This window comes from Nyctereutes procyonoides, unplaced genomic scaffold (genome assembly GCF_905146905.1).
Source record: "Nyctereutes procyonoides isolate TBG_1078 unplaced genomic scaffold, NYPRO_anot_genome, whole genome shotgun sequence".
NCBI classification, from domain to species: domain Eukaryota; kingdom Metazoa; phylum Chordata; class Mammalia; order Carnivora; family Canidae; genus Nyctereutes; species Nyctereutes procyonoides.
Window position 1 is genome coordinate 7,633,544 of NW_026575021.1, and position 144,179 is coordinate 7,777,722.

Consider the following 144,179-nt stretch of genomic DNA (forward strand, 5'->3'; position numbering starts at 1 on the left):
CTGGGTAATTCTTGCCAAATAATAACACACAGCCACTTAACGACGGAACCAGATTCAAACTGGGGGAGACTGGGTCCTGAACCTTCTGCCTTCCTCCTCGTGCCCTTCATTCTTTCTTCCAATACTGCATGGACCAGGATGGAGAGAACTTGCTTCCATTAACCCTCATAATGATGGAACCTAGTCTTAGAAGAGGTTTATTAGAAATGCATGCATTGAGGGGCACCTGGTGGCTCAGTGGATGAAGCATCTGCCTTCAGCTCAGGTCATGATCTCAGGGTCCTGGGGTCAAACCCCTGCATCAGGCTCCCTGCTTGGGCTATTTCTCCCTCAGCCCCTCCCCCCTTGCTGGTGCTCTCTCTCCAATCAATCAATCAATCAAACAAGGAAAGAAATACATGATTTGATCAGGAAGTAAAGCCAGCAGCATTTCTACAAAACCAAGTCAAGTACAGAGGATGCCATGGTGATGGAGGAGAAAATATTACATTATCCTAAGCAACATAAATAGTTACCTCCAGAAATAAATCTGGACTGGGGAAATGGGCCTGGGCAAATAGATGTAGAAGAATACATAGATACAGGACTATATGGCTTCCCATACTAATGGGACGTTGTTCTGGAGATCGTGGGCTCTGGTTTCAGCCTTTACCGACCTGTGTCATCTCAGACTTAGTTGATGCTTATTACTAAAATATATAAAATAGACTGAGCTTTAGTTTCTCCAACGCTGAAAATGTGAAGACACTGCACTCCAATGCCAGGGGCTTGTTCTGATGCTACATGGAGAATTGGCAGGGACATAAAGCACTTTGAAATAAAATCACTATGTTCTCTAACCCAATTATTACTTACGAACCTATTTAATATGCTCTCTATTGATTAGAAGATCCAACATTCTACATACCTAATTCTGAACATTATCTTAGATTTTAATCTTTTGCGCATAGCATGTCAATCTCCAAGTAAAATTCCCCTGCTGTGACCTTCAGGCCCACATTTGTTTCACTTGAACAAAATAGAGTTCATTGCTATTCTCAGGCTATAATGAAAATTAAGGCTATTTCTGTTTCCTTCACATGCCCCATAATTACACAATTAGAATTAGGAATTCTATTATCGGAATGTTAGTTGTAGTAATGTTCAGCCTACCATGCAAATTTTGCTGAAGTACACTTAATCTGACTGCTAAAATACATGGTATCTCAAAGGTAGGATTTGCATTAGGAAACTCATAAAAAGCAATTCTTAGAAAAACTCGAAACTAAAATCCTTCACTGGACTGTCAAGCAGAGTGGGTACTCACGTTTCCTCTGACCACATAATTAGAATCATTCTTGATGTCTCTGGCTAGACCAAAATCACAAATCTTTGTGATTCGACCATGAGTAAGGAGGATATTTCTAGCAGCCAAGTCTCTGTGAATACACTATTAGGAGAGTGGGAGAGAAAAAGAAAACCATTTACATTTATTTTAAACTCTTCAAGAATGAAAACTCTGTTCAACACGAGAATGCTGCTATGTCACACAAATCCAGTACCTTGGCTTTGCCTTGAAACTCTTCGGTGCACCAAAAATAAAGATCTAAATTATGCTCTGAATGATGTTCAAAATTTGTGTTTCACATCGTTTAGGACCTTAATTACGATAATCGCTTTCCAAACCAACTCGAATAATTTTTTTTTCTTCTTATGACTTGCTTTCATTCATAGGAAAATACATTATAAATAGTCGTATCATATTTTTTAAACCAAAACCTCATTTTGCATGCTTCTCTTTGAATGTCCTTTTATAGAGTTTTTAAAATGTCTTTGCAACTCCAATTTGATGTCTCCCGAGGACACAGGGAAGAGGCTCTTTATTTCAGCCATCCTATATCCCTCTTTTAGTTTCGTAATTGTTTGGAAATGTCACCAATGACACTTAAGGGTAGGATCTGTTCCCTCCTCCTGGTCTGCTAGTCTCATTTGCTACTGAATTCCTCTCACCCTTCCGGAGACCATGTTCCTTGCTTTGGTTCCTTCGTTCTCTTCCCATTTCTACCTTTTTCCCAAATGCTTATTATTCTCTCCGATTCCTTATTCCCCCACACTTCATGAAGCCACACGATATCTGAGGCCCAACTTCAACAAGACCCAAGCATGTGCTTCACCAAGCACTGCAATTGCATGAGGTACCTCCTCCCTTTGCTGATGAAACCATTCTCTATTTTCTAAGAGCAGCTCCTGTATTCTAAGAGCCAGGATTTTTAAATGGATTTGCTACATTAAAAAAAAAAATTCATAGAAAGTTCATTTAGACAGGCTTACACTTTAAAGCTTATAAATGAGAATAGGATTTCTAAAAAGATAGCGGTTGGAACATGAAGAAATGAAATTTCCCCTGTTTTGGGTTACCACACTTCAAAACAACACTGTGCATTCTAACTATGAACTCTAAAATGCGCCACTGGGGTTAGGGGGTTGTGGGGGTTGGCACGGCGCGGGGGGGGGTGGTGGCAATGCTCCTCGAGAACCACATCCACTCACATTCTTCGAGGCCAGGAATGCCATGCCCTTGGCCACCTGGTAAGAAAAGCTCAGTAAGTCCTCTAGATCTAGAGCCAACTCATCATCTTCCATGATGGCGGGAGTCACATCTCTTTCTATGTATGAGCCTGTTAGGAGAAGAAGGACTTTCTTAGCAATTAAGCCTCAAAGCTTGGAAAACAGAAGACAGCACAACAAGAATACCAAAGGTTGGTAATAAGGAACTGATGTGACCGCGCAGGCAAGTCACCCACCCAGCGTTGAGGAAAGGTAAGTGCCCAAGCACCAAGTTCATATTCACAGTCTGGGGCTTCAGGGGAGAAGGATGGTGGATAAATACACAAATCTCCTATTTTTTTTTGATGTGTAAAATACATAGTTGATACACATATATCTTCATTCGTGCAGTGAGATGCTCCTATACGATAACGAACACTCTCTCACCCCAATGCTCACTTGGAACCCTGACCTGCCACTGACCAGTGGCTTTGCCATCGGGCCCTCCTGGAAAGGAGAACCAGTCACTATGGGGCATGGTAATGTATTTCCCAGCAGTATGAGAAAGCCTTTGTAAATGAAGTTGTTTTTATTATTTGATAGGTACCCACCTATTCTCGCAGATCTCCTTTTGTCTGCCTTGGTTGGCACAACGTAAGAAACGCCGGGTTTCATGTCCATGTATTCATTAGTACTGTCGCTGCTGTGAGAGATGAAATATCCATCCGTCAAATTATGACTGAATAAAATGGGAAAATGGGGGAGTTTCCATGGGGCAGGCTCTATCTCCCCACTGCCTTTTTACGTAAGAGGCTGATTTTATTCAGAGAAAGTATTACTAGGTTTGAATGAAGAAAAGCTTGTTCATTATACAGGAGTTTTTAATATTCAACATCAGGGCCCGATGCCCAGGAATGAGACGGTCTCTTTTGTGTTCATAGATGGGACTCAGGTTAGAAATGTCCCATCTCTTGACACCAGAGGTGTAATGGGAAACAGAGAACCATAAACAGTATCCCCTGTTCCCTCAAAGTCTCTAAATTAGCCCCAAGAGACAAGATGAAAGACACAAGAAGGACGAGAAGAGCAAGAGCTCTGAGATGTGTGATGGGGAGGAAGGCAGGGATCGCTAACATAGAGCGACTGATGGAAGAAGGTTTAAAAAAACCAAGTTTAGTTCAGATAAACACCAATAATTTGGATGATTTTCTGAACCATCTGGACCTCTTGAATCTGCAACATTTGGCTGGAAAGTCTTCAAGATTTCTAGTACTTCCTGCTTCTGATTAGCATAGAAACACTATGACAACAATCTCCTTCAGAGTGTGCTGGTGGTTCCAGTCCCATATGGGATCCCAAAGCACAAAGAACACGACATCGGATAGAACAATTTGAGCCATTATTTCAGCAAGTTGAAAAACATGTATGGGGCCAAGGTTTTAGAAATAAGGCAAAGTGGCTCATTTATTCACATAAGGAGCATATGCTCTGGAGAAACTAACAAAAGGTGGTTTGTAATGTGTTTTTACTACCACTTGACACTACCCAAGTCTATAGGACTAAAAAAAAAAAAAAAAAAAGGAAAATGAAAAGGCTTCACCTGGGGTGAAGAAACCCTTTAGTCAAGGGGTACAGAAAAGGTCTTTAAGAAGTAACCACCCATCAATAATAGTTGCTGAGGCCTTCTCGAGGGCCTGGAGCTAAGTTTAAGAAACACAGTCTTGCCATCTCAAAACGTAGGGGACAGAACAAATAGAAAGGAGAGGAAAAAATCCACCACACAACTTCAGAAATATAAAGTATAAGGGATTGGGCATGATGAATATGATTTCTGTTGGGCTGGGTGCATCTAGGAAATCTTTCTCAACCTTTGGAAAGAACAGGCAAGGCCAGGCAGAGAGGAATCCTATTCTGGTTGTTAAGCCACACTAATTATTCTTAAAGGAATCTGAAGCTCTTTGTACGTCATTCAAATTCAGAAGGATATTAAAGAGGAAAAGAGATGAAAATAAGGTACAGAATTTTTAAACACGTGCTAGAATCGTGCCTTTTTATAGCATGACTGAGTTTTGTTTTTTTTTTTTTAAAAGAAGGGCAAGGTATACGGAAATAATTCAGAGGTAGATGGTGAGAAACCTACGTGCAGAGATATGTTCAGAGCTCTTTTGCCACTCCGTTAAAGGTTTTCGAGAAATTTACCAAGACAACTTGACAGACTTTAGCATTTTTCCTACAAACAGTGTCTCACTGCAGAGATGCATACAGTTCCAAGCCCAACAGAATAAATGAAAGGACACACGAGAATAGAGCCCTGATAAGTGAAACAAGTACAGAATTATTCAATTGAACAGAACACTTTGAAAAAAAAAACTAAAGATGCATTTAAAAAATCAATAAAAATCTAAGTTCAACACTATTTAAATCTTTACAAACGCCATTCAAACTTTCTAAATTGTTGACGACACCTAAATGATTTAATAATTCTGATTTGGCGCGCCTCGAAGTACCTCTGTTCATTTGTTTAAAGAATCAGCCTTGATTGCAAACCCTTTCGACCCCCTGAACTGCCTGTTGACAGCTATTTATGTAAATCAGTCTTACCAGGAAGATTCCTTTGAATGCAGAAGGTTCTTATAAAGTGCCACTTCTCCGTGATCTTCCTGCTTTGAGCAAATAAATGAATCACGTTTCCTTCGCAAAAAATTCAAAAGATCACCATAGCAACAATATTCAGTAATGACCAAGGTGGGCCCTGCAGATATGTAAGAGAAGGTTAAAGAGAGGTGAGCTCTCTAGACGACCCTGCCCCCTTTAAATAGACTCAGGGGCCATCATGACCATTTTCATTCAGGTTCATTGATAAGGCAAATACTTAGCAGGCTTAGCAAAAACCAGCATTCTGAGGAGGACAACTCAACAAGTAAGCCTCCTTTTACCCCTTCCTAAGTGAGGTCAGTGCTCGGGGCCTGGCCTGACTTACATCCAAGTTACCAACTTTCAACAATATCCTACAATCATCATAATTTCCTGCACGGATCCTTCCATCCACTTCGGTCTGCAAAAGGGCTTCACACCCTCTCCTCATGTTATTATGGAAATGATGAAGGGCAGAAAGTGCAGCCTCAGAGGAAAACCAATGGCACGGGATGGCCAGCTGAGATGACCCTGGAGAGGGTGAGCACCTGGCACGCCAGGACACCACCTGCCTTCCGAGCACTACCGGCCACCAGTGTTTCCGGGGCTGTAATTAAACCTCACGCTGCAGCTCTGAAGTCAAGAGGCACCCGATTAACTTGGGCAGGAATTTTTACCAACAGGTCATGATGTGGAAGCAACATTTATGGGGGCTGTTTTAAGAAGTAAGTTAAGCTGTCAACTTGACCGTGAACCTCAGTACATCTTGAGGAATGGCTCATTTTACACATCTCTGTTCCTTTAGACCAAAAGGTTTTCTGGAAACATCGCAGAAATCCTTGATGGAAGGCTCTACCTCAGAATTGCTTCCAACTGGAAATTTACTTTTTTTTTGCCGAGGTGAAGTGTTTGTCTCATTTGGTGTGTACTGGAGAATTTGCAGGCTTCAAAGTCTATCTTTAATTATGGATAGTAACCCTTTAGTGACTAGATATGCTCCGGTAAAATAGCTTGCAAGATAAAAGAAAAGTTTTCTGGAAGAGATGAGAGGTTCTCAAGATACTCAAGAGGTTGATACTGATGCAACGCCAATGACAGTAACTAGGGCATGTCCCCATGATGATAAAACTCAAATATACATTCTTAAGAATGGCTTTTGGGGCAGGGGTGTGAAACATCTACAAGAGGTAACAACCCGGGTAAAAATCTTGCAATAAGATATAACCAAGCACTGTCGCAATCATATTAAAATCTCCCCTCTTTAGATAATTCAAAAGATAATGAAAGTTAATTTGGTCATGGCCCTACCTCCAACGGTGCATGCTCCAAGAAGATTCACAATATTCATATGATTACCGAGGTAACTCAAGACTTTGAGCTCAGACATTAGGGCTTCTCGTTCGGTTAAATGGGCACTTGCTAAAAATCAGAAAAAAATTTCATTTTAGCAAGAAGCAAATTTGGCAAGCCAATGTTGAGGGCATGCAGCCACCTGCAGAAACTTACGTTTGAGCATCTTAACGGCAACGGTCATGGCCGCATCTGACTTAATCAGGCCATATGCAGTGGCTTCAACCACTTTCCCGAAGGCACCAGCACCCAAAGTTTTCCCTGCAGAAAGGAAGAAAAGAGTAAGGGATGGTGGTAGGACCAAAGGAGCATCTGGGTAATTTCAAAGTCAACAATCGAGGAATTGTTAAGGAATTAAGGACAAATCCAGCTAGAGACATTTCTCTATAAGGTGCTTTATGCGGAATCTATCAAAAGTGATGAAACTTCACAGAAAATACTTATTGTCTCAGTTGGAACAGAACAAAGGAAGCTAATGGGGTTCCCTAAAGTCATTGTTACACGTACACAAAAACATTACATGGAAAGCCCCTGTTTCATACTGACCAAAGCTCAGCCTGTTTCTGGGAAACTCCCATTTGTGATCGTAAGGAAGCTGTGTTGGGTCTATGTAAACATAATTGTTTCCATTGATCTCCTCAACAACCTTCCACTGTACTTCATACATGGGTTTCTGGTGGGGGGAGAAAAGAGAGACAGATCATCTTTTAATGATAACATTTCGATCATTATAGCACTTAGGGTAGAGAACAAATGAATGATTACCTGTAGATATTTGTAGGTAAGAATCATCACGATAATGCACATCATTCCAGCTGCGATCACAAAGCCAATCAGCAAAGGTGTGAACAGGGTGTGGGAATGGATTTGTTCTAAAATGAAAGGGGAATGTGGAATCACAACGTATTAGCAGGGGTGGAGCTTCATGACAACCACCTGACCCCAAACTCACCCATCCCCCGCCTTACAGACCATGGCAGGATTCAAAGCCAAGGGCATCTCATAAACTCCTTGCCTTGCTAATACTACCTTCCTCTGGTTATTCAAAGGGATCTCTTGAAGGAACAACTTCAAACCAGACTACTGTGGAAGTTGAGATTTCTGTAGCCCACAAATAATTTTATGGCTGTTTTGTCAATAAAAAGCAACATAATAAATGAACTTTGTATTTCAACTAAATTCCTGCCTTGGACAACTTTAAGAAGTTTCCTTTACGGATAGTTATATTTTCTTCCTTACGCTTTCCTGTATTTCCCAAATTTTCTACACTGATGAGAATTTCTTTTACAACCAAGAAAATATCTTTAAAGTGTTCTTTTCATTGCCTGAGGGGAAAAAAAAAACCTGTGATGAAGAACAATGTAAGATTCTTCCCCTCATTACTCAAAAACCGGAAGTATACCACTTATTGGCACACATCTTTGCCAACTCAAGAAAACAAAACTAAGCCCTGGGAATGTAGATGCCCAGCTTCTTTGTCTTCCAACTTCATACCAATTCATCAATGTATCCACAAGGATCATTTAACTTAATGTTCAGAGGTAGTCCCTCATGAATCAAATCTGACAGACACGAAAGAAATGGCTCACTGACATAACTTCATAAAAGGCAATGTTAACTTTCTTGTATAGCATCCGGCAATGTGTTCAAATAAACGATTTTCAAGGAGTAAAATTTTAAACTCAATTTAAAATTTTTAACTGCCCTAATTCTGGTTATATCTGGCTGTGAGGCAAATATAATTCCCTATTTTCTTTCCCCGCCCCTTTTCAGTAGGAATGACTGGAAATACGCGATTCACTACATACATACACACACACACACACACGCATGCGTACATACATACGTGCATATACACATGTAAATATATATGTATGTGGTTAAAAATCACTGAGTACATGTTATTAACAAACTAGTACAGGATGAAACTTAGTGAGTTTGATGACAGCATGGTATAATGTGGAAATTACCAGAAATGACATGGCCATTGATGGAATGGACTTAAAATCATGATTGATATGGCAGGCAGAGCCTAAACATCCCCTTAAATTGGATTAAAAAGAAATATACCTTTGCTGTTACCTTTAAATGCAAAGTTAAAAAAGGCAGAACTCCTGCCTACATTGTTGTAAGCCCTACACTCGACTGTGCCATTGTGCTTGAAGGCACTATAATCGATGGAACTCTGAACCACTAGTTTTCCAGACGGTGACAGAGACGAGTTTTGCATCTGCACATCCATTGGCCCAATAGGGACAGAACATCTAGAGGGAAGAGAAAATAACAGCCCAGATTTACTCTAGGAAAATCAATCAATCAATCAATCACATTGGAATTGGCATACGTTTAAAACTAAGGGAGTGGGTCATAATCAGAAATGTCCTTTTTCAACCAAGGGTGTGAGGATGCATGAGCACTCCCCTGGCGCCGTGAGCAAGAGAAGCAGGGCGGAAAGGAAGAAATGGGGAGTGAGACAGGAGTTTGAATCCAGATTCAAATACCTGTTTGGTTGACAAGCTACTTAAAACCCTCCAGGACTCCGTTTCTACAGCTAGAAGCTCGGGATGGTAATACCCACTTTGGAGAGTTACGGAAAGGGCTGGAAATGAATGGAAGAAAGGTAGCTGGCACACAGTAGACCTTTATAAAGTAACTGTGAAAGGGTACATGTGTGAGGGTTGAAAAAAGAGCTTAGAGGAGGAGAGAGTTCAAGTCTACAAGAATGAAGGCAGGTCAGCCCCCCAAATCCCAGCAGCCAAGATCCTGATCCAGGTTTTAGAGGGAGACAGAGGCCGGACCACTGGCTTGTACTCCAGGTAGCAAAGCCCATCCATCAGGGGCTGGACCCCCATTTTAAATTATGCCCCCATATACCTAATGTTTTTCTATTCCCTTATACCTTGCTTTATTTTTCTCATTAGCACTTAACTGTTTATTTCATCTTTTGCTCACCTCTCTCTACCCATTAGATATAAACTCACAAAGCTGGGACTCCGAGGTGTGTTTGGCTCACTAGACCAGGGTATGGCATACAAGTGGCACCCCATAAATATTTGCTGTATGGAGAACAGTAACTGCTGGGGTTACTTCCACTGTAGGGGCTTTTCCAGGGGCCTCGGGTCCTTCTTACTGTTCCCCGAAGAAAACATTCCACTAAAACGCCGCTGAAAACAACAATCCTATGTAACCTCTTCCAACGTGTTGTGATAAAAAGGACTATTCTGTGAGAAATAAAATTTCTATTATTATCCTGACTATTCAATTGTGATGTTACACTGGGCTTTTAAAGCCCGAGCGCAAAATAGCATTTGATGGATAAAAACAGCCATGGTGACCCCATTTTCATCTTCAGGTAATGTGAAAGGACAATTTAAGGCTTAAGTGCAGATTGGAAGGGAGAGGAAGCACCCTGCCAGATGTGCTCTGCTCAGGGGCCGGGCACCTAATTAAGGAGGAAAAAAAAAAACCTTTTAAAAACCCGCAGCTTACAAATGCCGTATGTATGTTGTAACTGCACGATCATTACTTTTTGGTAACTTGGCAATTAACTTCTGAGGCAATTTTTTTTCATGAAAACTACAGCCACATCTCCCACACACATTGCCTCCTGTGTACAGAATGGAAATCTAATTACTCTGTCCTGGAAAATTGCTTTATCTACCTGCAGGCTAGAAATTGCATGATAAATCCAAAAGATAACCACCAAAACAGAGAAGTAAGTCACTCAGTAATCATTTCTCAGCAAACAAAATTAATGTCTACCACGAAAAATATAGCAATTATGCCCCCCTTAAAAAGCCACATGGATAGGGAAAAAAAGGATAATCAAACAAAGCTTTAAAAAAAAGAATCTGAAAACCTATCTGAAGTTCAACTACCCTGCTGTCCTTCCCTCGTGCACGTTAAGTAGTAGCCAAAATAATCCTCTCACCTCTGCTCAGCTCCTGGACAGAAATACCAATCTACTGCGGGCTCTGGGAATCCTGCAACCACACACTGGAGCATGCCATTCGTGAGACTTTCATGGGTCAGGATTTCTGGCTTTGCTGTAGGAAAAGAGAAATGGCCATAGGTCAGACTGCTGGAATACCTCACCAAGGCTCCCCTCCACGGTTTCCAAATCCTTAGAACTTTCTTGAGTTTTAAGAGGACCCTGAGGGAACATATTCAAAGGGGAGCATCGGAACCAGTGAGTGGAAGGCACAGGGAGGCAGAAGCGAGGGTCAGACCAGGAAAGGGTTTCCCCCCGTTTAGAGCTGCCTGGCTCCATTGTGGACTGTCCACACTGCAGGTGAGAACTCCCTGTTTGGGGTCGAGTGAACGGAGGTGGCGTTCGCAGGACCCCTGGCCGGGTTTCTGCTTCCAGTTGGGGGGTGGGGGGCAGAATTTGCAAGACTGCTTCTAATCCAAACTTTAGGATTCCAAACTGTTGTGAAGGTGGAAATCGTGTTTAAGATTCTTGCCATCAGACTTTCAAATCACTGAACCTGTCATAGAGAATTTCAAGTTATGGCACAGACTGGGATGGATAAAATTAAGAGGAGTTCTAGGAAATGAGAAGCCCCCACCCACCCACCCACCCACTTCCCCCCTCCAAGAATGTCCTCTTTTTTAGGGGTGGGGGCAGAAGGGAGTGGGTGGAAATAAAAGAACTGAATCACCCTATTTACGGAGAAGCCAAAACATAAGAGTAAAATACAATATGGGCTTTTAAACTCCAAATTTGTATTTCAAATGCAAAATATGGACAGAAAATTTTAAGAGGAAACCAGCCCAAGAGTTTTATTCACATGTCTATCTAAACTTGTATATAATCACTGAAAAAGTAGGTTGTATCAGCAGGCATGCTCTAATTTGACATTTCTGGGGAACGACAATAATCAACTGATATTCATTCAATCAAGGGTGCCTAAAAGCACTGCAAATTCTTGAGATTATTTTCTAAAGTGAAAGGAAAATGAACTTATTACATTCAGTTGTTCTACAGGAAATATAAGTGAAGGGGTCTAAGCCTTAGAGAACAAGTAAGCCGACCTGTAAGGATCTGATGGCAGGGGCGGGGATGCGCTCAGCCTGGCGCTCACCCTGGATCCTCAGTATGACATCAGACACAGAATGGGATGCACCCCACTGTGTGTGTGGGGAATGAAGGGTGTCCTGCTGCCGGCTCCCACGTTTACCAATAAACTGTCTCTCCATCAAGCCTCCTTGTGTGTCATGTGGGAATAGCAACAGTCCCCATTTCATAACGATGCTGGGACAATTAAATGAGATGGAGCACCCAAAGGAGGAAGAATGTTTCGCAGACACGAGACAGTTTTATTAACCATTAATTTATTAATGGTTCAGCTATCATTTCCTATTTCAGAATACCTACCCTCTCTGGTTAATCAAGTTTGCTACCCCTCAACTGTGTTTGCCACCAGGAATATTCTCTTCAGTGATCTAAAAATCTTCAGATAGTGTGACAATGAGTGTTTTAACCCGACGCGTTGGGAATCTGACCTTGATTAGTTTGCAACTGATAGCAAAATTGTATATGGTGAGAAGATAGGGACCGACAGATCGGAAGCTCAGGAGTGTATTTCTTCAAGGGAAGGGACCACTGTAGAACCACCTCTCAGCACCTCACCTCCTTGCAGGCAAAACGGCTTGGCAGGGATCAGTGTCCACATGCATGGCACACCCACCTGTCACTCAGCCTGGCCCGACGCATGGGCAGGCCATTTGGCAAATACACACAAAAGAGTGGCACTCCAAAGCGATCTCAAGGTAGGGGCATCCTTGAGAGTTTGGATCCAATGCCAGCTTTCACAAATAGAGCAAGAAGACGAGCCATCGTCTTGCGAAAGTATCCATCTGGCAAGTCTCATTTAATTATCATGGGCAACTGTGTGATTGCGCTGAAAAGTAGGACAGAACACAAAAAAACAGTGGAACTTTAGGAGAATGCTATTTGCTGAAGACGGCAGGCGCCATAAGGCAGGTCTCTCTGGACTCCATTCAAGTGTCATCTCCTGTTCCAAGCCATCCTCAACTCTCCAAAGCCAAGTTGGTTGGTGTCTCCTCCCTCTTCCCGCAGCATGCGAGAGCACCTGACACTCTTACACAACCTCCTGGGCTGCCTCCTCCATCAGACTCTACGTTCTCAAGGGCAGAACCACATCTCCCTGATTGTACCTCTGACTCGGAGCAGAGTCTGACCTGCGGCAGACACACAAAGGAAGAGCTCTTTGAACCACTAAGTCCCCTCTAAAAAACCAAGTTCCTCGGAGTCCAAGGAATTCGATTAGAATACTAAGAAGGGACCTGGGACAAGAGCCCAAGGTTGACTTTGCTGTGTTAGGGGCTCTATTCCCACTCTTACAAGAAGCTATCCACCATCTACCTGGCCAGGTGAATTCTTCTTTAACACAGAGATTGTAGGTGAGAGGGGAGGTCTACACAGAGATGGCAAAGGTAATAGGATAGGACTTAGACTGGAATCGAGGTCCTAAGATGATTCCCTCCCATCGACATTCCTTTTGTCACCCATCCTTCCTAATCCAAATGATTAGATTTCTTAGAGTGGAATTAAAATATTAATTCAATAGGGAAAAAAAAGGTTGAAAGGGTACCTTAATATGTTAACGATGGTTACCTCTGGGTAAAAGGATTATGGATAGTTTCTACTTTATTCTTTTGACTTATTTTCTCTCTCTCTTTTTTTTTTTTTACGGTGTACGTGTAGCTAATAATGAACCAATAAAACATTTTTTTAATTAAAAAAATTGGAACAGCTCAAAATTACATAATCAATTACATTCAGCTCTGGCTACAAGTGCTCAAGATCCAAGCCTTCCAGCGTGACACCTGGTGGCAGTTACACAACGGCCAGGGCTGGCAAGTGGTGCAGTCCGGCTGGCCTACTTGTTCCCGTGTGCTGGTTAATTGGGCAGATTTTTAAGCTACCGTCTCAGGCCGGTTGTAACCCGAGGCTAGCAGAGCAGCTTTGTCCTGTTGGTCCTTAGCCTGGCCAACCAAGCCCAGAAGGTCTCTAAACATTAATGTGTGTTCGAAGTACTAAGAAAATAAAAACTAAAAAAAAAATAGACATTTTTGCCCCCTACCCCTACCCCCATCCCAGAGATTCAGTAAGCCAAGGATCTGACCCAGCAATGCACCTTTTTAGTGGACTTACAAAAAAGACCCTGACTGGGGGTAGGATGAGGGTGAGGCAAGAGAAGCACATCAGGTGTGGAATTTAAGAAGGCACTCACCCTCCTCAAGGTCTCGCAAATACAGGGCTGGCACCTCGAGTGAGCTCTTCCTTAAATTCTACACCCCAGGCGCCTCGCCCTAATTCCAGTCTTGTCCCTAACATTGGTGATGACAGACCTCATTTTGAAAAGGCTAAATTACACGAGTACAGTTTCAGCTCTACATGGCAAGTTGCACTACGAAAATGTTTAATGCATAAAGAATGAGCTAGGTATAAATCTGATTCCTAAAAATGAAAATCTGGGCTCATCTGCATTTTGTAAGTGCCTCAATGCACTGTGTAAGGCATTAAATATGCATTTTGCTTTTAAAGACACATAACTGCAATTCTCCAGGTTAAATCTGAGCTGTGGTTTCTGAGATATTCGGCAATCAGCAGTATACCAAATGACACATTCCCTAATTCCTCCCAAGTTGGAGGTTTGGATAAGCCTAAGAGGTGCATGAGTTATGTATTTCCTGCGGAGATTAAGAAAATAGCCTTTTCTCCTTTCAAAGCGTTGTGGGCCTGGGTCATTCCAGCGTCTGCAACAACACTGATCAACTTGTAGGCTGATTTCAGAGTGCTTACGACTCTACTGAGAATTTATGGCTCGTGCAATTAAAAATCCTAACCATTTGCTGATTTACCCCAAAGATATGTGATCTTGAAAAAATACTCCTTCTCACCACCATCAGGTCCAGACGGGAGGCAAGAACAAAACAAATTTTTAAGACACAGCACAGATAATAAGTGCTGGGGTGCGGTGGGAGGAGATGCACGAGTCATTGATGGGGAAGCATTTCTGAGTTGAGCTCCCCTCTTGCCCCTGAGCACCTCGACCAGTTCCTGCTAATAAACCACATTTGCCCACACTCTATAACCAGCAAAGAACATAGACTGAAGCCTCCACAAGCAATAAAAGACTAAATGAAGAGGGATCATAAGGATGCATTTTGTTTTTACGATTGTGGGTCTGCTGTAGTTTTAATGGCCACACAGCAATGCTTTCCAGCAATTTGGCCCTATTTGGGCCTGGGTCAAATCTACATTCCTGCCATAACACTGCTATGAAAAAGGAACTTAAATCAGCTAAAACAGGACTATAAAAAATTTCAGATTAACTTTCACTTATATAAGGCTATACTTAAAAAACAAAAACAAAAACAAAATAAAACTGGAATAGATGTCCTGAGATTTAGCCCCGCTGAATGGATTCGGGCTCCATGCTGGGCAAAGAGTCTACTTAAGATTCTCTCTCTCTCTCCCTCTGCCCTTCCCCATCCCTCTCTCCCCTTCTCTTAAAAAAAAAAAAAGATTGTTAGAAACTGGCATATGGGCACTTTGATAGAAGTTTGTTTAACAAATGAAACAAAACTTCAATTATAGTTGCCTGTATCCAGCTGTCTTTAACAGAGTTTTTACTATTAAAAAAAAAAAATCACCCTCCTAACGCAGTGACATTCTAAACTAGGAGTAAGCTAACTTTTATGGTAAAGACTGAGGTGGTAAACAATTTCGGCTGTGTGGGCCTTAGGGTCTCTCTTGCAAATACTCAACTGTGCCACTGTACCACAAATGTAGCCAGACGTGCAAAGCCATGCACAGCTGTGTTCCAATAAACTTTACTTATGGACACTGACATTTGAATTTTATCTTCACGTCTCACAAAATCTTCTGATTTTTTTCAACCATTCGACCAAAAATCTTAGTTTATGGGCCCTCTGAAAAGAGGCTGCAGGCTGACTCCGGCCCTAGGACTACAGTTTGCCAACATCTGTTCTAAACAGCCAGTAAAGATCTCCTAGTCCTGAGATTAAGTTAAAAAAATTTAAAAAGTGATACAACTAACTGCACAAAGCCTTGCCCAGCCAGAATCACGATGCTCAATTTACAGGGCACCACTGCCATGTGACCCAGACACGCAGAGAGCAGATGTAGACACACACGTGGAGGACTGGCATGTGATATAAATGCTATTTCTCTATTCAGTAAAAGCAGTGAATTCATTTCCAACATAATTCAAAAGTGGAAGGCAAGGGTTATTGCCATAAAACCCATGGAAAAATCATGCACCTATTCTCGGGTTAATTTAAATTTACACTAAATTATAGGTGAGCCTGGATCCACGTATAAATGAAGGGAGCTAATCTGATGTAAAAACATATATGGGCTCAGATAGCAAGGGAACTTCCACAGAGTCTAAGTTCCACTAACACGAAGGAAGAGTACTCACACCGTCTTTAGAAAATTATGCCCCAATTCAGGGTCCATTCCTAGCAGACACTGACACAGTCACAGAACTTAAACCTGTTTCTCCTGCTTTTCTACCATAAGCACGAAATGATGGCCAGACCACACCAACAAAGGGCCTAACGATCTAGAGGGGTTTCCTGTTCTCAGTTTCGGCCTTTAACTAGATCCTCCAAATTAGCAATACACCCCACCCGACCAACTTTCTCATGATACACGAAGGAAAAAGAATACTAATACATTTCCTAAATTTTTTCAGAACATAAGAGAATCAAAGTAGACTTTAAAAGTAGGTTGCAGTGATATCCCTTTTTTCTTTCAACTCAAATGTCTACAGCAATTCTTGCAGACAGAGAGATCTTCATTATGAGAAGGAGATATTAAAGTGTCACATCAAAACAACACTCATAACTCCAAAGCATTTAACAACAAAAACTCATTTCAAATTCAGTAACAGAATCTGAAAAACAGAGCTCAGACGCTGTCAGGTATCACAAATGAACATGCACTACCTATAAAAAGATTAATATAAAAAGACAAGAGACTACTTTTACATAGACTAGCAACCATACTAAGAAGACCTGAAAATTATTCCTTAATTTAGAACTGCCCCAAAAGCCAGGAGAGTGAAATCTTCTGTGACATATGTTTAAGACATGGGCGAGCATGAAAAATAATGACAGATGATAACCTTATTTACTGCCAGGCACTTAAGCTACGTCACTCATTTGAGATTAAACAAGATAATTATAAACCTTAAATAATTTGATGGGTTTCTTTAAAACCCCAGTCAATCATTTGTGACCCATCCCATACTATACAATGTCTCAAAACTGCACCAGATGTGGGTTTAAAAAAATGATGCACTATCCATGCAAAAGGACACCAAAATGAGGTTGCAGACAGGTATCTCATGTCATGGAAAGGTGTACTCAACGCATTCATTATTCAGCACCAAAACACAAGCTCATGAAGCATTAGGACCTCAGTTTTGTAAAAAAAAAAAAAAAAGTTAACAAAAAATGTTCACAAAGAACATATACAATAAGGGATATATTAAGGAACAGTATAAAATGTAAACCAACTTTAAGAGGCACAATTAAAATGTGCTTCTTGCTTTTGCTTATTTACTTTTTCCAGTTTTTCCTATCCTTTGCGTGACATTTTTACAATAAGAAAAAACTGTTTTAATTTAAAACTGTTTTATGTATACATATGTTTGCACTAACCAAGCTACATTTCTGGTTACTGTGATAGCCTTACAGCAAATTTTCAAAAGCAAGTAAATCAATCAGAAAGGAGTTCTATTCAGCACTGGTTTTATTTAATGTTTAAGAATTCCAGTCATTTGGGGGCACTTGGGCGGCTCAGTCGGGTGAGTGTCCGACTCTTGATTTTGTCTCTGGTCATGATCTTGGGGTCGTGGGATCAGGCCCTGGGTGGGGCTCCACACTGGGCTGGGTGTGGAGCCTGTTTGGGGCATTCTCTCTCTCTCTCTCTCTCTCTCTCTCTCTCTCTCTCTCTCTCTCTCTCTCTCTCCCCCCCCCCGCCTCTCCCCACTGCTCATGTGCTCTCTCTCTCTCTCTCTCTCTCAAAAAAAAAAAAAAAAGAATTCCAATAATTTAATATTAGAGATTTAATAGAATCCACCTAATAGGGGGAAAAAACACTAAAAAGCAAAACCTCTTAAGCAAAACTCAATGGTCAAGTGTGTTAGTCATAAGCCTTATTAAAATGTTTAGCCTCAGGGATCCCTGGGTGGCGCAGTGGTTTGGCGTCTGCCTTTGGCCCAGGGCGTGATCCTGGAGACCCGGGTCAAATCCCACATTGGGCTCCCGGTGCATGGAGCCTGCTTCTCCCTCTGCCTATGTCTCTCTCTCTCTCTCTCTGTGACTATCATAAATAAATAAAACGACTTACAAAAAAATAAATTTAAAAAAAAATAAAATAAAATGTTTAGCCTCTAATGCAAGAATGGTTTGGACACCCAAATGTTTGAAAGGTCCTATCAGCCCTGAAAAAAAGGGAGACAGATGGTAGAAAACATTTCTTCCTCCCAAAGAGGCAAGGTTCTAGTAACTCTGTTCTCATCTCACAGGGATCATGAAAGACACAGACCCAAAGCCCCTAAACTGAGCAATCCTTGAAGGCCAGCCCACATTACCATTTAACCCTGGGTGAAGGTCCCTGAGGACTTCCAGCCAGGTGGGTGACTCAGAGGGCTGGCTGGCCAGGGGGTCTAAGCCATCTATTTAAGTGGCTGACTTGACACATCTGCCCTCACCTTTGGCAAATGTGCCACTTTGTCTGCGGGGTGTTCCCCTTCAGAGTGGCTTCTCCCTAGGAGGACAGATTGAACTATGACCAAAACTATATAAAAGGCAGCCCAGATTTTGCAAACGTGGTCAAAGAGAAACTTTCTCATCAAGAGACCTCACTCTGGATGATTTATTACTTTGACTGATACGGGCACGCTGTATGATCTAAAAATAATTGCTCATACCAGACAGGATGTTAATTACATGATACGGTGATTTAGAAATAATGCATTATTTAGCATTTCCTTAAATCGTTTCAACCCACTGTTAACACTGCCGTAAATGAAGTAGAGTCAGTGACTTTGAAAGTTAATTTGGTGTACTTCTGCAGTCATTTTGGATAGCCGATCTAGCTTAAAGGACATGTGTTCCACATAAGCCCCATGGTGAAGGGCAAGCCCCTGACTGAGTTCTCTCTATATGCTTGTCCTCCCTCCCTTCCTGTGACCACCCCCTGAGCCCCCCCCCCGCCCCCCCGCCCCAGTACCACAATACTCTGACTCACCTGGCGAGGTTTGTCATTAAAGGGCAGACCTTTAAGACTTGCCAGAGTTCTACTTATGGCCCCTGGATACCATTTACCTCAAATTTTAGATTCACAAAACTGATCTTGGAAAGGTTACCCGATAATGTGTTCAAGAGGCATTTTAAGACTATGGGTGAATCAAAAAAAACCAAAATGACGTGATCACCCACACCGTTAGCACACGTATTACCAAAAAGACAAGAAATAACAAATGTTGACAAGGGCACAGAGAAAAGGGAACCCTCGTGCACTGTCGGTGGGAATGCAGACTGGTGCCACTGAGGAAAAGAGCATGGAGGTTCCCCCCAAGAAATTAAAAACACAACTACCATATGATCCAGCAAGTCCTACTTCTTGATACATATCCTCATGAAACAAAACTACTACCTTGAAGAGAGATATGTACTCCCATGGTCACTGCGGTATTACTTACACTAGCCAAGGTATGGAAACAACCTAAATTTCCTTCGATGGATGAGCGGATAAAAGAAAATGTGATACACACAGACACTGGATTATTGTTCAGCCTGAAAAAAAAGGAAATCCTGCCATTTGCGACAACAAATTAGGTTGGATAAACCTAGAGGGCATTATGTTCCATGTAATAGATATAGAAGACAGATAGAGAAAGACAAATACTGCATGGTATCACTTAGATGGAGTCTTTAAAAAAAAAATCAAGTTCATTGAAAAAGAGTAGTAAAGTGGTTGTCAAGGCCTAAGGGATGGGATGGAGGAATGGGGAGAGGCATTAAAGGAATATAAACAGGTGTAAGACAGTAAGGTTTAGGCATCTAATGAATTACATGGTGACTATAGTTGATAACTCTGTATTACATAATCGAAATTTGCTAAGAAAGTAGAGCTTAAATGTTCTCACCAAAAAACAAAACAAGCACCCCGCCCCCCCAAAACCCCAGAAAATCAAAAACAAGAAGGGTAAACATAAACACGTAAGCTGATGTGTTAATTCACTTGATGTGTGTGTGGGGGGCAGTTTTTTCAAAATGTTTACACATATCAAAATCATGTATACACTTTAAAATCTTATTTTTCCCAGCTTTATTGGGGTACATTTGATAAAATTATAAGTTTATTAGATCTTCTTAAAATCATTCCAAAGGGAAAAAAAATCATTCCACAGTTGTGAAAAAACAATTGTTTTATCATATTAATCATACTTTCCACCATCATGTAGGTTACTTCAGGGTTCACATGGGGCATTTAAAATTCTATGTCAAAATAAACTCCTTAAATATGTACATTACTAACATTTAAGTCCACTGCAACGTTTGAGATTTAATCAAGAAATAGTGGGTGGGGAGGGAAAAGAGAGAGTGGATCACTTAGAGTTAAATGTGCATTTGGCCTTTTATGTGTCCTGGATCTGGTAAAAACCTCAATTGTGTGACATTTATTGCAAACAAAGAGACCATAGATTTCTAACCAAGTATCATAGGCTACATATAGAACCTTGGTGGTGTTGGTTTTTCTAATACCTCTAAGAATTTTAGAAAAAGTAGGTCCTATTAGGAAAGCACTTTTATCATGTATATTATGTCATTGTAGCTAAATATATTTTTTTAAAAAAGAAAACAAGAAAGCACGTTTGGGTAGCTCTATAGATTTTAGAACTCTTTCCTCCCAATTTTGATCTGCAAAGGAAACAAATGGCCAATTTCACCAAAGATCTCAAACTTAAAAAAAAAAAAGATTTTATGTATTTATTTAAGAATGAGTGAGAGAGACCACAGAGGGAGATGAAGAGGGAGAGGGAGGAGCAGATTGGTCACTGAGCGGAGAGCTCGACGCGAGCTGGATCCCAGGACCCCAAGATGATGATCTGAGCCAAAAGCAGATGCTTAACCAACTGAGCCACCCAGGTGCCCCTCACACTTCTTTTTGGAACTAAGAACCTGATTTCTTTTTTTTTTTTAATTCAATTTTTTAAAAAATTTTATTTATTCAAGAGAGACACACAGAGAGAGAGAGAGGCAGAGACACAAGCAGAGGGAGAAGCAGGCTCCCTGTGGGGAGCCCAATGTGGGACTCGAGCCCAGGACTCCGGGATCACACCCTGAGCCAAAGGCAAACGCTCAACCACTGAGCCACCCAGGAGTCCCAGAACCTGATTTCTATATACATCTTCAATAAGTAGGTGATTATAGTAATGCAAATTCAATGCTTTTGTTTTTTTTTTTTTTTTATTTACTTATGATAGTCACAGAGAGAGAGAGAGAGAGGCAGAGACATAGGCAGAGGGAGAAGCAGGCTCCATGCACCGAGAGCCCGATGTGGGATTCGATCCCGGGTCTCCAGGATCGCGCCCCAGGCCAAAGACAGGCGCCAAACCGCTGCGCCACCCCAGGGATCCCTGTTGTTTGTTTTTTTTAATGAAAACTCCGCCCCACCTTCCCCCCAGCCAAAAAAAAGTGGGGTGGGGGGACACCTGGGGTGGCTCAGTTGGCTAAGAGTCCTACTCTTGATTTTGGCTCAGATCACGGTCCCAGGGTCATGAGATTGGAGCCCCGCTTCAGGCTCCGTGCTGGCTATAGAGTCTGCTCTAGGTTCTCTTTCTCCCTCTTACTCTGGCCCCAACCTCAACTCCACACACTCTCTCTTTCATTCTCTCTAAACAAAACCAAAACCAAAAAAAAAAAAAAAAAAAAAAGAAAGAAAGAAAAGAAAAACCCAAAAACTCCCATCAGTTTCCACTGGGAGTTCTGCTCAAGAACAGCAAACATGTCATATAGCTCTTGCCCTTTATACACCACCTTTAATGCCATGGAGCCAACTAACAGACCCATGTAAATCATAGCTTGGTTAGAGGAGTTAAAAACAGACCTAAAACATTATCAAGTTTAATACGCTACACATTTTTCTCTAACACAAACTGATAGAACATGGTATTTTTTAAAGCCTCCCACATAAGCAATTAAAACGCATACGCATGTACACGCACATGCTCAATGTACTCAAATCTACATGTGGAGTTTCTAAAACAAATGAATTTTTCAACGATCAAACATTTAACCATTCAAAATCGGGGATTTTCATAAGCATTTCTCCCAGTTGAATCTATTAAGCAATTATGCAGCAATGTCACTGAGGAAAAGTCACTGAATTTCTGCACTAATATTATGCATTTATTATTCTGATTTTTATCAATTCTAATTTTTGCACAGCAGAATTCCTTCCCTCCTTGGGGCTAAGCTTATTTACAGAACAAATCACACAGTGGATCTACTTGGCTCAGCTGAAATGTTATGTCAAAACGGACACAACCGCTCCGATTTTAAATTTCAAAACTATTTTTAGCTTTTGATTTTAAAGTGTAACATTAGAAACCTTATCCAATTAAAAAAAATCGACAAAGTTATTAGCTAACTTCATCTGTAAAGAGCGACTGGACACACTTCACAAGAGGTAGATGTTTTTTAAGTTTCACACAAAAAATACCACCTCTGTCAAAGCATGTGGAGCTCAAGAAATACAATGTGTTAGGTAAATGCAAGAAATGCCTTTTGTCAGTTAAGGGTTTATAACAAACTGACAGCAACGAAAGACTTCCTGAAAAACTTCACCTAAGTGGGGAGACACTAAACCACCCTTATCTGTGTGCCCAGTGCCATGGAGCAGCTGTTCATCAGTTGATGCTGGGTGGGCATCTGAGACCTGGGCCCCCGAATAAACAAAGTCCTGCCCCAATAGGGAATCCGCCCCCTCCAAAAAAAAAAAAATCATTTGGGAAGCTTAATGTGGTTCCCTATCTAGTTTCAAAGAGGCAGGAGTTCACCAGCAGAGGTGACTAACACCAATCGTGCGGGATGGAAAATGAGCCTGGTAAGTAAAATTGCAGCAATTTTGTCACCAGAAAAATGGGACTTCAGAGACATCTTTCTAAGGTCAGTGACCCACAGCCTCCTTGACCTTGAAGCCAGGGAAAGACAGAGGCAAATGGCACTGAGCTTTATAAAATTCCCCGCTCCCAAGAAGGGCTGCAGTGAGGCCTGTGGAGTAGGCCAGGGGCATGATCTGCTGTTACTGGTCCGCAAAGAGATGAGGTGCAGCTGACAAGAAGCATTTAGCAGGAGCATCCAGACAGTCTATCTATGGAATCTCCTTAAAAAAACAAAAAAAAAAATTTAAACTTGGGTTTTGCATACATCTCTATTCTTATTCAATTCACTTTCCTAGTGATAGGTTCTTACCGTATTTTGTAGCAAGGATTGATCCCGAATAACTTGGAAAATTAAAAAAAAAAAGGTCCTTTCCCATAGACAGATTGAGAAGCACTGCACTAGAGCACCCAAAAATCCAGTTTTGGGTGGATAATATGCATATTCGGCTCATAAGAATACTGATTTACCTGTAATCGTCTCTTAAGTTACTTGAATATTGAGATTTTTCAGAAGCAGGTAATTTTGCCCATGTGCGATATGCTAAGCTCCTCTGATTAACATCTGAATTAATCTAGAGCTATTTGAAATGCAGGCCAATGAGATACCATATAATCAACACTGTTCTGAGGAAGGGAGACGTTAATGAGTATGATTCCCTCAAAAAAAAAAAAAAAAAAAAGCTAAGTTCTGTGGTCAAACAAGTTTGAGCTGTATACCCCATCCCACAGCCTCCTCCTGGCACATTAAGAATCTTGACAAGGTCTGTAGTTAAGAAATTCGTCTGGCAGGGGATGCCTGGGTGGCTCAGCGGTTTAGTGCCTGCCTTAGGCCTAGGGCGCGATCCTGGAATCCCAGGATTGAGTCCCAGGTCCGGCTCCTTGCATGGAGCCTGCTTCCCTCTCCTCCTGTGTCTCTGCCCCTCTCTCTCTATGTCTATAATAAATAAATAAATAAATAAATAAATAAATAAATAAATAAATAAATAAATCTTTAAAAAAAAGAAAGAAATTTGTCTAGCTCCACAGATATTTTAAGGATCCTGGCAAGGTCTATAGTTAAGAAATTTATTTAGCTCCACAGATATGACCCTCTTGTTCTTGGAAATGAGGACAGAGTTAAAAGACTCCAGATTAGGAATCCAAAGCCTTGAGTGTCACTTTTCTGTCTTCATTTGCAGCTGGATCATGCTACCCCTACCCCGTAGGGCTGAGTTGCAGCACCAATGAAGTAACTTGTAAAATGACTTCACAGAAGGTCAGCTCTTTGAGGACAAGAAACTGGCACCCATCCTTTGTTCCCACAGCCCCTCCTGCACCCCAACACACGCACACACCACGAAGCACTCAGCACAGTTACTAAGCTATCCCCTAGGGAATGTTCCAGATTGTCTCCTAATCCCTCACCTCCCAACACACACCCAGGATGGCTAATCCCAATGGTCCTGTTGTTGACCACTCCCCTGGAATTCTGTGTCTGTGGAGGCCTCCCATCCCCTGGTCCCCTGGCTGGTGTGGTGTGTCAGACACCTGCTGTCCTTCCTTGGATGTGCAGATGGGCCCTAGAGTAGAGCCAGGAGGGTGCCCTGCACGGAGCAGAAGCCCCCCCAGCTGGCGAGCATGCTCCCTTGGCCTCAACCTCTGTGCAAAGCCATTTCTCTGAGATGCTGCAGGGGCCACAGTCCAGCAGGGCAGGACTCAGGTGTTCAGGTTCCCACGCCCAAAGCCATCCTCCCGCCCAAACCACCTGCTCCCTCTCCCACAGTCCCCACACGCTTTGCAGGAGGGTCTCGTTGAGCTGGATCGATACTGCATTCGTCTTAGTGAGAGAACAATCTCAACACAAATAATATCACAACCCTGAAAGAGAAAGCGCTCTAACAGAGAAATCATGACGGAGCCTGATAGCATCTCTTGCCCAACTAACACCATAATCCAGGTCCTATTCAACCTCTGGCTCCCCATTTCAACAATCAATAATAATACATTTTCCCCCCCTGACATGACAGTTATTTTTAACTTCTCTGGCTCCTCTGTTTGCTTCAACGGCAGCACCCGGAATCCGAGTGACCTCTGCAAGGTCGCGTGGTCAGTGAAATGTAGGGCAAGGAATTGGTTTTCGTACACATTCTTCCAACCACCAAACCACAGGGTCTTTGTTAAGGTCAAAATTATCATGAAACATTATTTACATAGTACACAACGAGCTCAGGGCTGCAGCTGTTCCAAGCACGAGCCACAACTTAAAATAATAAAAAATAAAAAGATAAGGGACTGTTCGTTTTACTCACTGTTCACATAAACATTAAATGTCACCGAAGAATTGACATCGGAATTGGACACTTGAAATGTGTAAGTGCCTCCTTCGTTCCCTTTTAATCTGGTTAGATGAAGTTCACTCACATATCTACAAAAGATAAAATAGAAAAGAAATCAAGCACTCGTGAACGGCCTGCCTCGGGTGAGCATCTTGTCCACAGTTTCTCTTGGAAACACACGCCTGTGGGAGGAAGAACCAGACTAAGCACTTAACTCAGTATTAACAGGATCCATGTTAACAGATACAAACCTATAGGCATGTATTTAATTTGGGCCCAATGGCTGAGTGGGGAGAGGCTTTCGTGGCCTTGTGGAGGCCGCAGCCTCTTTGGCTTCCTGGCTGTCCTCATGCCCAGGTCCCCCTCTGCCCATAATCCTTCCCCGGTGTCCTGAACTCACCCACCCTGCTGCCCTATAACGCTGTGCTCCTGGCAGGGCCCCCAGACGAGCAGGTGCCCACGTGGAGGACCCTCACCTTCCTTCTTGCAAAGATCATAATCTCCCAATTCTCCTTTCACCCCCACTTCTTCTTCCTGGCATCCTTTCCAGTATGTGCTATTCAAACTTCTGTTTTCCTACCGGGATGATACTAGATATGGCTGTGTAGACTGAGCCCACAGGCTGCCAAGGGAGTTCCCGACGTGGGCACTGGTGTGGGTGGAGCGCCCTGGGCAGCCCTTGACCCGTGTGAGCAACATACACAACCGCCCAGATATACGCAGTGGCCTCTTCAGACTTTCATCTCCTCTCACAATGCACACGCCCCCGAGCGATCCACTCTCACAATGAACTCCTTGCTGTTTGCTCACAGCTTTCAAATCTTTACCTCCGGTTCAGAGCTCTCGGTCCTTCGCATCCTCTACAGAGCTATTTGCATGCCTGCATCTCCCTGCCTCATGGGTACAGCTTATAATGATTCACACCTGCAACATCCTCCCAAGTCTTGCCCTTGGACACTTGGCCCCTTTTGGACACTGACTGCCTCTCTAGGTCTAGGGCTGATGAGTGACTGCCCATGGGGAGGGACAAAAGCTCTGGAGAGCGCCCCTGAGATCAGCCTGCCAATCACCCATCCATCCTTTCTTTCCTCCTTTACCCTTCCTGTCCTGCCTTCCCTCTCCCTTAATGAAGCTCTTGACCCAGAATCCCTGTCTCAGGCTCTGCTTCTGGGGAACCTGCCCTCGATACTTCCTACCTGAATGTCCACACTCAAGAGCCCATGGACATTCTCAAATTCAACCAACCCCAAAAACTCATGGTCTTTGCCCTCCCAACCCTTCCCCCTCCTCCTTGAAAGACATCACCTCTCACCATCCAACGTAGCTGATAAATACAGAATCTGAAGGGGTATCTTCAGCTCCTACCTCTCTCTCCTATCCCCTCAATCACTGAGTCTTACTAAAGAGGTAGCCTGGATACCTCCCGAATCCATCCTCCTCCCTCCAGCCCCTGCACCTTGACCCAGGACAGCCTCACCTCTCACCCATATTCCTACAACAGCCCATAGCTCTTCACTGGGGAAAAAAAAAAAAAAGTCTATGAAGGCATCCACTTCTGTTAGCCATTTGACCTTGGTCAAGTTACATCAAGACTCATTTGTGTCTCAGTTTCCTCTTCTCAGAAATGACAAGAATAAAAGTGCCTGTCCATGGGGTTTGTGAGGACTGAAATTATTGACTTAATATATGGAAGGTACTGAGAACAGTGCAGCGCAGGCAAGAGCACCTGCAGCCTACATAAAGTAAGCTACTTTTATGCTTTTGCTTTGTAATTTTTATTATTTTTATTAATTTTATTTTTACTTACTATTTTCATTTTATTTTTTACTATTTTATGATTGCTACTGTTTTTTGTTAGAAATGTCTTGAGGATCAAATGAGAGATGTGGGGGCGCCTGGGTGGCTCAGTCAGTTAAGCATCCAACTCTTAGTTTCGGCTCAGGTCATGATCTCAGGGTTGTGGGACTGAACCCCACATGGGCTCTGAGCTCAGGGAGGAGACTGCTAAAGTTTCCCTCGGCTCCTCGCTGTGTGCACTTGCTCTTTCTCTCTCAAATAAATTAAATCCTTAAAAAAAAAAGAGAGAGAGAGAGAGGTGTGATGTCATAGAACTTGGAGTTCACTGCCTGGACCAAAGCTACTGAATGAATGAGGCTTAGTTTTCATATAGTTGGTTGTTTTACTTACTTACTTACTTATTTATTTGAGACAGAGAGAGAGGACATATTTATTTATTTATTTGAGACAAAGAGAGAGGACATGTGAGCTGTGGGGCCAGGGTGGGAAGGAGCAGAGGGAGAGAGAAGGAGAGAAGCAGACTCCTCACTGAGCCGGGAGCCCAACTCCAGGCTTGATCCCATGACCCTGAGATCATGAGCTGTGCAGAAATCAGGAGTCAGAGGCTTAATGACACAGGCACCTCTCTTTTTCTGACAGTTCTCATTTTTTATTTTTAAAGATTGTATTTATTTAAAGATTTTTATTTGCTCATTTGAGAGAGAGAGAGAGAGAGAGAGCACAAGCAGGGGGAGGAGGAGAGGGAGAGGGAGAAGCAGACTCCCCATTGAGCAGGGAGCCCAACGCAAGGCTGGATCTCACGACCTGAGCCAAAGGCTTAACCCACTGAGCCACCCAGGTGCCCCTGACAGTATTTCAAAAAAGGTTTCAAAGCACTCACTTTCCTCTTTCCTCTGAAAAATAATTTAATGTGTCCCTAGAATATGCCATTCCCTGCTTTCAATCATCCTCCATATCAGAAATGTGAAAACTGATGCACAGACTTTTTGTGCGGGTTTTAAACACAACACAAAAGGAAACACTGGCCTGAAGACTCAGGAAGGAGCCCCACACTTCCTCCTATGCCAGGTGTCCTCTCACACACTTATGGGCCACAAAAATAGGATCTGGTAAGCGAAGGGAAGTGGGGAGAAATGTCTAATCCCCAGTGCGAGGCTCTTCTCTTACCTGATATTACTTTCGTTGTCAGACTTGGGATAATCTTCCCATTTATCAGTGAAGGTTCTGTTCATATAGATCCACTGCTGGTGCTCCGGTTTGGGATATGCCTCATATTCAACAATCAGATCCACATTCTCTCCATCATTTACAAATATTGTAGTACTCATCATGGGGAAGATATTAATGAATCCTTTATCTAGTTATAACAGAATAAAACAGGGAGAAACTATGATCCACAACCACACAACAGAAAACACAGCTTCACCTTTGGCTATAAGGATAGTGGACTGGGGTCAGGTATTAAGAATATTTTGACTTGCCATTGTACCTTTTTTGGGTCTTTTTGCTCTTGTAGAATCACCGTCATAAAGTGAGAAAGGACAGCCCTCAAATGTTCATTCTCCCACCTGTCTCTCAAGCAACTCTCTTAAAGATCTAGCACCATCTTGTTAAAAGTCTTCTAGAATGACTGGTCCTGATGCTTCTTAGGTCAAAAAACTTTGGACTAAATAGTCATACCCAGACTCAATATAAATGTGATGATATGAAGGTGTCCAAAATCAAGATGAAGAAGAGATCCTAATGGTCAATGGAGATGTTGAAAGAACACCATTTAGTATTTGAAGAAAAATAAACATCCATCTTCTCATCACATCATGTATCACAGATGAAATGAAGGACAGCACCTTAAAAACCCTACCGTATTTTTAACTAAACAGAATTAACTCCTATCAAACTTCTAGGTGGGGAGGGGGAAGGGCAGTTTTCTAGGCTTTTTAGGAACCACAGAAGAAAAAGAATCATAAAATCATACAAATCCCAAGAATCTGAATATATAAGCTTTTTTAAATGTCTATATAGTAAAAGTAAGGTAATAAGAAAAAGAACATGAAAATATAGATAGAGAAATATTTAAACTAGTACTTAAAATAAGTCGTCACTCTTCACTTATTAAAAATAGCAAAACTTCAATAAAGCTGCTAAAAAATAAAGTATATCCATCCTGTGGAAAAATAGGAAAACTAATTTGAAAGAAACTCAATAATTTTGCAAGTGTGGTAAAAGTAGCACGCCGAATTACACACTGTAAATTGGCACAACTCTTTCAGAAAGCATTTAGCAATATAGATTTTCTATAATTATCTATTCTCCCATTTAACCCTGTAATTCCCACTTGAGATCCCTTTTTAGTGGATAACTACAGACCAAAGGAACAGCTATCTACCCTGGACATAATCATTTTCAAAATCAGAGAACTGGTTTCTCAAGCAGCCCTTAGAAATGGTTATATAATAATAAGATAAGAAAGAGTTTGAAAAAAAAAGTAATAAAATTATTGCCAATATTAGTTTTATGGCCACCATTTATGGAATGTTTACTATGTGCCAAGAACTGCCCTATGCAGTTTAGCATACACTCTAATTAATAATTATGGCAAATATATAATTGTATAACAATACTGAAAGAGAACACTTAGAACTCCTAATTTATACATGAAAAATATCCAGTCCTGGAAAACTAAATGGTTAGCTACCCAAAGGCAGAGCCCAGATCGGAGTACAGGTTCATGAGAAGCCAAGGCTGGCCTCTTCTTACAGTAGCAAATTCCCTAGATTCTCTACTTTCAGTTAGAGAGAGAGAGTGACATCCTATGTGTAACTGAAACCCTGCTGCGTACAAAAATATAAGCAATTTACCAAATCTTAAAAACAGTTATATCACATTAGTGGAAGGGTTTTCACATTTTATTCTTCCATTTCTTTCCCCAAATTTAAGAATTATAAAATTTAAAATTATTCATTATTTTTGGCACTACTCGGTTGAATATGTTAAGGTCCTACATGAGTTGTCATTCTAGTATTTATTGCCCTTTAGTTTCCTAGAGATTCAGAATAAGAAAGAGTCCAACTGCACCAATGAAAAGGATGTGTCACAGATGAGAATAAAAAATCATCCGGGTGAAAGCTGGAGATGGAAACCACCACCCTGTTCTAATGCCTGAATCATAAATGAAGCTCCCTCTGCCATTTTTAAAGCAAATTTAGATTTTCGGTTAATTTTGAAGGAATAAATCTTTCATCGGAGTGCTGTGTTACAGTTTCAGGTTCTTAAGGTCATAAATTGATCCCACACAATGCAAAATACTCAAATATTACGGACCACAATATTTGCACTGAAATGAGTTCCCTCATCATCACCATACTTAAAATACTTGAGTTCCTCCTGAGTTTTCCAGAGTCCTTTGGCTCAATATACTTTTATGTCCTTCAAATTCATGAAGTATCAGAATTATTCAAATCAAAGAATTCCATCAGGGTTGTTTTAACATAAAGTATGATTTTTTTCAGGTACTTCTGCATTAAGAAATTGGTGATGCATTAATATTTAATCAGTACAAACGCTATGTGAGGTTCTTCTATGAAATCTATTGCCTTTTCTCCTCTCTATAACCTCTGGAGTTAGAGGTAGGGTTTCTCATAAGAGAAAATGCAGGTAGAGTTAAAGTAGGGTGCATTCAAAAGTTGGGTGGCACGGCCCCAACTTAAAACCAGGTGGGGACCATCCCAAAGCCACTCCACATGGTATCCAAATTCTCCTACTCCCAGCCCCCAAAGAAATTACTTTTCTCTTTGTCTCCTCCTGTTCGTGTCCCATCCCAACCCACCCCAAAACAATAAAAAACCAGATTCAGGTTTCAGAGCCACAAGCCTTTCCAGTTACACAGTTATATTCTTGGAAATTGATGAATGGATTTTAAAAATCTGATTACATACAATAATATGCTCAAAACATCCTTACTAATTGCTTTCTGGAGCTGAAGCTGATATATCAACATGCTCCCTAATCAACTTAGCAAATTAGCACTTATGGAGTTTAATATTTTAAAAGCATAGCTTTCCATTCAAATTAATAAATGGTTCACAATCACGTTTAGGGAAAAAGTAATACTCTTTCTGCATGCTGGTTCTATCATTGCAAGTAAAGCGTGTTTCCCACGTTTAGTCTGGTGAGATGCTTTCCATTACAACATGGGCAGAAATGCCAAAATTATATGAGATTATTGTGGGATAAATCACAGACCTCTAACACTGCTTCATAAATTATTGAGGAAACATGGGGGAAGAGGAGAAATGAAAACAAATATCACATCATTTTATTATTGCTCATGATGAAGAAATTTGCCACCCTACCAGTACTTAATCAAAGTCAAGCACAGAGACTGTACTTGCATTAAAAAAAAAAAAACACAAGAGATTAAATTCAAACAATACTCACAAAACAAAAAAATGTGTAAATAAAGCAATTTAAAAATTACTATTATTTCCAGTAAATCAAAAAACATCCAGTACATTCACTACCTTCTGCTCCCATTAAGTAAATCTTGGAAAATAAATATTTAGTGAGATTTCCAGAGTAGGGAAGGAAACTAAACCACTTGTGCATACCAGCTATGATGGGGTTAGGATTATAGGGTAACATGACCCAGTTTATGCTGTGCAGAACCAATGATTCAGGCCCCAGGGGACCTCCTTCCTGAAGGTTCACACTATGGCCTACAAGGCTGGAGGATGGGGTAAAGTGAGCGGTGTCCTAGGAAGAAGCAGCCCAACTCAGCCCTTCCTGTGACAAATGAACTAGACCCATGAGTGGTAAAAAGATAAACCAAAGGCTCAGGTGCCCCCCTAAAAGATTCAGAGAACTACTTCAGGCTCTCAGCATCTGGACTCCTCCACTGAGAAAGTCCACACCCATTTCTAAACTCGAGTCATTCAGTAAAGACTCGAATTTTTGAAAAAAGTTCCACTTAACATCTTATTTGTTTAGTGGGGGGGGGGGATGGGAGAAAATGACCCATTTAAACAACTTCAGTTACAAGTTTCCACTTCCTCTTTATTAAACTAGTGGAATTTGCTTTTGTGCTCTGGTTGGAAAAGGCGACAGTGATCATTTTCATTCATTCATTCATTCATTCATGTGGTGACAATTAAATTTCTAGTAATCTCTTCAACATTCTATTAACATAAAAAGGAAGCTATCTAGCAATTTCTTCTTTCACTACTGCCAATAATTTATACATTCTGATAGAGATATTTACCTACTACTTCCAAGGTTGTTGTGACATTTGCTGATCCAAAAGTATTATTGGCGTAACACATGAACACTCCAGAATCATTAACTCTTGCTGAGCTGATAATCAACTTTTCCTGACGTTCAAAATTGAAGTCACCGTGATGCCAGCTATTACTCTGTGTCTGTGCATTAGTCTGCTGGTTTTGGAAAGAGAGAAAAAAAAAATCAAAGATTACCATAAAATTTATATTCAGGATCTTTCCTAGATAAATTAAAAATAGCAGCAATTAACTTCTCCATATTAACATTCATTATACACTACTTAAGTAAGAATAATAAAGCATCATGACAAGTCTGTCATTGGAACACTTCATATTACAGGATTATATTGAAAGATAGTCATTATTAATGATTGGAAAAAACATGAAAATTCATTTCATAATAACCATGGCATACATAATTCCAAATTCTCTGCAGCACTAAATATTTTAACGTGCCAAATTTTAGAAGTTACTATATAAGAAATATTACTGAATACTGATACTTTACATTTAGTCAGCATAGTTAGGTCATATCAAGAACTCAAATCTTCCAGTTAATCAAAAACATCCAGTACATTCACTACATTCTGCTGTCATTAAGCAGATCTTAGAAAATAAATAGTGAGATTTCCAGAGTAGGGGAAAAAAAGCGACACCAATTGTTCATAGTTAGGTCATATCATTATCTCTATATCCCAGTGATTGAAAGAAAACACATCACTAATAATAATATTCTATTTTATTAACATTTATATTATTTTCACGAATAAAAATTGAACCACAATGTCTAAAACTAACTTGGAGACTCATCCTACAGTTCTCATCCAGTAGAATTTTGGCAACTATTAAAAAGAGTTCCAAAGTATGTGAGACGTCTAAGACCAAACCCCAAATTATTTAAGCATGAGTGGAAGAGAAAAAGTTGCAAATTTACTCTTGTGCTATCACCATTCTACTCGTATTATTTGCCTGCAGACAAGACACAGAGAGATTTCTTGTATGGAAAACATCATGGGAATAAAACATAACATAAACTATAGTCACTCTGAAAATATTAGAGGGAGTACTATAGAGCTTTCTGCATCTTCCAAATTTTCGGTAAAATGAACACATTCCTACGGAAAAAAATAACAACTGAAAAACAAACAAACAAACAAACAAAAGAAACAGGAGCTGATATTGACATGAAACGAGACCAAGATGGTAATGCGCTGGCCAGGCTATGGTCAACCTATTAGCATGAGACCATTCTGACACTATTGTAAATCAGAACAATCCCTGTGGAAAGCAATTTGGCTGTTTGTTCAGACCCCTGATCAATTCCAGAAAACTTATCTCAAGGAAATAACTCAATTTTTTAAAAAGCTTCAAAATATTTACTGCAGTGAAATCTCAGAGATGACCTAAATGTATACCAAGTATCAAAATTATAAATGTGAAAATAAGAAAAAGGTTCATATTACTTAATAAGCATAAACCAAGTGTACCTTAAAACTGCAAACATGTGGTAATACATATGCATGGGAGCAGAGGGAAAAGAAATATGAAAAAAAAAGTGGGCAATATAGTATTTATAAAGACCAGACACACAAAGAATACTGAGCTCTTGGAATGCTTGAGGTCCAACTTGTGTTATAAATAAAAAGTATGCCCCAGATTTTGAAGCCTTAATATGAAAAATAGTAGTGCAAAATAACCCATTGATATTTTTTATGTTAATTACATTGATAAGATAATATTTTGGCTATACTAGGTTAAATAAAATGTATCGATTTTACTCTGACTCTGTCATGTGCCTACTAGAAAATGTTAATTACACAGGAGGCTCACATTTTATTTCCCATTGCATAGCACTACAACATGCAATGGTGGAATTATATCTGTTTCTTTTTTCCTCATGTTATTATATTTTTGGAAATTTTTTTTACATTAAAGTGAGCATACATAAGAGCAGACTGCCAAAGCGGAATGTTTTGAAATAAAAAGAAGAGAAACCTGCTTTCTTAACTAACTGTGAGATCTTGAGCAAGTCAAGGATACTACTAGTCTCAGCTTTTGTTTCTATAAGGAAATGAGACGGGGGGGGGGGCTGGGTGGCTCAGTAGGTTAAGCGTCTGCCTTTGGCTCAAGTCATGAACTCGGGGTCTTGAGATGGAGCCCTGCGTTGGGCTCCCTGCTCGGCAGGAGTCTGCTCTTCCCTCTGTCTCTCTCCTTCTCTGTTTCTCCCTCCCTTGCTTGTTCTCTCTCTCTCTCAAATAAATAAAAGGAAATAAGAAAGCAGAGGTCTTTAAAGGCCTTTTCATTTTGAAGCACAATGCAGATATGAAGACACTCTCTTCCAAGAGATTCTTCTAATAATTGGCAGAAATCTGCCATTTCACTGCAGAAGAGCAATCAAGAAGATGCAGTAGCAAGGTGAGGGGACACTGTTTTGTCCTCTCCCAGTCCACCAGGTCACAGACTTCTCTGCAAAGGCAGAGTAACAACAGACAGCTAACATACCACATTCTAGATTTGTGGTATAGATATATGTAGCCCAAGGGTCTATAACAAGGAGCTAACCAGGAACAATGAACACATGTCAGCGCATGAAGGAATAGCTTGGTCCTATGTGATACAATATCAACACCTAAACCCAAAGACCTTAATTCAGGATGATGTCAAATAACATAATTAAAAGTAAAAATACAAGGGTTTAGAGGCACTAGGAAAGCTAACCAAGATTCACAAGTGTTGAATAAACTCCAAGACTCTCTTAGGGTTTAAAACAAACAACTGCAAAAACTCTAGAATACTCATTTTATCCTAAATTTCTCTGTGAGTTTTAAACTTATTCTAAACGGCCAGAATCAAATACCAGGAATTTTTAAGATAATTTGATAGCGCTCACATTGCTAAGTATTCCGAATGAAGCCAAAGGATATCAACAAAAGATTCATGGATGAACCTTGGCATGGAGCCACGAGCCCCATCTGCAAGTCACACATTACATATTGTTTGCATGTGATTTGGTTTTCCTTAACCCTTGAGGTGCACACTGGGATTTCCCCAAAGAGCTCCCAACACTGAAAGCTTATCTAGCAGCGCCAGTGGATTAATTGGGAATGGCATGCAGGACTCCTGGGAAAAGTGGTTCAGAACAAAACTGCCTGGGGCAATTGAATTTCTCATGAAAAAAGGCTAATTTTCAAGTTATACAGAGGCTCAAATACACACATGGTCTAAACTGTTCTCTCATCTGAAATCAAGGATTATGGAAAGCCAATTAATATAGGATTGCGTTCTGTAGGGTTAGTCAAAAATCCATACATAAGCTATTGTTTTTATTAAATTATATGATATGGAAACTAAAACTTGTTTCTTTAAGCCACTGGTCTGAAAGAACAAGACTCTAGTACAATCCATTCTCTAGTCAATGGCAGGCTTCATTAGCAAGGTATCATCCATCACAAGTCTATGTGAATACCATCATAGTACTTTGCATTATGCTAATCACCATGGTTACTTATGGAGCAAAGAATTCTTTAAAGAGGCATGAAATTGCCCATGTTGAATACAGAGCATGAGAAGGAAGAAGAAGAGGAGGAAGAGGAGGAGGAAAATATATCATTTCTTTCCTCCCATGTAATGCATATATGTGTTCTGAAGAAAAACCACTGTGATAGCAAATTACCTTAGATGGCCAAGATTATGCAAATAAAAATTACTGAAAATTCGGTCGATGGGAATTTTAAAGCAAAATATTTGGGAAATTAGAATTTGAAAGACCTTGCTATTAATGATTATTTAGAGAGAGAGAGGGAAAAAAAACTTCATATAACTGGCTAAAATTTACTTAAGATATGCCTTCCACAGTATCTGACATATAGGAGACATTCAATATGCATTTGTTAAATGAATGAGAACTTAAACATGTCCAAATGTTTCAGATTAAAGATAACCATTTTATTAATAGTGACTAAAACAAATAGAAAACCATAAGCAACTTGATCTCAGGTAACCAGCCTCAGAGGGGAGAAGTCAGATCAATAAAAAAGGAAACACAGCTCTCAAATGGATAGGCCACTTTGTGGGAAAGGAGGGAGTGCCCCGGTTAGTATCTGAGATCATTGACTGTTTTTAAATATGGAAGGGGGAAAAAAATTGACAACTTTTCCCAATATTTTAAATCATCTGGCCTGGATAATTTTAAGAGTCTTAAAAATCAAGGTTAACGTACGTGGCTAACAAGAAGTGTTCTTAAAATTTTCCCTACAAAAGTCAAAGAAACAGCACACGGTATAGAACAGGAGTCCGAAGTTCTCTCTTCGGTCTTCTCAAAATAAATTTACAAAATGACACGTATTTGTCGCTAATAATGAATATACACATCCACATATGGTGTTACGAAAGGGGGAAATGTGCATCTCGACATACGCCCAGACAGCCCCACCTCAGACAGACACACCAGCTGAGCCATCCCCAGGATAATTAATAGACTGTTTTAAGGGGAAAACCTTAAAATGTCCCCCACAGAGAGAACAATGTATTGAGAAAAACAAAGGAAACAAGCCACTTACCTGGCTGTTTTCCTTTATCCACATCGAGTCCACGAAACTAGACACATCTTTTATAAAGCACATCACAGAGAAGGCTTCCCCTTCCTTCAGGAGAGAGCTTGTTTTGGATACTGACACAACTGGTACAGCTCTGATGGCTAGAATAAGAAGAAACGTGGCCCTCAAATTATTTGTTCCATGATCATATGCCATTGTCACCTACTGCTTTTCCTCAAATGCACCCAACTTATTTGGCCATCTTTTAAATAAAATCTCAAGTACTAATCAATCTGTATTACTTGCCTATCTGAAGACATCAGCAATTAAATCTTGCATCCTTCAAGCAAATTCATTAATATTGAGTGAAAAAAATAGGAATGTCTGCTTTGAGATGATAATGCTCCTGGCCAAAGCTATTTTGAAACAGGTAGAAGCCCTGGCACAGGGAAAGTGGCTTTAACCCTGATGGTTTCATGAGGACGTGACCTACGACTAATTATATTCTTTCAACCAAACAGGCATCTTTCCCATGTGCCGTAGTAATAATATCTTGCTCATTTCTGAAAAATCTCCATTTTAAATAGTCAAACTTTCCTTAATCCCAATGAGCACCCTTTTTCAAAAGCCTTCATAAAAACCCCTCCGTAGCAGAATGTCACCCGGTGTTGAATTTGATGAGCTCGGAGACACAAAAATCCAGACATCTTCCAGCTACGAATTTAATCAACATAATGCCACGATGATAACAAGGGCCATACTCTGTTGGTGCTTTCCTCCTCAGACTGGGAATAAGTCTGGGAATGCATTAAAATCAAATCGCTGAGGAGAAACTCAATTCCTCTATCAACAGTAAATCAAGGGGTGAATAATGTATATGCTAATCTTTCCCAACAGTGGAATCAAAGCTCCCCAGTGAGGTTCCCTTGGAAGCACACCTCATGCAGTTATGAAACTCTGGGTGTCCTGATGTTGTGAGGTTTCACAGTTGTCCCTGGGAGGGTCTACACACCGGTTTCTGGCAGATGCACCTGCCAACGGTGGCGCCGTGCATTGGTGGTGTGGGGCTTGGGGCTACGAAACAAAGAATCCACCGGCCACTGACAGTAGTTGTGAGCTGGGGAAAGTGATGAAGAGCCAGCCACCTGACCGCTGAGAGTACGACAGACCAGGGAGAGGAGACAAGTCACCCCTCCATCAACAGATGCTCCGCCTCCCCACAAGAAAGAGAGAAAGGGCCCCTACCTGCCCTCACTTTCAGGGTAAATTTCTTGGACAGCACCGTCCTCCCCTTCTGGTCCGCAGAGCAGTGCAGGCAGAGCCGATGGTACTCGCGCTTCACGTTTCTGATCGTGATGCCAGCCTTGGGATCAGCAACAAACGTCAAGTCCTTGGGAAGAGGCTTCCCCTCGCACCCCCTGAGGGAGTAATTGGTCACTTCTGGGTCCGTCAGAGGACAGCGGACCAGCGTATCATTGCCTTCTTTCCCATACAAGGGAAGGTCAACGAGGAAAAGCTTTGCAGGATCTAAAGCATATCAAAAATCAGTCGTCTGAATGGCAGGCCACAGGCACCGAGAACATTTTAAAAGATCACGGATGACTCCGCATTTTGTTCGTTCTTTGCAAGCAAAAGTAGAATTTATCCAAATACTACGAATCGAGTAACAGTTAACATTTGTTATACACTTCCCATGTGTCGGACACTAAGCTCGGACCATTACACTTTAGCTCATCTCATCCTCGAAGCACCCCGACGTGATGGGCACTATGCTTACCCCCGTGATGTGATGGGCACTATGCTTACCCCCCCCCCCTTTTAGAGGTGAAGAAACTGAAGTCTCAAAAGTGACTCTCCTAAAAAAGTGACATGGCCCAGAAATGGCTGAGCGGAACTCAAATCCCTGTCCAACTGATACCACGATTTGAGCCCCTAAAACTCGGAGGGTATTTTACTACAATAGTTACTATTCTTCTACAACAGGGAATACTCAAGCAGCATGGGCTAAGACTAAGGCTGTGTGATGATACCCATTAGGGTCAGGGAAAGGTGTTCTTTCTCTACCCTTCTGGTGGTGGGGCGGGGGCCTTTCCAGAACTCCCAGTGGCCAGGACCTTTCAGCTTCTGCATAGAGCCTGGGAGACCATCAGCCGGCCACCCTGTACAAATGTCATCATGGGCCCCACTCTTCCTAATTCTTGAAAGATATGTATAAACATAAACTTCTGGAAATCAAATGAAGCCATATTCCCAAGGGGGGTCTTATGAGTTTCGGGAATGCTGTGGCAAATACTTCATCATCCGAACCAGGACACTTGTGAGTGAAGGGGAGTGCTATTAATAATTATGCCAGGACACCAGGTGTGGACTGGAAAAGCCTCGGGCAGACTGGGACCTCCTATAAGCAACGACAAACCTCATTCTGTACACACAATATGCGGCCACCCCTACCATGTAAAGATAATACAGATAGACGGTTGGGCCAACAGATCATGTTTAAAATGTTGTTTGTTTGTTTTTTTTAAAGGGTACTGGGGGGGGCACTGGATGGGATGAGCACTGGGTTTTATACTATAGGTTGGCAAATCGAACTCCAATAAAAAATATACAAAAATAAAAAAAATAAAATAAATTTTAAAAAATTTCTTTATTCATTGTCCATTCCACTTGGAACTTGGTGTCCCACAAAAAATCAATTTGACATTGGTGAAATAGATTTACCATTTAATTTTAGGAAAAAAAAATTCTAGGATGAATAATTACGCATGTCCCAGCCTCACTCCTTTGTTCCATGAATAAAGCACCTCATGAGGATAGAACTGAGGTCCGAAGCCATTGCTGGTTATCATTCCATCTACTCTTTCTCAGTTGCTGGAACCCGGCTCCTACAATGCCCCAATCTCCTTCCCTGCTGTAACATAAACTACTCAAGTATCCAAAACATCTCAAATCAGTAGTTTAGTGTAGCTCTGATAGCTCTGATTTATTGAGGAAGACTTCCCTTCTAAAAAGAAAAAAAAAATCCATGAACTCTGCGAGACTGACTCCGAGACTGACTTGGCTACTAGCTTCCCCCCATTTATTCAGTCATCTACCCACTGTATTCATATGCAGAATGAGACTTCATTACCACCTGGAAATTAGAGTATCTTCTCGAATTCCAATGACCAGCACACAGGATACCTCCACAATTACAGAAACATACCCAGAGGCTAAGCTGTGCCTTATCAATGGGTAGATCTCAGTTTACCCACGTAGGAGAATAACAGATACACTAAGGAGAGGCAACCTTCCCTACAGCGAACACAAGGTGAGTCAACTTTATGAACCCTTGAGAGAGCTAGAATTTGCACGATTCTGGTCTCCTGAACGACAACAATTACACCAGGAAGACAAAGCAGGAAACTCTCAGTGTTCCGGTGAGAAACCGAAACTCTTGAGGTCCCTCAGACCTGCAATCTAGGACAGATGTATTCATTATTCCCCCACAATACTGTGGATGAGGCCTCCTACGTAGTCCCGTTTTCACTGGACAGAAACTCAGAGGCAGAACCGGGACTCTATTCTTCCTCCTATGACCTGAGGATGCGTCTCCTAAAGCTCAAAGTACTTGTTTTTACATCAACAGAAAGAGCCTCCTGCCTCCCATATATTAGCAAACCTCCTCTTGACAAGGATGTTAAGCAAACACAGGCGAATCACCGAGTTTATCATAGGAAATGAGGTACGGAAATCCAACAATCATATTTTTCTTCTGTTTCTAAAAAGGTCACCATTTTGTTTTGGTTCTTTGTTTCTTTTTCTTTTCTTTTTTTTAAACGAATCAACTGACAACTATTAAAGAACCTAAGAGGGACATGGGGTGATTTAGCTGACTGGGTTATTTTTCTGGAATTTGCTCCCTAAAAGTGGGTCAATTCTTTTTGAAGTGTTGGTCTGTTTGGGCCTTCCGAGGCCTTTCGTTCCCTGAAGTGTTTTTACTAAGTGGGAGTATCTAGGATCTCAAGGCATTAAAATGCAGCTTTCCCAAAGGGCCTAATTTATTCTCAGGGTTTACTCAGAGTGCCAGGACAAATGGGCTAACCATATTGTAATCTCATTAGGAAGAGCAGCGCAGGCTCACAGACCTTCAGCTGAAGTCATACCCACAGCCACGATGTATCAAGAGATGGGGCCGGGGGGGGGGGGGAGACCAACAAAGAAAATTTTGTTTTAGGCTTTCTAGACCTAGCCATATTTTCTCTATGGCTCAGCCATCTCTATGTCATCCATAATTAAGAACAGGATATTAAGTTCTCTAAAGCATAGCATGAAAGAAAGCCACACATTTACCTCTGACAAACACATAAATGGACCTGCTCAAGCCATCTCTGTTGGTGCACGTGTAATTGCCCGTGTGGCCAGCCTCTGCCTTCTCTGTGATCCATTCGTTGTGTGTGTTCTCATTCAGTTGGCCCAGGGTCTCAAAAGTCCACTTGACAAATCCTGGATCGGTGCAGGACAGCCTAAGCTCGTCGCCGACACTGACTATTAACTCTGATTTTGCTGGATGGATGGATGGGAAAGACGGTTCCCCTGGACTCACAGATGGTTGAGAAGAGCCTGCCAAGAAAAATAAGAATCGTGTTGAGTATGATCTTTTCCTTGGCGAAATAAAGCAACTCTTCCAATATTGATTTCCATCTTCTGTGCGCTCTATAATAAAAATAGGACAAAGCTGCCCCACTATTTATAGTTAGAAAGAGTTCTGTTTAAAGTTTCTTAAGTTCATCGAGAAAATTATTTTCTGCAACTCTCCATTAATCCTGAGGGTCACACTTGGTATGCAAGCCATCCTCGCGGGATGCCACGCATGGCCCTTCTCTGGGTGAAAAACACAGCTGGGTCAAGTTTCCACTCTGAATATGGGCCATCGAAATGGTACTGACATGCTGACACCCTGCTTAGAAACAACAAAAACAAAACCCCACACTATTAAAAACAAACAAAAAAACCTACTGGCCTGTTACTCTTCTGGCAAAATGTACATGACCATGACATGGGTTGGCTGTGAATTCAGTTATTTGTGTGAAATTCTCCTTATACGGTGATGTTCCCCAAAAGGAGAACTATTTAAGAGTCTCAAATAATAAGGCAGCACATGAAAATCCCATTTTAAAGATCAGACCATGAGGGCAGCCCGGGTGGTTCACACCTTCAGCCCAGGACGTGATCCTGGAGACCCAGGATCGAGTCCCACATCAGGCCCCTGCATGGAGCCTGCTTCTCCCTCTGCCTGTGTCTCTGCCTCTCTCTCTCTCTCTCTCTCTCTCTCTCTCTCTCTCTCTCCGTATCTCTCATGAATAAATAAATAAAATCTTTAAAAAAAAATCAGACCATGACATATCTCATGACATATGTTGGACTGCAGCCTAATCAAACTAATGCCTAAATAGGCTTCTTAATATAAAGATGCAAACTTTAGACTCGGAGTATGAAACTTGAAGCTTAGAAAATTCATGGCAGTCCATTCATTCATTCATTCATTCATTCATTCATCCATCTATTGCATGAATGCAAATGTACCTGTTCCTTATTCATGGTCTGCAAAAGCTTCGAGCTGGGTGCTGGGGAAACGTCCACATAAGTGCAACACCTGGTTCTTACACGCACACCAGAGTTTAGAGAATGCACTACTCACATGTCACAATAAGTGAAACGCAGCTGTTCTGGCTTCAAGCTGAAGAAGAAGGAAGAGGTGGGCTGGACCTTGACCATATCAGAAGAGGTGAAAGAGAAGACAGACATGGGCCGTAGATGTATACCACAGAGACCACACAGACCATGCAGAGACACTCGATATTTTCCAGCAGAAAAGTGACATGCACAGTAAGATACCGAGATCTTCCAGATTCAAGGAACTCAGTGAAGAGCTCCAGTCCTCAGAGGTTGGCAGAAGGAATAAGACCTACAGTAAGGATCTGAGACTAAAGGAGCATTATTATACCATCAGAGGAAAAACACATTAATGGTTCTAGTGTAATTAAAACTACAAAGACTGACTCACATTCGACCTGGGTGAGTGAGTGGGAAGAAAGGGTCCCGGGTGAGGTAGGCTAGAGCAACAGGATAACAGCACTCCCCCCTGGGGGTGTGGAGGAGGAGGGAGCTTTCAATCACTTCTGCAGGGTCATAGGCAAAATGGCATATCTATCCCCTCCGCACACATACAAGGTCGGAGACAAGAAGCGACCTGAGTTCTGATGTTGGAGTAAAAATCCTCCAATCCAGGTGGAGAAAGGAGCAGGTGGGAGGCAAAGGCAGCAGGTAAGCCACGCCAGGAAGCTCTCCCCAAGTCTGGCATGACTGGGGGTGGGGAGACATGATCAGAAACGTGTGGGGCCAGGAGGGCCAAGAGCCCTGCTCTCAGGGGCTCCCGGGCCAGTGGATGGGACTTCTCACCTTATGACCTGCATTTCATATGGTGGAGGAAGAGCAAATAACGTGTGAAGTTAAAAGACAGGATCAGGGGACGCCTGGGTGGCTCAGGGGTTGAGCATCTCCTTTGGCTCAGGTCATGATCTTGGGGTCCTGGGATCTAGTCCCGCATCAGGCTCCCCCGCAGACAGCCTGCTTTTCCCTCTGCCTATGTCTTGCCTCTCTCTGTGTGTCTCTCAGGAATAAACAAATAAATAAATCTTAAAAAAAAAAAAAAAAGGCAGGATCAGATAGTCAAGGGTGAGGACTTGTGGAAAAAAGAGGCACACACAAAATACCAATCTTGAAGAGCTCTTCCAGCTAAGAGGGTATAGATTTGAGATTTAAAAGTCAAACAACAATGAACAAGCTACAACAACAAAACCACCACCAGAAAGGAAGAGGGTGGGAGGGGAAGGCAACACATCAGAAGGTTTCAAAGAGAAGGTGGTGGGGACTAGGGCAGATGCTGAGCGAGATCAAGAGGATGAACAAAAGTGACCAAGGGAACAAACCAAATCTATTTGGTGAGAAAGAAACTGCAGGAAATGCAAGAGTACAATTTCAGGTGAGTGGGAATTTCCGTGTGTTCCCAAGGTCAGAGGCTCTACATGTAGACCTCTCTGTGAGAAGCTACGGCACAGGAAGGCACAGAAACAGATCTATAGTCAAATGAGGTGAAAAGTTCCAGAAGAGGGGCGCCTGGGTGGTTCAGTGGTCAAGCGTCTGCCTTTGGCCCAGAGCGTGATCCTGGAGACCCGGGATCGAGTCCCACATCGGGCTCTCTGCATGGAGCCTGCTTCTCCCTCTGCCTGTGTCTCTGCCTCTCTCTGTGTGTCCCTCATGGATAAATAAAATAAAAATCAAAAAAAAAAAAAAAAAAAAGAAAGAAAGAAAGTCCCAGATGAGACTTGTTGACACGTGAGGACAGAAGAGGAGAGGGACACACCAAAGATGCTCTAGAGCAGCAGTGAAACCATCCCCTGCAGGTGCACATAGATGATGACTGGTCTCCATTCCAATTTGTTACCCAATATTTCATCTGGGCACCTTTCAACCATGGCTTCAATTGCAGCTCCGTGAGGTCATGCCAAGTACACCCCAGATTGAAGATACTCAGCAAACCTCGATTCGCAGAAGGTAACAACAAGGTCGATTACAATCATCAAACATTATTAAGCACCAATAACACATGAAGGGCTATAGGCAAGATCATCTGTCCCTTGCTGGGCTCAGCATCTAAATGCAGGGGGCCAGAATAGGAAACGAAGTGCTTGGGATTGTTTTCAAAGTCATATGCAGTGTTAAATAATGAAAATGGGCACAGCAATAAATGGAGACACTATTATGTCAATTATTTATCCCCTTTTAAAAAGGGAGTTGTTGCAAGGGAATAGCAGTGACGTTGACAGAAAATTTAATCCAAAAATCCTTAAAGAATTTATACTTCAAAACACTTCAATCAATTTAGCTTTCTCGGAAGGGGATCTTAAGGGCCATAGGTATTATGACAATCCAGCTGAATAACCATCGCCAACTTCTGGAGAAGGACCGTAACCAATGGAAGCTAAGCCTCGCTGCGTGACCTCAAAGGCAGGCCACTCTACTTCTCTGTGACCAAGTTTCCAGATCTGGAAAATGATAAAAATACCCTCATCTCATAGAGTCCTTATGGGAATCAAATGTGACAAATCCATGCAAAGAGCTTAAGACAGGACAGGGCACTTTGAAGATGTTGGCTTTCACACTGAGATGGTCGAGCATACTCAGTAAGAGCTTGGCTCTGGAGTTAAGACTCTAGATTTGCATCCTGGCTCTGCCAAGGAGTTAAGTGTGTGATCCTGAGGCGAGTTACTAATCAATTCTGTCTTGGTTTCCTCATTTGCAAAGTAGGGACAGCAACAGAACCTATTTCATAAGGCTGTCATACAAAGCACTCAGAACTGTTTCTATTACGTAGAAAATACATAATAAATGTTAGACACAATTATTCTAGAAACAGAACCTCTTATCACCCCTCCAGTCAGTCCTGACTCACTCACTTCCCATGAATGTAAACGGTTCCATCATTTCCCAAATGGGTTCCTGCCTGACTTCTGCCTCCTTGGCAGCAAATCCCAGCCATCTCCTCCTTTGGAGCCTCTGCCTCTCATCCTTGCCTGCCTTTCCTCTCCTGCTGCCCCACCCCAGACTAGCCACCTACTACCACCCAGACAGATGACATCTTCTCCTAGGAGATTTCTGTGCTTCCAGCTCATCAAACTCCCAACTCATCAAACCTCATGGCCCTGAGATCCATCAGGCCAAAAAAAAAAAAAAAAAAAAACTGTCCTTCAACAACCCCAGTCCCAGCTTCAAAAACCCTGTCAGAGGCAGCAGCAGCTAACACTGACCTCATGGATAGCTTACAAAGCACCTGCATGGGACTTGGTTTCTAGCTGCTTCCTCTGGACTTTTACCTCCCTCTCCAGTAAGACAGTCTTAGGCTGGCGGGCTAAGGAGCCTATAAACAATTCCATCCCTTCGTGGGCCCATCTTCCTGCCCCCATTCCCAACCCCAGAACACATCTACTCCACCAATTCACCTTCTTGCCATGTGGAAAGCCCTGTTTTCCACAGGCATTGGTCCCTAACCACGATCACCTGCCCTCACTAACTCCATCCAACATGTCCAGCACCATCACCCATCCGTTTGTTCTGATGCTCACCGTGTTCTAAATCTAAGTCTTACCTCCTCCACCTAACTCCAAGGATCCTAAATTGTATTTTCCCCCTGGCAAAGCCATAAAAACATACCCTTCAATCCCTGAACATAGAAAAGATCGGAGGAAGGACAGATTCCTAAATACCTAGCCCCTGTAACGGGTGTCAACAGTCCACTGACCTATCCCCAAAAGAGGACAGATGTCATTTCTGGTGTTCCACTAAGAAAAGGGAGTGGGGTTCTATGCATCCATTAAACTGCTATGGATGCTTCTAAAAAAGAGTCCTCCGAACTTGAGGTCATTGGTTTCTGCTTTACCTCTAGAGCTTTAGAGAATAAATTTTAAGATAATTGGCACCAAAAGATTAAGGGTTTTATTTTCAAAGTAAATTACTTATAAGTTCAACCCTCAAACTCATCCTATAAAATGAAAATAGAACTTATATTAGAATGGGACTCTAGGTATTATTTATTCTCTTTTTCCCAAACTATCTTGAATGTTGTTATGAAGCTCTTAGAATAAAGACTAGAGATTCATGTTAAAAAGTATGTACCTACCCTTATTATATTTAAAATTCAATACCAATAAGGTATTCCAACTGAGCTTAGAAATTGCCCTGAAATTACACATTTTAAAAAGGTGTCTGGTACATAGCAAGTTCTCAACAAATGTTTGTTGAATTGGGTTTTATCTACATTAGGAGTCTCTGCATTAGAAAATGTACTTCTCTAATCATGTTTGGCTAAGGCTAATTTAAGAGTTGTTTTCTATTCCCTGAGCACATGTTAATTAATGAGCCAGAAAAAAAAGAAAACAAGATAGATGGCAAAACCTACCATTCTGGGGGCCAACTACTAGAGCATATGATGGTTCTGGACTAAGAATTCCAGGAACTAATCAAATATTGATATATTTATCCCAGGTACCTGGCTAAGGGCTGAACCTTGAAGGCAGTCCGTGCTCTCAAAGAACAAGAATAAGGGAGAAAAGGAGCATTTATGAACAGTCAATAAGGTTGCAAGAGTTTAACAATATCACGATAAATGCCAACATACCCTCTATAACCCCTTTCGCTCATGTAAAATCCAACCATATCCAAGAGAACCGAGAAAGTAGGGATGCAAACAGATATTTGCACGCTCATGTACACAGCAGCATTATCTACGATAGCCAAAAGGTGGAAACAACCCAAGTGCCCATCCTCAGGTCAATGGATGGACAAGTGGCAAGATCGTGCAATGGAATATTATTTGGCCATGAAAAGGAAGGAAATTCTGACACAGACTACCACATCCGCGAACTTCAAAAACATCCTGCAGCGTGAAATTAGCCAGAAACAAAAGAACAAATGTCGTATGATTCTACTTACGTGAGACACCTCGAGTACACAAATCTGTAGAAACAGAAAGTAGAATGTAGACACCAAGAGTCAGGGGGAGGGAGGAATGGAAAGTTAATGGGGCTAATGGGTACAGAATTTCCATTCACAACATTGTGAATACACCTAATGGCACTGAACTGGACATTTAGAAATGGTACATTTTGTATTGTGTGTATTTTACCACAATAAAAAAAAAAACCCTAGGGGCACCTGGGTGACTCAGTGGTTGAGCGTCTGCCTTTGGCTCAGATTGTGATCCCAGGGTCTGGGATCGAGTCCCACATCGGGTTCCCTGCGAGGAGCCAGCTTCTCCCTCTGCCTGTGTCTCTGTCTCTCTGTGTCTCCCATGAATAAATAAATAAAATCTTTAAGAAAAATTTTAAAAATTTAAAATAAATTTAAAAACCCTAACATTAAACAAAAAACAATTCTTCAAAGCCCTGGTGAGCCTCAAAGCTGCTCTGCTCTCCTGGCTCTTTCTTAGCTGACTCCTCTGACCTCTGGTATTGGCCTCAGTGAGCCCCCTGCCTTTGTTTTAAATCACACCATCTAAAAAAATTAATTGTTGTCATTATTTGTATTTGTCCCACACAGTTGTGCTTGCGGGCAAGCATACCATCTTGGTTCCCATCTCTCCGCTACCTGACACAAAGCAGGCATTCATAAAAGTGCTTTCAACTTTCTGGGCTGAATAAGCTCTAAGTTTTAAACCAGGGGACTTTGAGTGCTCAAGACTGTGAGGTTCTTCTCTCTGGCACCTCTGCTCTCCTGCTTGCACCATCAGAGTCACATGGTCTTATTCTCAAACTGTCTACAGAAGCTAGACTTGTGGCGTATTATATATACAGATTAAGTGCATATTATGAAAATTGATGAAATAGGAGTGTGTGTGTGTGTGTGTGTACGCTGAAAAAGAGCTGTTGATTCTCTGGTAACAAAGAAACCCTCAAAGGGTGACTCAACTAAAAGGAGTGTCCAATTAAATGGGATTGAAACATGAGAAGCCTGGGGGGGGGGGTGCTTACCACCAAGGGGAGGGGGGGCTCTTTATCCCAAGTGCTATTTCATAAACACTACACTAAAGGAAACTGAAGTTAGAAACTGCAGACCTGGCTTGCATTCTGGGTGTGGTGTGTGGTGAGAACTCCCGCCCCTCATCCCAAACTCAAAGTCAACCAAAACTCAAAGAAAAGGTTTTGCTTCTCCATCAAAATGAACACAGCTGTCCATCTTTCTTAAGGGAAAATAAACTATTCAAGATACACCTGTCATCTTTGCCATCTGTCGATTAAAAGACTAATTGAGAGTCCAGGCTGCACTGGTCCTATAGAATGTTCTCGATGACCAGTGTAAGAGCCACCTGCTTGAGTGCAAGGCGCTCCCTGGTCAGCTCCGCCGTAGCTGGACCACCCATTATTGCAAATGTTGTCCCAAAGATCCCTCCGCCCTAAGGGGTCTGTGCACTTCACAAATGTCTAAGCTGCAAAGACTGGATTTATAGCCGGAGTTAAAAGTAAGGAAGTCATTTCAAAACCTTTTCTCCTTTGGACACAAATATAAGGAACCAGGTAAAATAACGGCAGGGAGGAAAACCCACGTAGAGAGGCCTATTTTGGTTTTGAGGAAGTAGAAAGGGACCTATAGAAAAGACAAAGCTCCAAGCTCCATTGTAGTCCAACTACTCTTTAGTTCATGTACTATTTATTTAAATATTCTATTTAAATTCAGTTTGCCAATATATAATGCCCAGTGCTCATCCCATCAAGTGCCCTCCTCAGTGTCCGTCACCCAGTTACCCCATCCCTCCACCCACCTCCCCTTCCGCAACCCTTTGTTTCCAGAGTTCAGAGTCTCTCATGGTCTGTCTCCCTCTCTAATTTTTCCCCCCGCTCACTTTCCCTTATAGTCCTTTTCACTATTTCTTATATTCCATGTATGAGTGAAATCATATAATGTTTGTTCTTCTCCGACCAACTTACTTCACTCAGCATAATACCCTCCAGTTCCATCCACGTCGAAGTAAATGGTAGGAATTCATCCTTTCTGATGCACTATTTAACCACAATTTGTGATTCAGGAAAAAAAAAAAAAAAAAGCTCATGATTTGTATATCCTACTGTTTCTGACATACTTTTAGATCCCCACAGGAATAAACTGGATAAAAACCAAGATGGAAGGATCATAGTAATTGCCCACAACACCCATGAGGCTTTAAAAACAAGTAGATGATACTGGAAATAGAATAAAGCTGGGGTGGGAGGAGAGAGAGTATGAGCTCAGTGAAAACCAAACAAATCTGAAAAAAAAAAAATGCTCTTGCCCAGAGAGGGGGTGGGGGGCGGCACTGTAAATCCACTCTGGATCACCCTTACAGAGTGAAGGAAGCCATGCAACGGAGGATCCCAGAATGGCCTCCACTCTACTGTGGTGAGTTCATGCTACCATAAGCACTAAAATCTTTGGCTTCACCATGCATCTGTTGCATAATCATTAAAACAGTAGTGAACCAGATGCTGATGGAGGAGCTCAGAGACAAATGCAATACAAATGAAATAAAAATATGGAAAGGGGATGAACACGTTCCAGGACTCAAAGGGAGCGGCTACTCTTCGGACTAGAGCACCACGAAAATGTCCAGAGGGATGGGGGCCCTGAGAGCTGGGCCAGTAAGACTTGGTCCATTTGCATGTGTCCATGTTTATGTGTAATCAAAGAGGGGAAAGGCAAAGGCAAAGCTCTCTGAGTGCAGAGGTGTGTGGTAGTCAGGAAAAGCTCCTCCCTACAAGCACCCCCCCCTCCTGCTCCTACCTCACCCTCAAACGGTAAGCTCTCAGAATCCAAAGCAAAGTCTGTGTCTATCTCCATCCCCAAAGCCTCACAGAGCACCAGAAATACGGAAGGGGACAATAAGTGCATGGTGACAGAGTTACTACATATATTAACTAGGGAGGTGCGGGGCAGGGGAAGGTAATTTGGAACACCATCCTACAGAGGAGTGCTTCTCGGGATCTCGGGTGCTTTCACCCCGTCTTCTGGGAGGTCCATTTCTTGCAGGGACAAATCATTTTTTAAACGCTTTTATATTATCTATCATAACATGGAAAGTAAAAGAAAAATTCTGGTGGAAAAACATGAGCTTTCCGAGAAACTTAACTACCTTCCAGCCACATCCTCCCAAACACACCACCCCAATCCCTAACTTTCAACAGCACCTCCATGGACGAGTTTAAACAGTCCCCGACTGCATCACAGGATTCCAGATTCACAACTCTGCTGTTTCCAAAGGATTTTCTGGGTAAGGGGGAGTTCAGATGTATCTCTAACCTTGTAATACAGAGATTAAAGCACTTACCCAGAAAGAGCTCATTGTGAAAATCTACTCGGGTCAGACAGGAGGTAAATACTAATAATTGACACGATCTCCTACTGTCTTAAGTCTTTCACTGCCCTAGTCCTGTGTCCGTGGACTCAAAAACCAATTCCTTGGCACGGTGCAAATTTGTACTTAGTCCTTAAAAACAAAATAACTTTTCTATTTGCGGGCCAGGGCTCGATACTACAAAATCATACAAAACATGTTTCAGTACTGGAGACAGTTCACAGTTTTCAAGCCTCGTACAATGATCAGCCATTTGGAAGTCAGTTTAAAATCCCAAAATTAGAAAGACTTCACTGAAACACAGTTTAAAAAAAAAAAAAAAAAACAGCTCCTTAAGTGTATTCCAGCGTTGGCCTAATGATGATGAACTAATTGACAGAAGGGAACCAAAGGACAGGGAAATAAAAGCTGGAGCATTAGTCATTACTGGCAGAGAGAAGGATCAGTAACAAAGCAGGCACTTCTCAAACTGTCTTCATTGATGAACCGGTAACTGAGCTCCTACCAATGGTCCTGGGAGAGGCTGGGAACCAGGAATACAGAGCAGGAGCTGGGGGCCCAGTGGGGAAGATGGACTCAGAGATAATCACCATAGAAGCGAGCCAGCACAGCCAACAGGGGAAACTGGGGCAGCGGGAGGGTCAGAAAAGGATTCCCAAAGCTCAAATTAAAGAATGTGTGTGACGTGGTGAAGCCCAGGGGTGGAGGAGGAGAGAGGTCTATTAGGTGTGGGAACCGCAAGAGCAACTATCCCAGACCTAGTAAGGTGTGTGCTTAGTATCACAGGATCGTTCAGAATCGCTGCAGCATCAGGGTGTGAGGCCACGGGTCCTGGGGGGCACCATCACCTCAGGGCCCCCTGTGTCACAGTTAAGGGGGTGAGCCCACCCTGATGGGGAGCTACTGATGTGCGCTTGGGGGGAACCCCTCAGGGAGCAGTGAGGGTTAGGACTGATGGGTAAGGGTCTGGGCTGGATCTGGGCAGCAAAGGAGTGAGAGGAAGAGAAGAGAGGACCCCTGTTTTTGGCTTAGGTGATGGGGAGACGGGGTGCCAACAGAAGAGAAGAGGAAGAACAGGTTTAGATGCATATGTGGACCAGTGGGAGGCACTGAAACGTCCTGGAGATCAAGCCAGGGGTGGTGGCCGGTGTCAGGGCCACCAATGTCCTCCGCAGCACACCGTAGGCAATGCAGGGGGGTGAGGGGTGGTAACCAGCCGTGTTCATAAGATCATCGAGGGTGGGCGTGGGGAGTACAAAGAGATGGCCCAAAACGGAATGACAGGTGCAAGGTGACTGGAGTTGGGTAGAGACGGGGAGCAGAAGTGAACAGAGAACCAGGCCCGCCACCCTCCACGCACAGGACTGGTCCCTGACCGACGTGAGGAGGGACAGGCCATGGCGTGTCCTGCATCCCTCCTGACAACCCTAGTCGTTCACCCCACGTTCACCCCTGGCATCACCCCACGCCCATAGCACCAGGATCTCCCACGGTGCCACAGTCCTGGCAGGTGGGAGGAGCCGCCTTGGATGGCTTGGGCTACTGGGGGAGGGCAACGTCGGGGCCAGCCAGGGGCAGGGGGAGGAGCAGGGGGAGGACTCTCAGAGCTGGAAAGCAGGGGAGCCGAGGGCTCCCAGTGAGGGGGGGGGGGTGATGAGCATCCTCAGGGGCGCGGGGAGGATCACAAAGAGCAGAGAGGATTGGAAGGGAGGCAGAGAGGACCGACCAGCAGAGAAGGCCAGAAAGTATCCCGGCCACAGGCTGGTGCGCTGTTCTTGCCTGACCTTGGGGGCTGAGGCATGTGGCTATAAGGGGCATGAGCCCACTTGGGGTTTAAAGGCACCAAAGCCAAGGTGAAAACACCAATTTCAGGTCCCTTTTGCTCCGGGCCTACTCATTTCGGAAAAATACCTGTGGCCCAAAGAGGCCAGTGGTACCACACGTGGGTCCTGCATTCTCACGGACGTCCAAGGAAACAGGGGTTCACCAGGCTCCCCGGTGCTAAGAAAGGGATGTCCCCCCATCACCAGGGGTGGGTGCTCTTCTCTGGGGGGGCAGGGCCAGGCCGATCACCCATCCTACCTTCTCACCCACTCGCTTTTCTGTGGGCTTTTCAGCCGGGGGGTGGATTCACCGGTGGTTTGGACCCTTCCTGCCTCTGCAACTGAGAGCGGTTTCCTCCCGGGGGCCGGGCCGGCTCCTCTCCTTTCTGCCTTAACCACGGAACCGGTAGGGTGCGTGCCTGGAGAACCCCAGGCCTGCTCAATCACCTGCGTGGAGCACACCTTTCCCGTTGCACTATTTGCATTCGCTGCTTTTCCGGCGGTTACCGGGATCCCTGGTCAAAGTCTGCACACCCAGGTCCTCTTCCTTTAAGCACCTGCCACTCAGGTCCCCCCAACACCGCACAGCAGGGAGCTTCACTGTAGCCAGAGCCTGGATCCCTCCCTGTCACTAGGTCCTCATTCACAAGCATGCCATCTGATGGCAAGAGAATACCCCCACCCCCAACCTCACCCCTTGAGCTGACTCTGATGTTTGAAAAGGACCCCCCCAAGATCAAGGAGATGTTAAACATTCTGCTTGCCTCTTAGGACACTTACACTAAGAGGACCTAGGGGCCAAGGTTCAAACTTCCGGTAAATGCCTTTTCAAGATACAACATCTATGAAAGCTTTGCTCAGGTTGAAGGAGACTAGCAAAATTATTAATTGTTTGGTTTCTGCTACGATATGCAATATTTGTAGGCTTTAGATAAAATGTATAACAGCCTGTTTTTGCTCTTAAGCAGTTCAGGGAAGGGTGTGAAGGAAAAAAAAATGTCATGGTGGAGAAATGCAGAAGTTCTGGATTCTAAATCTTGGCAAGTCACTGAGGTTTCTCTAGGCCTCCGTGTCCTCTTCTAAAAAATTATGAAGAGGTCATCAGAAGCTCTAGGATTCTAGGATCTGTTATCAAATATGTAGGCCACGCAAGGGTCAAGATACCGGACAGTGGCTGGACAGACCAGGTACTCAATTCACTGCAGCAAGAATGAAGAGCAGGGATTCTCTTGTGACATAAATAATGTAACTTATCACTTACTTTGTTTTAAAAGTACTGTGGGAACAACAGAATAAGGGCCTAGACGTGCAATCTGATCCCTGGCCCTCACCTCTTATAAAAGGAACAGGAAGGGGGCACCTGGGTGGCTCAGTGGATGAACATCTGCCTTCAGCTCAGGGTGTGATCCCGGGGTCCCGGGATCAAGTCCCATATTGGGCTCCCTGCGAGGAGCCTGCTTCTCCCTCTGCCTGTGTCTCTGCCTCTCTCTCTCTCTGCCTCTCTCTCTCTCTCTCTCTCTCTCTCTGCCTCTCTCATGAATGAATAAATAAAATCTTTCAAAAGGGGGAGGGAGACAGGAAGTGTGGAAAGGTACAGATCATTCAACCCTGGAAGAAAGGCCCTTCTCAGCTGATTATTTTGCAAAATTTCTTCTTGCTATGCATACGTCGCCAGCAGCAGAGGCTTTCATAGGACGACTTAATGTATTTCCTACTCACTCACTGTAAGAAAAATACAACCCAGTGTTGGAGGAAGCAGGACTTCCTCTTTTGATCTCAAAGACACACAGGGAGAGGAAACCTTTCTCAACTATTATGAAGTCGGTCTTTGGGGAATCAGATAAGGTCTGGATTTGACAAGCATGATATATTAGGATCCATCCCTGCAACAGAAAAGAGGAACTTTCTCATTTCCAAGGGGGGTTTTCCCAATAGCCCAGTACAGCTCCTGTTGTAAATACGCAGACTTCCGTGTTTCTGAGTTCTGGAAAGCACTCACTGAAATCGGAACCAGATAAGAAGCATTAAGGGTTTGAATACAATAACCACCACAAGACCCTCGCCATCTGTGGGGTTTGGGTGGGGGTGGGGGCAGGGGAGCTCTTGACTTCTTTCAACTTGAACTTCCTTAACTTAAAGGACTGAGGAACGACGTGAAAAGGAACAGGGCAAAAAGAGCATGGGGAAGGTTATTGACCAGACGAGTCAGTGGCCAGCTCTACCCCAAGACTCACCAAGCTCCAAGAAGCCCCACATGTGGGTGTCTCATCTCAAGGCCGACCCTTCAGGCTGCACGGCGGAGTTCCTCCTAAGAATTTGCAAGAGGACCTGTTGGGCATCAACTGCCTTTACCTTAGCTTTGTCCTGGGAATGGGGAGCAGTGTGAGCCATACCATTTCCTCCCAGCGGGAGCCAAGAACTCCTCAAAATGCAACTCCCAGGTTCAGGAGGGGGAATGAGGCTGAGCTCGCAGCCACTGAAAATGCGAAGACATAATACATACCTGCCAACCATAAGCTCTCTTCTAATTCCACAGCATCTAATTCTAATGATGTCAAAAAAAAATGCCAATAAGTAGGGGTTCGGCTCACAAGCAGAAAGATAACCCCAGTGTGGCATTGAAAATTTTGCTTTAGATCGAACCTAAAATCTACCATTTTTACCATTTTTAATGATACAGCTGAGTGGCATTAAATACACTTACAATGTTGTACCACCAACACTGTTATCCACCTCGGGAGCTTTTTTATCATTGAAGCTTTGTACCCGCGGAACATAAACTCCCCAGTTCACCACCACCTCCCCGCAGGCCCTGGCAACCACCATTCTTCTCTGTGTCTCTAAGAATGGACTATTCTAGAAACCTCATATAAGTGGAACCATAAAATGGTTGTCCTTTTGTGCCTTGCTTATTTAAATCGGCATCATGTCTCCAAAGTACTTTGGTGTTGTAGCATGTAGCAAAATCTCCTTTTTAAAGCGGAGTAACTAACATTCCATCCCAGTACCTACCCCGTCGATCTTCATCCATTCATCCTGACATCTGGGCTGTTTTCCTATGGCATCTTTTAAACCTTGTCTTCAAATGTGGATCTACATTTCTGAAAGGCCTCCCTGATTAAGTTCTAAAAAATGTTAGGAATTATGCTTGGCTCAAATAGATATTTAAGCTAATTTCCCCCATAATGGGTAAATCAGTAAGTTTTACTGATAATAAATTCCAAATCCTGCTTTTAATGGACCTGTCGGATGAAGGAAATTGCACCTTCCCCTCCATCCCATACCCAAACCGGACAGAAGGTGTTTTCCTTCTTTTTCCACTTTCAAAATGTCGTTTTCTAGCCACAGGGCTGGTTTACACCAAAGGAAGTAAAAACAAAAGTAGTCATTTTTTTTTTAAGGGAATTTTATCTGAGCCAGTGGCCAGAGAAAAGGGTTAGCAGCATTGATAACTGTCTTTGCAAACAGACTTGAACTAGCGGAGACCACAGTTTAGCTGCAGGTCTGGATAACAAGCTGAGGGATTTGGAATCCCCCCCCTCGCCCCTTGCCACAAAATAGGTAGAAACATACAAAAAGCCCCTCTCTATCTGCCCTTGTAGTGCCCTGTCAAGAACACGTTCTGGGTTTCAGGTGCTAGAGAGGGCAAGTGTCCGGGAAGGCGCATGAGTTTTAGGGTCTAGTTGAGGGCAAAGTCAAGAAAGCTCAGAGGTGTACCTCCTTGGATCATGGTCCCATGCTAAAAGAAAGAGGGAGCCACCCTTGGGTTAAGGACAGAAGAAGGCAGTCGGTCGTTCTGGGTGGCCCTCAATGCTCTCATAAAATACAAAGCAGAGAGAGAGTTGCCTTCAGAGGGCTCTTCAGGGAGGGAGGCATATTAGCAACTTATTTTCAAATGGTTCAGAAAAAATATAGTATGTATATACACAAAGGAAATGTGTCGAAATGTTGACCATTAGAGAGTCTAGGTGAAGGGTATGCAGGAGTTCTTGGGACTCATCTTGCAACTTCTTTGATTTGATTCAGCACTATTTTCAAGGCTTGAAGCCAGCTCAGAGGCTGGAGGTAATGGTGCTCCCCTGAGCCTCTGGGAGCAGGTGCAACAGGGATGGAATGAGAAAAGGGTGTTGGTTTTGGAGGCAGACAAGCATGGCTTCCAATCCAAGCTCTGGGAGACTTCGGGGAAGCTCCTTGACCTTTTCCAAGCCTCAGTTCTCACGTCTCTCACTGGGGGTAAAATATTTCAAGATTCTGACCTCGTCTCCAAATCCTGCATGTACCTGGCAGTTGCAAATGGTCCTGTTACAAATCACTTGCTAAGATGACTTGGCTGCAACAAAGGAGGGCGAGGGAGACCCAGAGAAAGCACCAGAGCCAGGATGGAACCAGAATGGGCCTGAGAGCAGGGGGAGGCAGCAGGGATGGGGAATGAACCACAGTTGAGGAGGAAAGATGGCATCTGATAAACAAAGGACACAGGCACCAAAACATAAAATTACAGCCATGTGTGCCATCCCCGCTCCTGGCCAGCTCAGCAGATTATAGCTATTCTGATGATAGCTGTTTGAGTGAGAAATTGTGTTTATGATTTTTGTTGCAAAACACATTGCATTTATTACATTCGCTTAATCTAAAAGGAGTTTACAATAGGTCTAAGAGTATGTTAAGCCTCAGATGTAAAAAAAAAAAATTTAAAAAAATACACAGCATAACAACCAACTATGCTTGACAAATAGGCAACGGATCAGTTCTATTAATAGCAAGATTCCCATAAGCATGTCAGCATCTTTACCCTCTAGGTCTTGAAAACCCTATCTTAAAAAAAAGAAAAAAGAAAATTGAGCCCCTGTTCTCCATGTATGTATTTTTATAAACTTCACACGTGCAGTCTCTTGGCAATCCTATTAAATATCAGCACAGCTTACTTGGTGTCTTATACGAGACAGATGCCCCCACCTTGAAGCTACTGCCTCTGGGAAGCAAATGCCATGCTCTCTCCTTCTGGAACAGAAATAAAAAGTCTTACTTTATCCAGGTCAAGACCAACAGACTAAAATAAGGCAAAGGAGGATATCTCTGTTCTATTAAATGGACTTGGAAGTGGGTGGGAAGACACATAGTGCCCCAGCATCAAACTCTATCAGCAAAGCAGGCAGCTCCCTTCTTGGAGGCTCTTGAGGGGAGTGGGGACAATAGCCACTTCCCTGAGAACTTCTCAGGTGCCACTTCCTCCACTAGAGCTGCTGGCTTCTAGCACATGTACTATGAATGTCTCCAAGATCATATGATCTCTCTCCTTTCCCATATTCCTGGGATAGTAATACTCAAGAACTTCTATTCTTGGATGTCCCAAAAATCAGACCCCAAATTAGAATCAGGTTGTGAGGGAACCCTCGGTGGCGCAGCAGTTTAGCGCCTGCCTTTGGCCCAGGGCGCGATCCTGGAGACCCGGGATCAAATCCCATGTCGGGCTCCCGGTGCATGGAGCCTGCTTCTCCCTCTGCCTGTGTCTCTGTCTCTCTCTCTCTCTCTCTCTCTCTCTCTCTCTCTCTGTGACTATCATTAATTAATTAATTAATTAATTAATTAAAAAATTAAAAAAAAAGAATCAGGTTGTGAGACTCCGCTGCCTCTGTGCAAGGGGCTCGCCAGTCCAGTGGTAGGATTCGATGGTGGTGACCATTGATCCCATAAATAAAATTTATTAGGGGACACCTCTCTCCAAATGCATACATTATCCAGTCCTATGACCCAGGGATAAAAAGAGGACTGTGTCCTCCCATTCATTCCTTCATTCAACCATCTGATAATGTTTACTAAAAGCTTGCTCCTTGCTGGGCCCTTGGGCAGCAGGGAATATGCAAGGTCTGTCCCCCTCTTGGAATTTATATTGAGCTCCAGAGATGAGCATGAGGAATAAACCAATCATTACATAATTGTATAATTACAATGTGATGAGTATGATGAAGTGCACTGTACAGTGAGAACTGACCTGACCCACACTGGGGGGTCAGAAAGGATTGCAAAGGCAACAGGCCAGTTGCAATCTGAAGTGCACTAGAGACCAGGGAGGTTCCCTGGCAGCTGGCAGAGGGGGAGGCTCCTGCAGAAGCCACAACTCCAAGGAACAGGATACCTGGAAGGGGTGAAGAAAGCACTGACAGCGAAGGAATGAGGCAGGTGTTGTGTGCAAAACAGAGATCTGAAGGAGACCCTGGAGGCCTCCAGTGGGATTTACCTGGATTTAAACAGAGAGGGGCATGGTCATATTTGTCCTTTCAAAATACGACCTCAAAAAAAAAAAAAAAAAAAAAACCACCTCAAGGCACCTGGATGGCACAGTCGGTCAGGTCATGGGTCAGGTCAGGTCATGACCTCGGTCCTGGGGGGTCAGCTCAGATCATGATCTCAGGATCTAGGATTGAGCCCAGGGAGGCTCCACACTCAGTGGGGAGTCTGCTTCAGATTCTTTTTCCCTCTCTCTCTCCCTCCCCCCTCTGCCCTGCCCCTCCCCACTTACATGTGCTCACTCTAAAATAAATAAATAAAACCTTTAAAAATTAAAATACAACACAATACAATACCACCTCTAGAGGGGCCTTCCTGTCCCCTCTCCCTCTGGCACATGCACTGTTCTGAAGGCCCCCTGCAGCCTCTACTCAGGCACCGTCCGCCAGCACTGCGATTGTCTGTTTTCCTGTCTGCACTAACCGAAATTCATATCTATCTTTTTAGTGCAACAGAAAGAGAACTGAGAATTGCACCCTGGTCTGGCACTCACAAGGTCACACACGCTTTAGCTTTTCAATTATCACTGCCTGATGCCGTGACAAGGCCCAGTAACTATAGACTCCTGGTTTGCAAACTTCAGCCTGTACCAGAATCACCTGGAAAGTTGTTGAAATGGACTGGGGGGCCCTTCCCCGAGCTTCCCATTTCAGTGGGTCTGGGGCGGGGGAGGAGGAGTGTGGGGGAGGGAAGAGTCTGCACTTCTGAGAAGTCCCAGGTGATGCCCCTGCTGCGGTCCAGGACAACACTTGGAGAAGCAGTTACTCAACCCCACAAGACCATCAGCTACCAAAAGAAACCCATGCATGGCATTAGTGCCGAATAAGAGAGAGAGAGACAGAGAGACAGAGAAGGAAAGGAAGGAAAAGGGAAAAAAATGAAACGAAAGGAAAAGAAAAGAAAAATTTTACCAGTATCTGTATCTTGGAAGTCAGAGCAAACCTACAAAAACAGATTTTCTTGAGTGAGCAAATCTGCCTGGCTTTTACACCTAGAAATCGGCCTCGCACTGGGTCCCCCTGACAAGCTTTGGCAGCCACTCGGGCACCAGATTTCTCGAATCCCCAAGCTTTAGAAGTGGGAAATGTTGCAGAATTCACCAGTCACAGCTACAGGACTCCAAATAGTGACACTGGGTGGCAAATACAACTTCTGCAGCACATCAGACCTCAATCTGGTGCACTCCATCTGAGGGCCCCGAGCCCAAGCCCACAGCCCCTGCTAATCCAGTGCGGGCCTCTGAGCTCCCATTTGCAGCGGGTGAGAAACAGAGCAAACAGCACAGGCTTCTCCCGAGACTGTACGTGTTCTTGCACATGGCCCTATCAAATACCAGACATTTCTTGGTGAGAAGTCAGATACCATCCACCAATTTTCTAAATTGCTAATCAGAAAATTGCTGCAATAGTTAATTCTGCATTCTACATTTGAATAAACAAAATAAAAAATAATTAGACCAAAACAATCACAATGGTCCTAAAAGCACACTAATGGACAAAATTAGCTTATTCAAATTTGTTGCGACATTCATCAGAACACTTGCTGGTCAATTTGCTTAATGAGTGCTCACTTTTCCCTCAATTTTTCTTGGGTGACATTCACTTAGAACAACACATTAAGCTGGCTACCCTTCTGCAAAGAATTCTTAATGACCAGCTCTGTTTTCAAAATGATTTCTTCTCATCTCTTTGTAGAAAATAAGAGGAAATGTCTGAAAATGATCTTACTATGTTTTCCAGAACTTTTTTTAAAAAGTTTCTAATATGTCCATTGAGAAAGTTTTACTCCTTCCTTATAGGACTTTAGAATGATGGCTATCCTTAAAAGCAGGGGGATAAAGAGGCCAATTCTAAAATTGTAACCTTCTAGTAGGTAATTTAAATCAATGGCCAGTTGAAAGAAACTCAAGCTGGAGGAAAGAAATTTAGTATTTTTGGAAACCTAAATTAATATTATGTCAAGCCCTGGGAGCAGATTTTTTTCAAATGACTATAATTAAAGATATGTGAATTTTTCACAGGAGAAAAAAAGCTGAAAGTGAAAAATGCACCTAATTAAGTAATGATTTTATCTTTATTAGATGGTATTAAAAATATTATGTGGTTTAATGCTTTTAGAACCATAAAACAGCATTCTCTCTTTCACAATTCAAGGAATATTACACCAAACAATGGCAAAAGTGTGTCACTTTCTGTATGTTTTTCTCAGAAACAAAAGCTCAGATAGGAGTTTCCTGGTACTCTTATGATTTCAACCATTACATTTTGTCATAAATAAGCTTAGAAAGTTAATGCTAGGTAGACCATAAAGTGTTCAGTTCTGGTTTTCAGATAGCTACAACTACTAACTTTTCTCTCTACACCACATTTTTAATAACTTATTTTGTAAGAAAAATATTTTTAAAGTCAGCTACCAGTGATGTTTCAAGACTTTTCTACTTCGGTCCCAATTTGGTAGACCAAAAAGTTACCGAATCTTATGTTAAAAAGTCTATGTAGAGGCACCTAGGTGGCTCAGTTGGTTAAGTGTCTGCCTTTAGCTCAGGGCACGAGCCCAGGGTCCTGGGATTGAGCCCCTCATCTGGCTCCCCACTCAGCGAGGAACCTGCTTCTCCCACTTTCCCCACCCCCAAATCTTAAAAAAGAAAAAAAAAGTCTATATAGATTCTGGCAAGGTGGCAGCAATGGTAGTAGCCTAATTATTGGATCTCCCCTACCTGCACCCACCCTAACGCTAAAAAAAAAAAAAAAAAAAAAAAAAAAAAGACAAATAAAGCAGAACCAAAACCCCAAGAACAACATCTACAACAAACCCAAGGTGATAGAGTATTCCCACCAATCCTATATATGACAAGATGAGGAAAACCAACCAACAGCTTCAAGAAATTTCAGAGAGCCATTCTCGAGAACACCCCCTACAAACTGGATGACATTACAGTTTTTAATTTCCCTAGTTAAGTGCAGAGGGAATTGTGACCCACAGATGTCTCAGTGCTGGAATGTCCTGGGTGGGGGGAGGACTGATTCTTATAAAAAAACAAGAGAGGAGAAAGCCCCCGTATGGAGGAGAAACTGCTGAGGATGAATCTAAGAAGAGCAAAACAGGAGCAAAGGTTGGGTGGGCAGGTGGGAATGGGAACCAAAAATGTAAGATCTTAGACTTTTGAAAAGTAGAGTCCACATACCACTCTGTGAAAACAACGTAAGTGGTACTCCAGAATTGTGAAACTAGGAAAGCTATACCGGCCCCACTAAAAGCACAGGAAAACCCATAGTGAGCAACAGAAAGGAACCACAGCTGAATTCCAAAGTTATTTAAAGAAAAAATAAGGAGCAGAATAACATCCCCAGTACAGACAATAAAATCATGCCAGAAAAAAGGAAAACAGATGTAAACCACAACCCGGTATTTCAAAATAAGCTAAAAGAAATGAAATCAAAGAAGCTATAAAGAACCACATAAGACGTTTTAAAACCCAGAAATTAATTGACTGGAGAGAATGGAAGAGTGGAGGTAGTGAAGAAACCCAAGAAAAGAACTAAGAAAAGAAGTAAAAGAAATGAAGGGTAAATTTTTTTAAAACACACACACACACACAGCACATAAAATGAATTGTGCCTTAAAAGAACTGGAAGATAGAGAGGAACAAAATTTTTTAATTCACATAAATGATGAAGACACTGAAAGGTTTTGGGAGAAAGTGATCATCATAGAAGACAGGCAAAGAAGATCTAACACACATATAATGGGAGTTCCTGAAGCCAAAAAAAAAAAGAATAGGACAAACAGCTAAAGCTATGCTACAAGAAAACTTTCCGGAGTAATTACACATTTAAGTAGCATTATTATGTGACTAGAAAACTCAACACAGAGTGGCCGACACCGTAAAATACTACTGGACTTCAAAGAATAAAAGCAAAACACATTCCTTTGGGTATCTAGGCAAACCTACCAAGTTAAACGTGAGGAAAAGAAAATCAGAGTATCAGCCGACTTGGACAACACTTTATGGCAAAAGACAGTACCGTAAAATATTAAAGATACTTGAGCAAAGAAAAGATGAGCCAAGGACTTTACATCAGCCAACCTGACTTTGAAGTAGAAAGGTGACAGACAAGCTGTTGTGAGCATGTAATTCAGGAAATACTTCCCATGAGTGCTTCCTGAAGCATCTAGCAGAGAGGATGAGCTTCAGAAAAACAAACAGCCAGGAAAGACAGGACAGAAGGACCAGTGGCCAGCATCAAATAGATATTTACCAGGAGAACAGAGCAGTAACAAAGAAGAGAGGAGAACATGTAATTATCATATATTCTGATAAAGCAATTTTAGTACAGCTATCATTAAAATTAGGGGAGGGAGGGAGGGAGGGGCATTTGAAAAGTAGTATATGATCAACTGATTGTATAGATAGTAACTGGGATGAAAGGACATGACTTCAAATGCCAAGCTGGGGGTGGGGGAGGGAGAAGAAAGAACAGGCTTCTAGCTAATTTAAATGTTACTCACAGAAATAGAAAATAGCACCCCACCACCACCACCAAAGAGTGAAACAAGGGTATTATAGAAAAGTATTAGCATAAAAGCAACCAGCAGAATGAAAAAATACCAATTTTTGCCAGCACCCCAAGGAATACCAAAAGAGCGGAAAGAAAGTAGACTAACAGAAGAACACTCCAATTATTAAGTAATCTTGTTAGGGGAAAAAAAAAAAAAAATATATATATATATATATATATAAACCGGAATAGGACCAAATCTCTAAATCACAAATGCATAAGAAATACAGGGGACAAAGAGCCTGTTCACCAGCACCATGGGGATGCAACCAGAAGAATCAGCAGAATCCTGCACAGGACCAGTACTCAGTTCCTTCAACGGAAATGGGGGAATAGGACCTATGGGTGGCCCAGCAGTTTAGCGCCTGCCTTTGGCCCAGGGCGCGATCCTGGAGTCCCGGGATCGAGTCCTGTGTCGGGCTCCCGGCATGGAGCCTGCTTCTCCCTCTGCCTGTGTCTCTACCTCTCTCTCTCTCTCTCTCTATGTCTACACTGAATAAATAAATAAAATATTATAAATAAATAAATAAATAAATAAATAAATAAATAAATAAATAAATAAGAAATGACTTAAAGACCACATGAACCAACTGCAATATGGAAATCTCATTTGGATTCTGTATCAAATGTGTACAAATTGGTGTGCCTATTTTCATACATATTTTTATAGGTATTATATTTCCACAGGGAAACTGTGACTCCTGGGTAATCAACAACATCGTGGGAAATACATTGACTTGGAAAGCTGTGACACTGGCATTATCACTACATGTGGGGAGGGTAATCTTTGTATTTCAGAGCTACATACTGAAAACATGTCTAGATGAAATCCCACGATGCGTGAGAGGTACCTCGAAATAATGGAAGGATGAAGTGGACAAAGATGAAACAGAAAACGCTGCTTGCTGATCCAACTGTTGAAGCTGGATGGTAGGTATAGGAAAGTTCATTACACTATTACCTAGGTCTGAAATAGCCTTGTGCTTTGTATATTTAGATATGTAGATATATATCAATTTTTATGTATATACACATATATCATTTTCGTTTTTCAGAGAGAGAGAGAGCATGAGTGCCTGGAACAGGGTTTGAGGGAGAGGGAGAGAGAGCAGCATCTTAACCAGGGAGGGAGTGGGGCTCCATCTCACAACCCTGAGATCATGACCTGAGCCCAAATCAAGGTTTGGATGCTTAGCAAACTAAGCCATCTGGGTGCCTCTATATTTTAAAGTTAATGTGAGGTTCAATTGCTCCATCTTTTTTTTTTTTTAAGGTTTATTTATTTCTTTTTTGAGAGAAAGAACCCATGTGTCAAAACAGGGGGGTAGGGAGGGGGAGAGGGAGAGAATCTCAAGCTGACTCCCCGATGAGCACGAAGCCTGAAATGGGGCTGGATCTCACCACCCTGAGATCGTGACCTGAGCCAAAACCAAGAGTGGAATGCTAATGCAACAGCCACCCAGGTGCTCCTCAATTGCTCCATCTTAAGATAAAATGGCTACTACTAGGTTTTCAGACAACCCAAGGAATAGTCTAAAAGTTCCAGGCCCCCTACTTTTTTTTTTTTAACCCTTTTCTAGTTAATTGATAGCAAACTTAAACAGGATCTATTTAAACTAGGCCCTGAAATTCTCACCCAAAACAGTGGGAACTAACCAGTGATGACTGACCACACTGGATAAAAATAATTCCCTGACTTAGAAACACCAGTCTTTTGTCAAACGTGAAGCAAGTATATGACAGCAACGGGTCCCATCATTACTTAAGGACCCACACTTGTATATCTTAAAGCTGGTCATCTCAGCAAAATTGTTAGCTGACACCCTACCAAGCACCTGGGGAAATTTTGAAGGCCTTCCCGCCAAAGCTGTGGTCACTGGGGCCGCACCGTCTTGCCCACAACTCACAGGGGTACCACTCTCCATTGCCAGATGGTCTGTATATTGGATTCCTTCCTGAGCATCAACCCACAGTATACCAAAGGTGACAACAGTCCTACTCCATGCCCAAGAAACCGACAGAGAAGGAACTTTCTAGTCCTCAGTAATTCTCATCTGGGGGAGTCCTAGATTTGAAAACTAGAGAGCTTATCACTTCATGGATCTTTGAGAGGCCACTCTCAGGCTATACAGAGAGTCACCTGAAGCCAAGCTGCTGCCACCCCACCCTGGCCACCTACGGTGACAAGAGAGTGGCACACGATGCGCCCAATACCTGTCCTGGGCTGAATGGCCCAGAGTCGGACACAAGCTGCCATCGGCGGATCGTAGTTATCATGAAACCCAAAGATGGTCCGATTTTAACAAGAAAAGGCTGAATTTAAAAAGGAGGTGAAGAGTCTCTAGTCCTTGGAGACGACCTGAAGAGCACTCAGGCTTGGACCCCTGGAGGATCTCTCTCAGCTGTGAAAAAGCATTCTGGTACATTCTGAGAAAAATGATTCCAAGCCTCCAGCCGGTGGGTCCTTCCAGGAAAACCTGCTCATGTGGCTCATCGTTGTTCTGGAGGCCCCTTCCCTGGGCCCCTCGCCCCTTCCCTGTCTCTCCTCTTTCCCCTTCTGGTTTGCCTTCTCCAGTCCCTCCTCCTTCCTCGTGAACCCAGGCCGCCCCGACCCCCCTGAGAAACCTTTACCTTTCTCTGCTCTCTTCCCTAAGTGACCAGAACACAGAACTGAAATAAATCTATATTAAGCCGCTTTCTATGAGAGACCCTAGGCTTTCTTCTTCTCTTTCTGGGCTCTTTGTGGGGCCTGGGCTCATGAGCCAAAAAAAGAATTCACTGGAACAGAAGCCCCAAAATGAGGAGGATTTTTGCTTGGTGCTCTCCCCACTGCTCTCCCCACTCCCCCGATGCTTTAACAATCCTGGATGAGCCAACCTATGAATGTTAAAAGATCTTAAATTTTAAATTTTAAAAATTAAATTTAAAAAGATTTTATTTTAAAAGGTCAGTTTAAAAGATATTAGAAGGGACCAAGGGAATGAAACTGAGTCATAAGACTACAATTTTATGGATAGAGCTGCTGGTCCAGATTTCCCATAGGGACACAGAAGCCGGCTTATACCCTGCTAAGGACTGTCCTCACCTGCTGGCCTGCCACCACCTCAGCTCTCCAGCATCCCCCTCCCTTGGCCAGCCTCTCTTTGGAAGGCAGTCATTCCGAACCTAAGGTGATCATTTTAAATAATATCCCTTGAAAATGCACAAATGTAAATTAGGCTACACATTCAGATCTACTAAAAAATTCATAAACCCTTCTACATATGCTAGTTTATTTTAAAAAGCAAAAGAGGAGGGGGGGTTCTTTTTTTTTTTTTTTTTACGAAAGTGATGCCTTTGGGTTGAGCTAGAAACGTGTCTACTATTTCCCTGCAGTAAATACCCTGACGATACTATAAGTAGAAAAAAAAAATGTTTCCACATCCCAATTAAACCTTTTCAAGTGGCTCTTCTAATGCCATCTTTTGGATTAAGAATCCGGGTTTCATTTAACAATGACAAGAAGCCTAATGACCACCCTGTGTGGTTTTTATTACCAGGCCAGTTCTTAAAACGAAGATCTTCCCAAGGTACATGGACTCAACGTCACCCATTAAAAGAGAAATCAGTGGAAATCAGAATGGAAATGCATTTAAAACACTTCACAAGCCAAAAGACCGAGTCGGTTTAAAAGTACCCATAGCCTTTCCAAGTAGAAGAATTCTCAATTTTTTTTAACATGCTCTTGTTTTCTTTCAAACATGCGCCAGCCCAGTAACAGAGAGCCAATGCCCCCACCTCCCCACCCCATCACACTTCTAAAATCGCCAGTGTTTTCCCCAGAAGCCAAATCTATATTAGAAACCTTTCTATAAATACCTCCTTCCAATAAAAAGACACACCAAATAATCCCCAAAATTCTTTGTGATGATATCCCCTTTGTTCTAACTCTGCTAAGCAATTCTGCTGCTGTTTACCAGCCTACCTACATAGGTCATTCTATGTAAATTACTGGCAGCCCGGGATTGTTTTTGAAGAATTTTCTAACACCCTTTGAAATAACCTGAATCATCTGGGGTAAAAATCCCAAAGAAGCTAGGTATTTTGCCTCACTCACTCAACTCACTCGGGAACTTAAAAGATGCAAGCGAAGGAGTGAGGGTGTCTCCTCTTTTCATATTTCCCTATAATATTTTTTTTCCACTTGGTCAGGAACAAAGGCACTCCCAGGTGAGTGCCATCACACACCTTTTTTTTTTTTTCACACCTTTTCTTTAAGTGATTGACTTTTTCTCCCACCAACAGCCACCTCCTCACCCAAGGCTCCCTGCTTTGGGGAGGGCGGGAAACCAGTGCCCCCAATTACCTTCTAAATGCCCTCTAGTGCAGAGTGGAGAACCCAGAACAGAAGCTCAAGATGTCCTAAACCCTACAGGAGAGCTTGATTATCAAGGTTGAGAGGCTTTGCTTATTCCTGGTTTTTTTGGAGTGGGTTTTTTTTTTTAAAGGAATGGGTTTATGCAGATTGCCACACGCCTGGATTATCATTTTACTAAATATTTAAAATCTGCTAATAAGTAAAGAACCAAAAAAACCATCTAGTGCCACTACGGGACGTTGAGCCTATGAAATCTGTAATCTTGGCTGGCTGTGGGGAGGTAGGAAGGTGAGGGAGGGTAATTAGCCCTGGACTTAAAAGCAACTCAAAGTACGTATCCGTGGCCCTACTCTGGATTTGCATTGTACATGCATCATGTGTAATACATGCAAAAGGAAAGTCTGTAGTTTTTCCATTTTTTAAAGTTAATTTCTCTGAATAAGTAACTACCTGACCAGATTACACTTAACAAAAATCTCCTCACATATGGCACCGGAGGAAATACTGCAATTACTGACGAATCAAAAAAAAAAAAAAAATCCTCAGAAATTACCATATCTCATCTTCCAGTAGATTCTTTCCATGGGAGTCTTTTGGCTAGCTGAAACCCTTTCCTTTAAGATTCACACCTTACCCCATGCCTTCACCGAGATTTAACTCAGGCCCCACATCTTCCTCTGATTCAGCCTCTCTCCTCCAGAAGGATGCCTATGCCTCTAATCCAGTGGTAATGAATATGCATCCTGGCTTCTGGTCCAGGACTGGTATTTAAATCTTATTACAAATCCTATTACATTAGCACCGACCCCAGCCCTTATCTTCCCATAGCTCTCAGGCTCCTTCAAGGCAGGGATCACATCTCAGAGCATCATCACACATTTCAACATGACAAGTGAAATGGCATAATCAACTGGAAGCTGTTGAATTGCAATTTCATTTCTACCGTCCTCCCTACTGGACGGCTGAATGATCTGATCTGTGCCATTGAGCCATGACCATGAAATGACCCAAGGGAAAGGGCAGGTGGGAAGGGAAGTCTGGGGGGTGGGCAAGCCACAGGGCGAGCAATCCACCCCTGAGCAATCAAGGAAAAAGGACTTCCTTCATCCTCACAGATCTCTGGGCCTAGCTGCAGCACGGCTGGCTTTCTCTCAAAATTATCAGTGGGGGGATCACAGAGCACAGTGGTTCTCAGGTTAGGGTGAATTATGATCGATTATAGATTCCTCTGGACCTCGGACTTCCTTTTGTTCCTCTTACTTTGGCACTTGGCTTAAGCGATCCCACAACTGCATGATCCACTCTGGTGAGACAGCCCCAAACCCTAAGAGATCAATAACCCAGGCTTAAGCTGTGGGTTCTTTATTGGCTATTTTCAATATGGCCAAAAACTGTGAAGAGTGGTGGATCACGTTAGAGTCGAACCCGAATTTAGAGAAACACTCTTCCCAAAGCCAAGGCAGGAAAGAAGGAAAAAGTGGCTGGTGATTTTATTTAGAAACGATTTCAGACAGGCCCTTAAAGGGTCATCAGACCAGCTGAGGTAAGCAGGACCTAACCATTTCAATGACAATTATGTGGCTCTCCTCATACTTGCAGCAAAGACCCTATAACTAGCTCTGGCGATGCAATAACGTATTTTCCAAAGCTCCAATCAAAGAATCCACCCCCCGCCCCAACAAAAAAAATCTCAATTTCCTTCTGGGGCAATTTAAACTATTCTCACTTCGTCCCATTCTTCACTCACATATTGCAAATATTTGAAGACTGTCATTCCCTAAAACTTCCTCACCTTATCTTCTCCAGGCTTAATAAATCCAATTTCTTTAAGTTGCCTTCAAAGGGCCTATTTGCCAAAGCTTTAATCAACTCTGTCCTCCCTCACACCCACACTGTCCATTCTGTTCTCTGAGAAAACCAACAAACACTCTTGAAAAATGGCTTCATGTGGAGAATAAATGCAGAATTATCCTCCTGCTATGTATTTCTTTTCGTGAAAATTTACCTTTCATTGTATGACTGACACACAACACGCAATTCCTTAAAAATCCCCAAATCCTACCATTCATATCACACAGCCATGTCCTGTTGACTTCTGGGGCACAGTTTTGCTCTTACGTGGACCCGACCCTAAGAAGTATCCCATTTGTATCTACCATCATGAAATGGAGTTTCAAGGAAATGTGGCCTGTAAATAGTCAATAAATAAACACAACAGAGTCCAACGCCATATTCCTCTTCCTCCCCTCAAACGGACTGCTCCTCCTCTGGCTTTATTTCCATGTATAACATAGTACCTACCACCAGTTCTCTCAGTTACCCATGCCTACTGGGAACTCATGCTCCCCTTCCCCTCAATCTCATCCATGCCTGACACATCCAAGATGCCTGTAAATTTGCCAAGTGAATTTAGTCTGCCATCTTGATCTTCCCCACATCTCATTAGTGTTTTCCCTGCTTCCCTGAACATGCACCCTTAACACTCAGGCCCTCACGCCTCCTTCCCCCAGAGGCCACCTAAAGAGTCTGACCATCGCTCTACCCTGCTCCCCATCAACACATAGCTCAGCCATGAGACTGTCCCCAAAGAGGCTCCTGAGAAACTCTCCCTTAGGTGTCTATACCCCCATGTTCACAGCAGCATTATTCAGAACAGCCAAAAGGGGGGGAGAAGCCACCCAGTGGTCCATTGATGGATGAAAGGATAAACAAAATATGGTATAAACTTATACATGTGCATATGCATATGCATACTTACATACACATATACATACATTTCCCTCCTTAAAGAGGAAGGAGATCCTAACATATGTTACAACGTGGATGAACCTTGAAGACATTATGCCAAGTGAACTAAGCCAGTCACAAAGACAAATCCTGAACGATTCCACTTCTATGAGGTCCCTAGAGTAGTCGAACTCGTAAATACAGAAAAACAAAATGACGGTTGCCAGGGGCTGGGGGAAGGGGTAATAGGGAGTTAGTGTTTAATGGGCACAGAGTTTGTTTTGCCAGATGGAAAACGTTCTGGATATGGACTGCCCAACAACGTGAACGTATACTTAACACTACTGAACTATACATCTAAAAATGATTAGGATAGTAAATATTACGTTATGTGTATTTTCCTAAAATGCACACACAAGCACATACACACCTCCCTTGGTCTTGGTTACCCACAGCAAGGGGGTGTCCAAGTTTTCAGGGGAGGTTGGGGATTGGATGGAATGGTGGAGCGAGCAGTCCTGGCCAGATGGTCAGCAAAACCCAGAGTCACTACGGGGTCAGGTCCACACTAGTCCTGACCTCTCAGCTCTTTTCAGAATCTGGACTGGGACGCCTGGGTGGCTCCGTGGTTGAGCATCCGCCTTTAGCTCAGGTCGTGATCCCAGGGTCCTGGGATCGAGTCCCACATGGGGCTCCCCGCAGGGAGCCTGCTTCTCCCTCTTCCTATGTCTCTACCTCTCTCTGTGTCTCTCAGGAATAAAACGATAAATAATCTTGAAAAAAAAAAAAAAAGAATCTGAACCAAACGCAACAATAAATATTCCCTCCCTCCAATGTTCCTTGAGGCTAATCAAAGAGCCCACCTTTCCTGCCTCTCTTCCCCTCCGATTCTCTACCCACCCCAACCACCACACCAACTGGAAGATGTGACAATCCTCAAATAAGATCCTAAGACTTGTCCTCTGTTCCCAGGGTTTTTTCCCAATTGAAGCCTCAACTACACTCTACCCTCCAACGCACAGAAATCACTTTGCACTTCTTTTGACACCAGGTTGGATTTAAATTGGAGGCTCTGCTCTCAGGCCCCCCTCCCCTCTGGCCCACACCTGTAGTGCCTGCGAGGACGAAGGCCTAGGGATTGACAGATCTTCCTAAGACCCGTTCTGAAAGGTTTACTGAGCATTTACTATGTTCAAATGCTGCACAAGTGCTGGAGAACGGGAGATGTTAAACTCACATCTACGGAGCACCGCTGTGTGTCCAGCCTGAGGCAAAGGCCAAGGTCAGCCAGGTCCCTCACTCCTAGGGAAGGTGGTCACAGAAAAACCCCTCACTCTTGAGGTGCTTTCAACCCCACTTCACAAAGTAACAGGGTCCCTGGACCCTAAGTGAGCTACCCTTACTTATTCACCTTGAGAAAATGGCCATTCTACAGACCTGTCCCGTCCTAAAGTTTCACCTGGAAATCCAGATCCACCAAGACAGGGCTAAGAATAAAGTGGAACAAAGAACCAGGGGGAGAACTATGCATTGTTGCCACTACCAGCGGATTTTTTTTTTTAAAAAAAGCTAGACATAAAAATAAAACAAAAAAAAAAAAAAGCTAGACATGAAGTGTACACATTTCTCACCTTAGTACCAAAAACAGCCCTCTACAAAATCTGGTTTCAAACCATTTCCAATTTTTTTTTCTAAGAGACAAAGCTGAAAGAGGGCCATGGAATCAGCCTGATGTGGAATTCCCATGCTGTCCCCGTGAGACACCATGCTAGGGCATGTGATCCCCTTTTGGGAGCCCATGCCATCATCCCCGGGTCACACATGAAGGACTGAGGCTTACAGAGAGGAAGAGTCCTCACCCAGATCGCACAGGTGGCAAGGGGCCCAAGTGGACACAAACCACAGTTGGTCCCATTTAGGAGCCCAAGGTCTTAACTCTGATGCCACCCGCCCTGGATAACAATTTAGCCTGACGTTTGCAAGTGTGGAAAATGTAACCATCAGAAAAGGAGGCAGGTACCCAACAAAGTGTGTAGTAACCAAAATATAGCATGAAGGCCAGAGCATAGGATGAATGGAAAAATCAGCAGATGTGAATGTTTTCACTGGAGAAATCTTCTGAGTTTGTTTGTCTTTCTGGGGGAGGAAAAAAAAAAAAGTTCAACATCCATCCAGTCTCCGAGTAGGGATTCCCAACGGTTAGGTCAAAAGCTATATAAAACTCAAAACACGAAGTAAAGTTTATTTCACGTTAAAAGCTGTCATGTTCGTACTTAATTGGTACCTTGCATGAAAGGTTCCAAAGAGAAACCGTCAAATTCTACATCCTCACAGAGCTCACTCACTCATTAGGTGCCCATCCCATCCCAGGCCCTGTGCCAAGCATCTGGACAAGAATCTCTTTCTGATTTTTAGGACAATCATATGAGAGTAGGCATGATTTCCATCTTGGGGAAAACAGTAATTCCTATTTTACAGATGGTAATTATTGACTGACATGTATTGAGCTTGTACTGGCAACCATTCTAAAAACGCTACACGTAGAACAGATTTACTGGAACAGAATGGTTTCGTAATTTAAAGTCACACAGCTGAAACGAGGGTGAAAAAGGAAATTCAGTGGGGTGACAGACTTGCTCCAAGCCCCCAAAGGTCTCAGCCACGAAGCCAGCAGACTAATTAATACAAGGCTGTCTTCACTACTTAGGCCTGTGCTCTGTCCCCTAGGTACCTGTCCACCAGGTACCTGTCCACCAATTACCTACCAGATACCCGTCCACCAAGTACCTGTCTACTAGGTACCTGTCCACTAGGTACCTGCATGGCCCATCTACGTTCACCAGCGCCTGAGGCTTAAAGTCTACAATGTCTAAGGGCTGGCAGCAAAGAGTGGTATCTCCTGGAGCCTCCTAAGGAACACAAATCCCATCTAAAGAGGCAGAGTTTTCCGTTCTTCAAGAGAACAGAGAAATCGAGAACTTGACATAAATTCTCCAGATTTTTAAGCACCGCCTCGATGTTTTCCTAAAAAGCAGCATGTGGGGGGAAACAAAACAAAACACACACGTCCAGGGGCCAGCAGCCGGTAACGTCTCCCTACCTAGTTAGAGTCTGAAGTCAAAAGCTGGGCTGTCTCGGGTCCCAAACGTCCAGAATCAGAGGTCCTGGGCCAGGCTTCCTCAGAGTCCCCTCCCCTTCGACACAGATTTACCCTGGCTTTGCCCTCTACTCACACCGGTGCCTCTGCTTACTCCCTGGCAGGTGCTCCTCGCTCTGGACTTGCAGTCACAAAGCCACCTTATTCAAGTTACAGAAACCGCCTATGAAATTTTGCACACTTGAGATTCCTTCCAAGGCCTTTCAGTCCCTTATTTGGAAAGTCCCCTCCCGTGCATGCTGCAAAACAAAGCACTTCCCTCGTCCCAGCCTGTGGACCCTCCAACTAAATCCATTCTGGAGCCAACGCTGCTGCAGCCTTGACCACTGCCTCCCTCGGAGAGGTTCTCATCCTGCAAGGCCAGCTTTAAGATTTCTGCTCGCTCGGGACACCGGGACACCGTGGCTCATTTCCCGGTGTCCTCTCATCGGCTGGTGGGGGTGGGGGGGTGGGGGGAGACTTGAGGAAATGAGTCAAAATCCTAAGGGCAACTTCTGGCAGCTGTCAACAACAGCAGCAAAATCCATCAGCACAACAACATCTGTCCCTAAACAAACGCGCACGACCAGGGAAGCCCAGGAAACACTTGGCCCGTTTCTGATGAGGATGTGTTTGGGGCTATGAGTGGTAAACTGCCTTTCTGGCTCAACTGTGCCCATTCAGGGTAAATGGCCGGTGGTGTGAACTCATTCCTGGCAGTCTGCTCTTTCACAGCTATGCCACAAGTATATGATAATGCTAAGAGCATTTTAATTTTTTTGGAGAGGGGGATGGAAACAAAAAATCTCAACTGACTTTCATCATCATTTGAGAGACCATTGGTCTTCATTTCCGAGGCCTTTGGAATGGGACACCTAGAGCCCTCAGGAGCAGGGTCAGTTGCCTAAGTACCCCCCCAGGGAAGCTATATTGAATGACTCCCCCTCCCCAGTGAATACTTCCCTCAAACTGAGAACACTTTAAGTCAGACATCGTAAGACAGGCAATTCTAGGTCTTTTTTTTACCAAAATTTGGAGGGCCATCCCATATTCTCAGACCCTCCAGTGATACCCCGGCATACAATATGTGCTCAGTGAATAGCTTCAAATGATCTCACAACTGATTCTGTTAAGGCTGTGAATGGATATACAGTTGGGCTAATGTCAGGCTTCACCACTGATGATTTTGATAACAGACTTATCCTCAGCAGTGTCTCCAGCTATAAAATGGTAAGGATGGTAAGACTACTGCCTCCAGGGCTTGTTGGGAGGACTAGAAATACCACATGAAACCCTCTCCCCGACTCCCCCACCCCAAAACACGGACCTGGCCCAGTTTTGAATAAAAAACAATTACACAACACACAAAATGAAATGTAAGGCACATCAGAGAATGCGTCGTGATAACACAGCATACAGACATTATCAAGTCATAAAAAAAAAAAAATGTGTGGATGAGGGGGAAAGACCAGAATGGGGCTAAGCAACTTTGCTGGGATCCCTTTACAGGACCACCGTATTATTCCCAACAGGATAAGAACCAAAATGTCCCTTGGCCAGCTGCTGGGTATGACTCTGGCCTCACACCTGCAGGAACGAGAGAGGAAAGTGTGATTCACTATTCCTGGCAGGCTCGTGTTGCCGGGCACAGGAGTTGTAAATACTGAGGGGAGCGGTGATGGAGGGTCCTACACGGAGTTGGCACCTCCTAGGTTGTATTCAAAGGGAAACTAGGCAAAGGTGGGGACTGGGGAGGAAGCAGGAATAAACCACACCCCCCTGCTTTAGCATAGGGCTCGAGCAGTAGCAACCACCAGTGGTCCCCGAGAGGGGAGAGGCAGAGCAATTTCAGGGAGCCAGAAAGGAATCAGGGAAAGAATTCCGAAAAACTGTAGTCTACACCCAGAACACTGGAAGAGGAGAATGTGGAACCCAAAGGATCCTTCATGATGCCGATGCCTCACTGTTCTCTGGAGGACACTGGGACCTCCAGAATTTAAATGACCTGCCAAGGGCACACCGCTAATACATGCTGCAAAAAGGAGAACGAGAAGGGCAGCTCAAGGCTCTGTCACTATACCACACTGCCCCCCAGGAGCCAGCCCTAAAACTCCCTCTGCCAAAAATCTATTGAAGGGAGCAGGATATTCACGAAGACAGAGGCGACCGATTCACGTAATTTTTAAAAAGGGAACTATTCCGCGTGGTCTGCCTTTTCTGGCGCCCTATTCGGGTCCCTGAACATACCTTAACTGCAATTTAAAATGCCAAGGCACAAAGACAGGAGGACCAAATGTGTCATTTGAAGCTTAAGCGGTCAAATCCGCCACGGAAACCGGGCCCTGGCTCATGATCCACGCCCCCACCCCCCCATCTCACAGGGTCCAGATGCAAGGCCTCTCTTCCTCCACAGGAAAGCCCGCACAATGCCTTCCAAGCCCGGGAGCAGGCCGGCTGGACCCGGGGACTTTAGGGGAAACGGGCCGGCGGTCAATGGAGTACACGACAGTTCATAACGATGCTTCCTTTTCTTTCTTTCTTTCTTTTTTTTTAAGCCCCTTAAATTCCAGTTGAGACTCACTTTCTGTCCTTGCACCATCGGGGTGGCCTTAAAGGGTCTTACAAAAAAAAAAAAAATGACCTGGGTTTTACGGCTTAGCCGGGCGCCCTGCACTCGCTCGTGCACTAGCGACACCCAGAAAAAAAAAAAAAAAAAAAAAAAACGGGGGGGTGGAGGGGAGGGGAGGAATCTGACCCAGGGCTTCCAGGAGCCTGCAAGTCCTCCTCCTCCTCCTCCACCACCACCACCTTCAGACCCAAGTTCCCGCGCACACAGAACCGGGTTTTCACTACAGATGCAAGTACGATTTGCAGAAAGTTCCACTGCGTCTCCCACCCCCGCCCCCGGCGGCCCCGGAGGAGTGCAGCTGTCACGTGGGGCGGGGTGCTGCAAACCTCCCAGCTCCCAGGGAGGACGGGGCCCCCCGGCTCCAGGGCGCAGACCCGGCTGGAGCGGCTTGCAGAGCCCCGCCGGGCCGTCGGGGGGCGGGGGGGGCACGGGGCGCCCCGCGCGCGGTCCCTGCCTCCCGGCCGCTCGGAGGCGCGTGGCAGGAAAGAAACGGCCCCGCGGCGGAAAGGGGCGAGCCTCCGGCGTGGGATCTCCAACAGCAGAAAGTCTGCAGCCTAGCGGCGGCTTTGCACGCGCCCTGCCCAAGTTGTCCCCGCAGCCGCCGCCTCCAGGCTCAGGGGTCCGGCTCCCCGGGCGGACACGCCTATAACCGGGGGCGGGGGGCGACCCGGGGCGCGGCGGGGCCGGGCGGCGCGGCTCTGTCCCCAGCTCCGGGCCACAAAGGGCGCCCGCGGTGTGCAGAGAGGAGCCTCTGCAACTTCGCCCTCGGCGCGGCCGCGAACCTGCGCGCTCCGGCCTCACACGCGCAACTTTCAACAAAAGGAAGCAGCGGCCGCGCCTCGGTCGGCGCGCGGAGGTAACGCGCTGGGTGCGGACCCCGGACCCGCCCGCCTCGGCCCCCGCGCGCCCCGCGCACAAAAGCCGCCCCGAGCCGCACGGCTCGCGCCCTCCCGCCCCGCCGGACCCCAGCCCCGCGCCCCCGCCGCCCGCCCCAGGGGCTCCCCGCGCAGGTGAGCGAGGCAGGGCGCGGGGGCGTCCCGGGCACGCCTCGAGCCTCCGGAGGCGGAGAAGCACGGGCACCCCTGCGGGACCCCCACCCCCACCCCCAGCCCCAGCCCCAGCCCCGGCCAGCGGGCTGCAGCCCCGGGGCGCGCCGGCGGCGCCGGGGTGGGCACGCGGGGCGCGCGACCCGGGGGCCCACCTGTCTGGACGCCGAGCAGCAGGAGCAGGACGCAGAGAAAATCCCAGGCGCCGCGAGCGCCTCTCATCGCGGTGGCTGCGCTGGGACCGGAGCTCCGTTCCCCGTTCCTGCTCGCGCCCAAGTGCTCGGAGCGCGGCGGAGCCGAGCCCCCAGAGCGGCGAGCGCCGAGCGCCGAGCCGCGGCCCCTCCTCCCAGCGCCCTCCCTCCGCGCGCGGCCACGCCCCTTCCCCGCGCCCCTCCTCGCCTCCCCCCCCCCCCGCCCGGGGCTCGCGGGCCGCCGCGCCGCCGACGGGCTGATCCCCGGGGCCCTGCCTCGCGCCCCCTCTCCGCCTCCCCTGTGATGTGGTCGGGGGCCCGGCGCGGCTCCCGGGGAGGGGCCGTGTGAAGCCGCGCACCCAGCGCACCTGAGGGCGCGGGCCCGCCACCTGGCAGGTGCTCCCCAGACAATGAGGTCCGCCGCCCGGCCCCCGAGCTCGCTCCCGGGGCGGGGGGTGCAGGAGCCGGCAGGAACGGGGGGCGCCGGGGACTAGTGGTGAGGCCCCCCGCTCGCTCTGCCCTCGCTGTCCGTCGTGGGGGCCCCCGGGGCGCAGGTCACTCACCCCGCTCGGCTTCACCTGCTCCGCGCCGGGAGCGCACCGCACCGGCGGCTTCCCCGGGGCGCTGCGGCCTCCGCCCGCCGACCCCCGCCGCGGCTCTCGGAGGAGCGGGCTTGGCTTGCGAGCCGGGGAGAGGCGGCCGCGGCGAAGTTTGCTCCGGGAGCCCGAGTTTTTAGACGACTTTGCGCCACGGTTGCAGCGCTAAGCAATTCGGGAGCCCCCCGCCCCCACCCCGACCCCCCGACACACACACACACCCCCCCCCCGCACCCCGGCGGATCGCACGGCGTCCCTGCCTCGGAGCCAGAGCACCGTCCCCGGGTCCCCTTAGCTGCCCTAACCTGTACCAGGGGCAACGTATCAGTAAAATAATTCTCTTAAACCAGCCTCCACTGCCTGGGAAGGGCTCCATCCGAGGCAGCCCCGGGGCTTTGCCGCTCCTCCGGGCTCTGAATCCGGGTTGAGGCTCACAGCAGCAGCTTTGCGAGGCAGGGAGAGCGCAGTGCTCCTTACTTGGGGTTTAAAAGTGGCCTCAGATCGCACAGCAGGTACAGGGGCGAGGGAGTCCTTTTAAGGCTGACTCCAGGTATGATGGCCTTTCCCCTTGGCTTCTTAATAAACCCAGTAAAACACCTTACCAGAGCTTAAGAGTGGAAAATAGACAAAAAAAAAAAAAAGGGGGGGTGCCCATCGGAAAAAGTGGTCGAATAATATAGATATACCTGGACTTTTCTCTAAAATGACATCCAAAATGTGTAAGTAACCGCCCCACTTTATTTAATATCGAAAGCTCTCCTGTTGGATAATGATAGGACCCAAGTTAGTTTTTTTTTTTTTTAAAGAAATGAGTTTTAAAGCTAATCACTTAAAAATGATCACTGCTAGGGGTGCCTGGGTGGCTCAGTCGACTAAGCGTCTGACTTCTGCTCAGGTCATGATCCTGGGGTCCTGGGATGGAGCCCCCCCTCATCGGGCTCCCACTCAGTGGGGGAGTCTGCTGCTCTCTCTCCCTCTGCGCGTCCTTGCACTCATTCTCTCTTTCTCTCTCTGTCTCAAGTAAATATATAAATAATCTTTTCAAAAAATTATCACTTCGAAGTCAATATGTATGATTGCCTCTCCTTAAACTCATGTATTCATTCAACAAGCATCTAAGTGTCTACTCTGAACAAGGAATAGCTGGGTACGGGGAGGACCCTTTTTTAATAGACAAAGGTGGACCCTGCCACCCTCCTTAGAGTCAAGACTGGGAACCCCCCACCCCCATGTCATGTCCTAGCAAATATGTCAAGTCATACAGCTGTGGGAAAACTGAAATTCAAAGGTCTCTGTTTGTGCTCTGGGCCATCAGGCCACATCTTTTTCTTGGGATGACAGAGATAAAAGCTACCACTCAAAGCAATCATAAGTTTCTGGGATCTTGATTTATTTCTAAAATCCATTTTGTAGCAAGAAAAAAAAATCACTGTGAGTTAAAATATCAACATTATGCCTGAGAGAGAAAATTTACAATTTTCTTCTTCAATCAACTGATATTGGAGAGGATAACAAGTCTTCAGAAGAGCGGGTGAAAAGGGACCATATTGCAATTTAATTCTAGGCAGGAAACCTCTATCAGAAAAAAAAAAAAAAACAGAATAGGGAATTATACAATGCTGGGCTGTCAGTCATCCCAAATATCTATTGAACACCCTGGTAGGCACAAGACCCCCAATAATTCATAAAGACAAAGTCCTTGCCTGGGAAGGTAGGCAGATCCCCCCCAAAGAAACTCTGATCTCTGCTAACGTGGTTTGTGTTCAGCCAAGACACACCAAGTTGGCCATACAGGTTGTTAGAATATTGAAGTCCTTCTGAATCAACTGGGAAAAAAGTGACTGCCCCAAACCCCCAAGTACCCCTTCATTCACTCCAAGCTCTTTCCTGAGAGACCCCAAATCTCAGGTCCAGCAATGAAAGACTGAATACCAGGCATAACAGGAAGCCGCCAGCTGCTGTGCCTTTAGGGTTACAAGCTATGTTTAATAACACCTCATGCCAGCCATGTACTGAAAGAAGGCGTATAGGAGGCACTGTGAGTGACGTGCTACGCGAGTGAACTCTATTTCAGAATACGTCCAATAGAAACACAACGATGGAAATGTTTTACATCATCAGGTAGGGTGTACAGGGCCAACTCTGTACTTTTTTGTGTGACAGCCCTCCTGCAGCCTTTTATAAATTATATTTTACATAGTTCATTGTTTTCATAACTGTGTTAGCGAGGACTCTTGATTGCAACTTGTAGAAACCCAGCTCAGGGTGCCTGGGTGGCTCAGTCGGTTAAGCATCTGCCTTTGGCTCAGGTCATGATCCCAGGGTTCTGGGATTAAGTCCCATGTTGAGTTCCCTGCTCATCCAAGTGTTTGCTTCTCCCTCTCCCTCTGCCCCTCATCCCCTATCAAATAAATAAATAAAATCTTTAAAAAAAGAAAAAAAGAAGAAGAGCACCTGGGTGGCTCAGTGGTTGAGCATCTGCCTGTGGCTCAGGGTGTGATCCCGGGGTCCTGGGATCGAGTCCCTCATCGGGCTCCCTGCAAGGAGCCTGCTTCTTCCTCTGCCTGTGTCTCTGCCTCTCTCTCTCTCTCTGTCTCTCATGAATAAATAAATAAAATCTTAAAAAAAAAAAAAAGAAAAGATACTCAGCTCAAACGGACTCAACCCAAAAACCAAAAACCTGAAATTTATGGATCTTATAATTGGAAAGTCCAGTGATGATAGCATTCGAGACTTTCCTAGATTCAAGAATTCAAAGTCACCAGGACTTGAAGGTAATGTGTGTGGTGTGGTGTGGAGTGATGTGTGTGTGTGTGTGTGTGTGTGTGTGTGTGTACATGCATTTTCTCCACGTCCATCTTTCAGCAGCACACGCCTGTATGGCTTCCTGTCTTCATATGCACTTAGGCAGCTCTAGGCTCACAGCTTATTAGCATGAATGTGAGCAGAGCTTTTCTGCCCCCATGAACATCTCCTATAGAAGTATTGACCCAGCTAAAGTCACATGCTCACTTGGGACCCATCACTGAAGCCAGATGGGTACAATATGATGATTGACTGCGTCTGGATCCCGCACCCACCCCTGGAGCCCGGGGTTGAGGGTCCACTTCACCCACACCATGAGGTCTAAGAATGAGGAAGGATGTGTCCCCAAAGAAAAACTGAGGTACTCCCATGGGAGGAAGAAGGAACAAAACAAAAGATGCTTATTACAACTTAACAATTTTTGTAGTTCTGGCTGTAAAAGCAAAGGTGCCCATTGTAGAAAATCAAGGAAATGCCAAAGATTATTTAAAAAACAAAAACCACCCAAGACATAACTACTAAAGAGTTCATTTTGGTATGTTTCTGTCAAATCTTATTTCTCTGCTTATTGTAAGGGGTTTTTTTTTCTCATTTATGTGATTTAAGATTTTACAATTTTTGTTAGTTTTCTATCCATCTTTTTTTTTACCGAGCATAACAGAAGCGTTGTCCTGGGTGATTAAACATTCTTTGGAAGCCGTGTATAATGGCACTATAACATTTAGTTGCATTATGTACCATAATTCTGGATGTTGAATTATTTCTCTATTTTTTCCAGTATTTTTTCTATCATGAATTACTTGGTGATGAGCATCTTGGTGAATAAAGCTTTTCTGCTTCTGATTATTTAGGAGGGATTTCTAGAGGTAGAATTACTACACAAAGGGTACAATCCTTTTCCAGGTTGTCACTTCGAAGTCCCGACTCTCCCGGTAACTGTTTGAAAGTCTCTTGTCTGTAAAGTGGAAGAAACGAATGTACGATCCTTATTGGTAGACCCTAGTCTAACCATAGCCACCTCACAGTTTACGAAGATGAAAGAAAATGATATATTCCCTTGGCTCAAGATTTCATTCAGTATTTATTGAACACCCTCCGTGTGCCAGATGTGCCAGCCGAGGTGCAAGGAATGCAAAGTTAGGTAAGACACAGATGCTGCCCTCATGGGACTTGGAGAGAAAGAAGGGACACGTAAGGGGGTCAGAGATGAAGCTGTGACACATACCCAAATGGAGATACGCACAGAGCGATGTCTGAACACAGATGAGCAGCTAAATCACATTGTGTAGCTCCCCCAAAGAGGTGGCGCTTAGATTTGGAGGGGTCAGGAGGAGAGGAAGGCAGAGCCAACAGGGGACTATGTTCAAGAGACAGGAAGCACAGGTGTGAAGGGGCCAGAGGCAAGACACAGCACCAGGATTCCAGAACCCTGAAGTCATGAGGCACAGGACAGCTAGCGAGATGGGGTGTGCAGGGAGGGGAAGTGGGGAGCACAGAGATAAACAAGGCCCATATGGGCCAAGAAGCATGAACTTCATCCTCTGAAGAGTCACTCCAGGACTTTAGGCTGGGGCCAGATGCGGTAAGGTTTGCATTTTGGAAAGAGAGTGGGGAAGCCCAGTCAAGGGTGAGTTGAAAGGGGACAAACCTTGGGGCCTGAAGAAAATAGCAGGGAGCCTGGTGGGGTGATCCCCAGGAGAATCGGTGAGCTGAACCAAGTTGGTGCAGGTGAGAAGGTGAGAGGGGCGGATAAGAGAGAAGGTAGGTAACCGGGTAGGCCCCCATCACCCATAGCCCTACGGAAGATGACTGCGAAGAGCATGTGCCCAGGTTTCAAGTGTGAGCTACAAGGTGCTTCCCTTTGGCCAAACAGGAAAGTGGGGTTGGAGTGGCAGCTGGAGGTCTAGTGGCTCAGCATATTGAGTTCAAGGTGCTCAGGAAGTTCCTGAAAGCTCGAGATAGGATAGCCTGGAGCTCAGATAGGATCAGGCTGTAGGGAGGTGGCTGCTGCCCCCGAGGACCAGGCGAGGTCACCCCAGCCAGTGCCCCCCACCAGGAGAGCAGAGGGCTGAGGCCAGCGCCTTGGGCACCACCCACATGTAAGAGACAAGCAGAAACAGGTTCCACAAAGGAACCTGAGAAGCAAGGGTCAGAAAGGCAAAAAAAACAGAGAGGGGAGCCACAAAAGGAGATTTTCAGGGAAGTCGGAGGATTCGGTTGTATTTGCTCTCTCTTAGGGAAGTCAAATTAGATAAGGGCAGAAAAACATCCAGTGCAGTTTGTAACCATAATAGGAACTGACAATACCTAGTTCCGAATTCTTTATGGGCACAAAATCATTCAATCTTCACAGTAACTCTGCCAGATAATTTATCCGTCTTTTTCCACTTTACGGTTGAAGAAACTGAGGCACAGGGAAATTAAATAACCTGCACCAGGATTTGAACCCCTGGTGGGCTGAGTCCATAGGCACTGTGCTTAATTACTGGGATAACTCACTTTCTTGGTTAACCCAGAGCTCTTTGGTGATTAAACATGTACTCTCACCCTTGGACACACACACACACACACACACACACACACACACACACACACACAGTTTATGGGGCCAGAATCCAGGCTGCAGCAGATTGAGTAATGAATTTGAAGCAAAGAAGTGGACCCAAGGATTTATTGTTTGATAAATTTTCAAGAGATGTCATGGTGCAGGGGCGCCTGGGTGGGTCGGTGGGTTAAGTAGCCAACTCTTAATTTCAGCTCAGCCATGATCTCAGGGTCATGGGATGGAGCCCATGTTCAGCTCTGCGCACAGCGTGGAGTCCGCTTGAGGTTCTCTCTCCTGGCCCTATCCTCTGCTCAATCTCATTCTCCAAAAAAGAAAGAAAGAAAGAAGAAAGAAGAAAGAAAGAAAGAAAGAGAGAGAGAGAGAGAGAGAGAGAGAGAGAGAGAAAGAAAGAGAAAAAGAAAAAGAAAAAGGAAAGAAAAAAAAAGAAAGAAAAAAACTTAATGGTACAAGAAGGGAGGGGATGGGGCAAGAGATTGAGGGGAATCTGGGGAGCTTGAGAAATTTGTGGGCTAAGGAAGGTGACAGGACCAGAAGGGGGAGATTTTGAAGATCTTTTTGTTGGGGGAGGATGGTCGGAAAAGGGAGGTGGAAACCCAATGTGAAGCCAAGACAAGGGAATGAAGAAAACAGAGAAACATGAGAAAAACAGAAGGGACAAGTGAGAAATGGGAGAGATGTAGGAGTTGATTTGAAAACCCTAGAGTCTGACACCTGGGTGGCTCAGTGGTTGAGCATCTGCTGTCAGCCCAGGGCATGATCCTGGAGACCCGGGATCGAGTCCCACATCGGGCTCCTACATGGAGCCTGCTTCTCCCTCTGCCTGTGTCTCTGTCCCTCTCTCTCTGTGTGTCTCTCATGAGTAAATAATTAAAATCTTAAAAAAAAAAAAAGAAAGAAAGAAAACCCTAGAGTCATACACATATATGATACTCTCCTTCTCTCTCTCTACATATTTATATAGGACTTAATATTTTATACATATTATATATATAAGTATATATGGATGTGTACGCATAAATGTGTGACGTGTGTTATATGAACATGCCTTACATGTATGTGTGTAATGTACATGACTATCTACCTCTAGTACTTAAAATGTGACACCACAGATTGCTTTATTGTAATTATCAACAACCATTGCTGAGAACTTCATATGCCTGGGCCACTCTACAAACATAAATAAATTAAAAAAGCAACAAGATAGGGCTTCTTATCTAAATCCACGCTACTTCCCAGAATTAGGAGTATTTCTCAACTTTAGAGTCACATTTGTGTCCTATAAATCCCCACAGCACATGGTTCAGACATCTCTCTCTTAAGTCATATATCTTTCATTGCTTTTTAATAGGATTATTTGCAACTCTGTCATAGCCTCTCCACTAGATAATACATTCTTTGAGGAAACCGTGCTATAATTCCACTGTGGATCTTACTGAAAGGCTTGCCCCATACAAAGCCATGATGCACGCAGTAGGCGCTGCCTGTCTGCAAAATGGAATTAAGTGACAAATTATGCATCTGGGTGCTTTTTCTACGATTTTTATTTTATTAGGATTTGTTTTGGCTCCAAGAAAGCCAACTTAAAAAAGAATGTATTACTGTTGTCATACATTTGTATAATCCAAATCTGTCTTATCCTCATACTAAGCACCATGACTTTTTCACCTTTTTTACATTTTCCTAAGGATCTGATAGAGAAGTCATACTGCAGGAGTAAGAAAAACTTGCTTTAAGACTAAAAGTTATTGGGACATCTGGGTGGGTCAATGGTTAAGTGTCTGCCTTCGGCTTTGAGTGTGATCCTGGAGTTCCAGGATCGAGTCCTGGGATTGAGTCCCGCATTGGGTTCCCTGCACGGAGCCTGCTTCTCCCTCTGCCTACGTCTCTGCCTCTCTCTGTGTCTCTCATGAATGAATAAAATCTTAAAAAAAAATATTAAAAGTTATGAAGTGGGTTAGTAAATATAGGGAGTAAGAAATGTATTTGACGCACAGCACATATAAATCAGGTCTCTTGATTGGTAAGGGAGGGAGGAAACAGACATTTTAATATATTTGCAATTCCTAAAATTTGCAGCTAAATGATCTCGGATTAGGGATCCACCACTCATTCTTTTTTTTTTTTTTTAAGATTCCATTCATTTGTTTATTTATTCATTCACAAAAGACACAGAAAGGCAGAGACACAGGCACAGGGAGAAGCAGGCTCCCTGCAAGGAGCCTGATGTGGGACCTGATCCCGGACACCAGGGATCGTGACCAGAGCCAAAGGCAGATGCCCAACCACTGAGCCACCCAGGCGCCCTCCCCCACCCCTCATTCTTGATTGATAGAAATGATTTCCATAATTGCAAGGAGAGCGATAGGAGCATGGTCCTTGTTACATGACCCAAAACTGTAGCATAAACCATTGCTAGTGATAGAAATAAGTAGCTCTGGGCAGAGCTTGTCCATGGGCCTTTAGTCGGCAAGGTGACAGCGGAGACCAGGGCATACCCCCAGCAGGGTGGGAGTGGCAGGTGCACAGGGGTAGAGGTGAGCAACAAGGTAAATAGGGGAAGGGTGACTCCAAACCACGTTTTTTAAAACATGCCTCATGTTTTAGGTGTAGGTAGGGTGATCACATAACTCATCACCCAAACTGGGACCGTTTGGGGAGTGGAAGAGGACAACCCGCACAAATCAAGCAGTCCAGGAAGGACGGTTATCCTGAGCATAGGGATTACAGCAACGTCTTTGCTGCTGTCCCATTTCAGTTAGGAATCAGATCTCTTGTATCCCTTAGGCCCTGAGGGAAGAAATGCCTTGGAGATGGATGTGGCTTCAGGGATCAAGCCTTTACGACCTCAGCTTGGAGAAAAGTGTGAGCAGAGAGAGCAAAAGAAAGAGAGGGACAGAATATGAGTGCAAAAACACTTGTGCGTTACTGGCAATTGACAATTAAAGGCAATTAATTTTAATTGACTTGCACATTAAAAAAATAAACCCTAGCCCAAATCATCATCATCATCATTATCATCATCATCATCATCATCCACAATTATTATTATGTATTGTTATTCGTGGCATAATAAGCAGAACTATCCACCTTTCACCATCCACTACAAAGTGCCTCCAAGACTTATTAATGGGTCATAACCATGCTGGGATATTATAATGATATCTAGTGTTTAGTGCATGATTATGATGTTTCAGGTGCTGATGTGAGTGTTTACCTGTATTATCGCAAGGCTTTGAGGTCGGGGTATTACCAACCCCATCTTACAGGTAAGGAGGGGAGGGCACTGCTAGGCCATGTGCCTTACTTAGGGTCACCTGGTGAGTCGGTGGTGGAGGTAGGCTTCAGCCCAGGCAGCCAGTGAGCAAGCCTCCATCCACCCTGTATCGCTTCCCCCTGCACCACAGTGTTCATTTGATCCACTTTAATAGTAGAGTTTCAGATTCATTCTTGACCTTTCAGAGCCAAAGGGTACGGTTTGGTTTTTTTTTTTTTTTTAACCATCCCTGTGTCCTCCACACTGCCTTGCATTTGCTAAAAGTTCAAAACTTGCTCACTGCAAACCAACTATTAAAAAAAAGCGTGCAGGAAAGAGGGCAATTTGAACAGTAGCAACAAGCCACTTGATCATATTAAGCGATATTGTTATTTTTGAGGTATGGTAATAGCATTGTGCTGATATTTAAAAAAAAAAGAGAGAGTCCTTATTGTTTAGATTTATACTGAAATGTATGATGCTTGAGATTCCCTTCAAAATTCTCCAGCAGGGGTTGGAAGGTGGGGAGTGGGCAGGAATGTAGATAAAGCTAGATTGGCCGAGTGGGTGATGGCTGGTGAAGCCAGGTGGTGAGACACAGAGCTCTCCTATACTATTGTTGACATTTAACTTTCTCCAAGATAGACAGTTTTTTAAGAATTGCTTGCAGTATTTAGCCCAGTGGGAAAACCATGCAAAAGACTGAGGGCAGGAGGCAAAATCTATGCCCCCCATGCTCATCAGCTCGAACTTTGCCCAACTCCCGTGGATGTGTGGACTTATGTCTTCCTCTTTTGAAAGGAAAAGTGTACCCTTGACAGTTTCTGAGGGTCTGTCCAGCTCCAAAACTTTTATGATTATCTAATTTGGGGGCAATAAGTCCGAGAGAGAAAAAAAATCACCAAATTCTTGCCATGATGGCCAAGCAGAGCTGCCCAGAGCACTCATTCTTCCTTAACCTTCACACGTTGAACCTCTTGCTTCCACTCCTCTTACTCCCTAGCTGTGTGACCTTGGACCAGTCATTCAACCTCTGCACCTGTTTCCTTACCTATACAACGGGTAAGAAGAGGGTCACCTCATAGGGCTGCCGCGACAATTGCGTGAGTTAATGCATGTCAAGTGCGAAAAGCAGCACCCGGCATATAGGAAGCACCCAATAAAGGACAAGGTATTTTCCACTATTTTAGTTTTACGGCTATTCAAAGGAATTGTGGTCCACTGAGGAGGAGTGGTTTAGTCGAAGTCTGTCAGTTTTCATAAACAATAGGGCAGACGTTCAAAGGCAGGTTTTTCTGACCATAAATCCAATGCTGCTTCCCCTCCAACTGCCCTCTGAGGGCATTAGTATGAAAGACAGCAATTATGAAAATTTATACTAAACAACCATCTGGGAGAATCAGGTACTACCCTCCGACTCCAGCGGTCATCAGAAACGAAGTTAACATTTATCGTCAACACAAAAACTTGGTCTGGTTGCGGACTGTGGACTTTGCGTCTCGGAGCCAGCCAGCGTCTCTCCCAGACAGCCTGGAGCCCAGCCCAGAGCCGTGGAAGCTGGGTGGCGGGGAGGTGAGTCACACCAGGCCGCAGGAGTCCCCACCGCAGGGAAGGGGCTGGGCGCGGGCCTCCTTTGCCACCCTGCTACCCTCTTCACCCTGTAGGGCCCGGCCCCTTGGGAAGAACAGGGCCTTCTGGGCATGACCTGCGGTGACCAGTTTATTTTCCAAGTGGGAGCATGTTACGCATCCTTTTTTCCAGCACTTGTGCCTTCTGCAGCTTCTCTGCATCTCTCGGCAGCTTTCATTTATCTTCCCAAGATTATTTTCTTAACAGCTCTTCTAGAAATGTCGTGCAACCCCCAAAATAAAGGCGATCTCTGTTTGCTCACATCGAGTTTCAGGATGGCTTGCTAGAGAAAACGAGGAGGTGGCAGGATGACATGTGCAGGATGACCCAGAGCTCGTTACGCAGTAGGTGGAACCATGCAAAGGTGCTGCAGGTTGTGCCCTTTTTGAACCACAGAGCCCGCAGTTTTACCTGGTTCCACCTAGTATCTAACCCATTCTCTGCAAGGCTACACTCCAAACCATCGAGGGGCCGTCGCCTCTGGCCAGGAGGGCCCATGTGGGAAGGAGGAAGGGCAAGTAGGGAAGGCAGTTCACTCCGTCCCCCCTTTCCTTGCTGGCTCTTCTTCAAGGAGGTTCATGCGTGACTTTTGTAATTTAAAAATGAAAGAATGAGTTGGGATTTCTTTGGCCAGATGGAGTCACGTCAAATATTTTCTGCAGTGAACCCCAGAATTAATACATAATATTTGTGTCAAATTAAACATTCCTAGTCTCAAGTGTTTTTGCATTTTGCACAGACCCGGGCCACACACTTCGGATGGCACGAACTTCCAGTTTCTGCGCCTTGACTGAATTTTGTATTTTTCTCCTCGGCGTGACTTTATTGAGGAGGAGAGGGTCATGGGGATCGTTTTCTTTTCTTTTGTCTTTAAAGGGAGGCAACATTTCTCACCCCTGAAGGCTGAGTCGGGGGCCCCCTGCCATGTGTTTTAATTGGTGGCACATCTGTGATTCTGCGCTTCTCGCCCCTTTACCTGCCTGTGTCTCCCGGTGCCCCCCTCTCTCCCTTCTCACCTGTCAGCAGCTAGAAAACTAACACCACCTCCACCCCTGAGCCTCCCTAGCCTGCAGTGTCCAGCACAACAGGGGCTCACCCACATTTGTTCAATGGGGGGGGGGTGCCTGGGTGGCTCAGTGGGTTCAGCGGCTGCCTTGAGCTCAGGTCATGATCCTGGGGTCCTGGGATGGAGCTCAGTGGAGAGTCTGCTTCTCCTTCTCCCTCTGCTCCTCCCCACCCCCCAACTTGTTGTCTCTCCCTCTCAAATAAATAAATAAAATTTAAAAAAATCCGTTCAATGGATGAAAGCTTGCATGCATCAGAGGGACACACTCTTTCCATAAATCGTTCATTTTCATCTCAGAGAAAAATACATGCCACGGTTATGCCGATGGCAGAGTGGAGCTTTAAGGAATTACTCATGTAATGGCACAAGGGCAAAGAGCTAAAAGCAAGTCAGAAACTCCTTCATGTTTCGTTCAAAGCCCACTGACGCTTCAGCATGTATTAAATGTTAATAAGCAGCTCTCTGGGTCAGTGGGTTAAGTGATAGCGACGCTGGGAGGCGAGAGGTGAAGAAATGCGTGGAAATGACATTCGAGGACAGCAGCAGAGCAACTCATGGAATCGCAGGCAAGTGACTTAACCATATTATCTTTTTCCCTTGTCCCATACAGCAGGCCTTGGGAAAGTGACAACATTCTCTTACTCAGGCAGCCGGTCAAATCTGGAAAATATCAGGGAAGATCCCACGGTTCGGTCACCTTCTTCTCTTAGTGGCAGAAAAAAAAAAGAAAATCACTACATTTAACAAAACTGTCAGGAGCTGATTATATAGTTTGTGACCATCCTTTCCTGCTCCTTGCATTTGACCATTTTTTTTTTTATTCTGCATGTTCTCATGGAGGCCAAGGAAAGAATCAAAGAGATGTTGTAGACCGAAGTGGCCGCTCCTTCTTAAAAGCAATACAAAATGACATAATAATAATAGAGAATGTCTTTTGAGCACATCGCTATGTGTCGAGTAGTTTCCCAACATCATTGGTTGGGGGGGGGGGCAGTGGATTGGCCCAACTGGGGACTTTTGGCGATGCCTAGAGACAGTAATTGTCACCACCGAGGAAGAGGGGAGCGCAGAGAGATGATACTGGCATTTGGTTGGATGGAGGTCAGGGGTAGTGGGGAGGCTGCTAAACCTCCTACAGGGCACAGGGCTACCCTCCCACGACAAAAAATTATCCAGCTCAAAATATCGAGAGAGTGCCAAGGTTAATAAACTATTAATAAGCTGCTTTCGATGAATTAGCTCATTTAATACTGAAAACAGCCCCAAGGGAGTATTGTCTCCATTGTACAGATAAGGAAACTGAGGCGTGAGCTGGGGTAGGGTTAGAGTAGCTCTTTCTAGCCACATAGCCTGTGAGCCGCCGAGCAACTACTCAGTCCGAGCCTGTCTGACTCTGGAGGACTTCACCTTGATACTGGGCATGGCCGGAAACAGATGATCTTGGCTTCGCTGTGGACTCTGGTTGCGTAACAGAGAATCACTGACCCAGGGACCTACTGTGCATCGCTGGCAGCCTTCAGGAACCTCGAGGCGCCACCTCTCCTCTTTGCCCAAAATGTGAACTCTGGGAGTGTACTCACTGCCCTTTGTCATCCTTCAACCAAAACGGTCTGAGATTGTTTTGTTTTTTATTAAGATAACGAGTTATGATTAGCAACAATGCTATTTAGTAAGAAAGCAGTTTGCAAATAGTTCTCTGGAATAGGAGACGTGTTAGCAGAGTAACAAAATATGAAATCCAGCCTCTCCCCATTCCACGGAGTTTCTCTTCAGCTATGCGTATCGGTGGGCAAAATGTGCCCCAAGTTACGTGAAAGTCATGAAACAGCCTTACATCCCTTATCAGCTGTCATTTTCCATATTTTATAAGAATTAAACATTAAAGTACGTCTCGCCCAGTGCACGGCAATAACCCAGACCCGGCAATAAGGTATTTCACATGGTTGTAATTGCATTTTATACGCGAAGCGTCCCTTTTCTCTTCCAAACCCCCAAAGGCCTGTCATTGGTGGACTCCACTGAAAATCATCCATTTTCCGTGAGCCTGAACGAGTTCCATATACAATGGACCGATACAAAACATATTAGAAATATTAGTATGTGTGTTCTGCTTTTCCCCTTCTCAGCGGGCTATGCTTCTTTTTCATTACTACTTCCTGTCCTAATCAGATTTCTTGTTTATTGGCTTGTTACTACATTTGATTGGATAGTTTCCGTCTCATACATCTGACAACCCTTCAGCTCTTACAACCCTGTTCAGCTCTCTGTTGTAAATAAGAACAGGGGCACTGAGGGTCCTTCAGACCCCCAAACCATATCTGAAACCCTCCTTGCTTCAATGCCTGCCCATCCCGGCTTCAATGGCAGGCTCCGCATTACTGCTCTAGAGATACCATCACTACTCAGAACGCAGTGAAGGGGAAAAGAGGGGAAAGGAGGTAAAAAGCCTAGAAAAGTCACAAAGAGGAGGGGCTATCTTTTTTTCCCTTTTCCTTTTTCTTTAATTTAAATTCAATTTGTCAACATATCCTATAACACCCAGTTATATATATATAGTATAACATTCCATCAAGAAGGAGGAGCTATCTTTAAATAAATTATTTATTATTTATTTATTTATTTATTTATATCAACATATCCTATAATACCCAGTTATATTTTATATATATAAATTTTATATATAAATTTATATATAAATATATTTATTTATGTATGTTTTAATATGTATTTTATATATAAATATATATATAGTATAACATCCCATCAAGTGAAGGAGGGTGTATCTTTAAATAAATGTAGCTATTTCTCCACTTATACTACTTTTTAATGAAAGAGCAGATTGGAACAAAATAATATGTATATGCTTTAATGAAATAATTCCATTTGCTAGGAGCACAGTGACTCAAGTATAACATTACATTAACGTTAAACCACACCACAGAACCAAGTATAAATTAATAGGTATTTTTTTATGTTTTAGATTTGAGGCAGAAGATAGAAATCAACCTAACTTAGAACCCTCAAAATAGCTTTGACTCTTCCCGTCCCACACCCCCACCTCTCCAACCCATGCTGCACACTGCACAGAGAGTTATTTTTCAAAAATGAAGGGGTGCCTGGGTGGCTCAGTGGGTTAAGCATCTGCCTTCAGCTCAGGTCATGATCCCAGGGTCCTGGGATCCAGTCCTGCATCATGCTCGCTGCTCAACGGGGAGCCTGCTTCTCCCTCTCCTTTGGCAGCTCCCCCTGCTAGTGTGCTCTCTCTCTCTCTCTCTCTCTCTCAAATAAGTAAGTAAATAAATAAATAAATAAATAAATAAATAAATAAATAAAATATTTTTTATTTTTTATTTTTTTAATAATAAAATATTAAAAAAAAGAAAATGGAAATATGATCACTCCCATGACTACCTCAGAAAGCTTTCACCATTACCTAAAAATAATATTCCAAAGCCTTAACATGGTCTTCTCAATTCAGCTAGTATGGAGCTTTCCAGCCTTATTTCTGGCCAATTCTCCTTCCTTTTATTTCTCTCATCACTCAGGAAGCTTCCATTCCAATCAAAGCAGACCACTAAGGATTCTCCAAACATGTGTTCCTATTGGCAGGCCCTTTGTACCTAAATGCTCCTTGTCATCCTACCACGCAGCTCAACCCATCTTTCTAGGCCCAACCTAAATGATATCCTCTTTCCTTTCCCATAGCATGTTGCTCATTTCTCAACAACTGAATCCTTTAGAACAGCCAATAGATATTTTACTCACTCACATAGATATCTGTAACATACCATGACTTCTGGGGTCAAAAATGATTTGTCTTCTGTAACCTAGAATCATGCGCATAATTAGGGGGTAAGAAATGTTTGATTTGAATTAAGTGACCATAGGGAATATGCTTTTAGCACTAATTGGTCTTGGCAAGCTGAGAATAATATCAATACTCGCCACTCTTTACATTTGGTATATTTTGAAAGAATTTAGGTGGAAGTGGTGGGAAAACTATATCCCGAGTTGGTCAATCCCTCCAATAATCGTGAGATCGGAGGAATTCCAATCAGGTTTATATCAGTTCAAATGCCTCTCCTGAGACCCCCACCTCCACCCCAACTGCCCACCTTGAGGCTGAAGATGCTTCTGCAAAACTTGAAAGAATTTTTCCCACTTGTGTTTTCCCAGAAAAGCCACTTCCTTGCAGTAATTCTAGTCATACAGTAATTATTATATTGATACAAGGATTTTGGACTCCATGCCATACAATTTTCATTATAATTTGCAAAGACCTGGCAATTTAGCAATGTCTTTACCCTTGCTGGCACTGCACATAACCAGTGATACAAACATTTGGCCTAAATTAAGGCCCACTTGGGTGTATTGTACTTAGGAATTTGTAAACATAGAAATTTTAGTTCTTTGGGTCCTTTCTGGAGAAGCAGTCACCACATTCCTTCAGGCTCCTACTTCCTTGCTTCTTTCTTAAAGACTCCCTGTGCCCTGAAAATGGAATAGCAGAAATTGCTTTCCTGACTCAAAAATTAAGGAAGAACAAGCAGGCACAGATCTGGTTAAAAGATCTACCCTTAGAATGTAATCTAGAGAATCAAAGGATGCTAGTATTGAAAATGACCCTGGGGGCAAGCAAGAGCCAACTGCTGGACCACCTCTAGGTATCAAGCAGAAACATCCAAATGTGAGTAGGCTGGTGGACGAAAAGCATGGCTACTATTGGAATATAAGAGCTTGTGGCCTTTTTAAAAGGAGCAAACTCTTCTTTTCCCAGGTGACATTGGCTAGGTAAGAAGGAGCGTCCCATTATTGCCCAGAATTTCCAATTTTCCAAGAGAGGCTAAAAATCTAAGTTTGGTGGGAAATCTCCCTGTGGGGAAACTAACTGAAATTTATTTTCAAACGTCATCTAAGTCCAAGTAAAGTCAATCTATAGCCTGGAAGTGGCTTGAAGCCCCAGGGTTGCAGTTCTCATTTTAGGGAAATCTTAGCCTATCTCCTTCATCTTACATATGGTAATGCTGCAGGAGAGAGAGAGAAATTTCACACAGCTGGGTGGGAGCAAAAAAGATGGCTAGAACCCCAGTCCTCTGATTGCCCATCCCCTTAGAATCATTCACCTCTGATCAGTCATTAGAATCTGAGACAATTGGGATGTCAGGATCAAATCAGCCTGGAGGGTTCTTGCCTAATTCAAAACAGGGTTCAGAACTCACTGGAGTTTGAAGGACCGTTGGATGACAGATGCATTCCAGGTCCCTCTATTGTCTCTCGAATCCCCTGGAACTAGACCAGCCCTTCCCTAATGTGGCTGAACATCAGGTAGACCTGAAGAATCTTCAGAATGATAGATTTCCAGGCTCCTAGAACAGAGCAGTCTGAAGCTCTAGGGACATGTATGTTTTTCATAAGCTCCATCAATGATTCTCAGTGAGTCTAAAGCTCGACCACTCTAGGTGAGGAATAAATGTGGACCAGACCCCAAATTCCACATAAATCCCAATCCAACCCTGTGAACATAGAGCAGTGTGACTCTTCCACTGAGTGACTGCACATTAATTTTTTCCATGTTTTAGAATTTGTTTCCAATGTCTTTCCAAATTCTTACATCTCACACTTTTAGGGGGGAAAAATAAAGAAAAGAAAAGAAAAAAAAAGAAAATCTAATCCTGTTGTGGTAAAACTTTTGATTTTCAATAGTACTGCTGGGTGCAAGATATTTTTATTCCAGCGTGAACCTGAACAGCTGCAGTGAACTACGAAATTAAATCATGAATGATAGATTCCTCATAAATTATACTTAAACATTTTATAATTTTAATAGTTCTTTTTTTTAAACTATAATCTGTAAACATTTAAGTGGAAGCTGTGAATTAGATTTCAAAATAGATGAGTAATTTTAGACTGCAACATCCATTTTCATAGCATTCCAGTTTATTTTAAGGAACAATTAGTAGCACTTGTAAAAATCTATCTAATTGCTAGACTAAATCTAACTGCACAGTACTTGGATGTTTTTGCCCTCATCAGGCCTATTTTTTTTCCCCTATAGTGACCAAAACAATAAAGGAATAGAGGCAAAAAATAAAATTCAAGGGAAAATGCTTATAATAAACCTAATCATCATTTTGAAATCAGCCCAGTTGACTTAGGCCAATAACTCCTTCCCAGGTCTCATAAATCATTTATTGTTTTGACCCCTATTGCCGACATGGCCAAAGTGTTTCCTGATGAAATGTAACTAGAACCTCTTTATATCAAGTTCAAACAGTTGCTTATATTGTTTGGGGGCTTAACTTGTTTTCAAATGCTCAGATGAAAGCTCAGGTTTCATTGGTGAGGATATGATGTCAATGCTCTGCTGCTGCTAACTCATCATCAATTGATAAAATATGCACTTTGACTTGTTTGTCCAGACACTAGTTTTGTTTTTTGTTTTTGTTTTTTTGCCAATTTTCAATACATGGGGCCTAGGAACAGATTTAAATAATGCCTATATTTGTTTCCTCCTTTCTTTAGAAGTTGGAGGCATGGTGTCCTTGAGTAACTTTTATGAGCTCAGTTACCTTGGTCCTAAGATGAAGAAATCAGTTTAGCTTCTTACTCCATGCCCAGAATTTGACAACATAGATCTCAAGGGTAAATAATTTCTATTCCAGCCACTACCTACTGCACCACTTGCAGAGAGCTTTGAGCCAATCTCTGAAGGACTAATCAGGCCTAACTCCATCTCAATCTTGCACAAATATTCCCTCAGATGGTTTTCCATTTCTGGTGGGTCTTCTGATGAAACTCTGTTTTTACCTACTTTAAAAATCCCCCACTATTATTTTCAGGATAATTGTACTGGGGCAGAATTCTTGCATCAACACAAACTATTAGGAAAAGCAAACAGAGAGGATGTGAGCCTCCAAAAGGGGTGGCCACTACCCAGCTTCAGCCCATTGGGCCATGTGGCAAAGAGGAACCTGTGTGGCTATATGTTCTGTCTTTCCAAGAAAAGTTGACGTCAAAATATTTATATGAAATTCCAATTTTTTTTTAGATTTTATTTATTTATTTGAGAGGGAGAGAGATAGTGAGAGAAAGAGAGCACAGGTAGTGGGGAGAGGGAGAAGTAGGCTCTCCCCTGAGCAGGGACCCTGACACAGGGCTCGATCTCAAGGACCCTGGGATCATGACCTGAGCTGAAAGCAGATGCTTAACTGACTGAGTCACCCAGATGCCCCTGAAATCCCAATTTTAAAATATAGGCAATTGACTTAAAACAATTTAAAATACTATCCAAGTCAAATAGTACACTTCTGTAAGATACCTCTAGCCAGTTTGCAAATTCTCTATTATAAGAACCAGTGCTCTGTGGATTTATAGTCTCAGTGCTAATTCAGTTCAGAAATTTGAACCTGGATGGCTCTTCTGTAACAGCAGTACATATATAATGACTACTGTGTGCCAACCCCTATTCGACATACAGCAGGAACAAAACAGACAAAATGAAGCTTCCATTCCAGCATACATTCATCTTCGTGGGATTCGTAAAGGACAAGACAATAAAGTGTGAGAAAGCAGAGGACAGAGACAGCCTCAACGAAACCTAGAACCAGGTGATTTTACCAGATGATTTAGCATGCCATATAGAGTTAAATTAAAACTCTAAAAGCAAACTATGTCATAGAAGAAGCAGCCAGTTTAAAACCCCCTATCAGAATAAAGTGTTTCTAAACAGAGGAAAGAGCATATGCAAAGGTCCTGAGGTTTGCAAGAGCTTATTTAAAGAATTGAAGGCTAGTCAGGCTAGAGGACAGTGGGTTGAGCACAGAGAAGGGACAAGCAGGTCCATGTATCCTCAGGAAAATCTTGGGGTTTGCTCTAAGAGTGAGGGAAATTACTACACAGTTTCAGTGGGGGGAGTGACATGCTCTGATGTACACTTTTTGAAAATCACCAGGGCCATTGTGAGTGCAAAAAACACACAGGGGTCAGGCAAGCACTGACACAGGGAGATCAATTAGGAGGCCATGATAAGTAGTAGTCTCAAGATAATGGTTGGGTGCCCCAAGACAGTGTGGCTTTGGAGACAGGAAGAAGGACACAGATTTCAGATACATTTTGTTTTGGGGGTTTCCCCTTAGGTCCCATGAGTCTCTCTGTTTGCCTATTCTTTTTTTTTTTTTTTTTTTTTTCCTGAGGAATAAAAACACAAGGTTAAAGTCAACTATGCTTTCTGTTACAAAAAAGCCAGGGCAGGAAATGGACAGTCCATTCTGGCCTAGTAATGACATCTCTGTGAACTGACTTTCATGGACTTTAAGTCCACAAAGATAAAAATCAAGGCTATGATCCCATGTAAATATCTCCCTTAGTGCCAAGAAGTTGGGTCATCAGTTCTTTGCATTCTGAAAGATAACAAACAGCACGGCTGCCCCTCTTATCAAAATAGTGTATGTGTTTTATTGCTTACTTGTTAAAAAAAAAAGAAAGAAAGAAAACTGACATGATGATTGCAGAAGAGACTTTACTGTGACTCTTCAAATAAAACGAATGGGGAGTTAGTCTTGGAGAAAGTTTAAATGAGTCCATCCAACTGACAGGGTCTGGGACTTGGGATTCTGTGACTTATTTTTTTACTGCAGGTGCTAAGAACTCAGTGAAGCCAGCCTGGACCCAGTGAGTGGGGCAGTGTTCCCCATAAGGTGGGCTTGGAAATCAGGGACATTTGGAAAGATAAATCAGAGTAAATTCTTGTTTTTTTTTTCAACCTGATGCAAGGAAGGGGCAAGGAGAGAGCTTGGGGGCGGGGGGAGTTAGCAGGAGTTCTCAGCCTGGGACCCAGGCCCTCTGCAAGGGGAATGTTCCCTTAAACTCCTTCTCCCTGCCTCCGAGCCCCTTACTTCATTCTCATCATTCCCATCTTCTGCACCCCTTCTGAGCATGGGTTTCTTCTCTTTCTTTGTTTATTTTATTTTATTTATTTTATTTTATTTATTCATGAGAGACAGAGAGAGAGAGAGAGAAGGAGAGGGAGAAGCAGGCTCCATGCAGGGAGCCCGATGTGGGACTTGATCCTGGGACTCCAGCATCACACCCCGGGCCAAAGGCAGGCACTCAACCACTGAGCCACCCAGGTGTCCCTCCAGCATGGGTTTCAGCCAGGGAAAAAGAAACCTGGGGAATATCTAAATACAAGAGAACATAGCAGATTGATTAGAGTTGGAGTGTTTGAAGTTCCTCAAGTGTGAACTCCCCAGGTGAGATGAGAATTAAGAAAAGGTTACAGATGCCTAAAGAGTACAGCCTGCCCTACCTACATACTTTATGTTACTTTGTGGGGGGCAGTGGGTGAGGGGGGGCACGGGATTCTCAAGGAACACCACTTCCTTTAGCTGATCTCTGGAGTCATTTGTCTTCCACCTCTTTTCTTCAGCCAGTCCCACCTCAGAGTAAAGAAAAACACGGCCAGCCTCTCTGACCACCCTGGTAACACCTGTGAAGGATTCAACATTTAACCCAGAGAATCCAGGACTAACCTAGTAATGGACAAAACAGAGTTTGAAAAGAAAAAAGAAAAGAAAAAGAAATAGAGTTTGAAGTCAACTTCAGAAATTCTGTCTGTCCCCTGGGGTTTTAAACATTGTGGGAAATCTGCAAGGTCTGAATCAGGACCTTCTTCCCTCAGTGTTGCCTCTGTGAATAGGCCAAAGCTTAAGGTTGAGAACAGCAAACACCATGGCCCCTAGGGTGTTGGGCAGCATCCCAAGGGCTTGACCCCAACTACCTCCTTTAGATCTTAAAAATGGCCTTGCAGAGCCAACCAGCTGGTTGGTGGCATGCAGTCTCACTCAAGCAGCAGGGCTGCAGGTGTCTGCCTTTACTGCCCCTCCTGGCCACCTGTAGCCCCCCAATCCCTGCCCCCCTGCTGGTTTTCCTGGTAGGTATCTTAAAGTCATGATAAATGTCCTTGTAGGAGTCATCCTTCTCCTTTTCAGCTCACACCTTACACAGGTGGGATTGAGTCATAGGGATAAAGTAGGAAAGAGATCCTGTGAGAATAGTAATCGCCCCCAAATCTGACATCTAGGGGACCCCCCAGTGCACATGGACTATCTGCTTCAGCCTTGCCCCAATTCTCAGAGGTCAGTACCATCCCCCCCGCCCCCGCCAGTGGAGAGATGAGGATGTGGAGACACAGAGAGGTTGAGTAACAGGTCCAAACCACACACAGGAAGGAACAGAGCTGTGACTGGGAATCAGGGTGACCTGCTTGGGACCGCATGCTCTCAGCCGCGGAGCCTGTGAGCCACACACCTCGCGAGGACTCATCATCTGTGCTGTCTCTGGTCTTTGCTCCATAAGGCAAGAGGGTTGGCTGCTGTGCTGGGTGGGATGATGCACTGCCCGGATCCCCCTGCAGGAAGAGGATCCACCCTCCCAGTTCCAGGACAGACAGCTTGGCTGCTACGGATCCCTCTCCAGGGTTGCCCTTGGTGGGAGAAAGTCACCTTGGTTAACATGGTGCCCCTCCCTGGGCAACCCACATACAATGACTAGATGTAGAGATGGGAAAGCTCAGTCCCTTGTCCTACCCTTGAGTCAAGCCTGAGTTCCCCACTATGTAAGTTGAAGTCTTGCTGTATCTTCTGTCACAGTCTACCTCCTCCCCATGCTGCTCCCTGCCCCATCCCTTCATATGTGTTGATCCTAAGACCACTTCCCAATGCGCCTCCTGCATACAAATCTCAAAATCTGCTTTCCATGGGGGTCCCTGGGTGGCTCAGTGGTTTAGTACCTGCCTTTGGCCCAGGGCATGATCCTGGAATCCGGGGATCAAGTCTCGTATCAGACTCCCTGCATGGAGTCTGCTTCTCCTTCTGCCTGTGTCTCTGCCTCTCTCTCTCTGTGTCTCTCATGAATAAATAAATAAAATCTTTTTTTCTTTTAAATCTGCTTTCCCAGGAATGGAATTCAACATGTGAGGCCAGCCAAGTGTCCCAGTGCCCTCTCCAAACCCCTCTCTGAACACTTGCCCCACTAATGCCTGCTATTGGTGTCCCGAGAAGGGGGAGGGAATAAGTACCACCCATGCCCTTACACTGTGCTGGGCACAGTAGTGGACATCATATGTCTAGCCCTCTGTCCAGTGAAGTGGATCAGGGAATCATATACCACCCCTACCCAGGATGGAGGTGAGGACCCAGGACTGGGGACAGGACACTCCTATTATGCCTTTTCCAGCGGAGCCCTGCTGTATTTACTTTTGAGAGCCAGCTGGTCTCCTCTGATCACAGGTGCTTGGTTTGCTGCTTTTCCCTGCCTTCCCATCCCTTCATCTGCGATCAGGGTCGAGCTCTCTGAGTAGCCTAAAGCAAGTTGAAAGGAAAAACAGGGCAGATATGACGTCTTCATCCCTCTTTAAGATCAGACCTTTTCATCACGGCTAAGCGTTAATTGAGTATTGACTTTCTCGGGTTTGGGGGTGAGGCTGGGAAGAGAAGCAATCCTGGTCCGCTGGAAGGGAAAGTCACATTTATTGAGTCTCTGCTCAGTGTCAGTAAGATCCCAGTTTTGTCAAGGAGAAAATTAAGGCACTTACTCAGGGTCTGCTAAGAAGTGGCAGCGGCAGGATGCAAACCCACATCTGTTCGATTCCAAGCCCTGGCACTGGGGCTCTTTCTTTACACGCTGCCCTAACTCTCAGACTTGTGTTTTAACATTGATCAAATAGTAACTTCTCCTCCTTTTCCAATGTCCTCTCCAAATTCATGGAACACAATGCTAATTTATATATATTTCAGAAACCACGTTCCTACCTCCTTCTACAGATGACTCCTCCAGGGCCCCTCCACACCGCATCTGTCCCCCACACCAGCTCTCACTTGCTCTGGAGCTGACCCAACACCACTGTCTTGCCAAATGCTTTTATCTCCTGTGAGGCTCACCAGCACCTCTGGATTCAGGTGTCCTAGGGCTCCTGAGTAAAAACCCAAGCTTGTGGAGACTTCTTGTCTCCAATTCCTAACACCTTAATGGCTGCTATCCACTTGTTCCCGAAGCTTCCATGATTATAGTCCAGACTCCTATCGAGAAGGGCAGGCACGTTAGAGTCTTATGGGCTTTGAAGAATTTAAGGATTAAGAACTCTGGATTCAGACTGCCCAGGGTTCAAAGCCAGCCTCTGCCACTTGCTAACTGCATGACCATGGATAAGCTTCTTAATATCCTCTGTGTTTCATCCACAAACTGGGACTAACATAAGTACCAGCTTCGTAGGGTTGATTGAGAATTCAGTTGGTTATGGGTAATTGTCCAAAGCAATTTTTCAACAAGTGTTCATTGTTCATTATTATTTCATCCGATGCATGGAAGATTTTAATGAAACAGAATTACCAAACTTCCCTGCAGTGGTTTGAGAGACTTCCAGACGGAGGTGGGCATTACAGCAGAGTAGGCAAGAGGAACCATGAAAAATGAAGAGTCGAGTCCAGACCTTGGTTCTGGCTTTCTCTGCCTGTAAGACTTGGGAAATTATTTAATTTCTTTATGCCTTAGTGTCCTCATCTCTAAAATGGGGGAAATGAAAGTATTGACCAGCAAGGGATGTCGGGGAACAAAATGAGATAATCTAAGCTCAGCACCTGGTACGTAAAGGCTTAATACGTGTCAGCTCTTATCCTATGCTGAGGTATTTATTATATATCTCACTATATATATTATATGTTTATATATTATTATAGAACAAAATGGACTTCTCTCCATTGTTTTAAGTCCAGTCATTTGGTAAGTCATGCATACTTTGTATACATAGAGAGAGAGCTTCGCATCTGTAATCGCTGCATTCTTTACTTAACCAGTTAAAGTGTATAATTCAAAATAGCCCTGGAAGTTATCTGCAGTTGTATCTCTGTATTTGTGATGAGTCTTGGAAACTCGAGGTCACAGAAGGAGTTGATGATAGAATCATGAATGGAATTTGCAGTCATGTCCCTAAAATTTGCTTTCCAATCGATCCTTGATAATTCATCCCCATCAAAAACAAACACTGCTTGTTTAGCTGGGTGATCTGACTGTACAAGTGCTTTAAGGGCCTCGATCCCCAAGATTCCCAAACCTGCTCACATCCTCCATCCTTGCTAAGAGCAAGTGTGGCTCAAAGCGGAAACTGAGCGCACCACCCGGTGGGTGGACCGCTCCGACTTGGGGCTTATGGGTAAGTTAGGAACAGGGTAAAAGCTGGGAAGTTAGCCTAATGAACTCAGGATTTGGAAAATACCTGAAAGGGAGCCAAAGAGAGTAACCCCTATGGTTGAGGTCAAGGGGAAAGAAGGGTCTTTGGCAAAAGGCTGTGCGTATCTGAAAAAAATGCAGTATCTCCTAAATATTACAGACCCCGTGTTCTAACTGCACTGTCCCTGTGGTCACAGCGCACACCTTCTCAAGGACAGAGTCACCTGGCAGGAGAACCAGCCACAAGCAAGTTTCTGGAGGCTGGAGCCAAACTCCCAGAGGAAAACAAAAGAAGCCCTAGTCTCACCCAGGAGCAGTACCAGAAACCGGCCCCACCCCCGGCCCCCCACCTGCGGGTGGGTGCGGAGGACTCCGGGGCGGCTCCCAACAACCTGGCCCCAGGCAACAACCACACCTCATTACAGCTGAATGGATCACTTCACAGGCAAATGCACCCGATAGGAATCAGGTCAAATCAGTTTTATATCCTGCGATCCTTGTTCACCATTCCGGGCAGATGAGCCCATTTCCCCTACTAATGTCCCATGTGCAAAAGGGTGGCTAGAGTTTCCTTTACACAATAGCAAGGAACCGGTGGCACCAAAGTAAAAAAAAATAAATTAAAAGCAAAACCCTGGTTGTTTTAGATCAAATTGTATGTGTGTGTGTGTGAGAGAGAGCATACCCATTTGTGCAAACTGAATCGTTTTAAATACAATAGGAGAGTTTGCAACTTCAAGGGCTCCCCTCTTGGGATAAAAGCATTGGGTTCAGTTTTGTTTGTTTGCTTAAAGAAAAATTTTTGCCTCTTGTTTCTTTCTTTCTTTCTTTCTTTCTTTCTTTCTTTCTTTCTTTCTTTCTTTCTTTCTTTCGCCTCTTGTTTCTTGAAGTAAAACATGCCTCTCCACTGACAACGCTCTACTTCTTGGAGATAAAAATGATGCTAATGGAAAAAACAATGAGGGATTGTTGTAAAACAATATTGATGAGTAATCGCCCTTCTTTCTTGACCTCTGACCTAAAAAACAAGACCCTCCAGTAAAAGGCCCCCAGGAGACTTCATTATTAAGCAGGTTTATTTACATAACACAACGGAGTTTCAGGAAACACTCCAAGGACACCTTTTCATTCCAACTAAAGCAAAGAATATGGAAAGATGTAGAGCAAGCCCAGTGACTTTGACCCCTGGGACTTTGTAAGACTGTCCAAGGACCAGACTACAAAAAAGCCCCCCTATATGAGGTGGGGGCTTTGTTTCCCAGTTGGCCTCATTTAAATGACCCCAGACTGGCTGAGTAGAATTCAAGTTCCGTACATAAAATATTACCTACCCCTCTTTTATCACACTCCCACACAATGTGGGTGTTTCCTGGTGTGATGACTTATGAAAATGTGCCCATCGTCCATGAAATCAATCCACCAAACCAAACACTAGCCCTCCAGAGGATGGCTGGCCTGTGCCGCACCCTGAAAGTCAACTGCCAGGCATTTCTCTCAGGCAGAGAAAGGAGGGGTAGGTATTCTAACGTCAAGGACCTCTATTTTGAATACCCAGTGTCCCCATTTTAAATCTGAGAGGCATCAGCAGAGAGCATCCTGGCATGTCTTAATAGTTGCCAAGGGATGAAGGCTGATTAGACAGATGCTGGTACCCAGCTGTTCCAAGCTCCACTGAGGTCAGAACAAAAAATAACATTTTGGATCAGCATGGGGAAGGGCAGGTAATTTAGAGAAAAGAACACAAAGTATTTAGGAACCAGAGGCTTTCACAGAGAAGGTGCTCGATACATATGAGATCAAATGTTTGGATGAATAAATGGAAGGATGAGGTCGTAGAATCCTCTGTCTTAAATGTATTGGGTTTGATCCTAAATATGTATTGGAGGGATGAGCAACACGTTACCTTGGTGAGCAGTTATATTAGTTCTAAAAACCCCTAAGATGTTACAAGTCCCAAGGACATTTTATTCAGGGTCTCCCCTGGGCCAGGCACTGAGAACCCCCCTGAGGGGCTTCAGTCCAGTGGAAGGGAACAAGGCCTACGCAGTCATACCAACCAGGGGGCAGTCATGAAGGGAAACTACATAAAAATTTTAACGCAGAATATGAAATTCTGCTTCCGAATTCAACCTGTAGATTGGATACACACACTTATTGACAATTTTAAATTAATTCTTCCAGCCATCAAATATTTATTAGGTGGTATTTCAGGCACATTCAGTACAATGGAGATACAGTAGTACATATAACAGATGACCCTTGCCTTCCAGGGAGAAGACAGCAGACAACACACACTAGCAAATAGATAAGGTGTTGGGTGACAATAATACTGTGAAAAAATAAAGCAGTATAAAGGATATAGAGGGATAAGGGGTACAGCAGGGTGTTGCTTTATACAGGCTAAACAGGAATAGCCTTCCCAATAAGGTGATATTTGAGCAGGAAAGGCATGAGAAATGTAAAGCAGTAAGGCATACTGCTATATGGGAGCAAAGCATTCCAGGTAAGGAAACAGCAAGTGCAAAGGCCCTGAGGTTAGAATGAACTTAGAGGGTTCCACGTATGGCGAAGAAGCTAATGGTGATGGAACAGGGTAAGTAGGGAAAGATTGAAAGAAGATGAGGGCAAAGACATAGCATGGTCAGATCCTACAGTACCTTTTATCTGAGTGAGATAGGAAACCACAGGAGAGATTTGAGCAGAGAAAGAGTGTGATAAAAGGACAATTCTAGCTCCAGTTTGGACAATGAGGTATGTGGGGGAAGGACGGCAGCAGGAAGGCCAGTCAAGAGGTTATTGTAATAATGTAGGTGAAATATGATGGGTATCCCGTACCTGGGATGGTAGGAGTAGAGCTGGTGAGTAGTGGTTGGATTTTGGATGTATTTTGACAGTAGAGTTGGCCACATTTTCCGTGGATCGGATATAGGGCATGAAAGGGGAAGAAAAAAAAAAAAGCGAGAGAGACAATAGATAATTCTAAGGTTTAGGCCTAACCAACTGGAAGGACAGAAGTGCCATTTCCTGAAATGGGGAAGGTTGTGGCTCCAGAGGAGGGGAAGAGGGGGGTTCTATTTTGGACAAGTAAAGTATATGGTGCCTGCTGGACATCCATGTAGAAATGTCAAGTCGGCAGTGGACGACAGGAGCCTGGAATTCAAGGGAAGATAAGGCTGGCCATTTGGGTTTGGGAGTCATCAATGTTTGGATAATTTTTAAAGCCATAGGGATGGGAGAGGGAGTGAGTGCAAACTGAGAAGAGAGGTGGCCCAAGGCCCGGGCTGCGGGGGACTCCAGCACAGGAAGGTTCAGGAAAGCAGAAGTGACAATGGTACAATTCTTGACTCAACAGTGATAGATTTCACCAAAAAGTCCATGAAATTGTCTTAAGAGAAAGGAAGAAGCGAGAGTAGGTATGTGGGAGTTGTCAAAGTGACCCGTGATCATCTTCCAAAGTAGGAATATAATAAATATCTCAACATTATAAAGAAATAGCTGTATGGAGATGATATATGGAAACAGGAAGGTGCCTACCATGAGAAGTAACTGAAGAGTAGACAATGGCTTCTTTGGCAGGGTGAGTGGGAAGGTGGGGAAGGAAAGAATGGAGCAAGAGTTTACTCTTCATGTAAAGCAGGGATTAGGCCACCTGACTCCCCGCAGTGGAAAATCTGCATGGATCTTTTGACTCCCCCAAAGCTAAACTACCAGAGCTTGCTGTTGACCAGAAGCCTTACTGATAACATAGCCGTTGCTGAACACAACCTTGTGCATTATGGGTATGATACACAGTATTCTTACAATAAAGCAAGCTGGAGAAAAGAAAGCGTTATCAAGAAAATCGTACGTACAGTGCTGTACAGTATTTGGTGGCATAGATCCATGTATAAGTGCACCCGTGCAGTTCAAACCCATGTTGTTCAAGGGTCTACTGCACTTCAAAAGGTGAATAAATGCAACGTGGCGTGCCCATATAATGAAATATTTTTCAGCCATAAAAAGGTCTAAAGTGTGGATACCTGCTGCAGCAAATATACTACTGCTCTATACATTATGCTCAGTGATAGAAGCCAGACACAAAAGGCCGTATATTGTATGATTCCATTTAGGTGAAATATTCAGAACGGGCAAATCTGCAGAGACGGAAAACAGATTAGTGGTTGCCAGGGTCTTGGGGCAAGGGTGGGGTGGTAGAAATGTGGAGTGACTACCGATAGGTAACGGGTTTCTTTTTGGGGTGACGCAAATATTCTGGAATTCGATGGTTGATGGTTGTACAACCTAGTGAAACTAAGAACTATGGAATTGTAAACTTTGAAAAGGTGAATTCTTTTTTCTAAGATTTTATTCATTATTCATGAGAGACACAGAGAGAGAGGCAGAGACATAGGCAGAGGGAGAAGCAGGCTTCCTGGGGGGAACCTGACGCAAGACTCGATCCCGGGACCCGGGGACCATGACCTGAGGTGAAGGCAGATGCTCAACCACTGAGCCACCCAGGCGTCCACCAAAAAGGTGAATGTTGGGGCGCCTGGGTGGCTCAGTTGGTTAAATATATGACTCTTTATTTCAGCTCAGGTCATGATCTCAGGGTTGTGAGATTGAGCCTTGAGTGGGCTCCATGCTGGAGTGTGGAGTCTGCTTAAGATTCTCTCTTTCTCCCCCTGCCCCTCTGCCCCTCCCTCTCAGAAAAAAAAAAAAGAAACAAAGAAAAGGTGGACGTTATCGTAGGCAAATTAGATATATAAAAAGTCATATACTATTTGAAATATTATACTAATCCGAACTTCAATTAAAAAAATATACAAATGTATTGCCTCAGTCAGAGTCAAAATTAAAGAATTAGAAAATTAAAATTAAAGAATTTAAAATTAATTTAAAATGAAAGAAATTAAAATTAATTTAAAACTACTATTAAACCCCAAACCTTGAATCACCTTCAAAATAGGTAAGGATCTCCTCTTAGTTTGAACTCCCATTATTTTCATCTTGTGATGAAAGCCTCATGAACCAGGAGCCATGACTGGCCTCAGACAGTGGCAGTGAAGTCAATGACAGGAGTGACATCCACACTATTTGGCCCTTCTGATCTCCCACAGAGGACTTATGGGGCCTGGGGCCTGCTGCCTACTACGCGGGACCCCTCACAACATGAAAACACAGGACGCTTTGGTCAAGAAGAAGGAAAAACGTGCTGTTGGCTAGCACATAAAGCTTTTTCCTTTCTTCTGGAGTCTCTCTTTCAACTAAAAGTGTTTTCTGTTTGCTGTCAATGCCTTCCTCAGGGAAGGAAGATTAAAAATTCAAATTATTAGCATGAGTTTCGCCATTTATCTTTCCATTGTGCCATGCCAGTTCCAAACACAAATAGAACAGCCCTTAATTTGCATGTTGAATCCCTGAAATCCCACGATCTGTATTTTGTAGCTTGTATATGCATATGTATTTTGTTCCTATCAGAATAAGGGAAGAAACATGGCCCATGACTAATTCAATGTTTTTTTTTCTTTTTTCTTTCTTTCTTTCTTTCTTTCTTTCTTTCTTTCTTTCTTTCTTTCTTTATTCATGAGAGACACAGAGAGAGAGAGAGAGAGAGGCAGAGACATAGGTGGAGGGAGAAGCAGGCTTCCTGTGGGACTCGATCCCAGGACCCTGGGATCACAACCTGAGCCAAAAGCAGACGCTCAACCACTGGGCCACGCAGGTTTAATTCACTTTTTGAGACGCACACATCCCATCAAGATTCTGTGCCTTTGGCTTGCTGATGAGCAAGGAAGAACAGAAAAGGAAAGGAACTTGGGGCTGCCCTGCCCTTCCTCTCTTTGCAGGTCTTCATTTTTAGCATAAGTGGTTGGTTAATCTACAGGGAAGTAAAAGGTAAGCAAATAGGAAAAGATCCGACGAAGGTACCCTGGCATTTCATGGTTTGAAAAACATCTTTACGTCTTTCCTGTGTTCTAAGTAAGGTTCGGGCTCAAGGGGAAGGTGTGGCCTCTCGGGGTTGTACTATGTGTCCAGTTGTATAGGTAGCGCACTCACTGTGGACTAGTTTTGCGTTTTGTTGAGCTCCTGCACACTGAGGGCGTCCCAGATTCTGTGCCCCCAGAGCTACTTGGGGGTGGCATGACAAGGAAGGGGGACAGACGCTCCCATCACACGTATCTCATCTGTTCACACACCTGCCCCATCGTGCCATTGAACTTCGCTTACAAAACGCAAATTCAAAGCTCAAATCATTCAGGGTCTCAAGACCGTGCACAGAGGAGCCAAACCTGGAGCCTTTCTGGGCAAGGCATAGGTGATATGCTCAGAAGCTGGAGATGCCTTCTGGATGACGGAGAATGTGCTGGAATGTTGGTCTTGCCCTCAGCTTCTGCGGTGTGCGTGTGCAGTCGAAGGCAATAGGCAAGAATTCTGCATGTCCATAGTCAGGGGCATAGGCAGCAGACCCGGTCTCCTTTCTCCTTGGTTTGCTGTTTCTCTCCTAACCTTCTCTCTTCTCTTGGCTGCTTCTCTTACAAAAGAAATGTTGATTAGTCAACCCAGTTCCCAATGTGCCTTAGCGAAGCGTGTTCATCGCTGTCTTCCTACTGGTTTGCTCATAATTTTTCTCTTTGACACATCTAACCCCCACCCCCTGCCCTCCTACCCCCACTAACAACAACACCCAGCCATGTCTTTATTTCTGAGACCAAGTTCTGCTAGCTTTGCAAAACTTCACCTTTGCCAGGCCAGCTCCCACACGAAGTGGACACCCTCTGAACTCTGTGAGCATTCCTCTCACCAGGCGCTTCAATCATTCGGATTTGGTTTTGCTCCTTTTTGCTTTTTGCTGTGTTGGTTTTGTCCCTTCGACGGGAGAATGCTCTTAGACTCCGAGCGTTGTGTTCTGTCTCTCCGGTGTCCTCCACAGCCCCTGTTACTGCTGCGTCCAGTGTACGTGCTGACTGAACAACGTAAGTGAATGAATGAGTGTGTGAACAAGTAAATGAATCAGGAACTGCAGGATGGAAGTCAGAAAATCGGAGGCCTGCATCATGGCTTTCCTACACCTAATACTTGATAAGCTGCGAATATCCATCTTTTGGCCTCATTTTTCTCATTTATTAAATTGAGACAGTTTGGGTATCAGCTCACTTTGTCCGGGACAAATTGCATTATTAGCACAATTCCTAGAATCTACTGGGAGGAAAGAACTCTAGCAGGTTAGTGACCTTACCGTATCCTTTCCTCTCTATACCCACTAAGATGTCTGAGGATGTCATAGTAATATTTAATGTATTTATTTATATTCCCATTAAATCAGCACTATATCCTTAGTGCAAATAATAATAATAATAATAATCACTGATCCTACGAATGTCAAAAAAACTCAATTATCCTGAACTCTGGTATATCTTGGGAAATAAGAATATAGCTCTGGTTCATGGTATTTCATCAGCTGCACTAATTTTTCCGTGTATAATCCTGTTCCCCAAATCTCTACCCTGCAATATACCTTAATTTAAGAACTGATTCAAACACAAAAAGGGTGTAAATTCAGACAGACTACTGGTGGCTTGGAAATGGCAAAAATATATATATTAAATTTATAGAAAAATTTGCCCTTCCAGGAACTGGAACAGTTCAGACATGACTCGCCGAAATGGCCTTATTCAAATGTGATATTTTGACAGTGTTTGATTTAGCCTTCCTGCCCATCCCCCGCCCCGCCCCCCCACCAGTCCCAGAACCGAAATGGTCAATTTATGTGAATAATGCCCATTTGTCTGAAATGAGTCCTCCACAAAGGATCCTGGTATAAATGTGGGTGGGAAGTGACGGAGGAGACACTTCTACTTTCTGGACCAGATGTCTTGGTAGAGCTGATATGTGCATTTTTAATCTACAATTAAGGGACACTGGGGCTCCAGGAGATTAACTGACCTGCTCTAGCTCACGTAGCAAGGATGTAGAAGAGTTTGGATCCAAACCTTGTGTCTTTTACACCAATAGGCTTTCTGGGACCAATAGCACATTCATAAAATGGAGGGAAAGGAAGAGGGGGCATTAGAACCTATATGAAGCTGAAAAAGAACTCTCAATTTACAATCAACTTTTACCAGCTTTGATCCTAAATATGAATCAGCTGACCAGAAACATTTGGAAGTAAAAAAAAAAAAAAAAAAAAGCAAAACCTAAAAGACACCAATTAAACCAGTCGTCTTCTTTCTCTATTATCCACAAGGTTATAGATGGGAAAGCCAAAACCCCAAATCCTCCTGCTTCGTAAGTTCAGGGGAAGATGAGGCTCAGAGATTCTGTTCACCAAAATGCCTTTCTTCTGTTTCGTTTCACAGCTGAGCTTCAGTTCCCATCCTGTCTGGTGACCGTGTGACTGAGTTCCAGCCAGTGGGCGCGTAGCAAAAGTGATGTGTGCTCCTTCTGGTCTAGTTCATAAGTTTCCGAGTGTCCTCCTCCCACCCCCTGAGATGGAGCTCCCGGGGGCAGCCTCAGAAGGCATATGCTAAGGGTGGCAGCAATGCCATTGGTCCAGGTTCCTGAATAATCGAAGCGTCCCTGACACCACACCCTACTTCCCAGAACTAGACCACTCTGGACTCTCATGTGAGGAAAAGAGATGAGCTTCTGTTGTGTTGACCCACAACCTGTTTGGGTCTTTTTATTACAGCAGCCCATCCTACCAGGTCCGGAGAGGTCCTTGGGCAATGCCCAAGTGCTACGGTCTTATCCCGGAGCGCAGGATTTATGCGCCACTGTAGACCCTAACCGGATAGGGGGCAAGCTGGGAAGGGGGGCCAGAAGGAAGACAGCGGCATCTGATGACTTTGGTCTTGGATAGCTAGCAGCGATGAACTCCCTGCCGTTCACAAAGTAACCCCTGGTGTGTCCTACCATTAGTGGGTTGGAGTCTCAGCCCCTACTGTGTCACCAACTAACCAGTGATTTCCACTTCTGTGCAAGAAGGAATTGAAGAATAAGATGTCAGAGGCCCCTTCTCGTGCAATTAAGAGATGAGTCTCAGGTAATTAAATGTAGTCTGAGAAGCAGGCAGGATTTGGGAGGACTGATATTTAGCTTGAAGGCTCTGGGTTAGCAGTTGCCCACCCTCACGTACTGGAAAGCAGGCTGGACTTCTTAGGTATTTTTAATATCATCCGTGCTTCTTTCGGCCAGAAGTCAAATTTAGAACTCTCTCAAGCTCCCTGCTGTCGTCAGATTATGCGAGAGGGGAATGAGTAAGACCGGGGTGCTCCCAAATTTGGATCTGAGGGATACTGGTTGTGAGATGTAAATAGGTGTCACAAGACAAGAAAGTAGGGTTTGGACACGTACATTTGGGGACTACTGGGTTGAATGGATATAACCCAGCTGGACATTTAGCTCCCTCCCCCACCTTCCTACGCCAATACCATGTCAACCCCACGCCTAGTGGCATTCAACCCCTTCACCATTTTTCATGGGATATTTCCATTACAGGCAGCCAATTTGTGATTTTATTCTCTTCAGTCCTTGCTGGGCTTTCTCAGGGAAAATGAAGACGGGTTATCCTTCTACCCACAGCAAGCTATCTTGAATATCCTCACGAGACACGTCTCTTTTCCAAGATCACTTTTTCTCGACACACCTCTCTGTCCTTCCCTCATTCACATCCAGTTTCTTCACTGTCCTGAGAATGTTGGCCTCAAGCCTGCGTATTGCCTTCAGTAGAACAAAAGTCTTGTAGTTGACTGGCTCCCCTTCTCATAAAGGGTTTTCGGGAACCATCTGTTGTCTCTTAAGCGGTCCTTATAGACTCAGTACTGCCTCAATCCTTAGTAGATCATCAAAATACTCTTTTCAACCACCTGTAGGGTTTTCCCAGAGAGCAATAATATTAAAATGCGTTTTAAAAAAATGTATTCAATGCTATTTCTGTACTGCAGGACTTTTCAGAGCCTTTAATACCCTGATTTGTAAATATAAATCCTCCGTGGAGAATATCATGCACCATGCTTCTTAGTTTATTTGACCACAGGAAATACACTTTGAGAAAGGTGGGGGCATAAGCCAAGCTTCCTTTGCTTTGGATCAGGACAGGATCCATACCACTGCCTTTCCATTTTGGCCATGGAACCCTATAACCGTTTGGTTTTTCCACTGCATCCCCCTCCCGAGTTTTCCTTTGTTCTGGTTCTCTGGACTGTGGAGCTAGAGAGAGTCACCCAGGGCTACCAATAGGATTTGCTCACTCCAATCCCAGCTCTGCTTTAGACTGCTCATTGCTCCTTTTATTCAGCCCCGGGTGGTGGGGCCGCATTTTCAAATCCCAAATTGGACATGAGGTCTGACACGGATCAGTGTCTACCTGAGTGAGTTTATGAAAGGGATCATGGGAGAGGATCCTGCACCCAGGGCTGTGCCAGGAAGTCTGGGGCTGTGGCTGTCCTGGCTGGGGGTCCCCAGTCTCCTCCCTCTGCAGCCCCCCTTCCTTCCCTCCAGCCCCATCAGCAGCAGCATCTTCTCCACTTGCCCAGGGATGAGGTCAAACTCTAATCTCCCAGTTTTCTTCCTTCTCCATGGAAATACACCGCTATCTTCCACCCATTCTCTTCTTTCCCCCATCTCCTCCATTTCAGAAAAGCATCTTCCCCCCCTCCCAGGGCTGAGCTTCTTCTCTGGGCTCCTGACGGACCCAGAGTCTGTTCCTCACTGACCAGCTGCCCCTTTCTGTTTGTTCCATCAGCCCCTCCTCTTCTACTTATGGTTCTTGTCATAGTTGGCTCAGGCTGTGACAACAGAACACCATGGACCAGGTGACCGAAGCAACAGACATTTGTTTCTCCAAGTTCTGGAAGCTGGGACGTCCCTGATCCAGGTGTCCGCACATTCAGTGAGCCCTGAGATCCCTCTGCCTGGCTTGCAGATGAATAAATAAAATCTTTTTAAAAGCCCATGAAACATCAAAAGGACACCTGGGTGGCTCAGTAGGTTAGGCGTCTGCCTTCGGCTCAGGTCACAATCCCTGGGGTCCTGAGGTCGAACCCTGAATCCAGGTCCTTGCTCAGTGGAGAGTGTGCTTCTCTCTTTCTCCCTCCCTCTGCCTCTCCCTCTGCTTGTGCTCATGCTCTCTCTCTCTCAAATAAATAAGCAAATAAAATCTTAAAAAAAAAAAAACACGAAACATCAAAAGGGCACCTGGGTGGCTCAGTCAGTTAGGTGTCTGCCTTCGGCTCAGGTCACAATCCCAGGGTCTGGAATGGAGCCCCACATCGGGCTCCCCACTCTGCAGGGAGTCCACTCTCCGTCTCCCTCTGCCAATCGTTCCCTCTGCTTTTGCTCTCTCTCTCTCTCTCTCTGTGTCAAATAAATAAAATCTTAAAAAAAAATCAAACTTTCCTATAGAGTAGTCTACACCTACTGCCTCCCCTCGCTCACTCCCTGTCATTTCCCAGCCCTTTGCCTTCTGTCCCTGTCCCTCCTCCTGTCTGTCCCCTTACAGTCCCGGAGAACCCTCTGAATGCAGATCCAGTTACTTCCATTAGCAATAGCAACTATTAATCATGTTCTTTGGGCAGGTCAGGGTGTTAAGTGCTTACACGCATCATCTCATTTAATCTCTACACCCCTCTAAAGACAGACTGGAGTTAATAACGGAAGGTCACAGGGCAGGGGTCACGCAAAGGTCCCTGGGAGCAGGGTGGAAATGTTTGCTGCTATTGCTCTTGCACTGAATTGGCTTAAATTGCACTTCCTACTAACTCTCTGACATTGGGTAAGTCGTGTTCCCACTCCATGCCTCAGTTTCCTCCTTTGTATAACGGAGGTGATTAGAATTAGCTTATAAAGAGGCCGTGAGTAGTAACGAAAGCAGGTGTCACACCTGAAGCACCCACAGGGCCCTGGCGCGCAGAAGGTGCTCGAAACATACGGAGTGCCCCGACCTTCCCGCGTGTGTGGTGTCCTTTCCTCATTCACGACAAGACAACATCATCAGCCTGGCATTGAAATGACACGAGTTTTACCTACAGTTAGGGGAGACTTGGGGGCATGAATTGTGGTCGTGGCTGGACAGGTTAGTGTGCCTCGGTCAGGCCCTGAGAGCACTGCTCGGTTGCTTGCAATCCGGAAACAGATGGGCCACCTCTTCCTATCACTTAGTATTTTTATTTATTCTCACCTTTTTCTGACCTCATTTCCCTCTCCTGGTACAAAGCAGAAGCAATTTCTTTGAAGCTGCTCGCATTCCTAAAGAAGAGAGGTTTTTCATTTTTGTTTTGTTTTGTTTCTCCTGAGTGGCTCCTGGCGCCCGGGTCTGGACCACAGGTGTACATATCCTGGGCAACGCGTGTCCCCGGACCCTGACCATACAGTTTTTTTTGAAGAAGCCAAGCCTTTGCGTTATTCCAAGTGTTCTGGGCTCCTTCATTCTGAGGCCTTCTGAGTTTTACAGCCTGTCTTCCTTTCATGGATTATCTGAGGCCCTCATGTCCCACCACCGGTGGGATGCCTTTGATTACTCTGACCGTGGGCTCAGAGCCAGCCGGAGGCACAAAGCTGGCCCAGCCAGGTGCTTTGTTCGGAAGGTACAATCCTCTAAATTTGATTTGGTTGAAATGTACTCGTTTCACAGAAAATGACAGATCCTGCAATGCTGGGTCCCTGTGCGTCAACCTCGACAATTGACCGGGGCCCGGTCCCTGCTGTCCGCACAGTCCCTTCTGTCCCTGCCTCCTTCCCAGCACTTCTGCAACCTCTGTTCTGATCCCTGCAAGCCCAGGGATTTTTGACCCACGCTGCTGGTTTGGGGTGGGGAGCACCGGCAGCCCTGGCACAGGGGGAGCCGTGCTCCTGTGGCCCCAGGGCCATCTTCCATGTCCTTTCCTCGCCCTCTGCAGGCGCTCTGGCTTCCTGTCCCCCCGGCCCACCATCGTGGTCTCCAGCCCTCAGCCAGAGCCGTGCAGTTGGCTGTGGTCCTCATCACCTCCGGGGCCAGAAACACTGCCCCTCCTCACCGCTGGATCCCTCTGGTCCTTATTGTTAGTCCGTCGAACCAAGGTGGTTTTTTCTTTTTTAAGATTTTATTTATTCATGAGACACACACACACACAGAGGCAGAGACACAGGCAGAGGGAGAAGCAGGCTCCATGCAGGACTCGATCCCAGGACCCCGGGATCACCACCTGAGCCGAAGGCAGATGCTCAACCACTGAGCCACCTGGGTGCCCCCAGCCAGGGGGTTTTGAGGACACGTTACCCTGAGAAATGCTCCTGAAAGACATTACCCTCAGTGTCCACAGTAGGGTCTCAATTGCTTTTGTATTTATGCAGCTCATGCAGTGGCAGGTGGCACCTGTGGAAACCGAGGCTCCCAGGGCCCAGCAGACGCACCGCAGCCCTCTGTGCAAGGCGAGGGAGGCCCTTGCACACCAGCTGCCTGGCAACGTTGCTCAATCGTGGGCCACGCCGTGAGTTTGGGAAGGAAGGACGGGGTCGGGGGAACTTCCCAAACTCCCGGATCCTAGGAAGGACTTCCAGCTTCCTATAATTCAACTGTCTCCGTTTATCTCTGAAAAACGCCACCTGACCTTGGAAGGTCATGCTTCCTCGAAATGAGCTCCACGTGGGGGCCTCGATGAGCTCAAAGAGCAGCCAGGGAGACCGAACGTTCTAGAAAATCAGTGGTGCTGGGGGCACATGGTGCACAGGTGCATGGGGTACACTGTGTGCACGGGGGATGCAGGTGCAGGCGGGTGTGGACTGCGCCGTCAGGGGCTGCAGAACGGCATGAGTGGAAAGGCTTGATTTCCTACAACAGAGCGATAGAAGAAAAATGTTGGAATGGATGCATTCGTATGTTCGGGAAAAATAATAACACTAAATAATAATAACAACAACAATAATAATAATAAGCAGCAGCCTCCTGGCTTTACAGAAATGTGTCATCGTGGAGGAGGACTCCCCGGACAGGCTGCCACCGCTCAGAGAAAACAAAACAAAAACGAGAAAAAATCTTTGGATTTTTCGCTGCACGGGGAGTGTGCATGCTTTTGGGTTTATAAGGTTTATGCAAATGGGATTCCTGGGCCTGCCACCAACGGTATTTTCCCCCGTCCTGCTACACGCTGGCAGACTGGGAGTCTTGATCTCATTACGCCGTGGATACTCGAAACCACCTATTTGAAAACTTCTATTGTGTGGTCTCCGAAATTGCTTGCAGGCTGAACTGCCACTGGAATAGCGATTTGCATGTTCTGGTCTCACCCCCCCCACCCCACGCCTTGCTGAGGGGCCTGCTGGGGACAGCTGCGGCCCAGGCGGGGGGCTCCGAGGGCTCCCTGGGCCGCAAACCCCCTTTCCTTGGACTCGGTTTGGCCGGTCCAGTAGCTCTTAGCAGCACTTTTCTCGAACATTCCACAGTAGACCTGGAGACGTCTCCTTTCTTCGAATGTCCTTTGGTTTCGCTGGAAGACTCACCTCGGCCGGCCTCTGGTCGGCCCATCTTCCGTCCCCTGGCAAGCCTTGTCTGACCCCCTGCCCTCCTGGCAGAGCTGGAGGGGGGCCCTCCTTCTGTGGTCCCAAACATTCGCTGTGGACGGTGCTCAGTGGCCATCCCTGTGCTAGGCACTGGGGCCCTCTGTCGGCGACCTCACGGTCCCCCGGTGGAGTCAGGCTTGTGTAGACACCGTTCTAAATGTCAGGACAAGAGCAATCCCAGAGACATGGTGAAGAAACTTGGAGGGTCCACAAGACAGAGCGAGTTAGGAGAGGCGGGGGCGAGGCAGGAACGGGGCGAGCTGTCAGAGGCAAACTCGAAGCTGAGTCTTGAAGAGTGAATAGGAGTTCCTCAGGCAGAAACTGAAAAGGGGGGAAGGCATAAGGAACAGCATCATTCGTTCAGTGCAGATTTATTAAGCACTGGGCGCTCTCCTAGGCCTGCTCTCATTGGCGCTTCCACAGGCAGGTGGAAAGACAATCACAAATTTGAAAAATAAATGTGGAATAGCACGTGCAAAGGCCCTGTGGTGTAAAACGGTGTTTGTAAAGCTTCAAGACTGGAGTGTCCTACTCGGGTTGGTGGGAGGATGGCAAGGGAATAAGTATTTTCTTAACCTCCCATGACATGCACAACTGTCGCAGCTGACAACTCATAAATGCTTGTGCTACTGAAACCAAGGCTTCGGAAAATTGGGAAGATCACAGCAGCCTCCTGCCCTCGGACATCTCCGCTGCTCGTTTAAGCCTGACTCTGTGGCCCTCGGCCCCAGATGCAGAGTGGGGGAGAAGCTTGCTTGAACTTTCCTCCGGCACCGTTCCTACGGCGGATGCAAGACTCAGCCCTGCAGGCAGAGAGGGAGTCTGGGTCTGGCTGCCCTGGGTTACCCTTGGTCCCTCAGCTCCCGCCTCTCTGAGCAGGTGGGTGTCTGGGATTTGGCACAGCAGCTTTGAAACACCCCTCCACCCCCACCCCGGGGTTCCTTGCTCTCAGCCTGAGGGTGCCCCCTGACCTCTGCTCTAGCGGGGTTGTTAAAAGCCCTTGGAAGAGTTAAGCCAGAGGAACAAGATCAGGCTCGAAGAATAGAGCTTGGGTGGGGGATGCACAGGAAGGACCAGGGGTGGGGGTGCAGGCGTGGTTGTCGGGGTGGAGTGAGGAGGCCACAGGGAGGGTGCCGAGGAATGCCACCTGCCCCAAAGGAAGGCACTGGGGAAAAGGTGGTCGGTCTGAGAGCTCTTAGGAAGGTGAAGTCAGAGGATCTTGTGATCATCTGGGTGTGAGGGCCAAGGAGAGGGAGGCATCTAAGGTAGCTTCTAGAAGGCCGAGCAGGGTGGTGATGCCACCAGCTGGATCGGGACGTCAAGGGAAAGCCCAAGAAGCAGATATTCTGTGGCTTATTTTATTTACGAGGAGCCCGAGATACCTGGACGCTGAGTGATTCACCCAAGTTCATCAGCCAGAAAGGCAAGGATGGGGAGCTCCCCCCGCTGCGTGAGATTCCATCATCCTGGGCGCAATCAACAGGTCTACACTGCAGTCGTAGGGGACAGCCTCACCTAGTGGGATCTTCTATGTGCTTTTTTGCCTGTTCGATAATATGCTCCTTGAGGCCAAGAATCAGGCTGTGTTCCCCTTCGCACCCCTGAGCAACAGCAGATGATGAGTGGGGAATCTTGGGAAAACCGGAGACGTTGGGCAAGTGTGTCTTTCCTACCTGGGCCGGGCTTTCCTCCTGCCGTCCTCGTCCAGCTGACACGCCCGCTTCTCTGCACGTCCTCTTGCTCCGACTGAGTCAAATAATCCCTGCTGTTATTCGTTGAGTTGCTACCACGTGCACGGATGCTCAGATTTTGCTGCTCTTAAGGCCGCGTATTAGTTGCGTAGGGCTGTCCTAACGAATTACCACCAACTTGGGTTAAAAGAATAGAAATTTACTCTCCACAGAGCTGGAGGCCAAAAGCTACGGTGTCATCGGGGTTGTTTTCTTCTGGAGGGAGACTCTCTTCCACACTTTCCACACCTGCTTCTGCTGGTTGCTGGCAGTCCTGGGCATTCCTTGGCCTGTAGGGGCATCCCTCCCAATCTTAACTCCGACTTCCTGTGATGTCCCCTCTTTCTCCTATCTCCCTCCCCTTCCTCCTGTAGGGACAATAGTCATTGTGTTTGAGGGTCACCCTAAATCCGGAATGATCTCACCTCTCCATCCTTAACTGAGTTGCGTCTACAGAGACTCTTATTCCAGATAAGGCTACTTTCAGAGATTCTGGGTGAACATGGCTTTTTTCTTTTTCTTTCTTTCTTTTTTTTTTTTTTTTTTTTTTTACTTTTTATTTATTAATTCATGAGAGACACAGAGGCAGAGACACAGAGAGAGGGAGAAGCAGATTCCCCGAGGGGATCCCAACATGGGACTCAATCCCAGGACCCCGGGATCACGACCTGACCCCAAGACAGATGCTCAACCACTGAGCCTCCCAGGTGCCCCTGAACATGGCTTTTGGGGGTCACATTTCAACCCACTGCAGATGCATTACAACTTGATGAGTTAGGAAGAGCCCTTGTTTCTTTGTCTTGCAGGTGAGACGCTGAGGCATAGAAAGAAGGTGGAAGATGCCAAGGTCCCTATAGGGGAGAGGAGAGCCAGGAGTCAGATCTATGTGGGCAGACTCCAGGGGCCTTGCTCTAACCACCCTGCTCTTCTACCTCTGTACGTAGATCTAAATTTTCTACCGGATTGGGCTAGAGCTTTCCTCTATCACCTTCTCCCACTGGCCAAAGTGCATTTATTTATTTTTTTTAAAGATTTTTATTTATTTATTCATGAGAGACAGAGAGAGAGGCAGAGACACAGGCAGAGGGAGAAGCAGGCTCTTTGCAGGGAGCCTGATGTGGGACTCGATCCTGTGACTGGGATCACACCCCGAGTTAAAGGCAGACACTCAACCACTGAGCCACCCAGGTGTCCCCCAAAGTGCATTTAAAGAATGACCTTCAAGAGATGATGTCTTCCTTTTGTTGTCAAAAAGGGCTCAGGAGAGTGTGTCCCCCCTGCCCCTCAAATAGGGTAGCAGGCCTCGGTGGGAAGGAAGGGTGAGAGAGGACAGGGGGAGCGTGTGGCTGTCGTTCAATCACACCACATAGATAGCCACTGGTTTGGCCTACAAACCACGGCAGCCTTGCCTAGAATACTCTGGAAACCACAGATGGCCTGTGCTCAGTGTACAGGCTATAGGGACCCATTCGCCAAGAGGCGAGTTTGGCCCCTCACAAATAAAAACCGGGAGACTGTTCCTTTCTTACACTCCAGGAAATCACTGGATCTCAAGTGATGCCTTTCCCAGGCCCCCGGGTCTTTCTCCTGCGATGCTACCAAGCGCACGCTGTGCGAAGAGCTCCCGTGTATCGGGCACACAGCCAAGCAAGCAGCTCACACATGCTCCTGACTCCTTCCATGTGCCCCATCACACCAGAAGGCTGAGCAGCCTGCGTGCATTTCGCTTTGCACACCAGCGCTGTGACACCGAACCAAAGGAGAGCCCCCCACCCCCACCCCCGCTGCCCTCATCACCCGTTTCCCATCCTCGGCAGCTGCGAGCTGAAAGCAATTCGTCTCATCATCTGAGATTCACCGTCACACTAAATCTCTACGTGCCCCGGGTTTGGGCTCAGCCACAATTTTCAAAAGCTATTTGGGGTTAGAGGTAATGCTAGAGATGTGGTATGGAGAGGAAATTTGAAATTTTCTATCCTAATTAATCTGGCATCTTCATACCATCTGTCCCTGGCATGCCAGATTCTTCACCCCCGTGCCCAATCTGGAATTTTAGGTTTAGGGTCACTCTGAGGGTGACAGGTGTGATTGTTCAGGGCTATGGTTTTGTGGTTCCAGATTAGGTGCCAATCTGGGAAATCTTTACTATTTTTTAGATTTTATTTATTTGAGAGAGACAGAGTATAAGCAGGGGGAGAGGACAGGAGGAGAGGGGGTTTGGACTCCCTGTGGAGCATGGAGCCCAATGTGGGGCTCCATCCCAGGACCCTGGGATCATGACCTGAGCTAAAGGCAGACACCTAACTGGGCCACCCAGGTATCCCTGGGAAACCTTTAAAAATAGCGTATAAAAAGAATGTTTATAGAATGTCATTTTTTGTCTAAGAAAGGGAGATGTCACTACGTATATGTAATTGCTGATATTTTCAAAAAAGCAACAGTAGGAGAATAAACAAGAAAACTAGGGAAAATCAAACCTCTAAGGAGAGAAGGAGACAGAGACAGAAGCTAGCGTCTCATCATGGTTTTGGCTTGGGAAAAATGTAAACGTTTTCCAGAAGAAAATAAATGTAAAAGGGAATTCTCAAAAATTAAAGGCAATCAGAAACAAATGAATTTAACTCTGTGTCAAGTAGGTACTTGACCACACAGAATAGAAAATCTCTTCCTTCAAGTAGGATGGCCAACCCGTCTGGCATGACCAGGACTGTCTAGGTTTTAGCATGGATCTGATTTGTCCCCTCAGTCTGGGACAAACCAAGGTAGCTGGTCACCCTAGCAAGGAATGGTAAAGGCCACTCTTTTTTTTTTTTTTTTTAGATTTTATTTATTTATTCATGAGAGACACACAGAGAGAGGCAGAGACAAAGGCAGAGGGAGAAGCAGGCTCCCTGCGGGGAGCCTGATGTGGGACTCGATCCCAGGACCCCGGGGTCACGACCTGAGGCAAAGGCAGACGCTCAATCCCTGAGCCACCCAGGTGTCCCTAATGGCCACTCCTGACTGTACATGACCAGTGAGGTATATTCTAAGGACAAATAAAAAACCACAAAGAAATATTGAACTGCATTCAGTAGACTTAGTGTGGCTAAGACTTAGTATTTTATTGGTATTGTAATTCTGAAACCATGATAGTATACCTGCAGCATAAATATAATACAGTGTAGTATAAGATAAATAATCGTGTTCAGATTATTAGGAATCAAGGTTTTCTTATATGGGGAAAAGGATAAAATCAATGAATTATGTGAACCTTGAAAAAACCAGCATGAACTCACCATTTCATGCACATGTCCTAGCTCTGCCCACTGAGAAAGCTGGAATTAATGACCAAATGGGAGCAACAAACACCTGTAGCTCTTAGATCTCAGCCTGTAAATACCGACTCTCTACTAAAAAGAGTTGAAGATCTTGGAGAAATGGCTGATCTCAAATCCGAGACAGGAATTGTCCAAGATGAACCTGCAATATCTTACTGTGCCCAAAGCAAAGAAGCAAGTAAAGAATAATAAAATCACGACAAAGGGATATTTGGTTAATCTTAAAGGTGCTTGCAATGGCCCGATATGTACAATTAAAAGGAATAATGACTGCAATGGATTGAAAATATTAAATTGCAAAAAATATGTGCCTGTCTGAAGCAAACAAACAATCAAAATACATTTCCTTGGTCACTCCCAAAGCAACAAATCAGTATTTTGGAAATAAAGGGACAGAATCAAACATTTTTTTTTTTCCTGCCCTTTCTGTATAAACTTTGTTTCAGGAAAACCAAATAGTTGAGGGAGAAGCATTCTTTTTTATAGAAGAGTTATAGCTAATACATTCAGAAGGAATAACTGAATTAGAAAATCATTTTTCTTGGCATCTCTAATGAAATAATGAATCTAGTCCATAATCATAAATGGATGTTGAAACTATTTAATAAAAAGTTAGTGGTCAAGAGAATGAGGGTATATGACACAGACTGGGAGAAAATATTTGCCAAAAAAACCCCCCATATCTGATAAAGGATTGTTATCCATAATATACAAAGAACTCTTAAAATTCAACAATAAGAAAGGGCAAGGGATATTCCTGAGTGGCTCAGCAGTTTAGTACCTGCCTTCGGCCCAGGGCATGATCCTGGAGTCCCGGGATCAAGTCCCGCATCGAGCTCCCTGCATGGAGCCTGCTTCTCCCTCTGCTTATGTCTTTGCCTCTCCCTCTATTTCTGTGTCTCTCATGAATAAATAAATAAAATCTTAAAAAAAAGGCATCCCAATTTAAAAATGGGCAAAAAACCCGAAGAGACACTTCATCGAAGAACATCTACAGATGGCAAAGAAGCATGTGAAAAGATGCTCCACATGATATGTCAGGAGGGAAATGTAAATGAAAACAACAATGAGATACCACCTCATACCTATCAGGACAACTAAAATCCAAAATACCAACCACATCGACTGCTGGTGGGAATGTGGAATAGCAGGAACCCTCATACATTGCTGGTGGGAATGCAAAATGACGTGGCCCACTTTTGGAAGGCAGTTTGGCAGTTTCTTTCAAAGAGAAACATAGTCTTACCATGTGACCCAGCCATTGTGCTTTTTGGTATTTACCCAAATTAGTAGAAAACTCATGTCCCCCAAAATCTTTCACGCGAGTGTTTATAGCAGCTTTATTCATAGTTGCCATAACTTGGAAGCAACCAAGATGTCCTTCAGTAGGTGAATGGGAAAACAAACTGTGGTACATCCAAACAATGGAATATTATTTAGCACTAAAAAGAAATGAGCTATCGAGCTACAGAAAAAGACATGAAGAAATCTCAAATGCATATCAGAGTGAAAGAAGCCAACCTAAGACGTCCACTAACTGTGTCATTCCAAATATATGACATCCTGCAAAAGGCAAAACCACGGAGACAGAAAAAAGGATGAGTGGTTGCCAGGGGTTTGGAGGTGGAGTGGGCTGGGGAATGAATAGACTGAGTGTAAAGGATTTTTAGGGCAATGAAACTATTTTGTGTGATACTATAATGGTGGATACATGTCATCATACATTATACATACCCAAACCCAGAGAATGTAGAACACCAAGAGTGAACCTCACTGTAAACTATGGGCTTTGGGTGATTCTGATGTGTCAGTGTAGGTTTACTCATTATAACAAGTCTTCCACTGTGGTGCAGGATGTTGATAGTAAGAGAATCTGCGGGAATGTAGGGGTAGGGGCAATCAGGGAAGTCTATATTTTCTGCTCAGTTTTTTGCTGTGAACCTGGAATGACTTTTTTTTTTAAGTTTTTATTTATTCATGAGAGACACAGAGAGAGAGAAAGAGAGAGGCAGAGACATAGGCAGAGGGAGAAGCAGGCCCCATGCTGGTAGCCCGATGTGGGGACTCGATCCGGGACTCCAGGATCACGCCCTGGGCCGAAGGCAGATGCTTAACTGCTGAGCCACCCAGGCATCCCTGGAACGACTTTAAAAATAAATAATATCTTTAAAAGATAGTGCTTGGGGAACTTTTTATTGGCTAGATTAGATTAACATCATCTGAACCCGCTGATGAATATTTTTTAAGAAATTGAAGCAATCTCAAACATACAGAAAAGTCACAAGTACCAGATAGAACCTTTTTTGTTCCTTAGTAGTAACTCACTCACATGATGCCCCGTCACTCCTACAGACTTTAGTGTATGTTTTCTGCAAACAAGGACATAATCCTATTACACTACAGTAGAACCCTCTAAATCAGGAAGTTAACACTGGTTTATCACCGTCGAGAATTGAGAAGGGCTTGAGTTTTTACCGCTCTTGTGAGTCAGTAAGTTAGCCTGTCATTGTTTTCTGGATGCTGATAGAAGTCATGAGACTCCTGAGTCAGAGACAAAGGACTTCATTACTCAGTGCAAAGCAAGCGGTATGAGCCATATATTTGTGTCAGTTCCACTTGCCTGCAGGTCCTATGGAGGCAACACAGCTAGGCCCAGGTCACTGCAAGCACAGGCCCCAGGCTGCCTTACAGGACGGGGGCATTGAGCTTAGGGAATGCAAATATCTTGTGGTAGATGGCAAGCATTACTGCCCTTTGCTTGGGAGGGAGACACAATCTCTATCCTTCTAGGCTGAACCCAGGGGTAACTGTCTCCCAGGACTATAGTCCTGGTTGCAGGTTTCTTAATTTAGGTCTTCCTGAGGGAAGTTGTGTTCAATGGGAGCCATGAAGTTGAACTAGCAGGTGTTCGGGGATGGAAGCTCGGCAGGCACGTAGGGTCAGAGGTATAGGGAGAAAGTGTTCCCAGCAGAGGGAACAGCATGGATAAAGGAAAGCCTAGGGACCACGAAGCACCCAGGACACGCAAAGAGCTAAGTAGGGCTGGAGCATAGGGAGCAGGAGAGCGGGGAGGAGGAGGAGGGCCATGGGCTGAGGTCAGAGAGGCAGGCCCAACCTGAGGGGCCTTGTAAGCCCTGAGATGCCGTTGGAACTTGATCCCGAGTCCTTGAAATGGTGTAAGCTGGGGAGTGGCACGATCAAATGTGTGCTTTTAAAAAGGCCACTCGGGCTGCAGCTGCAAGCAGACTGGATTCAGCCCAAGGTTAATTTTTTCCACTTGGTTTCCTGCAATCAGGTTCAGGGAGATGGGGACGTATTGAAATCCTGCCACTTGGTAGTTGCCGCTGTCCTTGAATATGAACAGATCTGGGGCCAATCTCACTGTTCCTCCCCCAATCCCGCCCCCCAGCATTTTGATCCAGGTGCCCACAGTTCTGATGAATGTCAAAGGCAGACTTGAAGAGGAAAGAGGAAATGATTAGCCCCTTAGACGCCAGGTCAATTCACTGAAGATCAAATCTCCAGATGCTGAGCCAGATTTTCACACAAATTCGCCCTGTTTATCAATGTACCTGTTTCTTAATTGTTTCTAATGTTTACATTAATTTGGGGACGGCTAGAATTATTTTTAGCAGATGTAAAAGATTTTCGTGATGTATTAGTTGATGGGTTTGAAGTTTTCCTTTGGTTTAGTTTTAACTAGTCTTAGTCTGGCTGTTCCTCTGTGACCAAAGTTCACTATATTCCAGATTTTTCCATGTTTTGAGCCAGTGACTTTGGGGAATGAGGATGTCATTGGCATTTCAAATTAGAAGGCATGTATTTTGGACGACAAGGATTTTATGAATGGTAGAGCAGGATTCTCTATTCTGAGACGTTTTATTCTAGTTCGTTGCCTTTTGTATATTTTTCTTAATTCACAGATTTGTAAATCAGCTAGCTCAAATAAATATTTTTTTTCCTGTATTTCAAATGCTTGAGAAGGGATTAGTGTCTGAAATGTGAGTCACACGCAAAATTGAAATTCAGCTGAGTTGAATTGACAAATCCCTTGCAAAACCTTTGGCGTGAACCCGCTGTGGCGCACCTACAGCTAAATCTACACTACAACTCTACCAGCAAGCGGACAGTCCCTCAAGGCATCCGAAGCCACTTCATATAACATAATTTGTTATTAGATTTTAAAAGTTAATTATATTTTCTTTTATTTTGGTTCTTTCAGTGTAACAAATTGAGTTAGTCATTCTCATAAAACATCGTCATTAACTGATACAAGGTCGCTCTTATGTTTTATTTTGGTGTATACGGTCCCCCTTCATCTCCAACATCCCCTCCCATTCCCTGTCTCCATGGGGATTCGCTGTGATGTGTTTTCCTATGTCCTTAAAACATGTGTACCCTCGGCACGGTTTTGGATGTTTTTAATTTACGTACATACATTGGTGCTAGCGATCTCCTTCGGTTTCTTACTCTACGTTTTACAGTTGTAGCCGTGTTGTTGCTTGTACACTCGGTTCACTGCATCCAAACTGCTGCTTAGTATTCCAAAGGATGCATCCGGTTCATTTTACTAACCGTATCCTACTGACGGACCTCTAGGTTGTCCCCAGCTCTCCTCTATCCTAAACAATTTTCTGCTGCACACCCTCAGCCATGTGCCCTCACAGAGGGATGAAATCATTTTTTTCTGAGTATATACCCAGGAGGCAGATTGCTGCATCACGGGGCAAATGCACCTGCAATGTCACTAAGCACTGCCAGCTTGCTTTCCTCAGTGGCTAACTAGTTTACTCAACCACCAGAGGCAGGGCGGGGATTAGGGGGATGGGAGTGAGGCAAATTTTTTTTTAAAGATTTTATTTATTTATTCATGAGAGAGAGAGCACACACACACACACACAGAGAGAGAGAGAGAGAGAGAGAGAGAGAGAGAGAGAGAGAGGCAGAGGGAGAAGCAGGCTCCATGCAGGGAGCCCGACGTGGGACTCGATCCTGGATCTCCAGGATCAGGCCCTGAACTGAAGGCAGCGATAAACCACTGAGCCACCCGGGCTGCCTGAGTGAGGTGAAATTTAAGGCCGTGCCAACAAACAATAATTAAGATAATATTTTAATGCAGTGTTTTAAAAAATCAAATCTAATGCAGAAAAAATCAGATGAACAAAGTAGCAAAATTGGAAAGGTAAAGGTAACATCCGACCCTGTATTTGCAGGACTCTTGGATGCACCCCTGGGAAATGAGGAACTTGGTCCTCCAACTGTATGAAGTGGGGCTGGGATACAGCTCAGCTGTCAGCCCTCTTTAGGAAGGTTCTTACCTGGAAGAACAACCAGTAATCAGTCGGCCAATTGAGGTGATAAAAATGACCGGTCCTCTTACCTCCAACCTAGGTCATACAAGAGTGACCTTGTATGACTCTGAGGGGTCACCCCAGGTTCAGGGTAGTCTGTAGGGCTGGCTGACACTTTCTTTGGGACAGCGGTACAGCTTCCCACCCATTGGTACCACCAGCACTTTCTAATAAGTCTTGCATGTTAACCTTAAGTAGGTCGGTTGCCTGGAGATTCCAACTTGCGTCACTCGCCAGTATTTGGTATCATCTCCCTAGATGGCATTTGCCATCCTGCTGTAGGTAAAGTAGCATTTCCGTGTTTTTAAAATTTGCATTGCTTTGATTATTCGTGATTTGAACATCTCTTGGGAGGACTTTCCCTTCTGTGAATTGCCTTTCCATGTCCTTTGCCCAGTTTACCATTTACACTGAAACTTCTTCATCTAGAACTGTCGATGAATGGATAATTTGCCAAGCTGGCCATTCAGCAGTTTTATTTTAGCAATTTGGCTCTTACCAAATTAGCTTGAGGTGGACTCCGTAAAAACTTTTTGGCTAATTGAAAATATTGGCGAATTAGGTGAACTGGTCATTGGGGAAATCGGATTTTGGTGAATCGACTTGGAGTCAATTGGTTATTGGTGAATTGGCCTGTGTCTACTAAGGACTTCCGCACAGCTGGCTCTCTTTAACATCATTCCTAGAGAACGTCCCATAAGGCCTGTTGACTTCCACGTTGTCGTATGGGGAGACTGTACACGGAAGACCTCGGCCTCTTATAATCAGGAATCCTACTGTTCTTTCTATCCTCCATTCTGCTCATATCCAATCACTACGCTCCTCTGCCCAATACCCTTCAGAAGTTTCCTTTCCCTCTAGCATAGCACACGGTGCCCTTTGTCATGGGACCTTGTCGATCTATTTTCGTTCCCTCTCTCTGCCAACAGTAATGCACTTAGTATTACCTGTATTCAGCTGACTTAACTGTCCCTCAGACCTCTTGGCCTCAGTGACACCACACTAGTCCTAATTGTTCCTTCAAATTCCCTGGTTCCTCTTCCCTTTTGTGGGTGTCTCCTTCTCCACTCCATCTCTAAATGCAGGAGCTCTCCAGGGCTTGACGCTGGGCTCCTTTTCCTTCTCCATTTACTAAGACAACGGTGTTCCATAAGATCTCCTAGGGAATGTTTGTGCAGAGTCACTTTCTCCTCAAGGCAAGCCCATTCCCACATTTCAGCTTCTGTGTTAGCAGTTTCCCCAGCCTGGAACACTCTGCCCCTCTGCCCGCATCCCCATTATGGCATGTCTGTCTCCTTCATGTCATTCAGGTGTGATTTTAAATGTCATCTCCTCTCAGAGAGGACCTCTCTGACTCTTCAGCGTAGACCAGCTTTCCAGTCACTCCATCACACATCACACTGTATCAACATTCTGCACAGCCCTAATGATTTTCCGATTTTGAAATTTGTTTCTTTACTATCTACCCCAAAGAGAATATAAATCTCCGTGTCAGTATGGATTTTATACGTGTTGGTAGACAATCGATCAGTCAATCAATCAATCTACTTTAAAACACTTTGGCAGGGCAGCCCAGGTGGCTCAGTGGTTTAGCGCCTGCCTTCGGCCCAGGGCCTGATCCTGGAGACCTGGGATCGAGTCCCGCATCGGGCTCCCTGCATGGAGCCTGCTTTTCCCTCTGCCTGTGTCTCTGCACCTCTCTCTCTCTGTGTGTGTCTTTCATGAATAAATAAATAAAATCTTTAAAAAAAAACACTTTGGCATATACAATTTGATGTTACGGACGTGCCTTTTAAGGTACGTACGGCTATATCTCAGGCTACTGACATTTGCACCAGAAATGCACATTCTGGGGAAGACCAGCAAGCATTCTAATTTGGAATTCCATATTCTATACCCTGGAGCAACTCTGTCCAATGGAAACATAATGCATGCCCCATGTTTAATATTAACTTTGCTAAGCACCACTTTTAAAAAGTCAAGAAACAGGTGAAATTAATTTTGATGATATCTTCTACTTAACCCACTACATACAAAATATTATTTCAACATGTAACCAACATAAAGTTATTAATAAGATTCTTTTAGTTTGTTCTGTAATAAGCCTTTCAATTCTGGTGCGTATTTTACACTTAGGAAACATCTTCATTTGGCCCAGTTTAGGTGCTCCATAGCCCCATGTGGCTAATGGCCACCATACTGGTCAGTATAGCTCTGGAGAGTTTACCACCAGTGCTTCTGGAAGTTAGATCTTAATCAATCCTTGAGACTGTGCAAATTAGCACAATGAATGTCCAATAGCTTTTTTGTTGGTGAAATTGATGACTTCTAAAATAGCAGGGTGAATATTGAAAAATGGACTTGCATGGGTGAAATTTAAAAGTATTAAAGAAATGTGGATTGACCGAAACATCTCAGAGACATTTTTCACTCTCCCATGGACAGTACAGGCATCTTGGGGCTGGGGCTTGCATTTATAGGGATGACACTTGAAGCCGAATTCCTAAATGTTCCCGTGTCCAGGCATTGGTTTTACAGGATTTATGGCTGTCCGATGCCAACGCAAAGGCTAGCAGGATCCTGTCCCTGGAAATGGATTCTTTCTACCCAAAGAGTAGCTCTTAGACAAGTGGTGGTTCTAGCACACAAAGCATCTAAAAGGGTGGAGAGCCGCTACTTGATTTAACTGACACACAGGAAATGTTTTGTGCTTCCTTGTTAATGAATATTTTTTTTAAATTGAGCTATAATTAACCTGTAACATTATATTAGTTTCAAGGGTACAACATAATGATTCCATTTTTGTATATATTGCAAAACGACCCCCCCACCACCTCTAGTTAACATCTGTCACCCTCCATAGTAACAAAGTCTTTTTTTTTTTTTCCTTCTGTGAGGACTCTTAAGATCTGCTCTCTTAGCAACTTTCAAATAGGCAGCGCAGTATTATTAACCATAGTCACTATGCTGTGTATTACATCTCATAACTTCTTCATTTTATAACTGGAATTTGGTGCCTTTTTACCTTCTTCACCCATTTTATCTACCCCCCCCCACCTCCCTGCCTCTGACAACCACCAATCTCTTTTTGGTATAAATTTGGGTGTTATGTTTGTCTTATTTGGTTTTTTAGATTCTACATGTAAATGAGAGACTATTTCTTTGACAAATGCTGTGTCTTTGGCAGATTTTCTTTTTGTGGCTTGCCTTCATGGTAGCTGTAAGGGATTAGCTACCTCTGACCTGCCTCAAACTTCTTCAGCAGCAACTATTTAGCAAACTGAATTTCAGGGTTGCGTAGGATGCAGTGGGCTTTGGTGAGTCCACAGCACCCTGAAGTCCCCGTGGCACCCCTCTTCTCAGCTGAGATGCAACCTCCTCCCCACGTGTCTTCAGCCTCCTTCCTTTTGGTTCCCAACTAACCTTTTTTTTCAAAGGTCCTCTGTGGTGAGCTTATTTTTATGTAACTATACGTATTATATTGCAATCGCTCTCACCTACGTATTCCTCACTGGACTGTTAACTTCTCCAAGGGCCAAGGGTCCTGTCTTTTCATCTTTGCATAACTAGCAAACCCAAATCAATGCTTTGCTGTCGATGTGCATTTAGTAATCATTTGCTGGATGAATGAACTAATGAACCACAGACAATATTCCATTTAATACCAAGGAAATGCTCCACGTGGAATGGTGACAGGAGATGTGTCCTGCCTCAGTGCCTTGTAATCGAAGCAAGGCAATTAACAGATAAGAGAGGGGATCAGAGATGGCCTGAGGTGACAGAAAAAGCCAGAAGTTGGTAGCAGATTTAATTTCTCCATTAATGAGAGTGGTGGGGTTTTATTTTTTTTTATTTATTTTTTTTAATCCATCATTTGACTGCGTTTAGCTAATTCAGTCTTTTCCATCTTTGGGTTGACTAACTGTGGATCTTGGCTGTGATTGTCTTTATTAGTCTGGTAATGTCTTTATTGGGCTTAAGGGTCATTAATCGCTTGTAAATGTTTGCAAGTTTGACGAACAGCCACAATATATTCCTCTTCATTCAAAATCTGATCTAAAAATTAATTATATTACCTTTTCTTGCTTCAGGGTTTGTATGTTTTCACATCAAAAGGTACGCTTTATTTTAAATTAAGTGATTTTTATAACCTTCCTCTGAAAATTTAAGAAGGGTACTTGTTCTTTTCATCTAGGTAATTATATCTGCGGTTTTGAATTAGCTTCTCTTTTTGGATGTGCCACTTGCCCTCAGCATTTTGCTGGCTCTGTGTCTTCTGCATCCAGCCACAGTTTGTCAGGATGTCCATGCCTTTTAGCTTTTAATTCCCTCCAGAGACCCAGCTATAAAACCAGACCTTTAAAAAATTTTGTCACATGCTTCCGCTTTCAGAAAAGTGCACATTCTGTGGCTTTTTTTTTTTTAAGCTACCCCCACCCCGTTTTTTCTTCTTACATCGATGCCTATGCTCCCCCGAAGGAAGTTCTTTTTCTCAGCTTCACTCGCTCCTGTTACTTTGGTAGCCCATTCTGATTCAAGAAGGGAAGAATTACCACCTCCAGAAAAAGAATGGAGAGAAGAAAAGATTGCCCATCCGGAGGCTCCTGAAAGGATTGACCTCAAACCTGGAAGCTTCTGATCTGCAGTTAGAAGCCCTATGGCAAGGCACGTCCTTCCCATCGTGATACTTGGGCTAGTCTTGTGAGTAAGGAGCATATGACTCCTTGAAAAGTATAGACTGGGAAACTTTAGGATGTTACTCTAATATTTAAAGCCAGGAACCCACAAAGCAGAGAGAGAGAGAGAGAGAGAGAGAGAGGACTAGCAAACTGCAAATAATCATGTTTATTCAATAAGAAGAAAAATGTGAGTGACAGCCATAATGATTCATCATATTCATCATGTTCTCTACATTGATTGAAATTTCGAATGAAGAGTAGCTAGGTTTTGTTTATTGGTTGGAAGGCTGGGCTTCTGCAGATCTTAGATTTTTGCTCTTAGTGATAATAGAATCTCAGAATCTTAATGCTGGGATGACCCCTGGATGACAGCTAGTCATTTAGGCCAATGGTCATCAAGCTGGGAACTCATGGAGGGAAATGCTTACGAGACTTCACAGAGGTTCAAGCTTCATTTATAAATATTGCTAAACATTTAAACACCTGAGACTTAAAAAATCACACATGCTTCCAAATGGGCAATAAGGCAAATTTAACATATTGGAAACCATGCAAAAATGCATACTATAGGTTAACACGATAATTAGGCCTGCAGAATAAAAATAGTTTCCATTTAGTATGTGCTTATTATGCACTAGGAATAACCTGAATTGACTAACAATTGACTGACAGTCAAATAAATATTTGACTATTTATTTGATTGTTTAATCATAAGTCATTTAATAACGTCTTCCTCATAGCGCTTTTATGATGAATAAATGAGAACATATACATAAACTATTAAATATAGTACTTGGCACGTGGCAAGCATTCAATATATATTAGCTATTTTTAATTATCACAAACATTCCTGTAAGGGGTAATTTTAGCCCTGTTAACATTACCTGTAAATCACTTTAAAATATTTCAGTGTAGCATGTGTTAACCTTAATATCTATCTGGGGGTGTTAATTAACGTTTTTAGCTCCTAAATGAAAATATATAATCCAGCAGGGTTAGTTAACACATTAAAGACTCTAATTCAAAACCCAAACTCCACTGTTATTATTTCTGATCAACACCAGAAGGCTTTCTAATTAGCATAATGGATGTTAGAAATGACATTTCATTGGAGAATTGAATAGTGTTCAAGAATGAGTGATTCGACTGGAAATATTGCCTAGGCACCACTGCCCTCGAATGAATAGGAAATAAGGACCCAGGTGAGGTACCTGAGTGGCTCGGGGGCTGGGCCATCTGTCTTCGGCTCGGATCATGATCCTGGGGTCCTGGGATTGAGGCCCATGTTGGGCTCCTGGCTCAGCAGAGAGCCTGCTTTTCTCTCTCTCCTGCTTGTGCTTCTTCTCTCACTATCTCTCTCTCTTTCTCAAATAAATCAGTAAAAAATCTTAAAAGAAAAGAAAAGAAAAGAAAAGAAAAGAAAAGAAAAGAAAGAAAAGAAAAGAAAAAACCTAGCCAGCCCAGGGGTGCCTGGGTGGCTCCATTGGTCAAGTGACGGACTCTTGGTTTTATCTCAGGTCATGATTTCGTGGGTCCCGAAATCAGGTCCTGTGTAGCGCCCAGTGAGGAGTCTGCTTGAAGATTCTCTCCCTCTGCCCCTCCCCCATCATTCTCTCTGTCTCTCTAAAATAAATAAATCTTTAACACGATAACAAAAAACAAAATGAGAAAAAAAGAAACCTAGATAGCCCAATAGCCCATACTCTTCGAATGGCAAGCTATACTTAGAATTCTACTTTCTTCTGGATAGAGCCATTTAATGGAGGATTGGGTCACTTGGCTGACTAGGAGGTTGGCTGAGCCCTGGCTGAGCCCTGCTGCACCTGTGGGGTGCTTTCAAAGTGTCCAAAAGGGCAGAGAGTTGGCATTTCCTGAGCTTATGTAAAATAAGATGGAACGACTACTTCGTAGGCACTAGCACATTGGGCAGACCGTGATCACTGCGACTAATCCCTTTGTCCTCAATGCCATAGGCAAGACCGACATCTCCCTGGTAGATGTCCCTCGACGTCCTCCCTCCGCTCTTCTCAGAAGAGCTTCATGGCTGTAAACAAGCAGCTTGGCCTGGTCAGTTCATGACAATCTTCGCCCGTAACGCTGAGGCTTCAAGGAGTGTGAGCACCTTCCTCTGGGCCGATGTCCTAGTTATTGGTGGAGCTGAGCCACTTCATGTCAAAGTTCGTGCCGCTAACCACCTTCCACCACCTCTCAGAAGCAGAATTTGTTGAGTAACTGCCATGTGATGATCATATCGTAATGTAGATTGTTTTCGCAGTTTCTTTAGGCTTTGGGAACTTCTAGGCTGACTCCTCTGCTATGATAAGGCAGGCCTGCGGTTGTTAGATACTGTTAATGATTCAGACTTCAAACGAAATATCCTGATCTTCTCTCCACCTCCTCGATTGGTCCAACTGAAGAGCATCCAGAGATATCAAAGAGGATATCTCCTGAAGACACTGCGCCACTTACAATGCTGTGCACCAAAACAACATAAAAATGTAATTTAGATGCTGAGGCTGATATCAGATGATTCCGTCATTCATAACTTTAGACATCAATTTTTTTTACCTTCGATAAGCAGCCTCACTGTTCTCATGGATGACTTTGTAGCAGGTAGAAATCAAATTATAAAATATATAGAAAATTATAAAATAATAGCACATGTCTAGATTCAAATCTCAGGGTTAATTATTCCAGTTGTATGAGATTCAGTAAATAATTTAACCTCTCTGGACTTTGGTTGAGTAATGAAAAGCTTTCTGTGAGGATTAAGGAAACCAAAACATAAAAAGCACCTAGGATACAGCTGGCACGTGTCTTCAATAAATGGAAACTACGATTTTCAATACTCTTCTCATCATCATTATTTTCCAGTCCCGTGTTCCATCTAAAGCAAGAATATCCTCTCTACCAGTCTTGGCCTATAATCCCCAAGCTTCCTTGAATGCTTCCAGTGACATAGAGATCACTACTTTCTATTTTACCGAGTCTATATCTCTTCCCGAAAAATTTCCACCTGCTGGTTCTAGTTCTGCCGCCTGAACAGGAAGTCCACCTCTTGCACTCACAAAGCAGCCCTCTAGCTATTTAAAATGACATCCTCCCATGCAAGGGAAGGGTCAGTCAAAGAGAACAACCTGAGTTTGGCTTGTCCTGTCTGATTACATAAAGCAGGTTACATAGAACTTGCCTGGGGCAAAAACCAGCTTCCAACCCAAGTGAGTTGAGTGATTATACACCAATAACCAGAGTTCTCAAAATATGTACACTATAAGCAAGGTGGTGAGTGGCTCTCTGGGGAGGGCAATTTGCAAAGTCAGGGAGATCCTTTTTCCTTTTGTGATTTGGAGGCAACTTGTCCTCAGGAGCCTCAAATAAATGCAAACAGTCTGAGAATAATTAACATTCTAATAATTACTACTGTATAATAGGGTCTTTATGGGCTAAGCACACGTAGTCCCATTTCCCAAGTGAAGAATGGAGCCTGCGAGACGTAAAGCAGCTTGCCCAATGTACACGAAGCACTAGAGCTGGGCTGCTCACCCAGCCTTACACTCTTACCTCCTTAGCAGTAATGAGTCGCTTGAAGAGTCTTACTGATGTTTCATGGATCTAATTTCAGTGTGAAAGAGTGGAATGTTGTCTCAGAGCTGTTCATTTCCAACTATGCCAAATATTAACATTTTAGCCCCTAAATTTAGCAGACCTGAAGTTTTAATCAATGATTTTCTACTTTCAAATGTGGTAAAGGAATTGTCAGAATATTATTTCTTCTTAGGAGCCTCCAAAATCAAATTCTCATTCGGGCTGAAAAAGGTAATACAATCTATAGGATGTTTTTATGATTCCTGAGTTGGTACCCATGCACAGATTTGTTCTAACAGTCCCTCAGTGCCTGATACTTTATGGTAGTCATCAGTTAACACATTTCCCTTTTTTTTTAATAATCCTTTTTTATTTTTTATTTTTATTATTTACTTATAAATGTATTTATGTATGTATTTATGTATTTATGCATTTATTTATTTATTTTAAAGGTTTTATTTATTTATCCATGACAGACACAGAGAGATGCAGAGAGAGAGGCAGAGACACAGGCAGAGGGAGAAGCAGGCTCCATGCAGGGAGCCCGATGTGGCACTTGATCCCAGGACTCCAGGATCATGCCCTGAGCCGAAGGTAGACGCTCAACTGCTGAGCTACCCAAGCGTCCCCATATTTGCCTTCAAAGCAAACAGGGATAAAGACATGTTGGGGCCTCCGAGTACCTGTAATGTTCCAATAGTTCTTATTTTCAGAAGGAGATGTAGTAGAATGTAGTGGTGAAGAGTGGGCTCTGCAGCTCAACAGTGGGCTCGAATCTTGGCCCTGACCTCTTAGCAGCAGCACCATGACCTTGGATGTGTTGTGATTTCACTTCTCTGGGCCTTAGCTTCCTCATCTGTAAAATCAGGATAATGACAGTGGAGTTGTTGGGAAGGTGAAATGAAGGTACAGCTCCTTGAACAAGGCTGAGCATGTCGCAAGTGCTTTATGAGGCTTTGCTCTGCCTTCTCTTACTCAGAAAGGCTGTGAGAACTGGAGGTTTATGGGTAAGCCGCAAGACCTCAGAATAAACCTGCATGTCTGTGTCAATTAACTTTTTTCTGCAGTGAGTGCAGGGAGGGATCATGGGAAGGAAGGGGCAGTGGTTATTCAGTAGTTAAAGAACCCGATCAGGAATCCCCACCTCCGTGGTGGCTGTTTAAGCATGTCAAGTATCACTAATCAAATACACACCAGAAGGTTCATGAACCTTCATTAGGATGTAATGCATTTTTTTTCAATTGGTGACATTACTGTTGTTTAAGATACAAATTTGGGTAAAGAGTTTGGGCAGGCCCCACTGCCCTTGCTTGAAGGAAGAGGGAGGGTCCTGGTACCTTCAGAGCTACATCTCCATCCTGACCTCTGTTTGGTCTTATGTCTGCCCTTGGTTCACAGGAGGCTCCGTCCCGCATCGCTTTCAGAAGGTTGGTTGATCCCATCAGTCAGAATGCGGTGGGAAGCCTCCAAGTGAGCTTCTCGGCTAAGTCAAGTCAGAAGGCCTTGAGGACAAGAAGTGGGGCTTCTCTGTGCCTACAAGAGCAGGCTCTAAGAGCATTTTGTGCCTGTCTGCTAATGATGCTAATACTTTTAGAAGAAGCTAGTCTGGTCTAGGATATGCTTTAATTTAATGCACCATCTTATTATGTGGTGTGTTGGGGAAGATTGGAAAAGAGGGAATTGATGACATTTAACAACCTCCATGGCCAAGAGTGACTAGTGCTTACCAGAATAACCAGTGACGGGTGAAGGAATCGACTTAGGTCAATTCCCACCAATTAGCTATCTTATATAAAGAGTACGACACAGTGCTTGACACTCGCCTCCTCTCTGTCCTCTGAATCCTGCCATTCTGATCAGAAAGAAAGACAAGAGGCTCACAACCAGTTTGTTCATTTATTCAACAAGTATTTTTTGGAGTGCCTGCTATACCAGGCACTGTGCGAGATGCTGGGGATATATGCAGTAGTATACAAAACCGATGACAATCCCGCCTATGTGGAGCTCACATTGCGGTAAGGGGAGAGAGACGAGGAACAAGGTAGTAGTAGTGGCTACTCTTCCTCCGCCATCTCCTGATCCTGTGTTAGTACCAGAGAGCCAGCTTTGCAAGGTGGAGATGGGAGGCATCCTGGGGAAGCTATTTCTTTATAAGTGGTCACAGGAGTCTAGGTCATGGCTTGTCTTGGGGCTCCAGGCCAATTCTTCAATGTGCATGTTCAGTGAACAAACAAGAAACAAGCAAAAATCCTGCCTTAAGAAAAAAAATCAAAACCAATATTGGCTTTCAATATTCAGAGATGAATAATCAGCTCAGCCCTGATCTAGCCCAACTTTTTTTTTTTTTTTTTTTTTTTAAGATTTATTTAGTTAGGGGATCCCTGGGTGGCTCAGTGGTTTAGCGCCTGCCTTCAGCCCAAGGCGTGATCCTGGAGTCCCGGGATCGAGTCCCACATCGGGCTCCCTGCGTGGAGCCTGCTTCTCCCTCTGCCTGTGTCTCTGTCTCTGTCTCTCTCTCTCTCTGTGTGTGTCTCTCATGAATAGATAAATAAATTCTTTAAAAAAATAATTTAAAAAAAGATTTATTTATTTATTTGGGAGAGAGATGGAGAGAGAGAGAATCTCAACTAGATTCCCCACTTAGCATAGTGCTCAACGTGGGGCTCTATGTGGGGCTTGATCCTAAGAGCCATGGGATCATGACCCAAGAGATCACGACCTGAGCCAAAACCAAGGGTCAGATGCTTAACTGAACCACCCAGGCACCCCTGACTTAGCCCAACTATTAAATGTCTCCTCATTATTGTCTCTGATTTCGACCTGCTTTAGATTCAAGAGTTTAGTTTGTTCGTTCCTTGCCTCCCTCCCCTGCTCACCCAGCACCATTGCCTCCCTAGCTGCCTGGGTAAGTGACTTCTTTTTTCTGAGGGACAGTCTTGCTCTTTCCCTCATTGTTATACAAAGCTCCTGGGCCTCCATTTTTCCAATATTCTAGGATTATGCCCTTGTCTTTTATAATCCCATCTCCTTTCTCCTTTAATAATTGCATTCACACTCATCCAATAATAAAAATAAAAAGGAGAGTATGTTAGGGTTTAAGTGTATGACCCAGAAAAAAGTCATTTTGGTGTTAATCCAAGCACAGCTAAGGCTTGCTTTACGAAATATATGACCTGGACTTTTGAATTTAGGAAACATTAATTATACTATCATTATTCATATCACAAAAATATTACAATCATACTGACAGGATTATCGTATTTATTTTTAAAAAAGGCAGCAAGGTACACCATTTTAAATAATGAGCCCCTGGAACACTTAAAATAGGATTTGATTTATACATACTTTACTTACAAATTTTGGATATTATATCAGTATAATATTGAAATATAAAAGCAAAAGTTAAAAAAATAGTCTCAAGTATTTGGAACCTCTTTGGGGTTACCATCATCTCAAGTAATAATAATTAACAATAACCTTAGGTATTAAGGTAAACAGAACCTTCACACTATTACTTACTTACTTTGATGACTGAATATTTATCTAGCTTCCAAATATTAGTGGGAAATAGGTAGGTCCCCCAAAAGTAAAAGGCTAGGTCACTTACAATCTCTTCATGATGATAAACATATGCATAGAAAAAGCTAATCAAGATCTCAAAAAGGGTCTAGTAAATGCCAGCTGAGAGATGGGGGCAGACAGGCGATAGGCCTGTCTTAGGAAGATCGATTGCCCCACAAGGTGAATAGAATTCACTGTGTTAGTGCCGGGATTATCTTAATTACTGCAAATAACTTTTGCCTCTTCTTAACTCTTGCTCAGTATCTTTACTCTTTTCAATTCAATTTGTTAAGTAGATAACAAATCTGGTAACAGATTTTAAGAGTTCAAAAACATACAGTGAAATGAGCCCTTGGGAAGACATACCTTGATGCAACAGCAACAATCAAGATCAACTGTTCACCCCAGAACATGAACCAGGAGGAATCATCAGGAGACCAGTAAATTTCATAGGAAATTATATTTATACCACCTGGAAAATGGTGAAGAAAACCTTCCTTCAGCTCTGGACATAGTACTACTCAAGCTTTCAAGGGCAGGGCTGACGTGAATCTCACGCGACAGTTCCAGAATATCTGGTTACCACTGTCCAAGGGTTATAATAACATCCAGCAATGGTCTGTATCAGTGATTTAAATCCTTGTAATTAGAACTGGACTGTACCCGCAAATAATAAATTAATGTTGAAATACAGTGAAAATTTGGTCTTCCTTTACTCTTTTTCATCCCATATACCCCCTTCCACCCTATCACTTCTCTCCCCAGAGATAACTACACTTACTAGTACCTTGTGTGTCCATCCAGAGTAGTTTTGCACGTGTACAAACATACACAAATGACAACAGGTTCTACCTACTTGTCTAGATCTTACTTTAAATTAAAGATTTATCTTTGAGATCCATCTTATTTCAGTAGGGATAGATCTGCCTCATTCTTCTTTATGGCTGCATAATATTTCATCATCTGTACCACTTCTTCGTGTCACCTCTTTTATAAAAAATATTATTTATTTATTTATTCATGAGAGACACAGAGAGAGAGAGAGTGGCAGAGACATAGGCACAGGGAGGAACAGGCTCCTCGCAGGGAGCCCGATGTGGGACTCGATCCCAAGACCCCGGGGACCATGACCTGAGCTAAAGGCAGATGTTCAACCACTGAGCTCCCCAGGTGCCCCCATCGTGTCACCTCTTGATGGTCATTTAAATAGTCCCTTAGCGTGTAAATTTATTCTTTATTTTTGAAGTTCTTCATTGAAGTGTAATTAACATCAGGTAAGATGCAGAAATCTCAAGCGTTCAGTTCAATGACTTCTGATGATTGTCTACACCACCCAAATAAAACACCAAATATTTCCATCTCCCCAGAATGAACATTTGTCCCTTTGCAGTCAGTCTCCTCTACCCCAAACCTGTCCTGATGACTATCATCACAAATTACTTTTGCCCATTCTTGGATGTGAAGGATTGGAATCCACACAGAGTGCACTCCCTTACGTCAGATTTCTTTGACTCAGCATCATGTTTTTTATTTTTGTCCAAGGTGCATGCAGATGTATTCTTAATTTATATAACTAATCTAAATAAATGAGATTTTGTTTGTGCTCTGGGTATTTTGGGGGTTGCAAATGCTAATTAATGAACTAACTCATGAATCTTATCAAATTAAGGGCTGAAACTTTGAAATAGTTAAACAAAGACTTGAAGAGAATCATGAATTAATAGCAATTTTCATTTAAAAAGATCCTGGGAAACTGAGTGGTGAAAAATTAGAGAGGAAGACAAACTATGAGAGACCCCTAACTTTGGAAAACAAACAAAGGGTTGCAGAAGGGGAGGTGGGTGGTGGGATAGGGTAACTAGGTGATAGGCATTAAAGAGGGTACATAATGAGATGAGCACTGGGTGTTGGCAAAAATAAAATTGCAAAAATAAAAAATAGATAAAAAGATCCCAGGATATTAGGCAACTCTAAACTTGGTATATGTCAACTGTACAATATGTAACAAGAAAGTTGATGTGATTTTCTAAGATTCTGTGATTCTAAACCATTCCTCTTTTAAGTGCTTTACTTTCTTGATTTCTTTTCTTTCTTTCTTTTTTTAAGGGGGGGTGGGGCAGAGGGAGAGGGAGAGAATCTTAAGCAGACTCCATGCCCTGCACCATGCCTGGTGCAGGGTTTGATCTCACAACCCTGAAATCATGATCCGAACTGAAAGCAAGATTTGGACACTTAACTGACTGAGCCATCCAGGTGCCCTTACTTTCTTACTATCTTAATATGTATTTTGAGATTTTTGCAGGGTGCAATAATAGTCATAGTAAAATTAATATTACTGAAGATAAACACACAGAAAACTTAAGAAATTGGAATGAATGCACAATAAACTCAAAACTGACTGTGGCAGACATCCCCCCCTTGCCTGCATAAAAGCCATCCCTCCCCTCATTTGCTCAATTTCTCTTGCTTTTGAGAGTATAAGTCCCAGTCCCAGAGGCTGAATCAAGCACATTAATTAAGGATGGCAAAAGTGAAAGAAAAAGAGCCTGATGCTATTATTGAATGGTTAAACACAGTCCTAACTGATACACAGACATTTTTTTCTTGGTGATGATATTTTAAAATGTATTTCATTTTTTAAAGCCAGATTTCTTGAGCTACAATTTACATGGGTAAAATTTACCTAGTTGGTGGTGAATTTCTTAAAACTAACAATAGCTAGTCGGCTCTTTATCATAAATCGCTTTTTTATGTCAATAGCAAAAGCATAGAATGGTTTCAGTCTGTTTACACTCTGGATAATATAGGACCAGTTTTAGCATCTTGAACCTTGGAAAGAAGCTGAGCTTTGTAGAGTGTGTACAAGTTAGGATGCTTTTGGCTGCAAGTAACAGAAAGTACTGATGCAAAACTGACAAAAACAATAAGAAAAGAGTTCTCTTGCAGAATGGGGAATCCATAGTTGGACAGGCCTCAGATGCATTAAATTCTAAGGCTCAGTGGAATCTCAAGGAACCAGACTCCCTACACACTCTCACTTTGTTGTCTTCTGCTTCAGCTTTAGCCTGAGGCAATTTCACTCTTGGTTGCGATTTCATTGCTAGTGACAATCTGGAGTGCTCGTTCCCTTGTTTGGGCGCAGCAAGAATGAAAGTGAAAGAAGCCTCCCCTAGCCATGGAATAAAATCTCTACTTCCATGAGCTGGGTCACCCTACATGTCTCACCTGGATCAATACTAGTCAACAGGAGATTGGCTCCGAATAAATAGGATCAAGCAGATACCTGATAAAAAATTAGGGTCCTGTTAGAAAGGACCAAGAGGCAACTGCTTTGGAGCGTGACATCAGCATTTACTCCAGGGCTGTGTGGAACTTTGGGCTGCTGAGGTCTGATTTAGAAAGTCAGTTATTGCCTCATCAATACTTGGCAATATTCAGGTGGCCTGAGAGGATTAACAGAGCTCCACAAAATGCTTTCCTCTCTAGAAATGCTTTTATGTGCTGGGAAAAAAAAAAAAAAGAGTCTTCACTCAAATGCATTTATTATATCCCACGGGAGGGATTCTCGGCCTTGGATCCTTTCTGGATCACTTTTATTTTGCATAACCACAATTACAACTTACGGTTGTCAAGAAGTTCTCAAAAGAAGGTCCCCAAATTTATTTTAATTTAAAAAATATTTATGATGAAATTAATTGAATGCTAAGGAGCAATGTTAGAAAACTGGAAGCAAGGGAAAAGATGGGGAAAAAATGTCACTTCAAGCATCTGAAAAGGCTCATGCAGTACTAATGTGAAAACGTGAAAATCACTTTAAATGGCTTTGAACCAGACAGAATTGAACTTCTTCAATTTGAATCTATATCATACTGTAATCAAATTCTTTAAAAACGTCAAATTCCTTTGAGACTTATCTATAAATACTCTTCTATGTCCAGAAAAAAATAAGACTGAGAGAAGACATAGTCAATGTTGATATTATCTCTGAGCAGAAGGATTATGAATGATTATTATGTTGTTAACTTTTTCTTTCACATTTTCTTTCTTTCTTTTTAAAATATCTATTTACTTTTTCAAAGTAAGGCCTACACCCAATGTGGGGCTTGAACTCACAATCCCAAGATCAAGAGTTGCATGTGCTACCGACTGAGCCAACCCAGGCACTCCCCAGTATTTTTTATATTTTCTAAAATGAACATTATGTATTACTGTTTTCAATCAGAATGAAATGTCATATCATAAAATATACAATATTTGGTCCAGTTATATGATATAAAGACTAGATTTATGACTACTGTAGAATATTTCATCTTTGTCCCATTATTACTAAGAACCTACAGGTTCATAAGCTAGCATCAATCTCTGTGACCAAATATTCCATCAAAATGCAATATCCAGTTGGCTGCTTATATTAGAAGCAATTGCTCCAGGTGGTTTATGCCAATTAAAGTGATCCCATTAGATCACTCTTCTTGACTAATCTTATCTTTTACAAAAGTTAGAGACTTCAGTGTCAGTCCTTTGTGACAAGGATACTGACAATGACAGTTTTGTGAAAAGATGGAATTCAAAGTTTTGAATTCCAAATAGCTGAGCAGAATTCACAAACTGGTATCCAGGGGCTTGAACTGATGAATATACCTATTTGGTTTTGCTTGCACAGAGTAATTTATTTTATTTATTTATTTTAAAGATTTATTTATATTAAAGAGAGAGAGAGAGAACTCACAAAAGAGGGGCAGAGGGAGGAGAAGTAGACTCCTCATTGAGCACGGAGTCCCATGCAGGTCTCTATCCCAGGTCCCTGAGATCATGACTTGAGATGAAGGGGGCAGCCACTTAGTCACCTAAGTGTCCCTCTCCTCCAATCCCCCCCATAGAGTAATTTAAATATAAATTAGTCAATGTTCTTAAATTAGAAGATTTTATATAAAACTTAAATTTGGGGATTC

At 44.0% G+C, this 144,179-nt stretch overlaps 1 protein-coding gene across 1 annotated transcript; it reads right to left on the reverse strand.

The window, feature by feature from the left end:
• Nucleotides 1–1,318: 1,318 nt before the first annotated feature.
• KIT (KIT proto-oncogene, receptor tyrosine kinase) lies at nucleotides 1,319–77,449 on the reverse strand (the record flags this gene model as incomplete). The annotated part of the gene is given in 17 exon segments (XM_055341793.1): nucleotides 1,319–1,429; nucleotides 2,530–2,657; nucleotides 3,138–3,229; nucleotides 5,128–5,278; nucleotides 6,469–6,579; nucleotides 6,667–6,771; nucleotides 7,057–7,183; nucleotides 7,276–7,382; nucleotides 8,593–8,774; nucleotides 10,442–10,556; nucleotides 25,037–25,152; nucleotides 28,028–28,217; nucleotides 32,118–32,286; nucleotides 36,693–36,829; nucleotides 37,914–38,195; nucleotides 41,001–41,270; nucleotides 77,310–77,449. Coding segments are annotated over 17 exon segments (2,460 nt in total), but the record flags the coding sequence as incomplete, so codon positions are not given.
• Between the last annotated feature and the right edge of the window lie 66,730 nt (nucleotides 77,450–144,179).